This window comes from Otolemur garnettii, unplaced genomic scaffold (genome assembly GCF_000181295.1).
Source record: "Otolemur garnettii isolate 467f Iridium unplaced genomic scaffold, OtoGar3 scaffold00042, whole genome shotgun sequence".
In the NCBI taxonomy this organism is placed as follows: Eukaryota; Metazoa; Chordata; class Mammalia; order Primates; family Galagidae; genus Otolemur; species Otolemur garnettii.
In genome coordinates, this window is record NW_003852437.1 from 12,527,537 (window position 1) to 12,659,555 (window position 132,019).

The following is a 132,019-nucleotide window of genomic DNA, read 5'->3' on the forward strand; positions in this document are numbered from 1 at the left end:
CGGGCTGGGGATTCGAACCCACCACCTTAGGTGTATGTGGCTGGCGCCTTAGCCTCTTGAGCCATAGGTGCTGAGCCAATATTTTTTATGTTCATATATTAAGTGGCCATAGACAAGGAAGGCTATTTAGTAACCTGTCACCCTGGGTAGAGTGCTGTGGCATCACAGCTCACAGCAGCCTCAAACCCTTGGGCTCAAGCAATTCTTTTGCCTCAACCTCCCAAGTAGCTGGAACTACAGGTGCCCCCCACAATGCCTGGCTAATTTTGTTGTTGTTGCAGTTGTCATTGTTGTTTTAGCTGGCCCGGGGCTGGGTTCCAACCTGCCAGCCTCAGTGTATGTGACTGTCGTCCTACCCACTGAGCTATGGGTGCCGCCTATACATGAATTTTCTAATAAAATTATTAAAGAGGTGCCATTTTGTTTTCATTAGTATAATAATAAAATAGCATGTGAGTTATTTCACATAGCTATAGTCACATCCTAACTGGACTAAATGAAGAAGCACAAACACATCATAACTAACAAAACAAAAATGTTAAAAAACACAACAAATGTTTTAGGTAAATTCCTAACTTCTTAACTAAAGTAAATAATGAAAGGGAAAAAAGGAAGGAAGAAAAGTAGGCAGGGAGGAAAAATAATTTCTATTTCTGCCATCTAGTGTCTTGGTAAGGTCAAGCCAAGGTAAAGCATGAGTGAGAAGAGTCAATTACCCATTTACAAAGTATGAGTAGAGATACTCATTTAGTATGCAGTACTTAAAAGAAACTTCAGGGCCAGGAGAGGTGGCTTACACCTGTAATCCTAGCACTTTGGAAGGCCAAGGAGGGAGGATCACTTGAGGCCAGGCAGTTGAGGTTGCAGTGAGCTATGATGATGCCACGGCACTCTAGCTCAGGTAATAGAGTGATGCTCTGTTTAAAAAAAAGAAATCAAGTTCTGAGTCTAGCAGAGTACCCTGACCAGTATGTCAGATAGTCTAATACTCTTTTGTTTGACTATGCATGCAATGATCTTATTTGTGAGGTAGGGAGGGGCTGGTCGAATTAATTAGGAAAATGAGAGCTAGAACTTACAAATTTTAAAAAATATTTCTACCTTGAAATTGTTGAATTGGGTTTGAGAAATTGGACATAGTTAAAATATTCTAATGAAGTATTAAAGAATGTATAAAAATCAACTTTCATTTTCAATTACAGGCCATTGAATTTGGCCAGTGGTTTTTACAAGTAAAATCATATTACAAATATATTCACAAACAACCAAAGTCTCTGGGGCCAAGAAAATAAGGAAACCTGGGAATTGGTCGGAGGATGGAATGCAATTTATGCAAGTAACGTTAAGAGACAGCCCTTCCTTTCTCCTAGTATACAAAATTGACTATGATATTTGAAACAAGTTAGAGGTATGTTCCCCCACTTTATTTGAGAATAGGTCAGCGATTGTACCATGTGTACGATCACAATTTGAAAATAATGATAAAGGCCAAAGTAAATACAATTTTCTTATGATTTCTTAATTTTTCAGGCAAATTGAGTTTGTCTCTTTGTACTCATGTCATAATGTCTGAAAAAACTCATTAGACAATTTTTTTGTCTGGAATTTTCTTTTAATGTTTCTTCCTTTCATTTTGCGGCTAATGTTTTTCTATTATCAAGACTTTGCATGCTTTTAACACCCACCCAACCCCATCATTTATATGTATATTTTTTTTGGTTGAGGTCTAAGTGACAAGTACATTGATACAACTGAATCATCCTTCTGCAGGCATGTCTTTGTTATCAGATTAGTTTTCAAGTAGATTTAAAATTTTAAAAGTGCATCCGTTGAACAAGATTAGTCTTCGCAAGATATGACATTTATCCTGCAATGGGTGACAGAATTTTTATATTTTCGACATGTGAACCAAACTAGATAGTAAGCTGACACATTGTTAAGTAGTTCTTTTCTTCCTGGTTATCAGATTAAACCACTAAAACGAAGCTGAAAGAGTGTTATCATGAAAGGTCTTGGATGAGGGCCAACTAAAGTAAATAATGAGAGGGAAAAAAGGAAGGAAGAAAAATAGGCAGGGAGGAAAAATAATTTCTATTTCTGCCATCTAGTGTCTTGGTAAGGTCAAGCCAAGGTAAAGCATGAGTGAGAAGAGCCAATTACCCATTTACAAAGTATGAGTAGAGATCCTCATTTAGTATGCAGTACTTGAAAGAAACTTCAGGGCCAGGAGAGGCCTTGGATGAGGGCCAACTTCCCACCCTCCCATGATGCCAGGATTTTCCAACAACCAAAAGCCAAGTTAGGTCTTGCCTTGATATAAAGAGAATTCAGAAAAACTGACAGCTGAGAGGTGAAGTAAAGAAGCAAGCAGAAGTTGACATTTTCTTGGATTTCTTTGGTGAGCCTTAGAAACATTTTAAAAACAACCATATAAAATATAAGAACAATTGAAGAGATGCATTAGATCAGTAATTTCGAGAAGATGTCACATTGCTATATAAGAATAATCCTATTAAGTTATATTCCTTAATCATGGTCCTTCATAAATATTTATGCATAATATAATCATGATCCAAAGTGTTATTGTTGGGGAAAATGCTAACATCCAAAATTTGAAGAGCCTTTTTTGAGGGATATAAAGAATCTGTGGCTTATTAAAAGTCTAAGAGTCACACTATATTACATAGTATTCCAGGAAGACGAGGCCCACTGGGGAGGAAGAGCACCCAGACACAGTGTTTAAAAGAGGAAGGGCTTTGTTTCAGCCTGGGGAGTGAGGCACTGAAGAATTCAAAATGGCTGCTCTGCCCGACTGGCTCAGTCTTCTCCTTTTTGTCTCCAGTCAAAAAGTGCTGGCCCATGGATACCTTTCTCACTGGTCAGTTTGAATCAAGCTGGAGTAGCAGGTTCTGGCTTTTACAGAACCCCTGGGTTATGGAACTGTGGGCTTTTACAGAAGCAGAAGCAAGTGTTAGTTTCTAGGTCTCAGGAAGTAAAGTTTCTACAAATTCCTACGAGCTGAGTCATCCCTGGGACGACCCTGCAGATGTATCCTTGGGGTCTCCTGGAGAAGACTTTAGGTTCTCTTAGACCTTAACTCTTTTCGGGTATCCTGTCAATAGTATAATAGTACAAATAATTCCAGACATGTTTTTTACCTTTTAGGAAAATGGAGTGCAGTATGACTTCCCTCAATTAAACAACAGAGGATTTAGGTAGGTCGAATGAAAGTATTTGACTTGGAATTTAACTGGGATGTAGGGATATTAGCACACCTTCCCCCCTGAAGTAGTGTAATCTTTAGTAAGTACAGATGTATCCTTAATCTTGGTGGAGAAGTAATAGGGACCTTTTGAAAGTTCTGTCTCTTACCTTCACACCAGCTCCTCACATCTCCCTTTCAACCCTTTTCTCTCAACTTCTCATCTTCCTCTCCACCCCCCTCAACACAACTTACTGACATAAATTACACACGCACACAAATGGTCAATGACTTAGCTGACATCTTTGTCTTTTCCCACCTAAATTGCTATAATCTCAACATTAATGGATGGCTATCTACTTTTAGCATTGTGCATGTTCTAAAATCATTAGCCACATTTTACTAGGAGAGCTTATCAGCTTTGTGATTTGTTGCCTTTCTTTTCCATTTAATCTGTCCACTTCCTGTTGCATTTTGGATCAAGTCCCCAACCCTCATCCAGAGGTCAAGATGCTTTGTTATGCCTGGTTTACTCTCTTTACCGTAAGATGAGTAAAGTCCTTTCCTATCCCATACTCTCTTTTCTGCTCAATTCCCCATGGATAGCTGGTTATTTTCCCAATTCTAAGCTTTCTTTCACTCTCTATTTTGTGTTTAAAATGTTCTCCTGCTTTTATTTTATTTAAGTCAAAAGAGAATTACAGACTAGACAAAGGTGCATTAACTCTTTTTTTTTTTTTTTTTTGAGACAGAGTCTTACTTTGTCATCCTTGGTAGAGTGCAGTGGCATTGTAGCTCACAGCAACCTCTGACGCTTGGGCTCAAGTGATTCTCTTGCCTCAGCCTCCCAAGTACCTGTGACTACAGTCACCCACCACAATGCCTGGCTAATTTTTTTGAAGATGTGGGTCTCACTCTTGCTCAGTCTGGTCTTGAACTCATAAGCTCAGGCAGTCCACCCGCCATAGCCTCACACAGAGTGGTAGAATTACAGGTGTGAGCCACCACACCCTGCATGAACTCTTAAAAGGATATCTGGTCTAATCTCTTCCCAAATGAAGAAATATTTTTAAAATTTTCTCAATAGGATACTTTCTATAATGGGAAATTCACTATCTCTTAAGATACTCCACTCCTGTGTAGGAAACTTTGTTTACATTGTCCTCATAGTCAACTGAGACTTTTGCTCTTATAAAGCCCCCCTTCTAAGATGTCACAAAATAAAGTGATTTCATAGCTTTCAGGACAGTTCTTAAAATATTTGATAATAGCAGTCATGTCATGGTTTCGTCTCTTACATCATCTTGTTCCCCACCTCTCCCCAGTGTTCATGCCCTGTGAGTATAATCACCTGATTCTCATGGCTCCCAACCATAGTCCATTCAGGGTGCCATGTATAACAAATATACCACAGATTGAGTGGCTTAAACAAAACTCATTTATTTATCACAGTCCTGGAGGCTGACAGAGTCTAATGTCCTGGTGTCAGTGGATCTGGTGTCTGGCGAGGATCCACTTCCTGTTTCATAGATGGCCATCTTCTCCTGTATCCTCACATTTCAGAAACAGGGCTGGGGAGCTCTCTGGAACCCCTTTCATAATGATGTTAATCCCATTCATGAGGGCTGCACACCCATGACTTAATTACCTTCCAAAGGCCCCACCTCCTATTACTCTCAGATTAGGGGTTAGAATTTTATTTATTTATTTATTTATTTATTTGAGACAGAGACTCACTATGTCGCACTAGGCAGAGTGCTGCAACATTGCAGCTCACAGCAACCTCAAACCTTTGGGCTTAAGTGATTCTCTTGCCTCAGCCTTCCAAGTAGGTGGGACTACAGGGACCCACCACAATGCCCAGTCATTTTTCTGTTGCAGTTGTCATCATTGCTTAGCTGGCCGGGGCTGGATTTGAGTTAGAGACCAGGGTGATGTAAGAGATGAAATCATGTGTATGTGGCTGGTGCCATAACCACTGTGCTATGGGCACTGAGCCAGGGGGTTAGAATTCTAATGTGTGAATTTTGGGGAGACACAGTCCGTCTATAATATTTCCTTTTATCAGCTTCCCAGTTTCCCAGTAAGCATTTATTTTACTATTAACATTTATTTGGCTGTGTCTATGTTTTGAATGTATGTTCCAAAAGTTCATTTGTTGGAAACATAGCCTCTGCCATCACAAATGGATTAATGGATTTATGAGGGTTCTGCCCTCATGAATGAATTAATGTCACTATCATGGGAGTAGCTTTGCTGTACAAGTGACCTTTCTCTGGCTCTCTTGCTCTGGCCCTCTTGCCGTGTGATGCCTCATGACACAGAAAGAAGGTCCTCAGTAGATGTTGGTGCCATGCTCTTCGATTTCCCAGTCTCCAAAACTGTGAACTAAACGAACTTCCTTTCTTTATAAATTACCCAGTCCGTGGCATTCTGTTATAACAACTGAAAATGGACCAAAACAGTTATTTAACATAATTTTTTACATTTTATCCGACATTTGCACATATTTGTTATAAGCAATTTTGGAACAGGGATTATATTATCCTTTACATTCAATTTGTATAATATATATTAAAAGACAGAGAAAATGGGCAAATTTTTAATTCTAGAATAATTATTGAGATAGATATCAAAATAAGAAACATTGCATACAGCTTCCTATACATGGAAATTATAATACATTTATTTCCTATAATCTATCAGAATTCCCTTCGAGAGAGATGAGGCTCTACTGGCATTTTGTTGGCTTTTGGAAGAACTATATTCCTTTAAGCACTAACGCTAGAAATGTGCTTGTAGTTTTAGACCTAGTGAAGACCCCTACAGATGTGTTTTCTGCTTTTACATTAAAAGATGATAGATGCTATATATGCTGTGATTCAAAATCATGGAAATTTTTTTTTTTTTTTTTTTGAGACAGGAGCCTCAAACTGTCCCCCTGGGTAGAGTGCCGTGGCATCTCAGCTCACAGCAACCTCCAACTCCTGGGCTCAAGCGAGTCTTCTGCCTCTGCCTCCCAAGTAGCTGGGACCACAGGTGCCCGCCACGACGCCCGGCTATTTTTTGGTTGCAGCCATCATTGTTGTTTGGCGGGCCCGGGCTGGATTCGAACTCACCACCTTGGGTGTACGTGGCTGGCACCTTAGCCACTTGAGCCATAGGCACCAAGCCAAAATCATGGAAATGTTAAACTGGGAAGAACCTTAGAGGGGATGTAATCAAACCTGTTTAAAAGCAAATAAACAAACAGAGACAGGCAAAGTGAGTTACTCTGAAACACATATTACCTGGAAAAGAAGGAGAATTCCTAATTTATGGCTAGATTTTCTTTGCCTTGCACCAAGTTGCTTCTTAAAACAAAGGGGCCTTCCTGTGCATTTTTCATTATAAAGCTTTCTCCAGCCACTGCTTATATTGGTAAATGAAATATGTTCTGAAATTCTTTGGGGCACGTACCAATACTGAAAAGTTGCTGACACGGATGCCAGAAGCCCCTTCTATCATAGCCTCACAAGGATCTACATACTTTCTAAATTCCCAATATACCCCTTGTTATCTGTTGCCCATGCTAAGGCACATAAAGAACGTTTAAACTTCACTCCTTCGAGGACACTCCTTCCCTACACATCAGCATTCCCCAGAAAGGTTCTTTCCCCTAAGTAGAATGAGAACATCAGAGGGCAAAATCTCTACACAAGAGGTTTGGAATTCACTAAGCCAATCTTCCCAAAGTCCAGAGTTGAGAAGAAAGAGGGACCAATATAAAGACCAGTCCATGTTTGTTATTTCCAAGGTTCTTGTTAACCAAATTGTGCTTAAAAATCATAATTTCTAATATAATTTTCCTCTAAAGCTTTTTATTGTTTTCCCTTTCATTGACTGTCAGTCGGCTATGACTAATGGATAAAGCAAAGCTTACCTGTTTACGCAAACAGATTTTTGTACACTAGTATGTGCTGAGTTTGGGAACAAAATGATCCCGTCTTTTATATAATATAAAACCTCTGAAAGAAGATAATTAATTCTCAAGCATTTTACTGAAGGCTTAAAAATATTCTTACGGAGAATGTTCTGTGTTTATTCAATTTTAGGTCTGTCCTAATGACCACGTGGTAACCTGACAGCACACCTAGTACATGCTGCTTAATTTCCTGCCTTTTTTTCTCATTCATCAATCAAAAAAAAAAAAAAAGGAACAAACAGTCGTTGGGATAAGTCTGAATCAATTATCAGTGCAATTGAAATATAATACACCTATAGTAATTTAAAAAAATCTTAAATGAGCCACATTACTGTTACTTAGGAAGAGGATATTTTATCAAAAGTTTCCTTGTTGTCATTTTTTTTTTTGGAAGTATAAAGTCTTGAATAACATGTTTGTTCCTTAAAACTTTTCAGGCAATTAATGTGTTGGGTAACATGTGAAGGAGCGGGGACTACAGAATTTCATAACCTAAACTTTCTACTCAGGAAATTAAGTCCTTGTTACACTGAGTCATTTTAGTAAAAAATTTCAATGGGATGGAACAAAAAGATCTTTTGTGATTATTTATGGTATGCCTAGGAGGCAATTTTCAGAATTGTGAGTAGTGACAAAAGAAAATGTCACTTCAAGCAGACTTTCTGAACTTTTATTCTTTCTCATAGAAATGGTCACAATCAATAGCATTTATTACTAACATTTATAACTTTACTTAGCTATCATTAACCTTTTTATGTTATGATAATTATTCTGGTTATCTATGGCCACATAGTAAATAACTCCAAAACTTAATGGTTTTAAAATAAAATAAAGACAATATTGATATTTGTTCACAATTCTGCAACCTGTATAGGATCAGTGAGGACAGATTATCTCTACCCCACTGAGCACTAGTTGGTGCGTCTCAGAGGCTGGATGCCGGGATCGTCCTAAGCTTCCTTTATGCACGTGTGTGGTCATAGATGCTGGCTGTCATGTGGAATTTGAGCTAAGGCACAGCTGGATTACCATATCTGCCCTTTTCCTGTGTCTGTTTGGCTTCCTGACAATATGGTGGATACATTCCTGGGGTGACATCCCTAGAGGACCAGGTGGAAGCTGTATCAATTTCATGGCTCAGCCTTAGCTTGCACACAATGTTGCTCCTGCGGTAGTCACAGGTCCACCCAATTTTCTGTTTGTTTGTTTTTACTGATAGGCTGTCACTCTGTGGAGTAATCTACTTTGGCCTACCAAAGCTCTGGGATTACAAGGTTGAGCAACCATGCCTAACCTCAGTTTTAAGTGTAGGAAATATCTTTCAGTGGAGGAAGGTCTCTCAAAGGAGAAGAGCCCAAACCTCTCACATGGTACCGAGATCACATTGGATGGGATCTACTGATGTGGACATTTTAGTAAAATGAGAAATCTATAGACCTTATTTTCGCTCTATTTTCTTCTTCAAAAGGACTAATGCCTATTCTGTTTCTCTGCATCTAAGCAAAGCTATAAACCTTCCACTTACATCAGTGTGATTAAATGTACCTTGACCAGAGTCAAAAATAACTCTTGTCTACTTAAGACATTCCCTAGAATCACAAGCTAGGAAATAAGGAAAATGCAAAGATATAAGAAAAAATGATTAGTCATATTGAACCGTTTCCTGAGAGAAATGGAAATAAAGACCCAAAGTCTGCTAAATGATCATTGGAAAAATTATATAAAAAGCCATCAGTATCAAGGGGTCTCTTCCCAGTGTGATTTTTTCCAGAACTGCTAATGAATTTTATGGGATAGTTTGCCAATTTGTGGCTCCATAAACAGGCAGCTCTGTTGTATAACTGACCCATACCCTAGTTTTACAAGATGGGCGATACCTCCAACCCTGTTCACATACTGCGGTGAGGAGGGAAAAGTACCTCCCTTCTGCTTTTCTGATTTTCCAACTCGTCCTTCCTAAGATTATTTAATAAGAACCATCTCAAGTAGCTTGAGTGGTTTTGATGTAAATTATTTTAGTCTCTTTCTCGAGTTTTTCTAGGTTAGGTTCGTAAACAACACATTGACTCTGGAGTTCATCTTCTGGCTTTTCAAAGATAATAGAGCATGACAGGGCCAGGAAGGGAAATTCCTCAAACAGTCCACCGCTCTACATGATTTCGAATGAGAGCCTGGTTTACCGTTTCAGAGCCTACCTTTTATGTTTATGCTTTTTCTGTTTTAAATTTGATTTGCAAATTTCCTTTGCTTTGAATTTTCCCTTGGGATTTCAACATGCCTTGCCCTTTGATTCGTCATTGCTATTTCGCTGGTGCCTGGGAGCATTGTGTACTGTGGAGACACCCCTTTCCTGTAGCTATGTATGTGTCCCTGAGGTGTACAACCTAGGGGGTCCTCACGATGATACCCGGAAATGGACAGTTTATAGATCCTAGAAGAAGCTGTGCGTACACCAAAGAGCTGGAGTTGGCAAGTGGGCCAGGACGAACCCAGGAAATAGGTATTTCATCATTTCCCTGAAGAACTCCCACTGGATTTTCTTTCTTAAATAATATTTTGTTCAAAAAGGACAATTCTTTTCAACCAGAACGGGAGCTATTGTATTAAAATTTTCTGGATGTGTTGGATAAATCTGGAAATCCTGGGATCTGTGATCTGATCTTTTCAGTACAGCCCAGAGAAGCTACAAGTTCCTCAAAAAAGCCTCCCCCTGGTGTGGTGCAGAATCTGGTGTTGAGGGTTGAGCAGGAGGAGGGAACAGTATTAGCAGGGCAGGGATGAGAGCAGTGACCGCGGGCAGACTCACTGTGTGTCCCATGAAGCAGAGAACTGAGAAACACTTGAGAGTCAGTCCTACCAAGGGGCAAGAAAGTGCTAAAAGCTCTGCTGGACCAAGAGACCTGACATAAAAACTGAGGCAATGGTAAAGCTCAAGGGTGTTGGTGGTGATGTCAGCACCGATACACCAAACCAGACTCACCCCATTCATGGCATTCAAGGCCCAGACAGAACCTGCTCTGCTGCAGAGGAAGTCCTGGGGGCTGAAGGAGAATATGAGCATTGCTGGGAGAGATTTCTATGTGTCAGGAGTGCTCTGGGTGCTTTCAGGAATTAAGCCATTCAGGTCCTGACTGTTTCTGGTAGAATAATTTTTGTCTTCCATTTACAGTGTGATAATTAAGGTACTGAGAAGAGGAACAATTGGCCCAAGATGACTCAGTTGGTAAACGTCAGAACACGACTTGTAACCACTACAGTGACTTGCCGTGGTGGCTAAAGTTTCTCTGTCTCTGCCTCCAAGATATGGAAGTTACTGGAGCTGCTCACAGCACCCGTTTTTCCCAGGTGTGGAGCTCTCTGCCGTCAAATGGACTGGATACTCATCAAAGAGGCTGAGTTTGACTGAAGGAGACTCTTTTTTTTTTTTTTTTTTTTTAAAAAAAGAGCTTTATTTATACATAATTAACATACCATAGCATTTATCCATTTAAAGTATGCAGTTTTTAAAGTGGTTTTTGGTCTATTTACAGAGTTGAGCAACCATTACCACAATTAATTTTAGAACATTTCCATCACCCAAATGAACTCCCCCACCCATGAGCAGTCACTCCCCATTTCCCTCCAACACCCCCAGCCCCTGCCTTAAGCAACCACTAACCTACTTTCTGTCTCTATAGAGTTGTCTGGACATTTCATAGATTTGTCTATGCTGGACATTTCATTTTATTTTAATAGCAGCATGCAGTATGTGGCTTTCTGTGGCTGGCTTCTTTCACTTAATGTAGTGTTTTTAAGTTTCAGCCATGTTATCATCAGTAATTCACTCCTTTTTTTTTTTTTTTTTTTTTTTTTGAGACAGAGTCTTATTATGTTGCCCTTGGTAGAGTGCCATGGTGTCATGGCTCACAGTACCTCAAGGCTCTTGGGCTTAAGTGATTCTTTTGCCTCAGCCTCCCAAGTAGCTGAGACCGTAAGTGCTGGCCACAGTGCCTGGCTATTTTTGTTATTGTAGTTGTCATTGTTGTTTGGCAAGCCTGGGCTATATTCAAACCCACCAGCTCCAGCAGGTGTGGCTGGTACCCTAGTCGCTGAGCTACAGGTGCCAAGCCAGTACTGCACTCCTTTTTATTGCTGGAGAATATTCTGCTCTATGGGTATCCCACATTTTGTTTATTTATTCATGGACATTTCAGTTGTTCTATTTTTGTGTGTGTGACAGGGTCTCACACCATTGCTCGGCCTTCAGTGCAGTAGTGTGATCACAGCTCACCGCTGCCTTAGACTCCGGGACTCATGCAGTCTTCCTGTCTCAGCCTCCCAAAGTGCTGAGATCATAGGCATGAGCCACCATGCCTGGCTTGTTTCTACTTTTTGATCATTATGAATAACACTGTTATGAACATTCATGTACACCTTTGGTTTTGGAGATATGTGTTTATTTCTTTTGAATATAAACAGGATTCCTTTTAATCTAGAAATTTCTACTCCTGGCCTCCCTCCATTTCCGTATTACCTCTCTCTCTCTCTCTTATTCCTTGCAGTGTCTTTCTCCAGAATCGTACTGATATTAATGTCTCCAAAGTCATGAACTTCTTTTTACAAATATATCTAATTTATATGTCACAAATGTATTTAATAATCATTCAACAAAATTTATTTTATTGATTCCAATTTCATGGCAGCCACTATACATGATGCTATAGATACAGGATAAACTAGAATCCCTCTACCTGTAAGGAACTTGTACCTAGTTGGGGAAGTGGAGAGGGGTAGAAGCAATCATAGAGAATTAGAGTATTATTAATATACATTAATATATTAAGAAGCAGTTCTAATATAGAAACAAGCAGTATGCTTCAAGGACACAGAGTAGGGATACTCATTCTTCTGTCAAGGAAGGTGTCATAGGATATGTGGTGCACATGGGGTTCTGCTGAGCAATAAGGAAGACATGGAGAGAGATGGATGTAGCCAGAAGGACTGGTACATGCTAATGCCCTGGGGCAGAGAGAGCAGGGCTGGGCTTGAAACCATAAAAGCAGAAGTTGTGGGGTGGGGTGGTGGAGAGGTCAGGGGAGATGGGAAACCAGGCAGCGGTTATATCCTAATGAACTCCCATATCTTTGTAAGGGTTTGGACTTATTTACTAAGTAATGGGGCTCCATTGAAAGATTTTAAGCTGGAGGATTTCTTATGTTATGACTAGAACATTTAGAACAACATGAACCTTTGAAAAAGTGAGGCTCATAAAGAACTCCTGAAATATGTGTATTATTATCTTTCATGATAAAGTGCTTGACAGCCAGAGAGCCCAGGATTGACGATGAAAGAGGCTACCTGTGGAGGAACGTTTTGCTCAGGTGTTAATGTTTTGCTGGTATTCCCCATTATTTAGCAGTTCATGTTTCAATACAGAACTCTCTGACTGCTGTTTTGTTCTTGCCGGGAGTCACTCTGCCTTATGAAGTTCACGACCTCGCCATCACCTTTCTGAGGTTTTGATATGTTCTACATTAAGCTCCATAATACCACACAGACATTAAAAATCACCCACTGAGTCTTCTTTGAAGATCCGTTTCAGCTTCCCTGAATACCTTCTTGATTGTTTGGTTATGTTGTCAACTCTTCTGTCACACGTAGAATCCCAGATGGCCCCAAGTCCTTTGGGGGCAACGTTTTGTCTTGATGAAGGACATGTTCACAGGACTGTGCCAATTTTCACTGAGTTGGATTTCTGCCTTGAAAGGAAAGAAAGGAAGGAAGGAAAAAAGAAGGAAAGAAAGGAAGGAGGGATATGTGAGAAAAGTCAAGGGAAATTCCATTAAGAAATACATATAAGAATATCATTATATTTTTATATAATAGACAGAGGGTTCTAGAAGTAATTTAGAAGATCAGTAGGAAAATGAAGTCATCTGTTTATACATTTTACAGATTTTGTGAACAGTCATCAGGATGAATACATTTATCAACATATGATCACAAATCCTAGGAAAAAAATCAAGAATTCTAAAGGACCCCAAGAGGATCTTCCACAAATCCATGACATTTTATAGTATACTTTGTAGCATAAGCCATATTTCCTAGACACCTAATTAGAAAATTTTAGAACTTTTCTCATATGCTATGTCTAATGTCACAATTACAACTATCCCCTTTCTCTCACTCTTCCTTTCTTAATGACTAAGCTCAATCTCTTCATTTCATTGTAATAATTATTGAGTACAGAAGTCAGTATAACTTATTTACCAAATCTCTCTATGAGTATTTAAGTAGTTTCCAAGGATAGTGTCATTTCAAGAACAACAGAAAAATTTTAAGTCTAAATGGATAATTGTTTAGAATAGAAAATAGAATATAGGCTTGGTGCCCATAGCACAGTGGTTACAGAGCCAGCCATATACACCGAAGCTGGCGGGTTCGAACCCAGCCCAGGCCAGCTAAACAATAATGACAACTACAACAAAAAGATGGCCAGGCGTTGTGGCAGGTGCCTGTAATCCCAGCTACTTGGGAGGCTGAGGCAAGAGAATCCCTTAAGCCCAAGAGTTTGAGGTTGTTGTGAGCTGTGATGCCACAGCACTCTACTGAGGGCGACATAGTGAGACTCTGTCTCAAATAAAAAAGCCAAAATACAAAAACTGGATTGTATTCTGAGAATTGCTGATATATTGTTGAATGAATTCTAACCCAGATGTATCAAAGTGCTTAGTTTTTCTTTACATTGTTAAAACAGAACACTGTCAGGCATAAAGGAAACATTTAAAATATATATACTTTTACACATGAAAGGTAGTTATGACAATTTCGATTAAGGATTTTTTGCATTTTTCTTTTTATTATTTTAATTGAAGTGTAACTTGTGTACCTCAAGGTGCATAAATTTTAAATATACAGCACAGTAAAATTTTACACTTAAGTGTAAAACCTTATCATCTTCATACAGATCAGTTTATAGCACATACCGAGCACTTTAGAAAGCTCCCTGTAGTTCTCTCCTCAAACCTCATTAATATCCATCTCAAAGGTGCCCACGATCCTGACTTCTGTCGTCACTGAGGGGGTTTTACTTGCTCCAGAATTTCATCTAAGGCAGCAGTTCCTGTCGCGACCTACAGGAACTGTATTAAAGAGTCGTGGCATTAGGAAGGTTGAGAACCACTGAAAAGGGAATCAAACACTTTCTGTTTAGGCCTGGCTTCTTTATGCTCATGTAACGTCTGTGCGAGTCATCTGTGTCTGTGTTGATATGATATGTACACATACATGCATAATTTGCAATGTTTGACTTCAGAGTGTAGATCCTTCAACTTGCCTCTTTTTTTTGAGATTCTAGGATCTTTGCATCTCCATTTATACAGAATCTGACTGCCAATTTCCATCCAAACCTGCTAGAATTTTGATTGGTATATCACTGAATGCAGATTAATTTGATTTGATATCTCTTTTATTTAACCTAATAATCCTGACTTTCCCAATCTATGAACATAGTATAATCTCTCCATTTAAGGTGATTTTCTATATTTCCCTCAGCAATGCTTTCTAGCGTTAGTTTAGGCTTCATACATCTTTTTTTTTTTCAGAGACAGAGTCTCATTTTGTTGCCCTCGGTAGAGTGCTGTGACGTCACAGCTCACAGCAACCTCCAGCTCTTGAGCTTAGGTGATTCTCTTGCCTCAGCTTCCCAAGTAGCTGGGACTACAGGTGCCTGCCACAACACCTGGCTATTTTTTGTTGCAGTTTGGCCGGGGCCGGGTTTGAACCTGTCACCCTCGGTATATAGGGCCGGTGCCCTGATCACTGAGCCACAGGAGCCGCCCCAGCTTTGTACATCTTTCCTTCTACTTACCCTAGGTATCCTAAGATGATTTTTAAAAAATCTGCCCAGGATGATATTTTTGTGCTAATGTAGCTAATTTATTTTTAATTTTTATTTTTCTATATAATTTTATATAAATTATATGTGTTATGTAAAAATCATATATACAATTGTATAATTTTACATAAATTATATCATGTATAAAATATAATTTTTGAATTGATAATGCTAATTAATTTGTTCATTTTAATTGTATTGTATAGCTTTACCTTGACATTTTAAAGCATATTATTTATAATAGCATCAAAATATGTATGGAGGGAGGTCAAAGGCCAGGAGTTGAAAATATATGGTATACTTAAAATTAAATGTTTAAATGTTGTGCAAGATCAGCAACTTAAATATAGAAACCATCACTGAGAGCAATAAAATAAGATGTATATAAACGGAGAGACATATGATATGCTTGTGTTGAAAGACTTAATGTTAAAATGTCAATTTTTCCAAAATTGATCTAAGAGTCAACAAAATACTAGATAAAGTCCCAGAAAGAGTAATTGCAGCAATTGATAGCCTCATTTTAAAACTTCCTGTGAAAATTTCATGGTCCTAAAATAGCTAGGAGAACTTTTGAAAAGTAGAGCAAAGTTGGAGGGTTAACACTGCCTAATTTTAAGACTTATGAATCTACATTAAGCATGATGGTATGGGAGTGGTGTTACGCTAGATCAGCAGATTAACATACCAGTGCATTGGGATATCAATAGTATAGAAATAGATTCATCTCGGACAAGTGATGTTTTAGAAAATTCTGATGGAATTCAGTGGGGAAAGGACCTTCTTTTCAACAATTGGTGCTGTAACAACAGAATATCCGTATGTAAGAAATGAACTTTGATCTAAACCTTTAACCATATACAAAAATCAACTGAAAATGTATCATAAACCTAAATGTAAAATCCCAAAATGTAAAACTTATTACAAAAACCAGGAGCAGAGCATTATGGTGTGTGCCCACAGTCCCAGATATTTGGGAGGCTGAGGTAGAAAGATTTCTTGAGCCCAGGAGCTTCAGTCTAGTCTAGGCAACAGAATGGGACTCTATCTCTTAAAAATTAAAAAAAAAAATAGGAGAAAAATTTAGTGACCTTGGATCAGGCAAAGAGTTTTAGATACAATAATAGCACAATTCATTAAAGAAAAAATAAATTGGACTTCATCAGAATGAAAATCTTCTATTCAAAGACATTGTTAAGAGCATGAAAAGGTAAGTCACATAGTAAGAAAAATATTTCCAAAGCATATATATAAAAGATCCAGCATATAAAAATAATTTTCCAAATAAAAAAATAAGAAAATAAACCCCCATCCAAGATTCAAACACTTCACCAAAGAGGAAACAGAAATGTCAAATAAGCACAACATTTTTAGACCATATAAACTGTTGGCAAAGATGTGGATAAAATGGAACTATTACTGCTGGTACGATTGTAAAATGTTACAACCATTTTGGACAACAATGTGGCAGTTTCTTCAAAAACCTAAAGCTAACCTGTCATATCATCTAGCCGTTCTGCTCCTAGATACTCACCCCTGAGAGCTCAAAGTTTATGTCCATACAAAGATTTGTTTATGGGTCTTCATAGCAGCCTTATTGGTAGTAGTCAAACTTGAAAACAACCCAAATATATTAATAGGTGAATGGAAAAGCAAATTGTGGTCTATCCATACAGTAGAATTCCCCCTGCAATAAAAAGGAATGAACTATTGATTAAAGCACCGATGTGGTTGAATCGCAAAATAATTATGTGGAGTGAATGAAGATAGGTTAAAAAAAGAAAACACACTGTATGATTCCCTCTATATAAAATTTTAGAAAATACAGACATACCTATAGTGAGAGAAAAGTGATCATTTGTTGCCAGACTACATGGTGAGGAGGCCATGAAGGTCAGGAGGGAGCCTTGGGTGATATGCCATCTTATATTCTGCATATAAGGTACTTGAGGAAATGTTTGGGAGTTTGGATATGTTCATTATCTTGAGCTGATCATTTCACTGGTGTATACGTAGGTCAAAAACTTATCAAATTGTACTTTAATTTTTTAGAGACAGAGTCTTACTCAAGGGCTCTTGGGTTTGAGCAAGCCTCATGACTCAAGTCTCCCTAGTATGTGGTACTACAGGCATGCACCAGTACGCTTGGCTAGTTTTTCTGTTTTTAGTAGAGATGGAGTCTGGATCTTGCCCAGGCTGGTCTGGCTACCTGCCTTGGCTGCCCAGAGTGCTAGGCTTATAGGCTTGAGCCACTACGCCTGGCCTCAAATTGTACTTTAAATATGTACAATTTATTATTTGTCAGTAATAGCTCAATAAGCTATTAAACATTTTCCATAATGTAGATATGCCACTTTCACTCATAAGTTTTCACAAATCAACATAAAAATGAATTATTTACACAGTTATTTATGATACTTTAATTCATAACAAGAGAACGTCCCTATATTTCTTTTCTTTTATTCATTAATTCATTTAGCAAATACTTAAAGTGTGAGATATTAGGTTGCTAGAGAAACAAAAATAAAAGTTTCTGATGAACGGGACAGAGACCTATCACTTATTCAGGACTTATTATGTTATAGCTACTGTTTTTAAACACAGTGTTTGCTTTTTATAAAATAGAAGACATACATTTTTATGTATATCCAGTTTACAGATGAAGAAATTAAGCCTATAGAAGGTGACAACCCAAAGTAAGAGACCGAAACAAAGATCTTAATCAATGGAATTTTATTAAGCCAAAGTTTAGGAATACCTGTAATTTTGTTTTAGACAAGGTCTAGCTCTATTGCCCTGGCTAGAGTGCAGTGGCATCACTGCAACACCAAACTCCTGGGCGTAGGGGATCCTCCCACCTCAGCCTCCTGAGTAGCTGGGACCAGTGGCACAGGCTACAAAACCTGGTTAATTTTTCTATTTGTCGTAGAGTCAGAGTCTCACTATATTGCTTAGAGTGGTCTTGAACTCTGACCTTAAGGGCTCCTCCTGCCTCAGCTTCCCAGTGTGCTGGGATTACAGGTATAAGCTACTATGCCTTGGCCAACTGCAGTATTTTTAAAGAGAGATGACATTCAGAAAGAAAAAGGAGCAGCAGTGAGGCAAAGGTTACATTCTTAGAGGCCCCCAGAAACATACATTTTACATAAGGTGAATGAGGAAAAAAGGGAGCAATGGAATGACCAATTATGTAAATACTCTTGGAGAGATGGAAGAATGACTGATCTTGTCTGTGTTCTGTGACTGGAAAGATAAACTTGTAATCAACTTAAGTAGTGTAGAATTAATAGACTTTCATTTTAAAAGCTACAGACTGCAGACTTAAACTTATAATTTGTATGTTCTTATTTATGGGAGGCCAGCAAAGCATTTCCTTATGAATGATCTATGAATCCAGTCCTGAGGCCTTTTACCTTTCCTGGAGGTATGACTGATGCATAATGTTAGCACAGTAACCTCTTTAAACTGAGCACCCAAAGGACTGTAAGCTACGTACGGAGGTGGTCAACATAAGGAATTAGGCCTACTGTGCTGATACATACATATACTTTACTTTCTTGCACAGCTTTTAGGTCAACTTAAGGAGGTGGGCAATGTAGGGAGGTAGTCAACTGTGGAGGTTCTACTATAATAGCTATTCATTTGGAAGGTGGTGTTGCATGACTCAGCTTGCAGGCTTGACCTCTTTTTGCATAAGGACTTTGAAGGGGGAGAGTCCCATGCTTTTTTTCCCCTTTGTTTTGTTTTTTATTTTACAAAGTTAACAAACAGAAAGCAGAAAAACTTGGACTGAAATCCAATTTTAAGGAAATGCATTATTATTGACCCAGAGGGAAATTAAATACTGTCTCTCAGACAGAACTAATGTCTTATTTTGGCTCCTTCAGCACTTTGTTTACTCATGGCCAATTTATAACTCATTCACTTCATATCTCAGCAAGTTGTATTTATGCTTGTAATTGACAATTACAGTGGAGTGGAAGCTGCCATTTGTATTTTAATAATATTTTTATGCATCTACTATGATCTGTGGTAAATCCTCTTACACAGATAAATTATTATTCACAACTGAGTTAGTGTTATTTTTATTTCACAAAGAAACAGGCTGCACCACAAAATTTACCCACAAGTATAGAATAAAAAACACATAAGCCATATAAAATCAGCAACTATCTCTTTTTGTATAAAATTTTGTCTTGGAGCTACATTAAAGAGCAACAATAGTGAAGAACAGCCAATTGGCAGTCAGTCCTAATGAATGTATAAATTACACTCCAAGCCACTTACAAATCTGAATTAAATTTGTATTACTCTTATTATTTCTTTCTACTGTGGGTAATAAAGAGCTGAGTAAGCGTTTAATTCATTTCTGGAGTTTCACATTTGCCTTTCATGTAAGTATCATTTCAAAAACATGAGCTACAACTGAGTAGTCTGTTCAGTATGTTAATGAGGTTGGTTTTTTATATAGCATTACTAAGTTTATGTTCTAAGAAATGAGGATCTTTAATACAAGGTTATAAATTTATGTAACAACATTCCTCATTAGCACCGAAGGCCAGTGCTATGTCTAAAAAGCTGTATTTAATATTCAGCATGTTACACACAATTATGTGTTCATTGAACGCCCACTGAATCCTTCTTTAGGATGCTGGTAAAGATCGTTTACACAGCTAAAACCGTTTGTTTACATAGCTAAGTGCTGACGACAGTTGTTTACTAGAGGTATTAATGCAGCACCCCATACATAAAGCCATGAATTGCACGAAATCATTAGTGATCTATTGTAGCCGACGTCCCAAATTAACCATATAAACCTATTTAAAAATAATCTTTTTTTCCTCCCTTTAAAGTGTGGACAAATTCTAATATCAAATTTACACAGTAGTTTGTTGAATGTCTATGCTGGGCTAAATTTCAAGATGAAATTGGATAAAACAAGGTCCCTGCTCTTACTGAGTACACAGCTTTTTCAATAGATTTAGAAACCAAATTTGGAAAATAATCCGGGACACTGGCGTAGGTCAAAGATCCCTGCTCGCAACATTTGGCACAAACCAATAAAGTCCAGGTGGACGAATTTCCCCGGTTTAAAATCCCCCTCAGTCAACCGCCTGTGGGCGGGGCCAGGCCTCAACGCTGCCCATGCGCGTCAGTACGCATGCGCCCGAAGAGAGGCGGACTGTGACCCTGAGAGGTTGCCGTCGCGCAGTGCGTAAATAAGTCATCGCGCGTGCGCAGGCGCTCGGCGCAGAGGCCTGCCGGAAGCCAAGATGGCGGCTACGTGGTGTTCAGGCACCAGTTGGCGCCTTATCGGTATCTAACCGGGGTGTTTTGGAAAGGACTGAGGCAAACGCCTTCTCTGCCGCCATGGCCCGGCATCGGAATGTCCGTGGCTATAACTACGATGAAGGTAGGTGGCAGGGCCGTACCGAGACGTTATATTCACTGCTCCAGCTGGCATTTCAGCCCGTTGGCATCCACTTCGATCTGAGAGTTCCTAGTCAGTGGTGCCAGGCTGTAACCCAACTGAGAAAAATAACTGGACATCTGAGGGCCACCCCAGTTGCGTTACTTTAAGTCGTAATTTCTTTCTGTGGTTGACTTTCTTTGAGGGAGAGGTTGGTGTCTCACGGTGTCGTATGGGAAGGACATTTGGTGAGGTTGGGAGGTTGGGGTCCGGTAGTAGTTATGCGTGTAAGCGTTGTCACCTCTTCTATTGTGCAGACGGGCACTCACGCGTCTGCTTCTAGCGCCTCTCCCTCAAAATCCCTTTCAGAAATGCTTATGAAACATTGCTTATCTGCAAAACACAGATTAACTTAATGTTTACATTCAGGTGACCTGCTGTAATTGTGTTAGGTTTATGTGATAAATCTTCTGTGCATGTTCATACACACTTGATGACAGAACCTAGCTTGAGCTAACTAATTTATCTGTTAATGAATTTCAAATTGAAAACTTAGGTGACAGTACCATAGACATACATTAAAAAGAGAAGAGCTATGTATGAAAACAGCACACTGTACCCCCTGATTGCATTAATGTACATAGTTATGCTACAAGTAATTAAAAAAAAATAGGAAGATGTTTATAAAATACAGACATTAGCCCAGAACTATATTTTCCTTGGTTTAAGGGTCCTTCGGTAACAGAAGAATTTGTTTATAGTGGCTTTTTATTTTTGCTATGGGAAAGTGGTTAACTTTTTAGAAATTAAATAGGTGAGAAGCACATTTCATTTTCTGTCACTGCAGTGATGAGTGTTTTTTTTTTATTGTTGCCACTAGTTTTGGTTTTTGCACAAGTTTTGTCTAATAAATTGCACTATCCTTTAAAAAAAAAAAAAAAAAGAAGAGCCAAAGAATATATCGATCAGGTGATCTTGAGGTGTATACTCAATTCTGGCTGGTGATGTGGGATATAAATGTTTTAAAATGGAATCAAGAAGCAGTACTAGAGGAAAGAGGGAATGGTAGAGGACTTTTTGGTTTTAAAAATGAAATTAAATAATGCATATGAATACTAGGAGTTAAAAAAAGTTGGAATTAGTTTTAGGAGGAGCAGGTCTCTCTTCCTACAATGGATAATTATAGGCATGAACCTTATACAAGCTAAAAATGTGAACATACATGAACTAATGCAGAGGAGGAATACATTAAAGATCTATTGCTTTGTAAAGTGCAGAGCATGTAATGCTTAATATATTGCTGGTTGTCATTGGCACCCTCAATAGATAAGTACATTGGTATGCTCTAGCCATAGTGGAGGGCATGTGACCCAGTCCTAGCACATGTTAATTTCCTGATGTTCACTTTAGAATGAAGACCCTTTTAAATAATTATTGCAGTGGATGTAGGTATTGCACATGGACCACTGTCATCTGAGAAATGGCTTTAGACAGGGAGATATTTTTGGAAATATGATATAAAGTACACAATAGGCCTAATTACTAGTCATTTCTTTAATAATCACTTATTTCTTCAACCAGTCATGTTTGAGTGCTTAATTTCTAAGCTTTGGGGACTGACAGTAAGATGTCTGGGGGTAATATAAAAGGAGGAGCTAATACAAGTAACAGATGGTTATGGAGTAACATAGAGATGTTACAAAGAGTACTGACAAAATGATTTTGTAGGACTTTGTAAATGAGAATACTTAATTCATACTAAGTTGGGGGAGTTTAAGCAGGGTGTCTGTGTGAAGGAATACTTCATGGAGGAGAGATGCTAGGTCTATGTGAGCAAGTGGTAAATATCACCTGGGCCACCTGAGATCAGAGTCATGTTTCTTTGGAACAATTGATGATGTCATAACCAAGCTGTTCCGTAACAAAGGAGGTTCACCCTCTTTTCCTATTTATAAAAGTTCTATCTATCTTCAGGGTTCTGTTTATTTTTCCCCTTCTGAGTTAGGTACTCTTTTTCTCTGGTGGATTCTCAGAATAGTAATTTATAAATTCTCAAAAGTAATATAACTTCCTTAGGTGTTCTAAGAGCTATTGTTTCCTGTGTTTAACTTCCTCTTTATTTTCTCTGTAATTTAGATAGTCTTTACATGACTGCCATAGCTACTAATTTAAAAACTCCAGGAAGACAAAAATCCATACTTTGATTTTATATTTACTCTAGTAGCTGGCACGATGTTCTTTAGATTCAGTAAATACTCTAAAATGTTTTGTTGAGGAAACAAACACTTTACAAAAATCACAGGAGATATTTCTCTTTATCTTTTTTATATTGTAGCACTTCAGGGTCAATTTCAGTATTGACAAACTGACCAAGTAAAAAAAAAAGATTCTTTAATATCTAAAAATATTTTGTTTGTGAATGGCCTCTCATTTATTTGCTAATACATTATTTAATAACTTATGATTGTGATCTAATGACTTGTTGAATGTTGCACTGTAACTATAATGTGTTACTATTTTTATCCAGTAGTAGCATTTATCTAATATTTCTCTGCCATAAGTATTTAGTCTCAGCCTTTAAGCCTGAATTTCTTGCTGCCTGAATACCCTCAAAAATGAGCCCATTCTATCCTTTGGAAACTAGATTGGGTAGTTACACACAGTTGGTGTAACCAAACTGATTTGGGTATTATATTCTGGAGATCTTTCTCTAGCTGCCTCACTCCCAATTCTTGTTTTGTTTTTTTGTGTGTTGTTCCCAAAATACTCAGTATTTCTCATGTTGAGTACTTGTCACATGCTTTTATAATTGTGTGTGTTCCTTGTCAGATTTTAGGTTTGGAAAGTGCTGAATAGTGAGCTGTCGTCTTAGACATGTTTTTGTTGAATAAATGAGTAAATACATTTGTGTAAATTTGTTTATGTTCCTTTTGGGTTTTTAGTTTTAATAAGTTTGGTACATTAATTTATAATAAAACAAATATTAATTTAGTGTCAGATATATGCCAGGTAGTTGGCTAAACTGAGTCTTACCCAGAGGAAGCTGATGGGCTTATGGAGTGAATCAGGTGTAGTTCCTTAAGGACTGTAAATTGGAGGAGTATGCTTGAAGGTAAAGGTTGGGGTGGGGAGCATGTTGGCTGTTTTACCCAAAGTGGTCAGAAAAGACTTCTTCAAGGAAGGTGATTACAAGAAAGAAATAGCCTAGGAAAATCTGGTCCAAGAGCTTGTTCTAGTCAGTTGGGAGTGAGCACAAGGGAATTTAGGGTAAGCTGGTTTATTAGAGGTTACTTTGCTCTAAATCAGGGGTCCTCAAACTTTTTAAACAGGGGCCCAGTTCACTGTTCCTTAGACTGTTGGAGGGCTAGACTGCAGGCCCCGGGATGAGTGGCTGCTAAGCAGGACAGGCAGCGGCGGCAAAAACATCTGGCAGGCCAGATAAATGTCCTAGGCGGGCCGCATGTGGCCCACAGGCCATAGTTTGAGGATGCCTGCTCTAAATGAAGAAAAATTACTTTAGTGATCTACAGTGTGTGTTAGTCCTATGGAAGAAAAGTACTTTGGTTATAGAGAAGCACTTGAAGAAAGAAAATGGATACATGGCTTATTTCAGGTTTTTGTCAACACTGGAAAGACAATTCAAGTGTATTGTCTATTACAGTGGAACCTCTCTGTTAAGTTGACTGACCAAGGAACTGTAACAAACTGGTCAACATAAAGAACTAGGCCTGTGTATGATACATACATGTAATGCATGTCTAGTCTATGAAAATAAGGTCATCTTAAAGAGGTGGTCAATGTAGGGAGGTGGTCAACAATGGAGGTTCCACTGTATTATTTTTCAATCACTTAAGGTGAATTTTGGAGAACCTTAATAAAACCCAATTAGCTTAAAAACTGAAGAATCATGGCTTTCTGCCTGTGGATGGAAAGTCTCTCCTCCTACTGCTGTCATGTCTAAGTCACAGTCTCCTAAAGAGCCTGAACAGCTGTGGAAGCTATTCATTGGAGGGTTGAGCTCTGAAATGACTGAGAGTCTGAGGAGCACTCAGACTGTGTGTTAATGAGAGATCCTAACACCAACTGCTCCAGGGGCTCTCGGTTTGTCACATACGCCACTGTGGAGGAGGTGGATGCAGCAATGAATAAAAGGCCACACTAGGTATATGGAAGCGTCGTGGAACCAAAGACAGCTGTTTCCAGAGAAGATTCTCAAAGACCTGGTACCCAGTTAACTGTGAAGAAGATTTTTGTTGGTGGCATTAATGAGGATACTGAAGAACATCACTTAAGAGACTATTTAGAGGGGCAGTGCCTGTGACTCGGTGGGTTTGACCCCATATATGGAGGATGGTGGGTTGAAGCCCAGCTCCAGCCAAACTGCAATGAAAAAATAGCTGGGTGTTGTGGCAGGTGCCTGTGGTCCCAGCTACTTGGGAGGCTGAAATAGGAAAATTGCCTAAGCCCGGGAGATGGAGGTTGCTGTGAGCTGTGATGCTACGGAACTCTACTGAGGGTGATAAAGTGAGACTCTGTCTCTTCCCCCCTCCCACAAAAAAAGGACTATTTTGAACAGTATGGGAAAATTGAAGTGATTGAAATCATGACTGACAGAGGCAGTGGCAAGAAGAGGGGCTTTGCTTTTGTTATGTTTGATGACCATAATTCTGTGGATAAGATTGTCATTCAGACGTACCATACTGTGAGTGGCCACAATTGAAGTAAGGAAAGCCCTGTCGAAACGCATGAGATGGCCAGTGCTTCATCTAGCCGAAAAGGGTGAAGTGGTTCTGGAAACTTTGGTGGGGTCACGGAGGCAGTTTTGGTGGCAATGACAACTTTGGCCATGGAGGGAACTTGAGTGGTTGTGGTGGATATGGTGGCAATGGGGATGGCTACAGCGAATTTGGTAATGACGAAAGGAATTTTGGAGGTGGTGGAAGCTATAAGATTTTGGTCATTATAGCAATCAATCTTCAAATTTTGGACCCATGAAAAGAGGAAATTTTGGAGGCAGAAGCTCTGGCCTTTATGGCAGTGGCAGCCAGTACTTTGCCAAACCATGAAATCAAGGTGGCTGTGGTGGTTCCAGAAGTAGCAGTAGCCATGGCAGTGGCAGAAGGTTTTGACTATTCCCAGGAAACAAAGCTTAGCAGGAGAGGAGAGCGGAAGAAGTGATAGGGAAGCTACAAGTGAGAACAGATTTGTGAACACAGCCAAGCACACACAATATGGTAGGGCCTGCCTTTTACAAAGAAGACATGTTTAAGACAATACTCACGTGTATGGGCAAAAAACTCGAGGACTGTATTTGTGACTAATTGTATAACAGGTTATTTTAGTTTCTGTTCTGTGGAAAGTGTAAAGCATTCCAACAAAGGGTTTTAATGTAGTTTTTTTTTTTTTTTCACCATGCTGTTGATTGCCTAATGTAATAGTCTGATCATGATGCTGAATAAATGTGTCTTTAAGAAAAACAAACAAACTGAAGAGTCATGTATGCCTTTATAAATATTGAATGTTAGTAAATTACCTATTTTTTGAGTGAAATTCTTAGAATTTTTTTGGAAAGTAAATATTCCAGGTTCCTTTAATTTTGATAAATAATTTTTGGAGCTATTTCAGATAAGTCAATATAAAAGGAACTTGTAAATGAATTTATCTCTTTGTTTTTATTTTAGATTTTGAAGATGATGATCTCTATGGCCAGTCTGTAGAGGATGATTATTGTATTTCTCCATCAACAGGTGAATTTTTAAAAATAATTTGATATCTTTGGTTTTGGTGTTTAAAAATGTTAAATATTACTGTCATTCTAGGACTAGAGTATTCCATGAGACTGTAATATGTAACATTTACAAAGATAATTGTATGTTAATTTCTATAAAATTTTTATATAAAATAATTTCTTTATCTGCAAATAGAATAGTTTTTATTCTGTCCTTTAGTAAGAAAACTCTGAAGACTTATCTTTTTTTCAGTATTCTTTGCAACATGCAGTTAATCAAAATGCACTAAAATGGTGATTTAGTCAATAATAAAATTCTAAAATCTCTGGTGACAGGCTGCAGTTAATTTTATATTCCCAAATATCTTTTGAATATTAGGAAACATCGAGGTGTTATACATAGACTTCTTTTATTTCATTTTTATGTTATGTTATGGTATATTATGTTGTGTCATGTCATGTTATTTTATTTATGCTATACTTCAGAAATAATTCCCTTTATATAGTACTTTAATCTATTTTAAATAGTTCGGTAAATAAACGAAATACATATAGTTCAGACTTCTGATGGAACCACAGAGGGATTAGAGTTCAAATTTCTGTATGATTCTACATCAGAGCTGCACCTTCTAGCTCTTGTGCCCAAAGATTTCTCCTCTGTCAACATAAAAGGAAAATATTCATATGTTCTTTCGGCAAAGACTGAGTCTTTGATCACAATCTTTCTCTCCTTTCTCTAAAGATACATTTGTCTGTAAATATCAGCGTGCTATATATACAACTGGTAAAATGCCCTGCTAAATTTTAGAATGGTATACAGAGGGGTATAATTTGCCTGTAAATAGGCATTGCATAAATATAATTCATAAAACTCATTTTCCCTAAGTTTAAAGGCTAATTAATGTAAAACATTTCTTTTAGTGTTGTCTGCTATGGTCTGAATGTTTGAGTCATAAAGTCATAATTTCTATGTTGAAATCCTCATCTCCAAGGTGGTGGTATTAGGAGGTAGGGTATTTGGGAGTTAATTAGGTCATGAGAGCAGAGCCCTTAAAAAGGAGGCCATTGGTAGACCCCTCCCCCCCAACCCAGTGAGAACAAAGCAAGTAGGTGCTGTCTGCAACCCCTAAAGCAGGCCTTCACTAGATACAAAAATCTGCCGTGATCTTGAACTTTCCAGCCTCTGAATGTGAGAAATAAATTTCTGTTGTATATAAGCTACCCAGTTCATGGTATTCTATTATAGGAGCCTGAAAGGACTAAGACATCTCCCTTATCTTAATTATCCTTTATAAATTTACCTGCTTTAATCCCATTTTTACCCAATATGTTCCTTCTGACTTTTATAATTCATTGTTCTTTATAAAGGTGTAGGCTCTTTAAGTTGTCTTTATCATATCTATTCTGTCAGCTTTTCTTCTGTTACTTGTTTTTTCTGAAGTGCATCTTGCTATTAATTTGTAGGCATGTTCTTCAGGTCATGTACTTTCCTCAGGTAGTGTGATCATGGCCTGCCTTCTCTTCCTTTAAAGTTTCACTGATACCAAGTCAAGATTCTGTTAGATTTAACATGAAATGTTGTTGACCAGGTATTACAGAACAAAAAATGCAAAAAGGACAACCAAAAAGACTACCATCCCTAGTGCTTATGGGTATAAATGGACAAGGTTGAAACCTATATTGTAGAAGTTTATGGGGGCTACTTGAACTGGGACTTAGACCACGAGGGGAGGGTTCTGCTTTGTTGCTTTTCCTCTGAAGTTTATAGGAAGTACTGTGAGCTGGGACCCAGAGTACTCTGGGGAGAAAGGCAGTGTGTGACTGATGTGGTGCCTCTGAAGAGATGCTTTGAAGCTGGGATTCAGTCTTTCGAAGAGGGGATTCCAACCTGCTGGAGAGACAGTTGAAGTTGGTTCTGGGAGTTGTGGAAAAACTGAAAACTGATATTGATTGCTATTTATAGAAACAGACAGCTTCTGCAAGGTGAAGTGTTGCTAGGGCGACACTGACTAGAACAAGAAGCAAAAAAGAAGGACTGTGTGCCTTCCTCTTTCAGCCTTGCTTTAGCATCTCCTATTGCCTGATCCCAGAAGGGAGCCAGGTGTCAAAGAATTGTGCTTTACAGAGTCTTCACTCTGGCACCATATAGCTGAGGAGAGAATGGTAGGTTAGAAGCTAAGAAATGGCTAAATTCCTTTAAAGTTCCTTATTCAGGGATTCAAAAGGAGGCATTTTATAGGGATTTAGGAATAAAGGAAATTTCACGTTTCCCAAGGTGTCTTCTATGTATTTGCCCTTTGGGGCTCCTCAGTTCAGCATCACAGTTAAGTACATAACTTAAATTTTAGAGGTGACAAAGTGAAATCTTGTAGCACTATCCCTATCACTCACATCTAATAAGCATGATAGACAGCATGGCATGTTCATGGAACTGAGAAGATGATGTGGGCATGATGTTAAATTTGAGTTTTAAAATTTACATGATGAGAATGGATTAAAAGTGGTATGTGAATGGGTATAGGTAGACTAGGAAACTGTTATATACATATTTATGTAAAGGAGATGATGGTATTTTGGGATAGTATCCTCAAAGTATAGTCCCTGAACTGTTGCATCATTCAAGAGTTTCTTAGAAATGCAGTATCGGAGGCCCCACCCAAAAGTCAGAAACTTTGGAAGTGAGGCACAGCAGCTGTTTTAACAAGTCTACTAGGGTATGCTATGACATGCATGGGAAACCATTTGTTTAGGGCAGGAGTAGTAGCATTAGATTTGGAAATAGATTAAACAAAATATCTGCAGGAGTTTAGGTCTTACAGGATTGAGAAGTTTGTATATGGCTTGCAGAAGAGTGGAACTCTTTTTTTTTTTTTTGAGACAGAGCCTCAAGCTGTCCCCCTGGGTAGAGTGTCGTGGCATCACAGCTCACAGCAACCTCCAACTCCTGGGCTCAAGCGAGTCTCCTGCCTCTGCCTCCCAAGTAGCTGGGACCACAGGTGCCCGCCACAACACCTGGCTATTTTTTTGGGTGCAGCCATCATTGTTGTTTGGCGGGCTTGGGCTGGATTCGAACCCACCACCTTAGGTGTATGTGGCTGGTGCCTTAGCCACTTGAGCCACAGGCACCGAGCCAAGAGTGGAACTCTTCATAGAGGGATTATACAAAGACACTTTAGTATTGCATGTTAATGTAGTCATTTATTTGGGCTTATCTGGATAAATAATGTTTTATTTTGAGTAATGAGCTAACAGCACACACAGATCTTCAGAGGGTGTTTTTCTGAAATTTGCATTTATGGCCTTGCTTTTGGAGGACGACCTGTTTCTCTGTGTGAGTCTCAGAGGTCTTGAGGTGTGTCTTGCATGTGTTTATCTTCAGGACAGTCTGACTCTCAAAAAGCCAACCAACATTTTCAAAGTAGGAGAGAAATGGTTTTGAGTTTCTTATGTAACAAACTGGTATTTTTAACAAACAAATGTGACTTTGGATTTTTTATTTTTCAAAATACTTAAAAATAGCAGTAACAGCAGATCAGAAACTTTTCTCTTTAGTGATACATTTTCTGAGTAATTTTCAATAAAAAATGAATAATTTTAGAATAATATTTTCTGTTCTTAAGTAACCAATCACTAAAGAGCTGATCATACTTGTGGTATAATGAAGTCTGATAATTGAGTAAGTTTACCAATTAGCAGGGATTTCTCTCCAAAATTCACCAGCACATATTTTTTTTTTTTGCATTAATTAAGCCCAGTTTTCCTGATGGAAAGGCAACTTCTAAATGTAAACTTTTAATATCTCCTTTACACAGATTGATTTTGATATTAAGTATTGAATCTATCTTGGAAGAGTAGGGGTAGGAAAAGAGTTTATATATTAAACTTTATTTGAATGGTTACATATTTTATTTCAACTAATATGATTAGAAATAATTTTATTTCATTCCAATTTAGAACTTTTGTTGAGCATCAACTTATGTGTGAGAAAAACCCTGTGCTAATGAGTTTATAAATTAGTTTGTTGTAACATAGCTTGTTTAAAGTCTTGTTTGAATAGCTTGCTTCAGTAGTTTGGTAAGTGTCTGGGAAGACTTCTGGGAGGAGGTGTGGGATTGGGGCTGATAAATTTGGAATCAAGGATGCCATCCCAGGTAGAAGAAACAACATTGTTTCAGCAGTGGCCTCTAAGTGTGGCTTGTTTGGGAAGACTCCTGGGATTAGTGCAGATTTAGCAGGAAAGAGGGCTAGGAACAGAAATAGGAACCAAATTGTGGAAGACAGTTTTTAATTTTAGTTTATAGTGTCAATTTAGTGAAGGTTTTTCAGAAAGGAGGGCAGTAGTTTGAGCAGGTAACTGACGATGGTCTACAGAGTGGACTACAGGTAGGGAATTTGAAGGGTGGTATTTCCTGACCTTTCCTGATGCAAATCAGGTTGGAATGATTCTTAAAAATACAGATTTCTTGCTCGATTCCAGCACTACTGAATCATAATTTTCAGGGAAGTAGCCTAGAAAGTTTAATTTTTGGTGAGTGCCTCACATGATTTGTATATTAAGGTGTTTAGGAAATAATTTTAAGTAATTCCTGGAGTTTGGTTTTGACTTCTTTTAACTTTTATGTTTGTCCAAATTCCTAAAATTAAAAAAAATAACTATTGGTGTCCATTTGTTCATAAAGCACTTCCATCAAAGTTTGTGATTTAAAATTTTAGGGAATAACATTATATATTTACCCATTTTCTCTCCATTTTTATTGTCTCTCTTGCCTTTTGGGCTCTCTTTTCATTTTCAAACACTTGGACTACTTTGTCCCTCCCTAGATGCTATTTTTATTTTTCCTTGGAAGATTTTGCCTACTCTTCTCTTCCATGCAAACCCAACCCAAAAGAATGGCCTTAGGTCTCTGAGTTGGATATATGTGTGTGGGGGTGGGGGGGGGTTGGCGAGTGGTGTGCTAGTAGTAGGAAAACCCCACAGAAACGTAGCTTCTAGGCGGTAGAGTACCTGTACAGTGAGAACTTCCTCTTCTCCATCAGTATTTTCTAGTGAAACTTGTTGAGGGAAACATCTGATTTCATGCTTCTCTTAATATTTTCATTTGTCTTAGGTTTCTTCCTCATAATTCATGCATAAAAGGAAGTTGGGGAAAGTATATTTGTTATTTTTAGGCTAAACTGAGTATAATTTATTAAAATTAAAGCAATTGTAAATCACCAAGTGGAAAATGGCCCAATTTTTATTTTTTGGTACCACTACATTTTATTAAATCTAAGATGCCATGGATTGTAAGGCATATTATTTCATGGACTACTTTAAAACAAAAGGCTGCCAAACTAAATGTTAGATAATGCTAAGATGCCATTTAACTATAAGACACATCTCTAATTCTGAGATTTTAACATGTAAAAAAAAAGTGGTCCTCTTAGAAAATTTATGAAATAGGATGTCTCTGCTGGTTAGCCAAGCTGACTATAATAGCAATGTTACTGTCTCCTTTCCCACGAGGGGGCACATTAGGGATTATACAATATAGCATATGCATTCCTGAAAAACTTTGTGATCTTTAAAATTGTGTGCTAAAAATAATAACTTAAGAGTCAAGATTAGGATAGACCACTCAAACTATAGAGTACTGACAAAAATAGTAGTCATCTTAGTAAAAATGTTTGCACATTTATTAAGATACATTAACTTCTAATAGTTTAGTAAATATTGGACTTTACACTTAAAAAGGTGAACGCTTGATAGAAGGAGATGTAAGAAAAGCTTAAAACTGAATAATGTTGCAAAAGCAAAATTCTCATAGATCTTGGAGAGGTAGTCAGTAAGGACCCTCAAAACAGAGTAGTGCAGTACAATTACAGTGTAATATTCCAGTGTGGTTTTGCCTGTTGCTGTTACATGATAATGTACAACGTTGAAGTATTGAGAGAAAAGTTTCGGAAACTAAAGCATCTTCAGCATTATACGTTCATCATTTTGCTGTTTACTGATTAGTATGAACTAATTTGTTTTCAGGAAGCATGCATTATGGATTAGATTGAATTATCTCAGCTGTTCTGTATTTATTTATTTATTTATTTATTTTTGAGACAGAGTCTATGTAGCCCTCAGTAGAGTACAGTAGCGTCATAGCTCACATCAACCTCAAACTCTTGAGCTTAAGTGATTCAGTTGCCTCATCCTCCCAAGTAGCTGGGACTACAGGTGCCCACCACAACACCCAGCTATTTTTTGGTTATAGTTGTCATGTTATCTGGCAGGCCGGGGCTGGATTTGAACTTGCCAGCTCTGGTGTGTGTAGCTGGTGCCCTAGCTGCTGAGCTATGGGTGCTGAGCCAGCTGCTGTATATTTCTCTTACTCTGTCAGCGGTTCTCAACCTGTGGGTCATGATCCCTTTGTAACAATGAAAATACATGCTGCATATCAGATATTTACATTATGATTCATAACAGTAGCAAAATTACAGTTATGAGTAGCAACCCAAATAATTTTATGGTTGGGGGTCGCTACAGCATGAGGAACTGTATTAAAGGGTTGCGGCATGAGGAAAGTTGAGAACCGCTGTACTCTGTTTTTCTTGTTCAGGATCTCTTCCACTTCCCAGGTTTTCCCATGTTCTTATCTCCTTTGTCAGGACTGCTTCAATCTTCATTGACCACTTAATCTTCTATGCTTCCACGGCACTTATTATCTGTATTACTCATGTGGCTTTTAAAATATGTCATTACGTTTTTCTTCTTTGTCTTCTCTGCTAATCTTTAAGGGTATTGATATACAATGATTAGAATGGACTTATGCTGTGGCCTTCTAAGTGTTACATATAGGCCAGAGCTTCATATTCTAGGCACTGTCTGTAGATTTTTTTTTTTTTTTTTTTTTTTTTTTTTGCTGTTTTTGGCTGGAGCTGGGTTTGAACCCAATACCTCCAGCATATAGGGCCGCTGCCCTACTCCTTTGAGCCACGGGCGCCGCCCTATCTGTAAATTTTGAATGTAGTTTTTTGAACAAATAAGGTCTTCCTGGTAACATATACAAAAGTCCATGGACTTAATGTGTTTTGTGCTTTTACAGAAAGCTAATAACCCCCCAACTAATACCTTGCCTTATGAATATTATATTTCTGTCCTTCTTTAATTTTGTTCCATCATAATTGAATAACTTCTAGGAATGAGTTCTATAGCCATCTGGTAGATGTGGAAATGTCAATACTTTGGGCATGCCTTGATTTTCCCCTTTGCTTACTTGTATTTTATTTATGATTCTCAGGCATATATTGGCACTTTGACCATCTGTCTTTCCTCCCTTTAAGAAAATACAGTAGAATCTCTGTTAAGTGGACCACCCAAGGGACTGTAACAAACTGGTCAACATACAGAGTTGGTCAATATTGGGAACTAGGCCTGCTGAACTGGTAATGTGCATTCAGTGCATGTCTGGTCTATGAAAAGTAGGCCATCTTAAGGAGGTGGTCAATGTAAGTAGGTAGTCAACAATGGAGGTTTTACTGTATATAAGGCTTAGTTATATGTAAGAAACACATTGCCGGTATTGCAGTGGAGCATAGATATCTGAGAGTCAAAGTTAAGTATATGACACTCGTTCGTAATATCCGTATATGATTGAAACTACGAATCATTCAAAGGTTAAGGCCTGTGTTTTCAGTGAACTCCTGAATTCAGGCAAAATTATCAATTCTTGGAAAGTGAAAATTAATCTTTTCTTAATTATGCAAATACACTTTTAGTTTTTTCTTAATAGTGCAAATTAGTAAGCTTCATATATGGTTTGAGATATTTGTACCGAAGGAGAAAATTTCAGGGAATGCAGAATAGTAGGCAGGGATGAGATGTTAGGAAAAGTAGTTTTTGCAAACAGTGTCTAGGAAAGTCAGCTCAGTAGAATGGTCTTAGAGATTGGGGGAAAGAAGGAAGTTTATAAAAGGTTAATAAATTAGTTAAGGACATTTGGACATTTGACCAGGATTTTTGAGTATGATATGCTTTGTCTTAGGGTGTTCACCCATTGTTATGGAATGTGGGTAACTGACTATGGGTGCTAGATCTGAATCTTTAATTTTTACTTTAACTTTTATTTAAAAAAAAAAGGTTAGTGGGAAATGGCTATACTACAGCATCCTTTGATCATTTTATATTCTAGCTGCTCAGTTTATTTATTCACGACGTGATAAACCTTCTGTTGAACCTGTAGAAGAATACGATTATGAAGATCTAAAAGAGTCTTCCAATTCTCTTTCGAACCATCAACTGAGTGGAATTGATCAAGGTATAGCAAAAAATAGTATATTTATGTTTCTTACCTGAAGATGATTAACAACCAAATTCATCAGAATTTATCAGTGTTGTTGTGATTGTTCATAACAGTAAGTATAATGATAAAAACATGTCTTACATCTTCAGGAAAAATTTATTAAGTATATTGTGTAACGTATGTATGTAACGGCATGGCTGAAAAATTGTACTAAGTATGGCTATTGCTTAGTAACTAGAATTTTTGATTAAACTATCCTAGTCTTTCATTTTTTCCATAGGAGAAAAACTTGCATGATTTGTTATAGGAACTTTTTCAGACTGTTGTTTAATAAACTCTTATAATTAGAGATTATATTTAGCATACAGAAACTCTTTTACTTAGAAAGATGTTAGGTCCCAAGAGGTTTAAAAAAAAAGTTGAAGTCTAGAGTAACATTATACAAGCATCCTGATTATTATCTGTGTAAATTAAGTTTCAAGGTAGAACTTGTACATTGTACTCTCTTAAACATTTTAACAAAGATATTTGTATTTTTGCTTTCTTCTTTTATAAGTAATTTTCAAACATGACATTGCTTCCCATATCAGGCCATGACATTGCTTCCTTTATCAGGCCTGATCTAAAATGGTCAGGTATAATGGTAATGCCATCTGTTGATAGTGAGCACCGCTGAGTCAAATTTGCTCTAGAGCAGCGGTTCTCAACCTGTCGGTCGCGACCCCTTTGTAACAATGAAAATACATCCTGCATATCAGATATTTACATTAGGATTCATAACAGTAACAAAATTATAGTTATGAAGTAGCAACAAAAATAATTTTATGGTTGGGGGTCACTACAACATGAGGAACTGTATTAAAGGGTTGCAGCATTAGGAGGTTTTGAAGATCACTGGTTTAGAGTATGGCTTTGTTCTATAAATGTTTTTAAGTTGATATTTTATAATTTAAAAATAAAGAAATTTATGAAATCTGGGAGCTGATCTTTGAATAAATCTATAAAATACATATCAGTTGCTAAAATGATGAAAAATGGAGAGAAAGCATAAATATAAAAAATTAGAAAGCAGCAAGGCAGACAACAGATACAGAAGAAATAGAATGAATTTATTTACTAATTCTGCAAATACAGTTGAAACCCTGGATAAAAGTTTGAAGATGAGATGTAGTGTGAAGTTCTCAATAGTATTTAATTGTTATAGTTAACATTGTGTGCTGAGAGGGTAGGAATAGGGTAGAAGTCTTGTACTTCTGTGCTTTAGTGGACAGTGATTAAGGAGTTATAAAATTTAAAGTTACATTTGAGAATGAAAGTTAATCATTCTAACCTGGTGTGTATATGTAAGTTAATTGCATGATAACAGTAATAATGATTGTGGTTAGCTTTCCCTAAATACTCTCCAGGTACTGTTCTACATACTGTTTAGGTATTAGCATCTTTAATCTTCACGACAAGGGAAGAAAGTGAGACAGAGCAGTGACTCGCCTGAGCAGTTACTTGTACCCACTAGTAAGTGGCATTAGGATGTGAACCAAGCCAGTCTAATTCCATAACCTCTAGTTGTAGCCCCCTCAGTACACTGCCTCTTTGTGTATGTGTAGAAAATAGTTCTTATAATTAGAAGAGGCCCTATACTATGTATTCTGTTCCAGTTTCAGTAATTTATGTATTTATCAAATAGGTATTATTTTTTGAGTATAGCTTACTAACCTTTTAAAGTTAATCTTGGATTGAATCAAAGCCAGATGACCCAAATATTTAACAGATTTATTTTTAATAATTAGAGCAATGGAAAAAAGTATTGATTTTTTTTTAAAGAAGGAAGAGTATTCCCAGTAGAGTCTTTATTCAACATGGAAGGATGTACAATGAAATATGAATTGCATTCTGTGCTTGCTTTGGCGGCACCTATACTAAAATTGGAATGATACAGAGATTTGTGTGACCCTTATGCAAGAGTGACACGTACATTTATGAAGCATTCCATATTTTTTGTACCCCCTTAATATTTAGAAATTAAAAAAATTGAATTCTTTTTTTTTTTTTTGAGACAGAGCCTCAAGCTGTCCCACTGGGTAGAGTGCTGTGGCATCACAGCTCGCAGCAACCTCCAACTCCTGGGCTCAAGCGAGTCTCCTGCCTCAGCCTCCCAAGTAGCTGGGACCACAGGCACCTGCCACAAAGCCCGGCTATTTTTTGATTGCAGCCATCATTGTTATTTGGTGGGCTGAGCTGGATTTGAACCTGCCACCTTAGGTGTATGTGGCTGGTGCCTTAGCCACTTGAGCCACAGGTGCCCAGCCAAAAAAATTGAATTCTGTGAAATGGTTTTGTCTAGTAGAGAGTCTGAAAGCCTAAGTTCTGTATTGATTATTGCTAACTTAGTACCATGCTTTTTCTAATTAAATTAGAATTTACCCTATAGATCTAGCTTGTAGTGTTATGAGGATTATGAAAGGAATCATATGAAAGTTCTGTGAAAATTATCAAGTGTGACTCGCACTTATAGCTCAGCAGCTAGGGTACCAGCCACATACACTGGTGCTGGTGGATTCAAACCCAGCCTGGGCCTGCCAAACAACAGTAACTACAACAAAAAAAATAGCTGGGTGTTTGTGGCAGGTGCCTGTAGTCCCAGTTACTAGGGAGGCTGAGGCAAGAGAATTGCTTAAGCCCAGGAGTTTGAGGTTGCTGTGAGCTGTGATGCCACAACCCTCTACTGAGGGTGACATAGTGAGACTCTATGAAAGAGTCTCAGAAAGAAAGAAAAGAAAAGAAAGAAAGAAAAAAGAAAATTGTCAAGTGTTAGACAAATATATAAATGAATATGTTCATTTTTATTTATTGGCCCCTAGGTACATACACTGGAGGTGGTGGGTTCAAACCCAGCCCTGAGCCCCCCCCCAAAAAAACTGCAAAAAAAATTAAATAATAATTACCTTTTTATAATAACAGTCATCAGAAAATTAAAATCCGCAAATAGTTTAGATAATTGCAGGTTTCAATTTTTTATTTTTAAAATGAATATCCTTATATACTGGACAGCCTCATATTTATTTATTTATTTATTTTGCCATTTTTGGCCAGGGCTGGGTTTTAACCCACCACCTCTGGCATATGGGGCTGGTGCCCTACTCATTTGACCCACAGGTGCCACCCTCATGGACAGCCTCATTTTTATGGTACTTTTGTATTAGATTATCTTTCCTGTATTTGAAAGCCATTAGGGTGATTTAGGTGGCTGGAAAAAACTGAAGTTAGCCTAAAAGAAAACTTAAAGTAGTAATTTAAGAGTAAGAAATAGCCTTAGAGATTAACTGGGTTCACTAATGAGTTAGAAATAGTACCACACTCTCCCCTCTTTTCTGCACATGTGACAAGTGATCAGTGCAGATATCATCATCATTGGTGACTGAAAATTGTCATTAGTATATACTGTGCAATTTAGTCAGAATTATTCAAGAGACTTTTATCATTGGCTGAAAATAGCTATCTGTGTATATAATTTATACTGAAAATTTTTTTTTTCTTTTCCTTTTTTTTTTTTTTTGAGACAGAGTTTCACTGTGTTGCTCTCGGTAGAGTACTGTGGCGTCACAGCTCACAGCAACCTCCAACTCTTGGGCTTAAGCGATTCTCTTGCCTCAGCCCCCCAAATAGCTGGGCCTAGAGGCACCCACCACAGTGCCCAGCTGTTTTTTTGTTGCAGTTGTCATTTTTGTTTAGCAGGCCCAGGCCAGGTTTGAATCTGCTAGGCTCAGTGTATATGGCTGGCGCCCTAACCACTGTGCTCCTGGTGCTGAGCCTATATTTTTAAAAATTATTAGTCATTGTTTTTCAGTAGGCATGTATTCTAGTGAATTTTTTTTTTTTTTACCTTGTTTGCAACTCGCCCACACTTTATATACCACACTACAGCATAGTGAGGTCAGCTTCGGTATTACTTTTCCTCCTTTTATGACCACCAAGACCAGTATTCTGATCTGATGGGAAGGAGAATCAGGAGAATTCTAGTGATTTCTGAATGAAATTGTTCTTATACTAAGGGAAGATAGCTATACTGTATACAAAATATGATCATTATAAATAATTTTTGCCAAGGAGAAAGGAGAGTTGAATATCTTTCTCAGTTTTGAAGAGGGAGAGTTCTTTCATGCACCGTTTAGTGTAGTTTTGATCACTGTTGTCTGTTTTAGCTCGACTTTATTCATGCCTTGATCACATGAGAGAGGTACTTGGTGATGCTGTGCGAGATGAAATACTGATTGAAGCAGTTCTGAGGAACAAGTTTGATGTGCAGAAGGCTTTGTCTATGGTTCTGGAACAAGATAATGTGCAGAATTTGAAGGACAAGAGTGAGGAAACAGTATCCACAGGAAGGATAGAAAAAGGTATGCCTTTACTTGTTCTCTTTTAGTTTTACATAATGTTTAAAGAGAGGCTTTAATTTTCTTGAGCTTTTATAAAAAACTTTAATTTGCTCCAGCTATTAAGAAAATCTTGCATGTTGCTGTTAACTCTTGATAATTATCAGTTGATCATGTAGTTTGTGAATTTTTAAGGTGAGTATTATGTTCCTTTCCTTCTGTTATAGCTTGTTTTTTATTATTTCATTACTTGTTTTCATATCTACCACAACACAGTGGGAATAAAATTAGATAAAACAACACAAGGTATTTTTTTCTTCTTGCTAACAGCTTAGAAAAGTTTTTAATTGTTGTTTTTTAACTCTAATGAAATAGGAAATAGAAATGAATAGCCAGCCAATTAATGCTAAAAAAATTCCTTTATTCTTATATTTTGTATAAATATAATTTCATTTTATTCATTATTAAATATGAGTATCATAATTATACTAATTTTGCATTTTATATGTAGATATTTAATTTTAAATTTGTAGAATTTAGAGCTAAATTTGGAATTTAGTGGACATAAAGGGAACTGAGCTAGTCCCATTATATTAATTGGTTGATGGCTGTCAGTGTGAGTATGGGGATTTGTTCACTATGTCAATATTTCCCGAAACCTGTGGGTTAGATTTTTGCTACGGCAAGGTTGGATATAGTCTGTTACCATGTAATAAGAGTGTTTTGGGAGAGGTGGGGAGGCACACATGCGTACTTGTAACTGACCATTATGAGAATAAGTTTGTCATCTTACAGTGTTTCTTAGATTGCAGTAGAAATGACAGGGTGTTGTTTGTTTGTTCTTAGTGCATTAAAATACAGAAGGAAATGAACCTGATTTTTTCCTTTTTTTTTTTATTTTAAGAAGTATTGAATTCGACTAAAGTTTTGAACCTTGACTATAATTTAATTACTATTAAAACCTCACATTATTAAACTTGTGAAAATTAGAACATTGACTAGCTTGCTACTTAAATTTGTATTCATCTGTGAGCAAAGTATGAAGTTTACTTTAGGGTGTTAAAGGAAGGTAATACTACCTTATTATTGTTTTTGAGTGTTCACTTAATGTTTAATAATGATCAAGTATCACTTTTTTCATGTCATAATCAAAAAGCATTTAGTAATTAAATGCCTCATTTATGTTTCCTTTTGGTTGCGGTGACTGCCTTCTGCATATGTCTACTTATTCATCTGAAAATTAATGGCTCTTGTAAGGTAAGGAGTCTTATTTTCTTCCTCTGACATTTCAGCCGATAATGTTCAAAGTTCTTATCCTCAATCAGCAAATCATTTGGATTGCAATAGGAAACCCTTTGATTTTTCTAGCTCAGTAGCAAAATATGGATTATATCATAATTCGTCAGTTCCAAGTCACTATTTACATCATAGAAAAAAGAAACTTGACAGACCTATAAGTGAAAAGAAACTAGAATCATGTAAGTTAACAAAAGACTTTTCACTAGCTGACTTAATTCATGATATACCACGAGATCCTTGTAAAAGTCAGCCATCAGTCAGGTTATCATCCACAGATAATCTGGGAACTCTACTTTCAAAGGACCTAGATGCTGATTTGTTAAGACCTCATGCATCTGAATGTGTTTCCAAAGATGATCCTGCATTCAAAGAAATACCAGATTTAAAGTCCTTAATGATAAAGAGCACAACACCAAATAATTCTTTATTTGTTCAAAATAATTCACTATCTGATTTCCAAAGCATTCCAGTACAAAACAGCTTAGGATGTTCAAGTAATTCTTTGCACTTAACTAGCTCTTTGGAAAATATAACTCTTGATAATTTAAATGCTAATAAAAAGACTGAAATTGGAAGTGTTTCTTTAGATGAACAAAATGCCAAGAATTACGTTTTAAATACTGACAACTTGCAGTTTTTTCATCGTGAAAATCCATCCCTAGCTGAACTGTTTCAGGAACACAAAGAAAACAATCTAAGCCAATGCTTTACTTTATCTGATCTTTGTAACCAGTCATCTGCCAGTTTTACAGATTTAAGTTTGGGATCCTTTCCCCTGTCACAACTGGCAAATCGCTCTCAGTCTTCAGCTGGAATATCAGAGTTAACAGGATCTCTGTCATCTTTGGCATTTCATAAAGCTTCTCCCACAAGAGACCTTGAGAATTTGTCGCTTTCTGATTTGATTGCAGAAACAATTGCTGTAGACAACTCTCCGATTACAAAAGATTCCTTTGACCTCAGTTTATCTGAAATGAGGTCTTCTGGAATAGATTCAAATATTGATCTTAGTGTCCTTATAAAAACCGCAGATTTTGTTCCCAAGCCTTTAATAGACCAGTCAGTTGCTCCACCATCAGGAACTAAAGTTCCAGGTTCAAAGTTAGGGAAAAATTCCAATTTTCCTAAGGATAATAAGAAAAACAATAAAGGCCCTTTGACTAGGAAACCACCTTTTTCTCTCTCTTGGACCAAGGCCCTTGCTGCTAGACCTTCAGCTTTTGCTTCAACTTTGTGTCTTCGTTACCCACTGAAAAGCTGCAAGCGACGCACCTTTGACCTCTATAAGACTTTCCTTTATAGTAGACAAGTTCAAGACATAAAGGACAAAGAACTAAGTCCTCTTGTAGCAATAACACCATTTGACTTCAAGTCAGCATCTCCTGATGACATTGTAAAAGCTAACCAAAAGAAAGCATTTACTAGAGAATAGTAACAAAAGGAAAACTTGATCACTGTTGTAGAGCCTTTTATTTTTAATTTAATGTCTTTATAGGATCACTTTATATTATGGGATTCAGGTTGTGATTTTTATATTAAAATTGTCTTAAGTCAGTTGATAACAACTTCAGTTGGTATGTATTTTTGCACTGAATTTTTTTTACAATTTTCTTTTAGTGATAATTGATAGTTGATAGTCTATGATGAGTATATGTTTACAAAGTGCATATGAAAACTTGATATTGTGAAATCAACCCTCAGATATTTTTATTTGAAGCATTCAACTTTGTAAGGTTTTACGATGAGATTTTTTTCCTATGAAATATTTTTGTGCTTTGTTCTTAAACAAATATACCAGCACTTGCGATTATTATAGTTAAGTGTGAAGATTATTCTTATGATATGTGGTATAGGATAGATAGCTGAGACATAATGTAGCCTTGATATCATTCCTAGTTTTATTATTTTTCTGCAGGGAAATACTAAAATTTTTCTATTAGAAAATCTTAAAATTCCAGACTTTTGAGAGTACTATGGAAGCTGTTGCAATACATTTTTATGATGACATAATAAAAATCTTTTAAGGGACCATGTCAATATAGAAGTTGGATTAATACATGAATTATTTTTATACATTTTCAAAACCATTTGTCCTAAATGTACCCTTTAAAATAAATACATAGAAAGTATTTTCAAGTATGGTTGCATGTTCTTTGAATGGACATTTTACCAGGTCTCTCACTTTTTCTTTACAATAAGTTATGAAATGTGGAGTTTTCCTTTTTATTACTGATAGCTGTGTGCCCGACAGAGTTTCAGCTATGGTGGATCATACAAGAGCACTTGTAGTCAGTAGAATAAGTAGGTAACTATTCTCTCAAAGCGGTGGTCCTCAACTAGCAATCATAATCACTGGGGGAATTCTTTCAAGAGAGGTGTGAAATGACATGCTGAATCATTCTCTGGGGGATAGCACTTGGGAATATATATTTTCAGAATGATCCCTAGGTGACTCTGATGGATACTTCTGCTTGAGAAACACTGCCGTAGAGAAAGAAATTAAAAAAACCAGAATTATTAATGCTAAGGATAACATCTGACCCACTTGAATTTATAATTTCTAGAAAATACCAAGGAAAATTGCTAGTTAGAAATTATAGTCTTTTGTGTGATATGATACAGATATTAGTAATACTTGCCAAAAAAAATAGCAGTATCTGAAATGTTATTTCTTAATGAAAATAAAATAGCTGGCCTTTTCCTACGAAAGACATATTTTTCTTCAGTAGCTACTCCATTTTGCATTTGATAATTTTTTTGTATCCCTTCTTGTGTTTATTTTCAGAAAGACATTCCAGTATTTTTAGCTTTGATATTTTTATGTTCATTATTTTGGAAGGAAAAGTTAGAATGGCATATGCCTTCATTGTTTTAAACACTTTCTGATTTCTTGTGATGTCTTCAGTTTTGTTTTTAACTGCATATTTCAATGCATATAAGATTGATGCACATTTTCTGATTTCTTGTGATATCTTCAGGTTTTGTTTTTTACTGTATATATCAGTGCACATAATACTGATGCTTAAGAGATTCACAAGCTGTCCTCCTTTCTGATCAATTTTAAAATTTGAATTACCCCAACTCCTCAGTTTGTTTTTCTAGTCCTGAACCTTGATCAAACACATTAGTAATTTTAAACTAAGGAGTGTGACTCATAAGCTAGATTTGTTTGGGGTCAGTCTCTGATTTAGAAGTGAATATTCTAAGAATTTGTAACTGATGATAATTCCTGATTAAGTGCTATGTAAGTGGTCCACTTTGCACATGAATCCATGAATACTTTTTTAACCTGTATTATAGTTACATACTGGTTCTGTCTTTTACCTTCTTTTATAAATAGTAATTTTCAAGTGAAAATACAGTACTTTTCTAGGGCCAAGTGACAGATCTTGAAGAGTGAACTCGCTCTCCCTTTGTTAGCTAATCAGGATTGTAAAACTACCATTTATGAGATTATTTTTGTGGGGATTAAAATTACATATTATATGGCAATAAGGGAAAGCAACAATATTTTAAATAAGTTTTCAGGCTTCCTATTTCCCTTGTCTTGGCTGTTAGCCTGTCAGGCATGTTACATGATAAGCCCTGGCCCTGTTAACTAAGGGAATGTCACAGTTTCTGAGATTCTGAGGGTGGAAACAAGAAGATCTCTCCTCCTTCCGCCCTTGGCCATTGGGTCTTGGTAAAAAGATGGGTATCTGCTTGTTCGTGAATATATTCCTCCTGACCGATGATTGTATTAAGTGCATATTCTGCACCCACTGCTGTTTAGACTACTATCTTGGTAGCTCAGGTATGCTGTTATGGTTTACATTATTTTTGGTTTGAATATCAATTTTGAGATTCCAAGCCATTTTTATTTGCATTATAACCAAATGCACTAACATTTAACTTTAGGAATAGAAGTAATATTATAATTACATTCTAAATGGTATAAAATATAAAAGACATTAAAAATTACAATTTTTGTTTTTCATTGTCTTTTTTTTTTTTTTTTTAGAATATCTGATGTTCATGAATGTTTTGTCCTTTTGCATTCTAAAATCTTTAGTTGGCTTTTTAAAGATATAGTTCTTTTTACAATTAATTACCAATAACCAGGGTTTCATTTCTCATAGAACACTTTCATTTTCTTTTTGTTTTACCTTTTACCTTTTTCCTAGTTACCAAACTGGCATGTTACCCTCTTTTCTTCCCTTTAGCTTTGAATCCTTCTTTCTTGAGCTTTTCTTTTATCCTTTTCTTTCTCATAAGTAGTAATAACTATTCTCAGTGTTTTATATTTAATTTTTACTACATGGGGGAGATGATGTAACTAATTGTCATAATAGGAATAAAACTCATAAGGTGCTTTTTTGGTGTATAAAAGGAAGCTTATAAGATAAATACAGTTATGGAGAAAAATAATGAATTTTTAAATTGATCAGGAATCTATATGTGGACCATTGCAAATAAACAAGTAACACATTGTATATTGAAAAAGAACTTTGTATCAATAAGTTTTCTGTTTTATGTTCCCACAGTATATATTTGGTTACAGTTATAAAATCAGTTTTATAGTAGCTTTGAAATTGTTTTATTTATATCAACAGTGGAACAAATTACAAATAAAGATAATGTTGGCTATCCAAGGAGGATTAGTAGGAACTTCTACACTACTTTTATTTGTATAATTTTAATTACAAAAAGCTCAGTTTGTGCAGTTGTATGTTATAATCTTAATTTTTAGGTTGTAAAAATCTTGTCACATTTTGAGTGTATATATATGTATATATACTTTGTAAAAGCTATATTGAAAGAATTTATGATTTTGAGGTTCTCTTAAATCAAGTGTGAAAACATAAATCCATTAGGATTCTATATAAACTTGATATGTTTGAATGATATTTTAATAATTTATGCTGAAGGTACTGCTTTATATCTTTATAAACAAATTAAAAAAAACCCAAACTACCTGGTTGTGAAGAATTTCTTTTAAGATAATTGGCATTTAGAATTCATGATTTCCATAGGGTAAAATTTTATATATCCTTTTAAAGACACACAGAAACACTATTAAAGTATAGGTTGGTGAATATTAGCTATGTAATTGCAGAGGTAACAGTGGAAGGATTATTCCACTGAGTGCAGTGATGTATGCCTGTAGTCCCAGCTCCTAGGGAGGCTGAGGCAAGAGGATTGCTTAAGCCCAGGAGTTTGTGTCTAGCTTGGGCAACACAGGAGTGATGAGACCTCAGTCTCCCCCCCGCCCAAAAAGAAGATAAAGTATACATTTATTTTTTTTTATTTTTTGAGACAGAACCTCAAGCTGTCCCCCTGGGTAGAGTGCTGTGGCATCACAGCTCACAGCAATCTCCAATTCCTGGGCTCAAGCGAGTCTCCTGCCTCAGCCTCCCAAGTAGCTCAGACCACAGGCGCTTGCCACAGTGCCCGGCAATTTTTTTTGGTTGCAGCCATCATTGTTATTTGGCAGGCCCGGGCTGGGTTCAAACCTCCCACCCAGGTGTATGTGGCTGGCGCCTTAGTCACTTGAGCCACAGGTGCCGAGCCTACGTTTATTTCTATGATTAAAGTAAAAGAATTTTAGATGCGGGATATATATCCTTAAAAGCTGACATCTTTGTCATCCTCATTCAAGCTCTGATCTCTTCCTATTTCTTACCTTTATGAATAGTATCTATCTTTTAGTTACCAAACCTGGAACTAAGAATTGTCCTTGATTCCTCACCTTACCTACCGCTTATAATTGAATACCATTCTTGGTATTTCTACCTTAAAAACAAGTAAACATATGTGTGTGTATGTGTATAGTATAATATATAAGTATATGTATGAATATATATATAGTTGATTCTTGTTATTTGTAGTAGATATGTTTTATAAAGTCACTGCAAACATTGACTTAGTCAATACTGAAACATTGTTCCTATACAAAATACAGGGTTAGGTTCCTATGAGCTGCTAGTCACATTTCTGCCAACTAATCAATACATATCCTTGTTTTATATGTGTCTCTATTTAAGGAGACCTTAATATTTAATATACCAGGGGTGCCCCCATATATGTATACATTTTAAGAGATGGTGTTGCAAGTAAAATGGATCATTCCCAGAAAGTCTTATCAATTGCAGGTAAAATGGATGTGCATAGCATGTCTAAGTATGCTTGACTAGTAATTATACCTCCAATTCAACTTGGAGAAGTAATATATAGATAACATCTCTTAAAATGTATATACATTTTTTTGGCACCTCTGTGTATTATTTACAGGTCATGAATTCATTACATTGAAGTCATGATCAACAGCACTGTAACTCATGCCTTATCTAACATATCTCCATCCTAGCCTTTTTATGCTTAGAACACCAGATAGCACTTTAGCACTATACTTACAGGCCATATTAAACAGCACAACTAGCAACAAAAAGTACAAGCAAAAAAGTGACACTAAGTAGACCATGTAAAGGATGCTTGTTTACTATATGAGAGTTGAAGAAGTCAGAGGGTCTCCTTTTTTATTTTTTAATTTCAGAATTTTATGAATGTGTAAATGTTTTTGGTTAAATGGATTCTTTTTGCACTGCTTGAGTTGGGGTTATAAATGTACCCATCACCCAGATAATGCTCATTGTACCTTTTAGGTAAGATTTTTCCCATTCCCTTTACTCACCTACCACTTGCTTGATTTTCCTTGAGTTTTGCTTCTCTCTGTGCACATGAGTTAATTCCAATTTAACAGTGGATACATGTAGTGTTTGTTTTTCATTCTTTTTTTTTTTGTGAGGTATAGGCTAAAGCTGTTACCCTGGGTAAAGTGCTGTGGCGTCACAGCTCACAGTGACCTCAAATTCCTGGGCTTAACCGTTTCTCTTACCTAAGCCCTCCAAGTAGCTGGAACTATAGGCACCCGCCACAGTGCCCGGCTATTTTTTGGTTGTAGTTGTCATTATCGTTTGGCAGGCCTGGGCTAGATTTGATGTATGTGGCGCTGAGCCTGTTTTTTTGGCTCAGCTCTGGTGTATGTGGCGCTGAGCCTGTTTTTCCTTTCTTTAGATACTTCACTTAGGGTAATAGTTTCAAGTTGCATCCTAATTATCGCAAAAGGGATTAAGTTATCTTTATGGCTGTATAACATTCCATGACGTGTATATATACAGCACATTTTGTTAATCCACTCATCATTTGATAGGTACTTGGGTTGATTCCACATTTTTGCCATTGTCAATTGTGCTGCAATAAACATTTGCATGCAAGTGTCTTTTTGATAAAATGACTTCTTTTTCTTTGGATAAAATACCCAGTAGTGGGGTTTTGGGATCAAATGGTAGGTTTACTTTCAGTTCTTTGAGGGATCACCGTGCCATTTTCCATAGAGATTGTTCTAGTTTGCAGTCCTGCCAACAGGGTATAGATGTTCCTTTCTCTTTTGTCCACACCACATCTATTGTCAGAGCCTTTGGGGTTAGGTGGTATCTCATTGTGGTTTTGATTTGCATTTTCTTGATGGTTAGTGGCTAGTAATGTTGAGTTTTTTTTTACCATGTTTATTGGCCGTCAGTCTATCTTTTGCAAAGCTTCTGTCCATGTCTTTGGCCTATTTTTAATGGGGTGGTTTGATATTTTTTTCTCTACTCGTTTGCTTGAGTTTGTTGTTAATTCTGGTGATTAGCCTTTTATCAGATGTACGGCTTATGAATATTTTTTCCCATTCTGTAAATTGCCAACATTTGCTCTGTTGATTTTTTTCTTGGCTGTGCAGAAGGTTTTTAAAATGATCAAATATCATTTATTTATATTTGTTGTTGTTGTGATTGCCATTTGGTTCTTCTTCATAAAATCTTTCCCTAGGCTGATACCTAGATAAGTCTTTTCAACATTCCTTATAGAATTCTTATGGTTTCATGCCTTACATTTAAGTCTGCTATCCTTCTTGAATTAATTTTTCTGAGTGGTGAGAGATCTGTTTCTTCTATACATGGCTTTTTTCCCAGCACTATTTATTTAATAGGGATTCTTTTCCCCAGTGTATATTATTATGTACTTTGTCCAAGATCAATTGGCTGTGTGTGGATGGTTTTGTATTTGGGTTCTCTGTTCTGTTCCATTGATCTGTGTCTCGGTTTTTGTGTCCCTATCATGCTGTTTTGATTACTTGCATAATGTCTGGTAAAGTGATGCCTCCAGATTTGTTCCTTTTGCTTAAGGTTGGTGTGGGTATTTGGGCTCTTCTGGTTCCAAATGAAGTGTGGAATTATTTTTTGTAGATTAGTGAAAAACGACATTGTTACAGTGATGGGGATTGCATTGACTCTGTAAATCACTTTGGGGAGTATGGACATTGTAACAATGTTGATTCTGCTGATCCATAAGCTTGATGTGTTTTTCCATTTGTTTATATCATCTGCAGTTTCCTTCCTCAGTGATTTGTAGTTCTCTTTGTGGACATCTTTCACCTACTTGGTTAAATGTATTCATACTTTTTTTTTTTTTGGTAGCTATTGTGAAAGGTGTTGAGTCTTTGATTTGATTCTTAGCTTATCTGTTATTGGCATATAAGAATGCTACTGTACATTGATTTTGTGACCTGAGACTTTGTTGTATTTATCAATTCCCAGTAGTCTCTTGGTAGAGTCTTTGGGGCTTTCTAAATATAAGATCATGTCATCAGCAAGTGATAGTTTGACCTACCTCCTCTTTCCTAGTTTACATATCCTTAATTTTTTTTCTCTTGCCTGATTGCACTGGCTAGGACTTCTCCTCTGTTGACTAGAAGTGGTGACAGTGGGCATCCTTGTCTTGTTCCAGTTCTAAGTAGGAATGCTTTCAACTTTTTATAATTTTGAGATATGTTCCATCTATGTTTATTTTGTTAAGTGTTTTTGTCATGAAAGGGTACTGAATTTTGTTGAATGTTTTTTCTGCATCTATTGAGATCATCATATGATCTTTGTTTTTGCTTCTATTTATGTAGTGAACCACATTTATCAGTTTATGTATATTGAGCCATTCTTGCATCCCTGGACTGAAGCCCACTTAGTCACGATGGATTATTTTTTTGATGTGCTGTTTAATTCAATGTGCTAGAATTTATATCGAGAATTTCTGCATCTGTGTTCATAAGGGATATTGGTCTATACTTTTCTTTTTTTGTTGTGTTCTTTCCTGGCTTTGGTATCAAGGTGATACTGGCTTTGTAGAATGAGTTGGGGGAGGATTCCTTCCTTCTCGATGTTAAAAAATAACTTCTGCAGTATGGGTATCAGTCCTTTTAGATCTGATGAAATTCAGCTGTGAAACTATCTGGTCTGGGGCTTTTTTTGTTGCTGCTTCTATTTTCTTGTTGATTATTGGTCTGTTTAGGAGTTATATTTCTTCCTGATTCAGCCTAGGAAGGTTGTATGTTTCAAGGAATTTGTCATTATCCTCAATGTTCTGGAATTTATGTGCATAGAGGATTTTAGAGTATTCAGATATGATGTTTTCTATTTCTTTCTTCTTCTTTTTTTTTTTTTTTCTTTTGCAGTTTTTGGCTGGGGCTGGGTTTGAACCTGCCACTTCTGGCATATGGGGCCAGCGCCCTACTCCTTTGAGCCACAGGCGCTGCCCTGATGTTTTATATTTCTGTGGTATCCGTTGTAGTATCTCCTTTTTCTCTGAGCTTATTTGGGTTCTTTCTTTTGTATTTCCGGTTAATCTAGTGATATCTATCAATTTTGTTTATCTTTTCAAAGAACCAACTTTTTGTTTCATTAATCTTTGTGTTGTTTTTCTTTTTTCTTTCATTGTTTTCTTTTGAGACAGAGTCTCACTTTGTTGCTCTGGGTAGAGTGCTGTGGCATCATTGGCCACAGCAACCTCAAACTCTTTTGGGCTCAAGTGATTCTGTTACCTCAGCCTTCCGAGTAGCTGGGACTACAGGCGCTTGCCACAATGCCTGGCTGTTTTTGGAGATGGAATCTTGCTCTTGCTCAGGCTGGCCTCAAACCCAGAACCTGTGAGCTCAGGCAATCCACCTGAGCCTCAGCCTCTCAGAGTGCTAGGATTATAGGCATGAGCCATGGCGCCCAGCCTTGTGTTTTCTTATTCTCAGTTTCATTTGATTCTGCTTTGACTTCAGTTATTTCTTTTCTCCTGTTGGGTTTGGGTTTGGGTTTGGTTTGCTCTTCTTTTTCAAGTTCTTTGAGACTACTCAGTAGGTTATTTAATGTTGGCATTTAAGGCTATTAATTTTCCCCTAGGACTACTTTTGTCGAATCATTAACTTTTGATATCTTCTATCTCCTTTGTCATTTCTTTTGTGTCTCTTTTTGACCTTACCTGGGAATTTGCATGTACAGTGACTAATTTTTCACTTCTCTGCACATGTTTTTGAGTGAGGGCAAAAGTGAGTAGTGATTACGGGGTTGCAAATAAATTGTAGTGAGTAGGTGAATTCACAAGAGTAGACTCTGTGAATAACAAAGATTGCTTGTATTTTTTTTGTTACACTACTTTCCATCTTTATTGCTACTTTCTCATGTCAAGGCCATTAGCTTTTGGCAGAATTACCCATATAGCTAACTAATTTCTTGACTTTTCAGTTTATCTCCCCCTAAGATACTTTCTACACTGTAGCCAGAATAACTTTTAAAAATAAAGATCTAATTTTATCTCCTTAAGTTTTTTTTTCTTTTATTTTCTAAGTTCCTTTATGACAGTGGTTCTCAACCTTAATAATGCCGTGACCCTTTAATACAGTTCCTCATGTTTTGGTGACCCTGAACCATAAAATTATTTTTGTTGCTACTTCATAACTGTAATTTTGCTATGTAAATATCTGATAGGCAGGATGGTCTTAGGCGACCCCCAAAGGGGTTGCGACTCACAGGTTGAGAACCGCTGCTTTATGAACTTCTCTTTGTGTATTTCTCCCTACCCACAGCTACCCTAGAGCACCTCTACCTGTGTTTCCTCCGCTTCTGTAGGGTTGTCTCCCCAGCTCATTGCTCTTCAGGTGTACTTAGCTATTTCTTGATGCCCAGTTGTGGGGTGGACGGGGCCTTCGTGTGCGCCCATAGTTCACTGTACGTTTTTATCACTATCCTATGTGAATCATAATTCCATACACACACACATATATATATCCTTTAACTTGTAACCATGGGTTATTGTTCCTCACAGCACTTGCATCATCTGCCATTGTGTGTTTTGCATACATAGCTTTTTAAAATCTTGTCTCCTTTGTTCTCCACCTCCCCTCCCCCCCATGTAAATTCTAAAGGTGCAGGAATTTAGTGTGTATCAACTGCAGTATCCCCAACTTAGAATGTGTCTAGAATATAAATGTAGGAAAGGAGTTTAAATAAGCTGAGCTTTTCCTAATGTAGTCCCACAATCTTGTTCCCTAGGGGAAGCCACTGTAAACAAATTATTTCTTCTTTTTAGGAGAGAAAAGTGTATGTGAATGTACATATACATTTTTATGCAAGTGGAAGAATACTATAATACTTATATATCTGTGTCACTTACTAACAAGTATTTTATAGCTCTTTCTTTACTGGTATATACAGATCAGTCTCATTCTTTTTAAAAGTTATATAGAATTCTGTGGCATTGCACTGTAATTTATTTAAACAGTCTCTGTTTATGAACATTTTAAGTGTTTCCAGTTGCAATTGCTAAAGAAAAATGAGCATCCTGTATTTCTAGAAATTGAATTTATATACTTAAATGTTTTGGTTAGATGCTACCTAAGTGCCCTCAATAGGGATTGTACTAATTTCCTTCCCATGAGTTTGTATTTTCACCAATTTCTTACAGGTATGAGTATTACTTTTTTTGGTATTATGCCAGTCTGGTAATTGCAAAATATTTTCTCATGAGTGAGGCTGACTGCCTTGTATATTTAAATTTATATTTTTCTTAGAACTCTCTGCTCTTAACCTTTGCCTGTTTTTGCTGGTTTATCTTTCATTTTATAATTTTTAGGAATATGTGTATGTGTGCATGTGTGGATGTACATATGCACATATACATATATACGTATGTATATACTAAGGAAATTAGTCTTCATAAAAATTGTTTTATGTATGGAAAATACTTTTTGTGATTCCTGTCATTTCCCAAGTCATATATTATAATAGAAAATAAATTTTAAATTTTAATTAGTCTTTTTTCTTACTGGTTTTTGTTTGAAAGTGCTACTCTCCTATAAGATAATTTTAAGAAATTATTTATTGTTTCTCCTAATACTTTTGACAGATCCATATTTTTATTTTTGTATCTTCAATCTAGCTGATGTTAATGAATCTGGTTTCTCCATCAACATCATTTCTTTTAATGGAAAGATGGATTTATCACAATATCTTTTGTTGAATTATACAGTCCTTTTTTTTTTGAAATGTCATCTTTGACATGTACTAAATTCCCTTTCATTTGTCTATCTGTTTTGGTACTTTATACAAATAAATTGCTATTATTTTTTATTAATATTTAATTTTAATATTTTGATGGCTGCCTTGTATTTTTTGTTTTCATAAGTAATCTCACATAGCTCTTTTTCCTATATAATTTAGAAATAGCTTGTCAAGTTACTGAGAAAAATCTAATTATCATTTTTTTAATATTTTTTTTATTAAGTCACATACACATAGATCATGAATACATTTATGCATATGTGGGGTACAATGTGGTTTTTTTAATGCAATCTGATGTGCTTACATCAAATCAAACAACATACCTTTCGCCTCATTTACTTGATTATTGTGTTAAGACATTCATGTTTTACACTTGACAGATTTGACCTGTACCCTTGCAATATGCTCCATAGATGTGGTCCTGCCTTTTGCCCTCCCTCTATCAAACTTCCCCCTCACTCCCTTCCCACTCCATTTCTCTCCTTCATCCTGGGCTATAGTTGTGTTCTATCTTTCATGAGTAAATATAAGTTGGTTTCATAGAAGTACTGAGTACATTGAATACTTTTTCCTCCATTCTTGAGATACTTTACTAAGGAGAATATGTTTTAGGTCCCTTCATGTAAACCTAAAAGAGGTGAAGTCTCCATCTTTTTTTAATGCTGCGTAGTATTCCATGGTATACATATACCACAATTTATAAATCCATTCCTGGGTCGATGGGCACTTGGGCTTTTTCCATGATTTGGCTATTACAAATTGAACTGCAGTGAATAATCTGGTGCAAATATCTTTTTTGCAAAGTGATTTTTGGTCTTTTGGGTATACTCCTAGTAGAGGAATTGCAGGATTCAACGGCAGGTCAACTTTTAGATCCCAAAGTGTTCTCCAAACTTCTTTCCAAAAGGAACATATTAGTTTGCATTCCCCCTAGCAGTGGAGAAGTGTTCCCTTTTTTCCATATCCACACCAATGTCTGTAGTTTTGGGATTTTGTTATGTGGGCTACTCTTACTGGAGTTAGAGGGTATCTCAAAGTGGTTTTGATTTGCATTTCTCTGATGATTAAAGATGATGAGCATTTTTTCAAGTGTCTGTAGACCATGTGCCTGTCTTCTTCAGAGAAGCTTTTGTTCAGGTCTCTTGTCCATAGTGAAATGAGATCACTTGTTCTTTTCTTATTAATAAGTTTGAGTTTTCTGTGGATTCTGGTTATCAAACCTTTGTCAGAAACGTAACCTGCAGATATCCTCTCCCATTCTGAGGGCAGTCTGCTTACTTTACTTTCTGTGTTCTTGGCAGCATAGAAGCTTTTTAGTTTGATCAGATCCCAGTAATGTATTTTTGGTATTGCTTCAGTTGCCCTGGGGGTCTTCCTCATAAAGTTTTCTCCCAGGCCAATTTCTTCTAATTATAATTTTTATTGTTTAATGATATCAAGAGATTTTTGGAGGGAAAAAATGCTGTTTCCATACATGCTTAGGTAATATTAAGCATTATGTTATCTTAATAGATTTTCTAGTGTTGATCTAGTTTTGTAATATCTTCAGTTGGTCATGGTGGATTGTTCTTTTAAGGTGATAGATTTTATTTGCTAACATTTAAGATGATTCTTTCTCTTCATAAAACTAATGTACAACAGTGTGTTTGTGCCTGCTCTTTGTGGATTTTTTTTCCATGTGATGGTTTTATAAAAAATTCACTGTGTTTTTCTTTATCTTGAATAATTTAAATAGTATTGAAATTATTTGTTTTATGATAGAATTCATCTTTCTGAATATTCTAGGGTGAGTTTTGAAAGGTTTAAATTTCTTAGCAAACTATCCATTTCATCCATGGTGACAGTGTATTTTTGTTGTGCATTGTGCCAAATGTCTCACTGTTTTAGATTCTTAGGTATTGTTTTCTTTCCTCTACTCTTCCCATTCCCCTGCATTGAGCTTTGCAGTTCATCTTGTTTTTTCTCTCCCAAAGATTGGCTCCTAGACTGATGATTAGTTCTACTGGTTTTAATTGATACTACTTCTCTGAGTGGAATATTTAACTTAAATGCATTTTTAACTCTTTATCTTAAAAGTTAGTTTTAATTTATGAAATTTTAAATAGAAAAACACAGACAATAATATAACAAATATCCATGGAGCTACCATTGTAACAGAAGCTAACATTTCATTACGTATACTTAAGGTTTTAAGAAATAAACTGTTAGGTTGGAATCTTAGCCCCATACTTCTCTCCTTCTTTTCTCCTACCTTAAAACTGATACACACCATTCCCGTTCTCTCTTACTGATTTGTGTCTCTATAGCCCTTATTTTTCTTGTGAATAATGCACTTGCTATAGCTATGGGTTTTTATAAAGTTACTGTTAGTTTCTGAATAATACACAGTTTTGATTTTGATTTCCTTAAGCCGAAAGTCTGAGAGAATTTTAAAATTTTTAGGTTGTTGGGAGAGTTTTGTTTACTTTTGTTGTGATTACTGGTTTTATTGTACTGTTAATCAGAGAATGTGATTTGTGCTCTTTACCTTTTGAAGTTGATTTTTTCTTTGTGGCCCAGTGCGATTTTATAATGGTTTCACAGTCACTTGTCAACTGTACTCTTTTTCTTTTATGGAATACGAAATATGATGTGCAGTAGAACTCCATAGTTGACAGCCTCTCTACTTTGACACCTCCTTAAGTATCAGTACATTGGCCTAATTCCTTATGTTGACTAGTATGTTATGTTCCCTTTGGTATTCATCTTACAGACATCCAACTGTATTTCTGTTAGTTAATTATAGAATTTTTGAAGAGTTTAGTATTCTTAGTTATAATCTATTTCTTTGATTGGTTACAGGGTGAGAGTGGTTACTATATAGCATCTTTGCATTTTTATTTCATCTTATTTGCTATAGATTTTGCTCTGTATGAATTTTGATTATGTAAGGATATATGTATAAATTTATTTATACATATACATACATTTATACGTACATTTATTTATACATAAACAATTTATACATACATTTATTATTACAAATGTAAATTCTATGGATTTACATTTTTCATTAATATAAAGCTTTCTTTTTGCTAGTTTTATACTATTTGGTATAAATTCAGCTTAACATGCCATGATTGCTACTTTCTCAAAGTTTTATTTGTCTATCCTTTTGCTTTCAGTATTTTGAGACACTTTGGTTTAGTTGTGTCTCCTGGACTGGTGTAGACTTGGGTTTTTCAGAGACTCTTTGTGGGGTTTTCCATGGATGGGATTGATACAATAGGTATAATAGCTTCTGTTGTTTTTTAAAAAATCATAGTCTTCTGTACTTACATATTTTGAGATATGATTTATCTTTCTTTTGGTCTTTATATATAATCTTTGATAACTTGGAAATTTTATAGTTGATAATTTAAAACCATACTTTAAAAAATTTGCTAGCATTAAACAATATATGTTGATCTCTCACTATAAAAAAAATGAAGAAATTAACATATTAGTACTTTCCTTCGTCTCTATTTCTCTTAATTTTTGCTAGTATTTTAAGTTCTTAGGCAAGGTTTACCTTTGGTAATGTATTCACACTTCTATTAATTGAATTAACTTTAAAACAGTTATTTTTAAATAAGTCCTACCTTTCAAAATTGAGCTCATCAAGAGTTATACTTATACTTACTGTCTCCCACTTTATCTCCTGAGATTTTTTTAGTCATATCATTTATGTATTGTCAGGATATGTAGTATTTTCATTTTATTCTGTAATTAAAAGTTCCTTAGTTTTAATCCATGGTCATTTAAAAAGGAATCTCATGGTTATTTGTCTCTGACTTACTTTGACCTCTTGCTCAACTCCTCACCTTTCTCCTTGTCTGAATATGCATGTGCAAAATATTTCCTGAGTTATTAAATACTTGAAAGTGCTTTTTGTGGCCTGTATTTGCATGAGAAATTGACAAATGATAGTTAAGAGTTCTCTTTCCTGGAGGGCTTTGCAGATGTCTCTCTGCTGTTTTCTGTTACTGCCTATTGCTGGGAGCCTGATTCTGCTGTCTCTAGTGTGGCTTTTGTGTTTAGTAGTTCCTTCTCCCCTTCCCATCTGCTCCTGAGCTCCGTAGGCTCACTTTCCAACTTTTTCTCAAGTCAGTTGTCACCATTTCTTTTCTTTCATCCTCTTTGCCTGTTTTTAAAGTAGTTCTTAAAAAGTGAGACTGTAGGTGGTGCCTGTGGCTCAGTGAGTGGGGTGCCAGCCCTATATACTGAGGGTGGCGGGTTCGAGCCCAGCCCTGGCCAAACTGCAACAAAAAAATGGCTGAGAGTTGTGGCGGGTGCCTGTAGTTCCAGCTACTCCGGAGGCTGAGGCAGGAGAATTGCCTGAGCCCAAGAGCTAGAGGTTGCTGTGAGCTGTGATGCTACAGCACTCTACTGAGGGCAACAAAGTGAGACTCTGTTTCTAAAAAAAAAAAAGAGAGAGAGAGACTGTATTTTTTTGCTATCTTTGACATCACCAAAGCCTGTTCCTTTCTCATTCATCTGCTGTGTATTTATCATCTGTTTTTTAATTATTTTCCATTGTCATTCATTCTTGTAGTATTTTTCTTTAGCTTTTATGTTATCCTGTTTGAATATTTCTCATATATGAAAAAAAGGGGAGTTCTTTTTTGAAGTATATTATGGAAAGTGATACAGGGAGAAGTGAGGTGATTGAGTTTGGTCCATCTTTTACTCTTGAACTTGGTGCATACTTTATCCTTAGGTCGTGTTTCAGCTCAGTTTTCTCAGCATTGCTAGTTTTACCCCTTTGAGGAAAAACAGAAGTTCTAAAAGGCTGTGAAGTTCTTTTTTGAAGATTTTTATGATTTCCTTGTCCTTGGAATAGATGGGTTCTGATGTTACTCCTCAGCCTTCACACCTCTCCTGATCTTGCTATTTTCACAGTGGCTCCTTGGTGGGATCCTCTAGGTGTGCCTCCATTTTTGGAGAACTGTGCCTTCTGGACAAAATCTGTAGTTATAAGTAGGCCTGTGTGCTTTTAGTTTGATAGATGCTCCTCCTAGTTTGTTTTGGTGTTACAACTGGTTCCTATTTTTGTTGAAGGTGAATTGTTCTATTTCTCTCCACCCCTCTGCCTTTTTTTGTTTTGTTTTGGGTGTTTTTTAGTGAGAAGAATGGTGTAGAAACAGCTTTGGTTGGCTTTTTAACTGGATATTTTTTTCTAAGGCCACTTGATAAGATAGCCCCCTTTTGACTATGAAAGTAGACTGGTCTGAGATCCTCATGAGTAATTTCTTTCTGGGTATGTGGTGTGGCAGACCTTGCTTTAAAGGTTTATTAGGAGTTTTGGTTTATTAGCGCTATAACCTGATAGCGCTAAACAGTCTGGAAGGAAATTCTTTTTCCTTATTCAGAGAGTTTTTCAATATTTTTATAAATATGGAATGAGGACCTTTTAGTATCTACATAAAATTAGCCTTTTATGGTAATAAATTAGAAATCTGATTTCTAAAATTATACCTTGAATTTAACATGTCTTCTTAATTTGTATTTATTTATTTATTTGCAGTTTTGCGCTGGGGCTGGGTTGGAACTTGCCACCTCCAGTATATGGGACTGGCACCCTACTCCTTTGAGCCACAGGCACCTCTCGCTTAATTTAGATAACACTTTAGTTCATTTTGTTAACATATATTGAAAGTCTCCAATAGCAAATACATATAACCTTAGAAGGAGTTATCATTACTTTTGTTATACATTCCTGTGAGTGAATTGCTGACAGGGCATGTATTTGGAAAGTAAAATATGAAATAATCTTGAAGTTTTCTGATGTTATTTTCCTTGGTATGTTAAACCTTCCAAGAGTTTCTCAAACTATAAAACTGAGTATAACATATTCTTTGTTTTCATCTACAGAAAAATTCAGAAATTAAAGTATGTATAGTATTATTGTTTTAATGGAAAATCTTGATAGAAAAATTTTACAGTTTATGGGTAAAAATTTTATCATGAGGTCAGCCTAACTAAATGATTGTTAACCGAAGTTTCACTTTTATGGTTGCTATTGAGGCTTTTCCTAACATTGAATTTATTTTGATTTAGAAAAATAGTTATTGTTAATAAAAAGTAAGCATTGAGAAAAAATAGTTGGTCTGTAAATCTGGACAGAGAACCATATGTAATTTAACATTATTTAGAGTTCTCAGAATTGGTATTTATCAGAAATAAAGCAGCTGATAAATGTTTATAATAATCAGATTCGTTGAGAGAATTGATTGTTTAAAAGTGTGTTAGGGTTTGGAGAAATAGACTTCAATATTATATTTTATAATTGAACTATTTTTGATAAGGTTTGCTTTAAGCAATACTAGTTAGCTCATACTGGTTAGAAATCTATTACATATTTTCTTTTCCTTTTGAATTTTATCTAGCTTTTTTTTTGAGTTGTTATTTAGAAAATAGAGCCTAATTTACGTAATGAAGATAACAATTCTGTTCTAGCATTTTCTTGCTATTTTTGTAGGTGTATACACTGTATACTTTTGTAGGTGTATACATTGGCATACACTGTTTGAATATCTGTGTAATATTATAACTATACTCAGGTGAGGATTGCATCATATTTTTGTGTCCTTAATGGCAGGTTGTTCTTTAGACCAGATTCAGGAAATTAAAAAATAAAAAAAGATAGAGCTATGAACATTCAGAACAAGATCATTTTTCTCTGCCTGCGTATTGTGCTGTATTTGTTTCTTTTGTAGTTATTACCTTTGTGACTAAATGTGATGTTAGATTTTTATGAGGAGATGCCACCTCTTCTTTCTCCCCTTGCAGGTCAAATGTATTTTGGAGATTTTATCCTTATCCTGGAAATAAGTTTTATGATTACTTTGTAAAGACTGTATTATAAAGGAAGATTATTAATATGAGATATTATGAAAACTGCTAAATCTGTGTGAACTTTTAAATAATACACTTAAAATATATGTTTCACTTTAATCCATTTTAGTAGGTTGCTAAAATAGGCATATTTAGCTGCAACTTTTTGTGCTTCTCCCTTTAAATATATTTTTTATTGAAAATATTTTTTCACTAATTTATCATCATTGAGCATTTTTATTTATGCAATTAGAGGAATTTTATACTTGTATAAAAAGCTCCAGAATTCATTGGCTTTTAGCTTAAAATAATGTGGGCTTTTTGAAAGGAAGTGGTTTATTTCAGTGAAAAAACTTTAGTTCAGAATGTTCTCAGATATGTTTTAAGATTCTCTTTGTATATACACCTACACTGGAAAAATTGAAACACTAATTGCTTAATTTAAAAATAATTTACTTTAGACTCTCAAAACAGCTTGTCTTCTTTATGAATAGCCAGTACCACATATGAATTGTGTGAATGTCAAATACAGAGTTTTCTTTTAGAACTAATTATCTTGTTGTTTTTAACCTTACAAATTATAATCAGATTATATATATTTGTGTATATGTATGCTTTCTTGTTTTATTCTAAGGCACTTATAAATCCTTTGAATATCATTTTTAAGTCCTGGTTGTATACTAAGCATTGCTAAGTATGTTAGCAGGGAACTCAATTTAGCCAGCATGCTTTTCTTTTTTAATTAGAAAAATATGCTAGGCATTGGGACATAAAACTAAGGCACAGACTTCTTAGATAAGAACTTTATTTTAGCTTCTCAGGGGCTAGGTCCTTAGATTTAATAGAACTACCAAAATACAGCCAGATACTTTCACTCTAAACTTATTACTGCATCTTTTTCTTGGTTTTATGTAAAGTTTCTGTTCTGTGAGCTGCTACCTTTCAAGTGAAGTTAGGGAAGCAGATTAATATATTAAATTTCAACTGTGTGTCAGGCTTTGTATGTTCTTGTGTAGTGATAAGTATCTTAAGGGTAAAATTGAATTTCTTATTAGGGTGAACAGCTTTATAATTACTGGGATATTTAAAAATTGTTGTAAAGATTTTTTCTGTTAGTATTACTTAGCTAAGAGCCTCACAACATTCCTGTTTAGAGAATTGGCATCAATTTCTAAATCTTTGCAAATTAATAATTGTAAGAAATAGTCATTTTTTTTTTAGTCTATTTAAATTTTAAATCACTTTGTGGTCTTTGATTCCTTAAGGCAACAATTCTGTTAACTTAAAATACTATAGAATTTAGTTTTTTATAGTTGCTAGCTTGGTGCCATTTTTAAGCATAAAGTTCAATAGTAATGAGACAAGAAAATCCAAATGAACCAATGTAAGAAAAAACACACACCTAATCTCATCTAGAATTTTGAACTATTTAGCATTTTGATACATTTAAGCAATAATACTCTACCCTAAATGCTCTACTAAATGTTCTATCATTTAATATTCACAAGAATCATAAAGAACAGGGGTTATTATTATCCTAGATTTATACCTGGAAAATCTGAACCTCCACAATGTCTAAACATTTTCCCTAAGTCCACAAACTTGTAAATGGCAGAACCAATATTCAGAACAATATGTTTTTAACATTGAAGTCTTCATTTTTATACTTTGCATGTATTTCTACATAAGAGGGTGTATTAGTTCTTTTTTTAAAAAATGGGGTCATACTTCTTTTTTAAAATCCATTTTAACGTCATCATGCCCCTGAGAGACACACATTGACTTTTTTTATACTGATAATTTTAGATTTCATAGTATTCCATTTTCTAATTGTCTGGTATTTTATTTAAGCAAACTTCTATCATAAAAATTTTAGTTTATTTACTATTATAAAAATATATCAGTAAACATTTTTGTACATTTTCAGTTGTATAAAACATGTTGTTCTTGGGTGGTATTGCTGGATAAAAATGTATGAGTATTTTTAAGGCTTTTAATACACATTAAGTTTCCCTTCAGAAAGATTTACTTCTTACATTTAATAATCGTAATAGCATTGATAGCATTATTTTATACTCTGTGGAAGGATTTTGTATTTGTATTGAAGTTTTCATTCATAATGAGTAGATAAAAGTAGAAGATAAATTATGCAGTTTTTCTTGAGCCTGTTGTGATGGCTGTTACCTGTGCATTCCTGAAAATTGTGTCCATGATGTATTGACCATCTACGTATTGACATTGCCAAAATTACCATTCATCCATGAGAAAATGATACCTACCTTACACGTTTCTAGAAGTAAAATAATGTATGTGATGCAGTTTTACCCATGGAAAATGGCCAAGAAATTATAACTAAAGGTTAATTCAAAGAAAGTATTCTTTCTTATTTATTTATTGTTATGTAGGCCTTTTTGGGAACATTAGCTGCTGCCCTTTCTCCACTTAGCCATTTCAAAGTCTAATGTATGTTTTTTCCCATAATATCTAAAACTACATGCATATAGATTTCTTATTTTTTGTAAATAAAAGGTATACTGTTTTTTATTTTCTATTTGAGGGGGTATTACACTGTCAGCTAGAGTAGTCTCGTATAGTTGTTTGGGGGGGTATTATACTCAGAGTAGTCTCTTCTTGTTGTTGGGGGGGGTATTACACTGTCAGCTAGAGTAGTCTCGTCTTGTTCTTTTTGGTGATTATATACTATTCCATGATATGCTGTATTATAGTTTATTCAAAATTTCCTATCTTGAAACTTATTTTATTTCCAGTATTTGCTTCTGTTAACAGTGCTATTCGTAGACTATCCTTGTACGTCTTTATAAAGTTGAGTTTTCGTGAGATGGATCTTCTGTAGTGGAACTGCTGAATCAGAAGATGTATTGGGCTAGGTGCCTGTAGTACAGTGGTTATGGCACCCGCCACTTACACTGAGACTGATGGGTTTGAAACCAGCCCAGGCCAGCTAAACAACAATGACAACTGCAACAAAAAATAGGTGGGTGGGAGGCTGAGGGCTGAGGCAAGAGAATCGCTTAAGCCCAAGGGTTAACACCATGGCACTGTACCGAGGGTGATATAATGAGACTCTTGTCTCCAAAAAAAAAAAGTATTGTTTACTTTCAGTAGATGAAGCCATTGCTTTATGAAAAGTATTATGGTTTGTTTCTACTCCAGCAGCAAATTTTATTACTTTTCTTGATTTTGGACTATATGGCAGGTAAGAAGTTAATGTCTCATATTTACTTTAACTAGTGAAGTTGAGTGTTTTTTCATATATTCATCACTTTTTTCTGTGAGTTGCTATTTGTATCCATTGCCCATTTTTTATTGTGTTGTCTTTTTCTTATTAATTTTAAGTCCTCGAACAGTTAATATTATATCTTATAAACATTTTTTCCCAATCTATTTTTTTTTTGAGACAGAGTCTTAGTTTGTCACCCTCAGTAGAGTGCTGTGGCATCATAATTCACAGCAACTTCAAACTTCTGGGCTCAAGCACACTTGCGTCAGCTTCCTGAGCAGCTGGAACTATAGGTGCCTGTTACAACACCTGGCTATTTTTTAGAGACAGGCTCTTGCTTTTGCTCAGGCTGGTCTTGAACTTGTGATCTTTTTTCTATTGGAAAATTAAAATCTTAATTTTAGTCTATCTTTTGTAATTTACTACTTTCAAGTCTTGGATTAAAGAAACAATAAACCTCAACTTCAAGCTTATATATAGCCTAAATTTTCTCTTGAGGGAATTTTTGTATACATTTTTAATATTTAAGCATAATTCTTATACAATTTATTTTTATGTAGGTCATAAGCAGGGTGGGACTTTATTTTCTTTCAGATTTTCATTAGACTTGTAAGAATGCATCAGCATGTGTTCTGTGACTATAGCGGCAGTATGTAGTATAGTAGTAATTGCTAGCTTTGAAATCAGATCAATACTGTTTTGCAGCCTAGCACTGCCATTTGCCATCTGCATGACCTTGGTGAGTTATTGGATTCCTCTGAAACTTGATTTCTTCTTTAAAATGGTGGTAATATTCTCTAACTCATAGTATTATGATGATTTATCTTTTAACTCAACATCTACTACATGCATATATATATATATTTTTTCCATTTGCAAATTCTTAGCAGTTCTTTATTATTATTATTGTTATTTTTTATTAAATCATAGCTGTGTACATTCATGCAATCATGGGGTCCAATGTGCTGGTTTTATATACAATTTGAAATGTTTTCATCAAACTGGTTAACATAACCTTCACAGCATTTTCTTATTGTGTTTAGACATTTATATTCTACACCTAGTAAATTTCACATGTTCCCTTGTAAGATACAGTGTAGGTGTGGTCCCACCAATTACTCTCCCTCCACCCATCCACCTCCTCCTCTGCCCTCCCTCTCCCCTTCTTGGGCTATAATTGGGCTGTAGCTTTCATAAGAAAGCTATAAATTGATTTCATAGTAAGACTGAGTACATTGGATACTTTTTCTTCCATTCTTGAGATACTTTGCTAAGAAGAATATGTTCCAGCTCCATTCGTGTTACTAAATGTATATTATAGTCCCTAAAAGCAACGTTAGTTTTCCTTTCATTTTACCAATTGCTCTAAAATACATTACATCTGTTACTATGGAGTTATTTCTGGATATTATTACAAGACTTAAGCTATTAGTCCCACATGAATTCAAGTGGTGTTTGATAGTAAATTATTGTATCTGGAGATATCTAATATTCTGTTTTTTCTCTTTTTAAAATTTAAATTTGTTTAAGATTATTCAAATATGTCAGCTCGGCGCCTGTGGCTAAAGTGGCTAAGGCGCCAGCCATATACACCTAAGGTGGCGGGTTTGAATCCAGGCTGGACCTGCCAAAGAACAATGATGGCTGCAACCAAAACATAGCCTGTGGCGGGCGCCTGTGGTCCCAGCTACTTGGGAGGTTGAGGCAGGAGACTCACTTGAGCCCAGGAGTTCGAGATTGCTATGAGCTGTGATGCCACGGCACTCTACCCAGGGGGATAGCTTGAGGCTCTGTCTCAAAAAAAAAAAAAAAAATCATGTTCCTGAAAATCTCAGTGGTAGAATTTAGGAGAAAAGTTGAAGACTAGGTTGAAATAGGATCAGGTTGACTCAATGAAGGCCTAGGTATGTGTATCTTATTGTCACTACAAACATTGTAAATGGCCCTAAATAGAATAATAATAGATTTTGCTAATTTTAAATTTGGCTAATACAGTTTGATTAATTTTTATTAATTATTATTTCTTTCTATTTGGAGCTCTTTTTTTGTTTGTTTGTTTGTTTTTGGTTTTTCTTGAGGCAGAGTCTCATTCTGTTTCTCAGGCTAGAGTGCTGTGGTTTATTTCTAGCTCACAGCAACCTCAAACTCCTGAGTTCAGTGTTCCTCTTGCCTCAGCCTCCCGGAGTGCTAGGATTGCAGGTGTGAGCCGCCATGCCTAGCCTGGAACCCCTGAAGTTTTCAATAAAGTTCTTGTAAACCTTTTTCTTTGTTTTCAGCTCATGCATACTATGAAATTTTTATTTCTTTTGATATTTTCATATCTCCAAATGCTCTTTTTTTTTTTAATTTTATGACTGGAGTTGTTTCTCACTGCCAGTTTCTACAGTAATTTAGAAGAGCATGGGTACTTCTGTTAGACTGCTTGGATTTAGATTTCAGCTGAACTAACTAGATGCGTGACCTTTAGCAAATTACTTAGCACTGTGTTACAGTTTCTTCATTTGTAAGGGCAGGGTAAGAGTTCTTATTTTATTGGGTAGTCATGATGTTAACTGAGCTCATATATATTAAGCCATTTCTTCACACATAATAGGAGCTCATTAAATTTTGATTGTCCTGAATTGTTGAGGAAGTATCTCTCAAATATACATTTGTAACTTTGCTGTACTAATATCATACTTAAGCTTAAGATAAAGAGGATTAACATGGTTTGTTAGGGAGAAAATCAAGGGTGGATAATTCCAGGGATGGGAATATAAATGAGATCTCTCAGAGACTGTGAAACAGATGGCGTAGGGCAGAATCGAAGAACACTACTGTATTTGTATAGTGCTTCTTTTGGAAGTATTTAAATATTGTTTCATTCTGAAAAGTAAGAATACTTTGTTTTTGTGATATCCTGTTTCTAGTCTAACAAAATTTTTAGTCACAACAATATTTACTAAGAAAATGTAAAGGATTTGGGTGGTGCCTGTGGCTCAAAGGAGTAGGGCGCTGGCCCCATATGCAAGAGGTGGTGGGTTCAAACTCAGCCCCAGCCAAAAAGAAAAAAAAAAAAGAAACTGCCAGAAAATGTAAATGATTCTCTTTTTTAAAGGAAAATTATTAATAAGAATTTTTACTTATAGAATGTTATAATATAATTAAGTTCATCGCATGTATTAGGCTATGACTACCCTGTATACTACCTCAAGGTATATAATCCAACTTACTATATAGGTTGAAATCTGTTCATTTAAATTTTTTAAGTTTTAAAACTTTCTGATAGGTAATATTTACATAAAATTGGAGCCTGGACCCAGTGATTCTTTTTGTTTTTCTTTTGTGTGGTTGGAGATGAATGCTGTATTATGGATTTGATGAGACAGATTATGCTATAATAGTGGCTTTAAGTGAAATAATAATTCATGTCAAATAAGTTACAGCATAGTTGTATTATTGAAGGAAGTAGCTTATCCTCTGTAGCCTAGTTAGTGTACTTTTTGAATGTATATCTAGTAACTAGGATTTAAATCTTTAGTCAGATTCAGCAAAGTGATTTCATATCTTAAGTTGTTTTTCCATCAAAGATTTTATGCTAATTTCTTTGAAATCTTGAATATTTTGTGTGTTAACGTTTATATGTATGTGTACTGAGATAGTGAAACGCCGGAAAAATCATGATCAATGGCAAAAAGTGTACTTAACTTGTAAACCCCAGTTTAAAAAAAAACACAAAGTATTTTTTAAACTCAAGGTGTTTTGATCTGAATGAGTTTAAATTATAAATTCTTCTCATGTTAATGAGTATTATGAATTTATTTTGAATGTTTTTAAACTATATTAATATAAAAAAATTCTGCTTTTGAAATTTTTCCAATCACCCTTTGCAATGTCAAAGTAATATATTCTTAACATAGGAAAAGGGAAAAGAGTCACTCATGATTTTCTTACCCTGAAACAATGATAGTCTAAGTGTTTTACCATATTTTCTTTTAATTTTCTGTCTGTACTACTACTAAAGTCATGTAGTACATACAATTTTCTATTCTGTATTTTTCTTCGTTTTGTTCTCAGTACACACACATGTGCACACATTTTAAAATATGGAATGTTTTTGGATCCTAATTTGATTAGGTTTATAAGGGCAAGAACTGTAAAAGAAAAAGATCATCTGAACTAGTTTCCTAACTTGAGGCAGGTCATCAAACTCTTTTTATCTATTTATTTATTTATTTCTATTTTTGAGATAGGGTCTTGCTTTGTTACCTGGGCTAGAGTACAATGGTGTCATTGTCACTCAGTGAACCTCGAATGCCTGAGCTTGAGAGATGTTCCTGCCTCAGCTTCCCAAATAGCTGGGGCTACAAGGGTTTGCTACCATGGCTTGCTAAGTTTTGTATTATTACTTTGTAGAGATGCGGTCTTCCTATGTTGCTTAGGCTGGCCTTGAACCCTTGGACTCAAGTGGTCCTCTTGTCTTGGCCTCCCAAAGCTCTAGGATTCGAAGTATAAGTGACCACACCTGGCCCAAACATCTTTTTAGTTAGGAACCTGAATCCAATCAACAGTATAGGTGTTTATACATAATTTGCAAATAATGTTTAATTAATGTAGACAAATTATTTAATTTACATGAGCCTTACATTTTATACTTTAAAATTAGTTTTATACTAGATAAGTAGTTCTAAGTCTTTTTTTTTTTTGGTCTCAGGATACCTGAGAGGAAACGTGACAGCATTAGTGTCTCCCAGTGACAGTGATTTTCAAAGGGGGAGGGGGCAGGCATGTCCCTGTTCTTTTGATCTATCTGCTTATCCCAAGCTGAGGATCACTGGATTAGGGAATTAGGTTACTTTTTTTCCACATATAACATTACATAATTTTATGAAATATTTGAGTGCCTGGTTAGTACCAGGTAGTGAATTGGATGTTGGGGAAAATATCAAAAAGTATTCTGGCTATCATGGCTAGTTGGAGAGGTAAAGTACATACTATATATTGATATTTTATAATACATATAGGAAGCAATATAGGCTACACTGGGATACATAAACTTCTCACGTTCAAGTCATATCGTTTATGGAGCTATCATTTTAAGCAACATGCGATTGTCACGTGTGACCTTAAATTGATAGCATTATGCTGTGATGTTTAGCGCCTAAATTTTCCTTTCCCACCTCCTAAAGTCAGCACGAGCATAAGGTTAAGACGACAGCATCCAGGTGTTTATTACCATGTATTAGAGGGACTAGCCTAGCTGCCTACCTTCCCAGGGGAAATTCAAAATGCATTAAACAGAAACTTTTCTGCTGTTCAGTAGAGAATGATCTACTAGGCTTTAGCTATATGTATTCTTAAGAGCTTTTGAAATGCAAACATTAAACCTTATCAGAATAATTGATTTTAGAATTAACATTTATTCAGAAGTATCTGAGTAGAGATTAATGATGGTTAGCCTCATTAAACTCACAAAATCATGATCTGGATGGCGCAGTTGACATTTTTAGAGGCACTTGATTAGCAGTTTGTGCACACATTCAACCTCACAGTGACCTGTTTTAGTTATCTTCAGAACAGTATTACTTATAATACTGTGCTCCTGAAGAGGTATAGCCAGAAGACACAGGGGAAGGGGAGGGTGCCTTGGAAGCAGCCTGGAGAAAACAAGAGCGAAAGTTTCATCAGTCAGCCATGTGATCTTTGGAAATTGACTTAAATTTTCATCTATAAAATGATGGACTGGACCAAATGACCTTTTAAAATATAGCCTCCAAACTGCTTGGCATCTAACTCTTAGTTCTACTTAAGGACTCCTCAAAGAAGGGGAATACTTACCTTGTGTGCCCTCTTCCTTATTATTAGAGTTGCTTCCTGGCTACCTTTTCACCTTTCCTTTTCTGTAAACTATCCAGATTTGAGTTACTTTTATGAGTTATAATGGTCCTCGTATTTCTTCTGTCTGTAAACCTGGTTATCCACCGATTTTCTATGAATTTCTATCTCTGTGTCTTGAATCTCAGACCCAGCATGTCTGATTCATGAACAGCATCTGGTTTTCTAACATTTAATTCCTCACCTAGTTTTCTTCATGCTTGTCCCCTCTTCTTTCTTTACTGTGCTGTGCTACCTGTTCAGCTGCAGTCTCAGTCCCTGTGGTCCCCTGCAAAAGTCCCATAATTTCCCTGTTTCTTTTTTCTTTCCATCTTGTTTATCTTGATGTTCATCCCATCTGTTAGAATAAAAGCTGCCTAAAAACAGAGGCTGTTACTAATCTTTGTGTTCCCAGTGATAAGAACAGGTTATAATTTAACCTGCAGAGACTCTGAAGACCCAAGATAGTATCTTTGTGACAGTTCCCATTTAGTTAGGAGGACGAAGTCGAGTTTCTCCATGGACTGCAATACACTGAGTGAAATGACTATCCAAGAGAAGTAAGATCCTGGCAGATTTCTCTTATCTCCCAAGAAAGTATTTCCCATTCATTTCACTGCCATCCACCCTTCTTTCTTGGTAGAAAAATCTGGTGACTGCTCTTTCTTATCCCCTCCATTATTCAGGTATTAGGGTTCTAGATTTTACCTTGCTCACTTGTCTCTCGGTATCTGTGGGGATATAGTTCCATGATACCCCCACCGTAAGTTCCTGATGGAGTAGTATTTGCATACAACTTAAGAGCATCCTCTTATATTCTTTAAATATTCTCTGGATTACTTACGATACTGGTACACTGTAAATGCTGTGCAATAATAGTGTATTGTTATTTTATTTGTATCATTTTTTACTATTGTATTTTGATTTTTTGTTTTCTTTTTCAAATATTTTCAATCTACAATTGGTTGAGTCACCTGTAGATGTGGAACCAAAGATAAGGATGGCTGACTAATTCCTTGCTATAGATTCCTTGTTTCTCCATCTCTGTTGTTCTTATGTTAGGTCAGTCCATACAGTTTCTCACATGTATTTGTATAAAAATCTTCTACCTGCTCTCCTTTCAGTCTTGCCTCTATAGTCCATTAATAATCTATGTGCATGATAGCTCTGTTGAGATCTGAGTTTCTTGAGGTTAGAGTCATGTCTTGGTTTGGGATCTGTGTATCCCAGTATGGAGCACACTGTCACGTAGTTGGCATTTCTCTCCTTCCTGTCATGAATGAATGAATATTTGATTGCCAGAGAGTAGTTTGTAAGTTCCCTGGTATCAAATGAGGAAAAGGAGACAGAGGTTGATTTTGTGGTAAACCTGTAGACCCACAGACTGTGTGCTGTTTGTGCTTTCTGAAGCATTGAGTACTGAGTATATGCCAGACTTTTCTCTAAGCCCTTTATGTGTATTAGCTCATTTAATTCTAATCCTTGTTAAGTCGATAAAATTATTTTACAGATGAGGAAACCCACACAGAGAAGTTTATTCTCATGAAAGTCATGGCTTCAAACTCTGGCTATGTGGCAGCAGAATTCACATCTTACCTACTTTACTAACTTGCAAGTGGGTGAATTGTAGGCTTTTTTTTTGCAGTTTCTGTCTGGGGCTGGGTTTGAAACCCCCACCTCAGGCCTATGGGGCCCGGGCCCTAATCCTTTGAGCCATAGGTGCCACCTGAATTTTAGGCTTTTGATGTTGAATAGGTATTGGGGTTTTCCTGTGAGAGTGGGGAAGTATGCATGTAAACTTATATGTACTTTATTCTGTTGCTGTTTACACAGGGGCATCAATTCAGTGGTCTTTACCTCATAGGCTCTTGGTAAATCTTTGTGGAATGAGTTCAAGAGTCTTTGATCCGACATTGCTGAAGATGGCCACTGTCATGCATGTGTTATCAGGAAGCTTTGGTTTCCTTGTATTAATCGCAGATCTTTCTGCAATAAAATTAAGATATAATAAAATATAATTTTCATGAAAGTAAATGACATCTGCAGGGAACATGGAAACCGCATGAGCCATAGCCATGCATATGGGAAAACAAGTGTTTGTGCCAGAGAATCCCAGGTTGCTTATACGAGTATCAAGGAAAAAGATGGGTCTTAAAGGGTAAGTTAGGTCTTCTTGCAAAGGGCTATGTACAGGTGTTTTTTTTTTTTTTCTGTACAAAGCCACTGATTATACTTCAGCAGGTGAATGAGATAGTGAAACTCCAAGTGGACAGAGGTTTGATGTGCTAGAGATGGAAAGCAAAGAGACACCGTATAAGACACTGCAGGCATGGGGTCCTTAGGGCTCTAGGAGGTGGGAAAGGAAAGGACAAATGTTAGGAATGTTTATAAGGAGAAAGTTAATAGAATTAGTATTAATTGGATGTAAAGGTTGCAGAAGAGGCAGTCAGAAATAAACGACTTTGAAGTTTTAAGCTTGACTGGTTAGGAAAAGAATATTAAGAATTAGTTGTTTTATGGATAAGAGGATGAGTTTAGAAGATAATGTATGCATTTGAAGTGATGGTGGTAGGCAGTATGCATTTAATTCTTTTTGCTAATAAATCTTAATTAAGAGCAGTAGTTCTCAAACGGAGGCAGTTTTGCTCCAAATGCTTGCAAGGGACATTTGGTGATGTCTGGAGACATTTTGGGGATACTGCTAAAGATCCCACAACACAGAGGACAGCTCCCTGTAACAAAGAATTATCCCTTCTATGTCAGTAAAGCCAAGGTTGAGAAACCCTGCTTTAGAGAAACTGATGAATACATGGTAGATTGTATAAAATTCTTGTTTAGTAAGAGGATATACATCCAAAGAAGTCACAATTTAGTTTTCACTTTCATTGCCTTGGGAATTTGTCAGCATGTTGTAGGAGCTATCAGGGAATGATTTTATTTGTTCATATGTTCAGAATTCAGCAAACAGGTATAGATGGTGTATATCAAATACTTTGGTTGCTGAAGGCAGAAGTTTCAGTCCTTACTGTCAAGGAGCTTCAGAGTTTAAATGGGGATTATTTACATTGTGCTCATTAGGTGGGAGCACAAAAATAGATAGATAGGTGGATAGATAGATAGATAGATAGGCATTACTTAGCACTTGCAGCATTACTACCTCATTCTGAATATAGGGTTGTTGAGTGATCACTGGATGAACTTTGTATGTTTCAAAACATGAACTTTTTCAATGAGTATTTTCCATATATTGTCTTTAAGATCAATAATGGAAAGAGTTTAGGTTGTGGCATATTAATTCTAAGTAAGGTTTTACCTTATTAACATAAGGAAAATTGAGCAACAAGTGTTTAGGATTTAGACATTTTAAATGTCTGTTTTAATATGAATGCTTTTCACTTAAAAATATTTTTATTATAAAAGTAATACATAGTCATTGTATTATAGCATAGAAGGTTATAAAGTTTGAGTTGAATAATCACTTCTTCTCTTTCCCAGTATATTATTCCCTACTTTTTTTTTCTTTCTTTTTATTTTTTTTTTTTGAGACAGAGTTTCACTTTGTCTCCTTGGATAGAGTTCCGAGGCATCATAGCTCACAGCAACCTCAAACTCTTGGACTCAAGTGATTCTCTTGCCTCCGCTTCCCAAGTAGCTGGGACAACAGGTGCCTGCCACATACCTGGCTATTTTAAGAGACGTGGTCTCACCCTTGCTCAGGCTGGTCTTGAACTCCTAAGCTCAAGCAATCCACCTGCCTCGGCCTCCCAGAGTACTAAGATTACAGGCTTGAGCCACCATGCTTGGCCTTCATTCCCTACTTTTGAAAGTTCACTCTTTAGGTCAAGCATGGGTAGCCCATGCCTGTAATGTCAGCATTTGGGGCAACTGAGGCAGGAGGATTGCTTAAGCCCAGAAATTTGAGGTTGCAAGTGAGCTGTGAGGACACTACCGCAGTCTAGAGCAAGCAACAAAGCAAGATGCTGTCTCAAAAAAAATTTCATTTTTAAAATTGCCTCTTCTTTTTAACAGTATTGCTCCCTAGAAGTAACCACTATTAGTAGTTCTATGGATTTTTAAGTGCCAATAGCAATAGTGATACAGAATCATTGCTATATAACATTGGCATTGTTTTTTCTTCTTGATGTGTCATGGCTGTCTTTTGTACGTGTAGGTCACGTGATTCGGTATGTGTCACCTGCTATTACATTGCTTGTATGCCTCATAACCATTCCCTTAGGATGTACAGACACACTTTTTTTTGTCATTCCAAGAGCACCACAGTGAACAATCTTGTTCATATATTGTTGCACAGCAGCGTTACTATTTTGTGTAAACCACATTCTTAGAAGTACAGAGTACACGATAAGATTTTTGATTTTATTGGATTTCTCCCTGCCTGGAGTTTTACCAGCCTGCACTCTTGCTATTGTGTCAGACAGCACTCTTCTCCCGCTTTCCCTTGGAAACACTAGGTGCTTATTAAGAACTAGAAATACTTCTACTTACTTCTGCTTCCCTCTCCCCTCCTGTCTTCCCCCTTCCATTTCCACTCCCCCTTCCCATTCCCATTCTCTATCCTCTATTACTTATTTCTTTAACTTGTGTTTATTGACCTAGTCAGTTTTTGCTTGTTTTGATTTTCTAAGTTGTTTTTTTTAACTTGTTTATAGGAACAAACAAGTACATTAGCCCCTCACATGTATTTCCCCACATGCTTCATATTTAATCAGGAGAAATTCTTATATCAAGTGTCAATCTTTCTTATAGATTATAAATATATTTTTATGTTTTCCTTTTTACTTTATGTGCATATTTTTAATCAGTAAGGGATTCATATGATACACCATACACACATGATAGAGCGTTTTCCTCAAATGAATTGCCAGTATTCTCAGTACTATGTATAAATAACCCATCCTTTTCCCACTTCTGCAGATACCAAATTTCTAATCATAACTATGTATAATGCATGTATTTCTTTTTCCATATACTCAATTCCTATTGCTATATAAAAAACATACGTACAAATTGGCCTCCTAATTGGCCCATTTGCAGATGCCCTGTTTAAATTCATTGAGCTACATACCATTACCCACTTTTACATTTATTCCAGCCTTATAGGAGGTCTTGATATTGGTAGTTTAGGTCTCCTGTCATTATTCTTAATTTAAAAATTTGGTCATTCTCTCACATTTACTCTTCCAGATAAGTTTCACCATCAACTTGGCATGTTTCCCCCATATTAACCCCATTGGATTTGTACTACCAGATCATTCTTTGTTATGTCTATTTGAAACATATTTGCATGACACTTAATTTGAAAACAATGGGTTCAAGGCCAGGTAAGGTACCTCCTGTTACTGTCTATCTATGTCAAGGTGCATGTTTATTCTAACACTGCTTGATTCTGTAATCATCTGAAATCACTTAAAAACTATAGAAGGTCAATGGGCACAAAAATATCCAGTCAAATCGAAAACATTGGAGTAAACATGTACTGACCACAAACTGTCAGAATTATTTGTAAGAATTTTTCTTCCAAGGATGTTTAATTATAGAAATAATAAGATCATTTTATAGAATAAAGGTCTGATTTTTTTTAGTTTTGTCTGAGAATTTTAAAAATGCTTTTACATATATAATATGAATTAAGACTTCATATGGTACATTTTGCAGATGGGGTATACATAGCCTCTGGAATATTTGATACTAGATCCAGGCTTAAGTCCTACAAATTTTCTGGTGGCAGAGGCTAGATTCCTAGCCATACTACACTAATTAGAATTGATTGTCCATGGCTAGGCACGGCGCCTCATGCCTGTAACCTCAGTGTTCTGGGAGGCACAGGCAGGAGGATGGCTTGAGGTCAGGTGTTCAAGAGCAGCCTGAACAACATGGTGAGATACTGTCTCTGCAAAAAATAATAAAAAAATAAGCTATGCATGATAGTGACTGTCTGTAGTCATAGCTACTTGGGAGGCTGAAGTGGAAAATCTTTTCTCCAAGGAAAGAACTGATTGTTTCTGGGTACAGAAGGCATCTGTAGAATGTTAATTCTAGGGCTGACGCTTAGGGAATAGCTCATTAATGACTTAGAAAAAGTTAAGAATTACAGAATGAGACATGGCAACGTACTTATTAGAGAAATCATCATCATGGTTTTCCTCTTAATTTGGCCTTTCCCATTTCAGCAGTTACTTGATTTAAAGGACATCTTAGTGATCTGGGAGTACATTCAGAGGGTTAGAAATCATTTACTTCATTATATGAGATGGAAATTTTGTGCACCTTACAGAAAATATCAGAGGAAACTGCAGTGAGTGAAATCAAATGAACTGCTTAAGCTAAAAGGTAACAGCTGATTAGCAGCTGGACACAGGTCAGGATCTAAGCTCCCCCTTTTCATCTAATACTCATTTCTTTCTTTTTTTTTTTTTTTTTTTGCAGTTTTTGGCCGGGGCCAGGTTTGAACCCACCACCTCTGGTATATGGGGCCAGCTCCCTATTCCTTTAAGCCACAGGCGCCACCTGCAATACTCATTTCTTGCTGACATATTTTGGGACTTAATGAAGATTTAGTGCTCTATTTCTTGTGATTGTTAACCCAGTAAATGAATTTCTAGTTGTTTGGTAGAGCATGGGAGAACATGGACACATTTTACATTGTTTTTGGAGACAGTCGAGTTAAAATGCATGGTTATTTATATATGTATCTCTTATTGACCCAGGACTGGTTTAGTTATTAATTCATGACTAACTGTCACTAGAGTTTGCCTACCTTCTAGAATAGTGCTGGTTATCAGGGGGTCTTGATAATGTGATTGGGAACACATCATGTTGCTATTAACAACAGCTCAGTAGGTAATTTACTGAATATACATTTTTATCTTCGTGGATAATATCATTAATTAATTAATATATGTATTAATATGTAATATATTAATAATATATCTCCTCAAAGGAAGTGTTCTAGAATTAGATATATTGCACTTTTTGAAATAGCATGCAAAATTTTATGTGTGGTATATTTTTCTGTCAAGAATATTCCATGGATTTTGTTAGTTTTTTTAAAGGGGTACCTCACTGAAAAAAAGAGGTTTAAGAATCACTGCATTACGCTGGGTGCAGTGGCTCATACCTGTGATCCTAGCACTCCAGGAGGCTGAGGTGGGAGGATCACTTGAACTCAGTAGTTTGAGACCAATCTGAGTAAAATAGAAAAATTGGCTGAGTGTTGTGTTGGACACCTGTAGTCCCAGCTACTTGGGAGGCTGAGGCGGGAGGATGGCTTAAACCCAGGAGTCTGAGGTTTCTATGAGCACTGCTAATGCCACAGCATTCCAGCCTGGGCAACAGAGTGAGACTGTCTCAAAAAACCCCACAAAAAACAACACTGCTTTAGTGGATGTGGTGGCACCTGCCTGCAGTCCCAGCTACTCGGCAGGCTGAGGCAGGGTTGCTTGAGCACAGGAGCTTGAGGCTGGGCTGTGGGGAGCTATGATTGTGCAATTGCATTTCACACCCCAGTATGAGAGACAGAGTGAGACCTGGTTTCTTTAAAAAACAAAACAGAACAGGAAAAAAAAGCTAGTGATTTAATGACTGGTATTCAGATCCATACTTGATTTTCCTCCTCTATTTTCACTTAAATAACCAGTGTTTTGAAGTGTTACATCTGGGACTTGATGTCTTATAGATAAAAATCACCAAAAAGAAAGGCAATATAATATTCATTACATCCTCAGGTATACTGCAGGATCACATCACAATATTTCTCTCTGTTTAAAGGCCTTGGATGCCATTGTTATGACCCACATGCTCTTTAAGAAAGTTCTAAATTGCAGTTTTAGTGTACCAGATATGGAAGTGGGTCAAGAAATTTTTTACATGCAAAAAGGTTGGAAGATAATTCAGTGAGCTTTAATGAGAAGTTGGGTTTAGTCCCATGGAGCCTCATGCTTTATGGCTTTACCCCCTACTCTTTTGACAGAAGACAGAATCTTCGTGCCTCTTTCCTTGTTTTAGTCTGTGTCTCCTCCCTCCCTCCATGCACATGCACACCACAGACACATACTTGTCATTGTCATCATCATGCTTGTGAGTAGCCTTCCATTATCTTCTCACCCACTCCTCACTCTTCTCCACCTTTGCTATAACTCTAGGAACTATTCTTTTAATGAAAGGTCCATCCCTCTAAAATTCTCAGTGTGTTTTCCTAGTGTTTTTTGCATTACTTGATTCATAGTCTCTTAAGCCTCAAGCTCTGGAAAGCCAGTTTGTTCTCTTTCCTGCTTTTCCAAGTTCTTGTCTTTTGCCTGCATCACCCTTTTGTTAGTCCTTACAAGGCTGTCTTCTAGAGCACAGACTTGTGGCCACTCTTCCTTATTCATCAAAGATTTTGACAGCTGCCTAATGATTCTCTTCTCCATCCTAAGCTTATCATGATCATAGCTTACTGGAAAAACACCACCAAGTCCACCACTTTGGACTTTCAGTTCCTTGCTCCCTCATTTCCAATGAGACAGGCTGGTGCCCTACTCCTTTGAGCCACAGGCGCCACCCTTATTCCTAAATCTTAAATGGATCTTCCATAATATCCAGCAGTTCTATTTTTTATCTTCCTTGTATTTTTTAACCCATTCTGGCTTTTACTTCTCTCACTTCTTTTAAATGGCTCTTGCCAACTCTTTATCTAAAAAGATCATGTCAGCAGTAAATGTTTGCAGCCCTTACGTCAGTTGACTGGCCTCAGACACTTTGTTCCCTCAGCTTCTTTGGCACCACCCCAGGCTGGCTGTCTCTCACCTGTTTGCAGGCTAACTGTCCTCTATCTTGTGATTACATGCTGGACTTCTTTCAAGGCTTAGTTCTAGTATCACTTCTCTTCCTACTCTGTACTCTTTCCCTTGGTGATCTCACTTACGTCTATGACATCATCAGCTACAATTGTGTGCTGATGAATCACACATACATGCTCCAGCCTATAGGCCTCCTTGGAGCTTGACCACTGAGTTCAACTGCCTTATTGACATTCCTTTTGCAAATCTGCTGCAGCCCCAATTCCTAATGTGTTCTAGTCTCAATATTATCCCATTCCTAAATGTTCCTTTATCCTTTACTCTCTCTTTCCCCTTCCCGCATTAGCTCACCTTTTTGGTGGCTTCCATTCTGGTAGAACGAACCTGGATCTTTGGTCTGGCCTGCAGGTCAATCCTGCGTCGGCTGGCTTTGCCCACCTCTCCAGCTTTACTTACACCCATCTGCTTTTACTCCCTCTGAAGTAACAGTGCTTATTCTACAATAGGCTGTTATACAAGCTACTCTTTCTAGTGTGCTCTTCCTTTCTCTGCTAATTAATTTCCACTTTTTTTTTTTTGCATCTTAGCTCCAATTCTCATTTTCTTAGGAGAGCTCTCTAGCTCATGTGCCCTGTCATCAAAGCTTATGGAACATGCACAGATTCTGTGTAACAGTAATAACAGTTTTAGTTTTATACTTTTTGATCATTAGTATGTCTTCCCCACTGGACTTTATTAGCACATTATGTTTGCTCTTACCATTGTACTTTTTTTTTTCTTTTGGTATCACAACTTACAGCAGTCTCAAACTCTCGGGCTTAAGCAATTCTCTTGCCTCAGCCTCCCAAGTAGCCTGGGACTATGGGCGCCTGCCACAACGCCTTGCTATTTTTTGTTGTTGTCATTGTTGTTTAGCAGGCCTGGGCCAGTGCCCTAACCACTGAGACACCATTGTATTTCTTACATAGTGCCTCTCATGCAGTAGGTGAATAGCAAATATTTTGAATGAATTTTGTACATTAATTTATCTTTCCTGATTTTTAAAATAGTTTCCATGCGTATTTTTACCAATGTAGCACATGTAGCTATCATAGTTTTATGTGGATAAAATTTTGATAGTATTCTTTTTGAAAATTTAAAGATGTAGTTTAAAAATTCAATGAATTACATATACAGAGGGTGCCAAAAGATATATACACATTTTAAGGGAAAAAACTATATTAAAATTGTAATAATCGATATATTTGATGACATTTGTTATCTTGTATCTCTTTAATTGCAGGAGTCAAATGTGACTTCAGTATTACAATTTGAATACAATTCTTTTTCCTTTCTTAAAATATGTATACATTTTTTGGCTCTCTCTGTATAAGGATCAAATGCCTCACTTTAATGTAGCTCAGAATTTATTCTCCCCCACATTATTTTTTTACTTGAACATCTTTCTCCATATCCTTTTTGGATATCAGATATCTTACTAAGTCTAGTGTTGTGTGCAAGTATATTCAATGTTCCAGCTCAATTCAACAGACTCTCAACTTGTTCATCAGTTTGTGAACCTCACAGGATTAAAAATAGGTTAGCCATCTGCTAACTGACCATACAACTTTAGCATTGTGAAAGAGTGTGGTAGGAGAGAGAGTAGAGGGTCCAGGTATAATGTCAGAACAAGGCTCAGTGCAGAAACCACCTTGTGACCTCTTAATAATGAAACTTAACAGTCAGTTCAAAATTAGGAAGAAATTTGGTAGAGGTTAAGCATAGGAGGCTTTTGACAATGGGGATTTCCCAGAATGGACGAATAGTGATAGAAGAATTTGTTTCAGCATTTTAATATCTCACTAATTTTTTTAAGGGAAAAGATAATGTGTTTCTCAAGACATAAATTTGGTCAAAATTATCATCTTTAATTTATATGTATAATACACTTTTAGAAATCAACTTTAATTAATTAGGCTTTTATATTTTACTCCTTAATTAGGAAAATCAGTAGGTTCCCAGTCATCTCGAAATGAATCTGAAATTGTGCCAAAAGTTGCTAAGATGACTGTATCTGGAAAGAAGCAAACTATGGGATTTGAAGTGCCTGGGTAAGATTTTAAGTAACCCCCTACTGTCCCACTTTTTCATAATCATTGTTGTTTCCTATGAGTCTGAAAGACAGAGACTTTCAGTTTTGTATAATATATCATTAACATCGAAGTATCACATGTCCTCAGTATAACTTAGTACAAATAAAAGGGATGGAGAAATTAGGCTTGGTTTTAGCCTTATCTCTGTGTATTATTTATCTTACTGTCAGTTTTCTCACATAAATGAAATACATTAAAAACCTTATGATTTTGTGAAATCTAGCATAGTGGGAATTCTTATACCACTAGGTGGCGTAGGTAAGCAGGGTTTGGTAGATGGTAGTCAGTAATTCATGGAATCACTAAATTTTTAATAACTAAAATATTATATTTGAATTGTTTACTATAGAATAAAGTGGATCATTACAGCAAAGACATGAATGAAGCATACCTAGAATTTCAGATATCTGTGAAAAATGGTAATAGTCACACCTTCATAGCACTCATTTGTTCTTAACCAAGGTCTGTAAAATTCTTTTAGGAGTTTTCATACACAGGGAGACTGGTTTGCTTGGGGCTCAGAAGTACAATTTAAAACTTTAATTTTTAACATATTTAAAAATTTTCAGAATTTTTAATCATTTCATAAATCTATTATTTGTAAATATATGTATTGATAAATTGTCTGCCAAAATGATGAAAAAATACTGTTATTAATTATAAACCATAAAAATATAGAGTTTTTAAAGAAATGTAAGCTCAGCATTCTTTTTTTAAAATTTTATCTAAATTAATGGAATTATCATGAGTCTTGTTTGGGAGGAATGTTAATGATCATGTACATGTAGTTTAGTTTTTTGCTTTTGTAAAAGCAAGACTTTATTCACTAGATTTCAGATTCAGTGTGGGAAAGGACTCCATATTTAGGATTCGGTAAATGTTCAATTTACATTAATTCAATGACTGGATGAATGAAAAGGTTTATTTTTATCTTAAGTAATTTTAACCCACTAAAATAATTTTGAATTCTTATTTAATCACAAACTAAAGTGTGTCATTTTTTTCCTTTATAAATTTGGATTGAGTTGTCAAAATCATAAAATACTCTTTTAATCCTTATATCTTGAGTTCCATTTAATCCTATTTTGGGATTATTTCCATTAAGAGAGATTAAAATGAAAAGAATACATGTTTTCTTTTACTAAGGATTTTATTATCTTTTTTTTTCCTTTCGGAGACAGAGTCTCATTATGTCACCCTCAACAGAGTGCTGTGGCATAACAGCTCACAGCAACCTCAAACTCCTGGGCTCAAGCAATTCTCCTGCCTCAGCCTCCCAAGTAGCTAGGACTACAGGCACCTGCTACAATGCCTGGGTACCCTTTTTTTTTTTTTTTTGGTTGTAGCTATTGTTGTTTATTTGGCCCTAGCTGGGTTTGAACCCATGAGCCTTGGTATATGTGGCTGGTGCCATAACCACTATGCTGCCAGCACTGAGTCAGGATTTTATTATCTTAATGGAAAAGATTTTTATAAGTCTTAAAAAAAACATGCAAATGAACTCTAATATTAATTAATAGTATACCATATTTGTAGTAAATGCATAGTTCTCTAAATGAATAGTTATAAAGATAATAGGTAATAATTACCGTGACTGTACTTTATAAATATAATGTAGGCCCTTCACAATTTTCTAAAACTATATGCTTCATGATGAGGGACCGTTTTTGTTCCTCATTGTATTCCTTTTCTCAGAGTAGTCATTTAAATATTTATTGATCAGAGTCCTTGGGAAATAAATGTTATTTTTAAAATAAACTTTTGATTGGATTGAATATTTGGCCAAGGCATGGTCTTAGACTTTGAATTTCAGTTATTTTACAGAATATTTTCTTCTTATCTTAATTTTTTGTTAACTGGGTTTTTTCTTGGAATTCTCCAAGTGTGTATTTGTGTGGTTTGGGTTTAGTTACTTATCAGTTCCACCGTAACAGACTCTAGCCACTTAGCAGAGAAACCTTTGTTGGTCTGGAGTATAAAGGATCGTGAAGAAAACTTCTCTGCTCTTCTGACATAAATCATCAGTCTAGTTGCTTTAAAGTACTTTTCCCCTCTGCTTTCTGCAGAGTAACTTCAGAAGAAAATGGTCATAGTTTCCATACACCTCAAAAAGGACTACCTGCTGAAGATGCCAGCCTTGCTCCTTCTGTTCTTGAGATGATGTCTAAATCAGCACTTCCACCCCACACCATCCAATCATCAGAAGAGCAGAGTTCAACACCAACACCAGTGAAAAAGGCTGGCAAGCTGAGGCAGCAAATAGATGTGAAAGCGGAACTGGAGAAGCGGCAAGGAGGGAAACAGCTCCTTAACTTAGTGGTCATTGGTAATGCCCTTTGTTCCTCCGGACTGTCAGTCTCCTCTGCTTTAGCCTGCCAGCTCTCTGGTGGGAGCATGGGAGTTTCTCTGTAGTATAATGGACATAAAGCACCCTAGGAGGCCTTGCATCGTGTTACTTTCTAGTCATCCTGGAAGAAATCATACCAGGCCATTAGACTTGGTTGTGGCATTTTCATTTTGTGAATGTTTTGAAATTGGTATGTCTTAGTGACAACTTTAATTTCCAAAAATGAGGGAAATTTCTCCATTATTTGAAGAGATTTGCCTCCCCCATTCAATGCATTAACTATCATTTGATAAAAATTGGTATTACTACTATAAGCACTGACATGCACGTTGAATTACACATGCAATACCTCAATGTGGACATCTGGAAATATACCTAGTATTAAGTCTGAAATCAATTTTCCTTAGGTCATGTTGATGCTGGGAAAAGTACTCTTATGGGCCATATGCTTTACCTTCTGGGCAATGTAAACAAAAGGACTATGCATAAGTATGAGCAGGAGTCTAAGAAGGCTGGCAAAGCTTCCTTTGCATATGCATGGGTGTTGGATGAGACTGGCGAAGAAAGGGAAAGGTAGGCGCTGCATTTCAGAATTTTCAGTCCGTAATACATGCTGAATGTGTGAAACATACCATGAAATACTTTAGAGTGGGGTGTCCAACCTGTGGCCCGAGGGCCATATGGTGATTTTGTGAGGACTTTTTGGGTCTATCTGTGGTATCAGATATCCTGAAATATATGACTGGACCTTTTTTGCTAATGAGCTTTTGTGTTTGTTTATTTAATGTGTCCCAAGACAACCCTTATTCTTCCAGTGTGGCAGAGGAAAAAAAGGTTGGACACTCCTGCTTTAAGAGACTGTTTTTAGAAAAAAGCTTTTAATTATCAGTGAAATATTTTTATTGTATTTGTCATTGTAGGGTATATACCGTTTTACTCTTCTGAATCTGTGAGAACAGAGTACAAAAATGTTTATTAAAAACAAAATAAGGCAAAACCCATATAGAAATAAATAGTAAAAACCCTGAACAATTATGGGAGAAGTTTCATTTGTTACTTCCCTAAGTATATGTCACATTGTCTTGAATTAAAATTATGAGTAAGACTGTTAATTTTAAATTATTTTAGCTTATAAAGGAAACGTAACTCTGTAGTAAACTTTTTTTTGTCTGGAGTTAAAAATAACTGGTAAATCCAACTTACCAGACTTAATCCATTTTTATATTTTGCATATTATGTTTTTATGAGACAGGCAACAAACAAGTAATTAAACCTTCATCCTACCGTGTAGATAGAATCCAGTCAGTTACTCCTTCTGTCCCTGTTATTGTCTTCAACACTAATTTGGGGGGATTCTAGCAGGAGAGTGCAGCTACTCATATATCTCTGGCCAAAGAATCGTTATTTCATTTGATGTGTTTTCTAAGTGGCAGTATATATCATGTTAGGGGTGTTAGAGATGGGAGAACCAAAAGACATCTTAATAAATAAGTGAAATGGTAGATACATCAACTGTGTCAACATAATGACTCTAAAGACTTAGTAAAGTCCTGTGAAAGTCTTTCTAAATTAATGAAGAGATTAAACTGTATTCTCCGATGTTTTCAATTTGAATGTGATTAGAGAATATGAATATATCTGAATTTTCATACTTTTTCAAAAATGTTTATTTTCTTGCAGTCTTGGATAGTATAATACATAAGACAATGCTCAGTAAAGCAGGTCTTAATATCTCTTAGCTCTTGTGATAAATAGGAATTTATATCACAGTGGGTTTTTTTTTTCCCATTGTAAGTATCATTTAAGTTCTGTATAATATCGCAAAACTGTTTTCTATTCTAGCAGGGAAAATTAGCAGTTATCAATTTTTAGGCAGCAGTGGAATTGTGTATGAAGCCTAAATAATTTTTACCTACCAGTTTAACAGGTAGATTATTTTTAAAAATTGACTTTTTAGTTTTCTTTGTGTAATCTATTAAGTAGTTAAAGAGATTAAAGTATAATTTAATTGACTGAGTGTAATTTAAGAATTATTTGCTTAACTTTGCTTAATATCTGAATGGAACTAGAAAGTGAGCTAACAATCTATTTGATTCCTCTAATGATCAATCATTTTAGTTTTTTTTTTTTTTTGGATAATATATCTGCTGGTTGGCTACTACATTTTTGCTACTGCTAGCTCACTATTGCTCATCATGAAATAATTTTTAGAATATTCCTTCATTTTGTAGTGAGTAGAAGCTTCCAAGTACATAATGGGAATTTTAACTCACCATTTTATGCTCCTTAAAAACATTTAAAAAATGTTAATATGTTGCTTATACCACCATGTTAAAAGTTTCTGAAGCCTGTGTTCTGGGATGCTAAAGAACAGAAATTAATTAGTAGAGTAATAGTTAATATCCTTAGGGTTACAAATCCAGATCAGAGCTGGGTTAAAGCAATCTATGCAGGATTTCTTTATAAGCTTTAGTTCACCACTATTCTCCAGGGACCCATGGTCCCTGGATTATTTGGGAGTTATTAAAAATTTAAAAATCACTTTGGCAAACTTGAATGGCCCATCTTTTCAGATTAAACTCAAATAGTTTGACTGTGAAGAAGCCACTTACTGCTAGGGTGAACCTATAGTTAATTATTGTAACTGTTGAGAATCTCTTGGTTGTAAAAGGGGATAGTATTGATTATTACTTTGGATGATTTTGGCACAAACCTAGTTTATTGCTCACATTATTTCCCTGTCTAAATTTCTGAGGTTTGGAATGACTGAGTTTCCTTGCAGACTTCCCATGGGCTTTCTCATGCAGGTCGAGCATCTCTGATTGAAAAATTTAAAATATGAAGTGTTCTAAACACAGAACTTGCTGAGTGCTGATGTGATGCCACACGTGAAAAGTACCATACTGACCTCATATGATGGGTTGCAGAAAATTATTGAAAGTATTATATAAAATTCACTTCATACTATAAGTATCAGATATGGATACATTCCCTAAGATACCTCATTATATATATATATAAATATTCCAAAATCTGAAAAAATGTGGAGTTCAGATAAGGGATACTCAACCTGTAATCTGAACTACATTTTTATGACTGAAAAGAGCTGCACTGTGTTGATCTCCAAGAAGCTGTTCATCTCTCTGTTTTAAAACATTAGTTTAAAACATTAGGTATCTACCTTGAAATCATGTGTTTTCTAAGTATGTAACGTACCAACCAACTTTGCAAATGAAAGTTTTCGAAGTTTATTTCTGTAATTAGTGAAGTAAAAACACAGAACATGAAGAAAAATGCCTCTTGGTAGTGATCATTTTTCAATGTGTCCTTTCTCAGATACAGTATTTGTTTTCTCCCCCATGTAGAGATGTTCCCTTATATTTTCTTTGTTTACAATTTACACTGTTTCTTGCCAAAAGAATAAGGTAATGGAAAATAACCGTCATTTTTGACTAAGTTCTTTCTGTGTCCACAACCTTATTTTAAGTCTGTGTGAGTTTAATTTTATTATAGCAGAAATTCTAGCCCCAATCAGTAGCTTAATTCAGGCGTCCTCAAACTATGGGCCTGTGGGCCACATGCGGCCCACCTAGGACATTTATCCCCACTGGGTGTTTTTGCTGCTGCTGCCTGTCTTGCTTAGCAGCTGACTCGTCCTGGAGCCCACAGTCTGGCCCTCCAACGGTCTGAGGGACAGTGAACTGGCCCCCTGTTTAAAAAGTTTGAGGACCCTTGTCTTAATTCAAAAATAATGGTCTATAAATTAAATTCCCATAGTTACTTAAGAATTTAGATTATCATTTAATCTGTTATTAATCTGATCCATAGCACTGATTATATAGTACATTCTAACCATTTTATGTTTTGTTTAAGGGGAGTGACAATGGATGTCGGGATGACAAAGTTTGAAACCAAAACCAAAGTTATTACGTTAATGGATGCGCCAGGCCATAAAGACTTCATTCCAAATATGATTACAGGAGCAGCCCAGGTACCAGATATTTCCTTAATTATAGTGCTCAGATAGTAATGTACATACATTTTCCTGATGCTGAGCTTAAAATTCTAGGATTTTAACTTTTAAAATATTTTAAAATTAAAGTACCTTAAAAAATTTTAGAAAATAAGAAAATATTGTATTTTTCACAATGTTTTCATCTGTACTTTGTAACTCCTTTCATAATTTCTGTGAAGAAGCACATGTGTAAGAGCTATGTATTTGTTTATTAGTAAAAATAATGGTAAAGTAGATAGAGCTTTATATTTCACTTGTAGGCTGGAGTGAATATTTCAAAATCTGCTTTGTAACTCTAGTCAAGTCCTATATCTTTTTAAAGAGCTAATTTATGTAGAAATGGTGAAACTTGGGGGTTTGCCCTTCAGTGGTTTATTTGATTTTTTTTAATAGAATTAAAAAATAATTGCAAATTGTAAACTTACATGATTCTTAATAATGCTGCAAAAAATAAAAGACATATACACCCACACATCCCTTAGTGACAGGAATACATTCTGAGAAGTATGTTTGGTAGCCAGTTTCATCGATGATCAATAAATACCGTAGAGTGTCCTAAACAAATCTAGATGGTGTGGGGTCAATAGACTAAATGTATACCTAGGTGACATACCTGTAGAGCATTCCACTGTACTGAGTACTGTAGGCGGCTGTGTACCACAATGGTAAGTCTTTTTGTATCTAAACATATCTAAACAGTACATTAAAAATGTGGTAAATGGTACATTTGTATGGTGCACTTATGACTGCAGTTTGAAGGATTAGAAGTGGCTCTGGGTGAATCAGTGAGTGAGTGGCGAGGGAATGTGAAGGGCTGGGACATTACAGGTTACCACTATAGACTCCATAAGCTGTACACTGTACAGGTAAGCTACACTAAGATTGTAAAATGTTTTCTTCAATAATAAAGTAGCTTATTGTAACTTTTTACTTTATAACTTTGATTTTTTTAAAAACTTTTTGGTTTTTGTGATAACAGCTAAAACCACAAACAGGTCATACAGGTGTACAAAACTGGAAGATATGTAAAGATGAAAAGATTAGCAAATGTACTCCAAAAAGAGTATACATAATACATTGATATATTATGGAGAGAGGTTGCTTTATACTGCTACATCATCAAAGGCTTTCTTGAAAATACGTGTCCATTTGAGCTCCCAAAGCTATTGCAGAGAAAGAATATTAATAGAGAAGTTGCCCAGTAATGCTTTGGAGATGGTAATACACATAGGAAAGATTAGGTACAATACTTAGGGCCTTAGACATCTTAATACCCATTCAATGAATTTCACATTTTAAACTAAGAAGGTAAATGTAATTTTGCAATTATTTGGGGAAACCTGATGAGAAATTTTTGATTATTGAGTTTGGGGTTTAGAAGCTCAGGCCTGGGTGCTTTCTACAAACTGGATTTACCCACTAGGGTTTCTGTGAAGTAAGGAAATAATAACCTACAGAGGGGAGACAACTTGCCTGAGGTCTGAGACCTTTTAATGAGTACAAATATGTATGCTGGAGCCATTTTCAAACCAGTTCTCCATTTTGTACTTTAAACTGAGAATCCTTTATCGAAAGCACTGGGTCTCATTGAAGAAATTAGTGTTTAGCATCGGAAGTCACGAAGGATTGGAAGTGAATGCTGCACTTGAGTAGAAGTAAAAGAGAAAGAGTATCAGGGTAAGAGTAAGAGAAAAGAGAATAGCAGTGTAAATCACCTAAACAGACAAAGCATATAGATGATTCTTCTGTTTATTGAAGTATCTGATAATCTTTAACATACTTCGTGATCATTTTATTTCCCATTGTGGTGAAGCTTATATGGTATATTCTTTAAAAACTGGACAGCACAAATGTAAATTGTCATTGGGGCAGCAGCAAAGAGAAAAACTCTATGGATGCACTTAATGTAGATGAAATATAAAAGCACCCTTGCAAAAAAGGGGTTATCATGTATCAGTCTGCGAGCAAAAGAGGAGAACAACACATTTAGTTGTATTCTGGATTACAGAAAAGCAGATTTCTATAATCAGTGTGTGTTCAAGGCTAAAACTGTAAAGGAGAAAATAGACTATTTTTAAAGAAGTGTTCTGACAGTGCATTGATGGAAATAATTGATAAGAATGAAAATGGAGGAACAGCTATGATTGCACAAATTGTTTATTGCAAATTCTTAAAAAGCTGCATCCACATGATGCAAGTGGAATCATATGAAGCAGCAGCATCACACAAGAATAGTGGGAACATGTGAAGGTGGTTTCAATGAGGCTAACAAGGAGAATGAACTAAGCTAAGGTTAACTTCTTTTTGTGTGTATGTATGACTTGAGTATGAAATTAGAAATGTCTTTCTAATTCACAGAATAGCTCAGGTTAGAAAATGTTATATGGTTTCTGTTTCAGTAGCTCTAGAGGATGAATATGCTTTTTTGGACAATTCTCAATTTTTCATACTATAAATGATATTCTGATGAGTATTGTAGATCTGTAATTATTTCTCTGGAATTAATGGGAAGTAAAATATGCATAATTAATTTTTAGGTTCTTGATACTTACTGTGAAAATCTCCTCCAGAAAGGTTGTGCACTTGCACGCCCATAAGCAATGTGGAGAATGCTCATCTCACTGCATCCTTGCTTACAGCAAATAATTTTGTCTTTTGAACCTTTAACAGTGTGATTTGTAAGAATATGAGAGATGGGAGATATGTTAATTTATTTTTTAATATCCTGTTTTAAAATTTTAGTGTTTAGTGAATTGTTTCATGTTTATCATTTCTTTCTTTCTTTTTTTTTTGAGACAGAGCCTCAAGCTGTCCCCCCGGGATAAGAGTGCCGTGGCATCTCAGCTCACAGCAACCTCCAACTCCTGGGCTCAAGTGAGTCTCCTGCCTCAGCCTCCCAAGTAGCTGGGACCACAGGCGCCCACCAGAACGCCCGGCTATTTTTTTGGTTGCAGCCGTCATTGTAGTTTGGTGGGCCAGACTGGATTCAAACCCGCCACCTTAGGTGTATGTGGCTGGCGCTTTAGCAACTTGAACCACAGGCACCAAGCCCCATTTATATTTCTTTAACAAATTGCTTGCTTGGGCTCAGTGCCTGTGGCTCTTGTGGCTAAGGCGCCAGCCACGTGCACTTAAGGTGGCCGATTTGAATCCAGCCTGGGCCCGTCAAACAATAGTGACAGCTGCAACCAGAAAATAGCTGGGCGTTGTGGTAGGTGCCTATGGACCCAGCTACTTGGGAGGCTGAGGCAGGAGACTCGCTTGAGCCCAGGAGTTGGAGGTTGCTGTGAGCTGAGATGCCACGGCACTCTACCCAGTAGGACAGCTTGAGGCTCTGTCTCAAAAAAAAAAAAAAAAAAAAAAAAATTGCTTTCTTGTTTTCTACAGACTGTGTCTATTTTTTCTTTTTCTTTTTTGGTAAAGACTATGTTAGGATTGTAACTTTTATCTTACATGTTGCGTGTGTTTGTTTACTTATGCTTTAATTTGATGTTTTTCCTCCTTTGCCTAGATATTTTAATTGCTGTATAATTCAAAATGGACATTTTAATAGTTCTTTATGTCATTTTTGGTGTCAAGCTCGTACATATTTTTTTATTTAAAATTTTAATTCATTTACTGGATTCTTTTGTTTGATTTACTTTGGTGCTTGAGGTCAGGTTAGGGCTGCCTTTAAAAATCTGACCAATACAATTAATTGAAAAATCTGTTCTTTGAACTAAAGTGCTGTGACATTATTTCTAAGTTTGATCATTTTTCTTCCGTAGGCAGATGTAGCCGTTTTAGTTGTAGATGCCAGCAGGGGAGAGTTTGAAGCTGGGTTTGAGACTGGAGGACAAACACGAGAGCATGGCCTCCTGGTCCGTTCCCTGGGAGTGACGCAGCTTGCAGTTGCAGTCAATAAAATGGATCAGGTATTGAAGGGCTTTGTGAGAATTTGTTCAAGATGCTAATTGAGAGATCATTTCTGCCCATGTAGATAATCTCAGATGCTACTAGCACACATCTGTTTAGTCAAGTTGCCACTTCTGTAAAATAAATTCGTTATCCTGATGCTGAGTAAATGAGGTTATCAGTAATTTTTAAGCAAGAAGATGTCTTATTTTTTAAATGAGTTTTTAAAATTTAAAAACCATTTTTATTTATAAAATAATACATGCTTATTATAGTGGAATGAAAATATGAAAACCAGAAACAACCTATATTGCCAACTCTCTGTTCCCCTGCAAAAAATTTTATTTTGTACATCCATCTAATTTATTTTTATAGGTAAGAATTTTTTTCTTTATGGCATTAGGTTATAATCTGCTTTATTTCTTTTTTAAAAAGGCAATAGTTTTGTGCATGTTTCCAAGTAATTAATAATTCTTGGATAAAGGAGTTGTTTTATGGCCTTACTCTAGCCTATCTTAAAGGTATAATTTAATCAAGTAATCCCTTTTGAACATTTTGTGTGTATGTATAGAAATGTTTCTTCTATGGATATTTATGGGCTTATGGGTATAAGCTGTGACTTGCCGACAGGATTCAAATGCCCTTGAGAAAAGTTTTAGTTATTTACTGTTGGCACATATGGGGTATTCACTTTCCCAAACTCTTACTAGCACTGCATTATTAAAAAATTGTCTTCCCATTTGATACACAAAATAGGTTACTTCTTTTTGAAAAAAATTTACTCTTCTATAAATGTTAACAATATTTAAATATATTTTGTATATTAACCATTTTGGTTTTTTCCCCCTTGAGAATTATCAATATAATTTACTCATTTTTAAAACTAATTTTTTTCTCAATTGGCAAGCATGCTTTATTTATTAACGATATTACCTATATTCTCTTTTTAATGTTTTTTCCCAAATAACAATTTGGGAAAAGAAATTATTTACCCAAAATATAAAGTATTACATTATTATTTATTTCTTTATTTATTTATTTACTCTGTTGCCCAGCCTGGAATGCCATGGTGTCAGCCTAGCCCACAGCAACATCTAATTCCTAAGTTCAGGCCCACCTTTCAAGAAGGTGGGACTCTAGGTGCCCACCACAATGCTCAGCTAATATTTTCAATATTTAGTAGGGACAAGAATCTTGCTCTTGCTCAGCCTGGTCTCCAACTCTTGAGCTCAAGAGATCCGCCTGCCTTGACATACCACAGTGGTAGGATTTCAGGTGTGAGCCACTGTTCCCAGCCTGTTATTTTAATTTTATGGTATGCTTTGGACAGTTACTCAAATTGACAAATAGTTCCTTTTTGACTCCTTTTTTCTTTCTGCTTAGATATTTTCTTACCCTTGGATCAGATAAATATTCACCTATATTTTCTATCAGTTCTTTTATATCATTATTATATATGCTTTTTATATTCCCCCCACATTTTAGCATGAAAAATTTCAAATATAAAGAAAGGCTGAAAGATTTTTACAGTGAACATGCATATTGTACCCATTACTTAAGATTCTGCCTCTTTATCACATTTCTGTCTGCTCCTTTCTCCATCTGTTCATCCATTTCTTTGGCATGCGTTTCTGTGTAACTTACAGACATTGGTACACTTACCCCTAAATACTGCAGCATGCATGTCATTATCTAGAGGTCATGTAACATACACCTTTTTAGTCTCTGGCTTGGGCAGGAGTGTCACTAATTTTATTTATTCTAACAGTTGATCCAAGTACAGTTCAACCAGTTATTCCCCCCTATCCCCCAAATTTTAATTCACTTTGAGCATATATGAAAAATTCCAAATGTATTAGAAATGTATTACATTACAGGCTGGGCAACAGAGCAAATAAATACAGAATTACTTTTAGGTCTTATTAATGACAAGATCTGATTCATATTTATAAGATCTCATATTTATATTTTATATAGTCTTATTTATATTTTATTGCAGAAATTTAAATTGTATATATTGTGTTCTGAAGCATAGTTTTAAAAATAAATTGGATCTTTATCAGGTTAATTGGCAACAGGAAAGGTTTCAAGAGATTACTGGAAAACTTGGGCACTTTCTTAAGCAAGCAGGTTTTAAGGTAAGATCATTTTAATTTTTGCTTGTTGTTATTTGCCTTAAGTCATTCTACTGATATGAGAGAAAAAACCCTAGTATTTTGATATTCTTCTCTTACTAAATTCTTTGATTTATTTTTGATCTTATTTTCCCCAAAGAGTATATTATTGGATTATTTGGATTATTTGGATGATTTCATGTTAGAAATGATTATTTCATGTTAGAAAACATGACTTTGGATTATTTCATGTTAGAAAACTGTGTATAATGTTTGGCTCACTTTTTATGTAGTAGAAGACTTTTCCCCACCTATTAAATTAAATAGGATATGTTCAGGGAGGTCACAGAAGGATGTGAAGCTGGTAGGGAAGAGTTTATCCAGCAGAAATCTGTAGTATGCCTCTGTTACTGGGTAAAAATGCTTGAGTGTATGGAAATAAATTTGCAAGTTTCCCACAAAATCAAAAAAGTAGAAAACCAATGGATCAGATAACTCTGGAGCTATAGTTCTATGATTTCTATTAAAGTACATTTTCATTGATTTTATAGACTTGGTGCAGTTATGATAATAGAGGACCTCTTAACATTTTTCAAAACAACATGTGTTAAGTTTTATATATTCAATCTTTTTAACAGGAGAGTGATGTAGCTTTTATCCCTACAAGTGGTCTCAGTGGTGACAATCTAGTCACAAGATCTCAGTCAAGTGAACTCACAGAATGGTATAAAGGGCTATGTTTATTAGAACAAATTGGTAAGTATACTGCAATTCGATTTTTAATACATTTTAAGTTTGATATTATTATTTAGCATTTTTTTTAAATTTTGGATTAAGATGAGGGGTATATGCAATTAGGTTACATTATTTGCATTTGTATGATAAAGTCCAAAGTCTGAGTTGTTGTTGAATACTTCGCTCAGGAAGTGTGCCATGCACCCCTGCATTGTACCAGATAGCAGGAACTTACCGAGCTCCTGCTTCCTCTACCCCTTCTTGAACTTAACTGCATTTTTCTCTCATTATTGATCTACTATTTTCAGATTAGTACTATATGGGATACTTAGCTTTTTTTAATGGGAGATATTCATGTGTGTGAAAAAGCCTAGGATTTGTAGTCAGGGGAGCTAAGTTAACCAGTTACATCATGTGCAATATTTAAACTTTCTAATACTCAACTTTTCTTAATTAATAAAGCTAGTTCCTGCCCTATCTCAGAAATTGTTGTTGAAATTAAATGATATACATAACATATGTGAATATATTTTATCAGCTGCAAAGTATTATAGGTTGAGTATCCCTTATCTGAAATTCGTGGGACCAGTCATGTTGCAGATTTTGAATTCTTTATGTTTTGTAATATATGCATGTACTTACCAGTTGAGCATCTCAAATTCAGAATTCCAAAGTCCAAAATGCTCCAGTGAGCATTTCCTTTAAGCGTCATGTTGGTGCTCCAAAAATTTCAGATTTGGGATACTCAACATGTATATAAATAACGGTTTGCTAATAATATTTATAAAAGGTAATTCTTCTATAAGAGAGGTGAGACTATAATCAATTTATTGATGTGAGGCAAATACTGCATTTTAAATTAAACCTTGCCTTTGTCATTTTTTCCCCCAGATTCCTTCAAGCCTCCCCAACGATCTGTTGACAAACCTTTTAGATTATGTGTGTCTGATGTTTTCAAAGGTAAGTGCTACCTTGGCGGTGCTTTTACAGTATGGCCTCTTCTTTCCCTTTCTTTCCTAACCTCCTTTCCTAGACTGAGTCATTACGGTATATTGCCGGCAGATTCTCCTTCTCCACACCCATCCTAAGGAGTACTGTCAAACTAATCTTAAATGCACAGTTCTGTGCATAGTTACTTAGCTCTCCTACCAAGAGAAACCTTGGATTTACTCACCATTTCTCATCTTTCAGGCATAAGAAAACCTTAAAGCCTTTATCTTTTTAACCTCATAGTTTTTGCTTCTTCCACTAGATCTCTTTAGTTTCCAAATCCTCCAACCAAACTGTATTGTTCACTGTGTCGTAACCGCAGAGGGTGTTTATTGCCACATACCTACCCATCTTTACCTGTTTTGCTCTTTCTCTTTACTTGTCCATTTCCTGCCCACCTGTAGCAGGCTAGGTCCAGTGAATGATTAAATACGAAGTAAAATGGGACATTTAACATGAAGAATTATTAACTGATGAAAGAGTAACTAAAAGATACAGATACCCTGTGGTACCTTAGGGCTGAGGAAGGACAAACTCCGAAGAGGTCAAACCTTATTGGAGAAGATACTATATTAAATACCTAAGAATATGCCTATTTAATTGGTGTGAGACTCCTATATAGAAAACTATAAAATGTAAATAGAATAAAAGATCTCACTAAATAAAAGGATACATAGTATTTATATATAGAACGATAAATACTATAAAGATGTCATTTGTTTCCCAAATCCTCATCACAATGGCAATGAAGTGTAGATTTGGAACTGAACAGCAATAAATTGGTAACTGGCATCTTACACACATATCCCGTACCTCTCCATAGTGTATGTACGCTCTGTCACTGCATTTTCATGCGTATTAAAGTGATCTGTGTGCTCTTCATTTCACTTAGACTGTGAACTCCTTGAGAGCAAGTACTGTTTCTTTTAAACTATCTGCAGGACTCAGCCCAGTGCCTGGTACATAATAACATGTTTAATAAATAAATAATAAACAAGTAAATGAAGGTGCTTTGAAAAAAATCATGCAATGAAATTTAAATTTATCATTGTCATTATCAGCTTCCAGTGTACTGGGAGTAGAGGAAATATGGTAATAGTTTCTAAATGTCCATTATTTATTAAAAATGCAAAGGGTGGTTACTTTCTTTTAATTACCATTGTTTGCTTACTGTGCATTCTTCCTTCCTGTTGTCTCTTCAGGCTGCTTCCTGGCTTCTGCCTTCACTGCTCCTCTCAGTGTGTTCCTTCCAAGGTACCAAATGACTTCTTGGTTGCCGAAGTCAATACGTACTTTTGGTTCTATCTTCTGTCTCACTTGACTTTGGCATTACTTCTGATATGCTGTTAGCTATATCCCTTGAAAGTGTCTCCCTGGGTTTCTGTGACCGGCTTTCTCTTGTAAACCTGTGTGTTTCTCTGACAGGTTTATATCCTCTCCGTCTTTTCTGTGGGCCCTGGTTTTTCTCTCTCTTACATAGTGTTCTGTTGGCTCAGTCCTCTTCTTAACTCTGCATGCTCTGAATTTCTCTGCCTTCTGTGCCTTGATCCTGCCCACATCCATATCTCCAACCCAAACCTGTTTGCTTATTTTCCAGACACAAGTCTGCTGCTGGACATTTCCTCCAGAGTGTGCTTCGGGTACCATACTCATAGAACTTGATGTGATTGGTCCCCCTGGAATGCAGCTTCTTCACTTGTTTGTCTTGTAGATGCCTCAGATTCACCAAGGCTAAAACAAATCTTGTTCCTTAGTTTCTTATCTCAAAGTTAATGCATCATCATCCTCTCAGATTTCTCCCTTTTGGTCATCATTTTTCGTTTATCTTATTTCTCTTAACTTGTCATTCCTTATTCTTGAATTTTTGAATTTATTCCCTTCCTGTAGTTAGGATGTGATCTTCCATCAGCCTTTCCTCTAACAAAGAAACACTGTCACATCATTTCTCTGGTCACGGTTCTACACTGGCTTCTCATGACTTAACTGCAGGATAAAATTTAAACCGTAAGCATGATTTCTTATAGGCCCTTACATTATTTCTCCCTGGCCTACCTCTGTTGCCTCCTGTCTTGCCTGTCCTTTTATTCCATATGGTCCTCCCCACCCCTGTAAATGACACATGGCTCTTAGCAACCCCAGGTTTGGTTAGGCCTTTGCACATGCAGTTTCCTAGGTCAGCAGTGTATTCCTTCCCCTATCCATACACACACACTACCTAATAAGCTTCTGTTCCTTCTTCAAAATGCACAGATTAAATGTCTGTTCTCCCCATCATGAATTCATTGATGCACGGTTCTGTTTCTTTTGTATATTTTAAATAGCATTTGTATCAGGGCAATGTAATTATTTTCATCTGTCTTTTCATTAGTGTAAAATCCACATGGGTAGGGAATTATATTTTCATTTCTTTATCCTCAGAGTTTAGCATAGTACCTGGTACTCTAATACTTATTATTTCTCAATAAATAACTGAGCAAAGAATGAGTCTCTATTTTTTGTTACATGAATATTTTTATTTGCAAGTAAAAGTGTGGTATGTCATATTTAGTAGATATGTTAATTCTGAAAAGATCATTACTTAATAATGTCCACTGAACTATTGGTTTAATATAACTACATGGGAACTAAATATAATTAATAGTGTCAATCATTAGATAACTTTGCTATATGAATCATAAGATTTTGGCTTATTTTGCAGATCAAGGATCTGGATTTTGTGTATCTGGTAAAATTGAAGCTGGTTATATTCAAACTGGTGACCGACTACTAGCAATGCCTCCTAATGAAACTTGTACTGCAAAAGGTATTTGTCTGCAAAATTCTTTTGCCAAACGAGCCTTAAGTTGAGACAGCAGATTTTTTTCAAGTAGTTTAGTTATAACTCCAGAGTAATCTCTTACTGAAATTGTAACTGACTTGTCAAAATGATACCAACTGTTGAAGATTAAAATGTCAAAACATTAAACGATTTTTTTCTGTTGTGACTGTGTGTGGGTATATATATGTACAAATAATATTCAAGCTCTGGTAGCATTCTTTTTTTGACATGGATTCAAGAAGTCTGGTTAGGATTTAACCAGATACTTCACAGATATATTTAAAATCAGATTCTGTAGCAGAAATGAAATCTAATCCCAGCCTGACAGTAGAAAGTGGCAAAGCAGCCTGCTACAATCTGTTGTTTTGAAATGTGTATTTCAGAATATGTTAACAGCTTTGATCATGTTTATGCCAAAAATATATATGGATTTTATAGAAAGGGCTAAGTAAGAAAGATACAAATGCAGAAAAACCCAATGTTGAAAAGAGAAATAGAAGCAGTTGAAATTGCCAGTCACTGCTTCTGCACAAAGATTCTAATGTGGTCTTTCCTCATGATAGCTGTTAATTATTTCTGTCTTCTAATCATTCACCTATATGTATGCATGCTATATGTTACCTGTATTTGTGCATGTTATTATTTTTAACATTCTGATTTAAAGTTTATATTTAACTTCATATGACTTCTAACTAAACCTCTCACTCACTTCAAAGTAAAATTGAACAGATGTTTTATACTAAAAAGTAATGTTATTTATAACAATTTTACACCGAAGTATAACCTATTAGAAATAGAAAGGAATTCTTTTTTTTCTTTTTTTTTTTTGGAGACAAGGTTGGTCTCTCTTGCCCAAGCAAGAGTGCAGTGGTGTCATCACAGCTCATGGCAACCTCAGACTCCAAGGTTCAAACACAACCCTCTGCCTTAGTCTTCTGAGTAAGTGGGACTAGAGGCATGTGCCCCCACACTCAGCTAATCTTTCTACTTATATCAGGGGTCCTCAAACTTTTTAAACAGGGGGCCAGTTCATTGTCCCTCAGACTGTTGGAGGGCTGCACTGCGAGCCCCGAGACTAGTCAGCTGCTAAGCAGGACAGGCAGTGGCAGTAAAAACACCCGATGGACCGGATAAATGTCCTAGGTGGACTGCATGTGGCCTGCAGGCCGTAGTTTGAGGATGCCTGATTTATATAGAGTCTGGCTATATTGCGTAGGCCACTCTTAAACTCCTGGCCTTAACTGATTCTTCTGCCTTGGCTTCCCATAGCACTAGGACGACAGGTGTGAACATTTCAGTATTTTTACCTTTGTTACTCTTAATTTATAGTTTATCCCTAGATCTGTGCCCAACTAGATTATAAATTTGGATATCCATTTGTTGTATTGTGTCTTTCCCTTTTGGCTATGATCAAGTGTGGATGTGCATTTCCGTTTGAATTAATTTGCTTACTTTACAAGCAGATTTCTTCAAAATTACAAGAAATTAATGAGTGTCTTCTTAGGTAACATAGTTTAAAGATGAATAAAGGAAGAAAGACTGAAGTTATTTTCATTTGATCTTTTTCTTTCTGCCTGCCTAAGGATCATGAAATTTCTGTTTAGATAAAAATAACAAGCACTTTAAAAATAGGGGCTGTGCAGCAGTGACTCAACACCTGTGATCCCAGCACATTGGGAGGCCAAAATAAGAGGACTGTTTGAGGCTAAGGGTTTAGAACCAGCTTGGGGAATATAGGAGGACCTTGTTTCTGCAAAAGAATAATAAAAAATTAGTTGGGTATGGTAGAATACGCCTATAGTTCTGAGATAGGAGGATTCGTTGACCCCAAGTGTTTGAGGCTGCAGTGAGCTCTGATCTGGCCACTACACTCCAGCCTGGACAACAGGACAAGATCCTGTCTCCCCCCAGAAAAAAACAGTAGTGTCATTTTCCAAAGATCTGCTGTTTTCAGGTATAGCTCTCTGCTTTTGTTTTTTGAAGTGATCAAGGCCTCTAATACTTTTGAAATATTAATTTCTTTGTGTATTAATGAGCTTTTTTGAGCATAAGAATTTTTTTATAATCAAAAGCCATAAAAACCATGGTCATAAAATGATTACAGACCTTAAGATTGGCTTCCTTGCAACCTCTAAAATCCTTACTCTGTCACCTGTGAAAGTCTCACATTCTTTACCTTTCTCTTTTCTATTCCTTCCACAAAGAAACTCCCAGCATTATCTTTCATCAGTGGTTCTTAGAAGAGAAGTCTTATCAGAATCATCAGGAAGGAAATACCATACTCATTTAGAGCCAGGCTTCTAACTTAATTGAGAGGTTCTCAGCACTCAATTTCTGACCCTGTTGCTTTTGCTTGGTTTATTTGATTGTTTATCTGAACACTGAAGGTGCTCCTCTGGCTGAATCTACTTCAACACATAGAAATTCTAAATTACGTTTCTATTTTATTAATATGTCAAACCCATAGAATATTTTAAAAGAGTCTTTTATAATGTTTATCCAGTAAGAAAAGATCTTAGGAAGATAAATATAATATATGGGAATGTATAACATGATTGGGTAGAAGGAAGAACCAGATAATATACTTACGTTTGGAAAATTTTATATTGTTAACTTGTAATATGAAAACTCTTTAAATTCTGAAGCCTAAAGTATCTCTGTTGTGTTAAGTATCTGGCTCCTGTTTTCAAATTCATATTTTTTAGCAAAAATGAGATATAGTCATTTTTTAATTTACATTTAAAAATTAAATTTAATTAGTTGATATTTAACACACACTCTTTTAACACCATAATTGATATTTGGGGAGTCAAGAATCCCTTTGACACTTGTAAGTTATATTTTCTCTTCTCAGCTTAATGCAGATATGCACTTGCATAAGATTTTGCATAAAAATATAAGAGAGCTCTGAAGCTCTCCATAAACTCCCTAAAAAACAGAAACTGTTTCTGCTGTATAGAAAAATGAATATTTTCAGAAAGATATGATTGAATTATAATTTTTTAAAAATATGTCAACACTGTGGAACTATACCACAGTGGTTGACCTAACCTACATGTTCTTCATCAGACGGCCCAAGTTTCTATGAAAAGGGACTTAATCCATAAATTTGTCCCATGAAATCAGAAAATATGGCATCCCTTTTACAAGTCTTTGAATATGGTAGCGGAATACTGCCTGTGGGAACTGCTCCTAAGGACTACCTTCAGGACTATCTAGGTGAATAGTTCCAAGTATATAGCAACATATCAAATTTTCTTATCACTTATTTCCTTAATCTTTTTCTTTTCATATAACCAGTCATCATTATGTAGATGTCTCTTTGGGAAGACGTTCTTTTCGAGCCGGAAATAGTTAAGAGGACTTCTGAGAGACCAGCTGAAGTTGTAACTGAGCATACTTCTTGTCTCCTGGATTACTTGGAGAACAAATATTACTCGTTTAGGTGGTTGTCTAATTAAATGTAAAGCTCGAGAGAGTTAAATACTAGTAGGCAACTTCCCCAATCTCATCTTTAATGTCATTATGAATAATTTGATCTCTTTTATACACCTGTTATATAAGTGAGTTTAGAAATTTTGATTAATAATCAGAAGCCAGCCTTTTATGGGAAAATGTTAATATAAGTCGCTTTATGTTTAGGGTAGTGTTCTAGAAGAGTCAAGTCTGGAGGAAGTGTGTTTTCCTCAACGCTCACAGTTACACTTCTCACTATCAATCCATTCATATTGAAAATGATGAGTAGTGACTGAGGAAGCACAAATCAGCCCTATTCGCTTGCTTGTTATGGTTTGATATTGAGGTGTTTTCACTGTAGTCTTTGGTTCTTACTCATTTCCAGGAATCACACTGCACGATGAACCTGTTGATTGGGCGGCCGCGGGCGATCATGTTAGTCTTACTTTGGTTGGGATGGATATCATCAAAATCAAGTGAGTGAGAAAATAAGTTTAAATAACTATCATTTTGGGTATAGGACCTCAAAACACACACATTCTGCAATCTACTGGTTCAATTTTGAATCTCATTTGACCAAAAATAGATAGTTGTGAAGGTTTAAGCAAAATCTACTTAAAAGTGGAATTAACGTATGTCAGCATGAGCACTTGGCATATTCTTTGAGTGAAAACTGTAGTGTGTATGAAAATAACGTAAGGTTAATAATGGTTTGAAGCCATGTTTCAACCCAGAAGGGACTATTTTTTAAAAGTCCCTAATTTGCTTAATTGTTTTACTTTCTTTATAAATTGTTTTAGAGATACTGCTCTTTGATGTAAAAATATTTATCTCCAAACTCTCTTTTCTCTTGTTTTTTTTTAAAGCATTAATAAATATTTTTGTTTTAAGAGAAAAAAAAAGCCTGCCTTTATTTACTTACAGAGTAGTCTCTTGTTTTTTTTTTCCTTTGTTACAGTGTTGGCTGTGTATTTTGTGGTCCCAAAGAACCCATAAAAGCTTGCACTCGTTTCAGAGCCCGAATCCTCATCTTTAATATTGAAATTCCTATCACTAAAGGATTTCCTGTAAGTTTCAGAATGTTTTATTGTTCTTATGTTTATAAATTCTAAGTGACTTTGTTCTAAAAAGTAATGACTTTCTTTACAAGTGATGATGTATGTTTCTTTTCAATGAACATCTTACTCCTATATCCAGAAAAACATAGAATTTGAAAATTATTTTTATTTTGTTTTCTATTTTGATCCTTGCACCTGAGAACTTTTTCAGAGAGGCCTTGAGAAGATATTTCATAATCAGTAGGATACAAGGGGAGTGCATTAAAAAACAGTAAAACCCAGGGAAAATGATAGAAATGTCTCCACTGTGTTCTGAAGTTTATCTGACTAATCTTTTTAGATTGGATCTTTCTGGGTTTTTTGTTTTGTTTGATATACTTATTTGTAATTCTTATTGTAAAAGTATAAGATTGTTTTAGAAAATTTTGGGAAACACAGAAGATAAAAAATGTCATATACTTGTATAATCCATAAATACCTACTCTACATTTTTTTGTGCACATTTTATCAACACAGTATGTACACATGTTGATATTTATTCAGTATATTTGTGTGTCCTTGACATGTCATATGTGCTGAAGCTGCCTGCTGTTAGGTTGGTTTGCAGGTCATTGTTGATTGGCATCATTGAACATACACATTTTATGGAAAGTGGGTGCGTTGTTTCTTTAGGAAAAGTGTTGCTTATGAATAGCCTGGATTCCTTGTTTTATGTCTAATATTTTAATATAAATTTAGGACCATACTATAAAAATAAGACAGTAATAGTAATGACCTTTAAACTTTTTAATGTTAGTGCTTTAGAGTTCGGGAATAAGTTTATTTAGTTCATTTATATTTGAGATAACCATGTAGTTTGCTTATAATTCTTTATTTCTATGCAAATTTGACAAAATACAATAAAAATTGTATTTGTAAGATACTGTTTAGGTACCTTGCTTTTATAATTATATTCCATTTTTTTCTGTACCCTAAGAAAACAGTAAAAGCATCTTTCCAAGAAAATTGTGATAGCTAAAAATATTTCAGTATTCAGGATGTATGTATCGTTTGGACAGTAACTACAATCTAATTATTACGAGCAAATGGAACTCATTCATAGAAAGTAGTATGTCCTATGGGGAGAAGGTGGAGAGGTTGGTTCCTGCATGTTTTTACTCATGCAGTAGTAATCTTTGCCAATGGGGAGGTAGAGAGGTCAAGAGGTCAGTAGTTACTTTGAATAGTAATACTGTCTTCCTGTCTACTCTAGTTTCTTAAAAAAAATAAGCACGAATTGAAAGTTTTTTCAGTGTTGCTTTATGAGATTCTACCTGACTATTTTTTCTTTTCTTTTTTTTTTTTTGGAGACAGAGTCTGGCTCTGTCATTCCGCTAGAGTGCAGTGGCGTCTTTGTAGTTCACTGCAACCTCAAATTCTTGGGCTCAAGTGATCCTTCTGCCTCAGTCTACTGAAGTCAAGCTGAGACTACAGGCACATGCCACCACGCCTGGCTAAATTTTCTGTTTTTGTTTTTTTTTACAGAGACTAGGTCTTGTTCAGGCTGACCTTGAACTCCTGAGCTAAAGCAATCCTCCTGCCTCGGCCTCTCAAAGTGCTAGGATTGTAGGCATGAACCACCACAGTCAGCCTCTGCCTGTGTGTATAAATTCACAAATACCAGGATGAAATTTGTTTCAGAAAAAAATGGTCATATTTTTTCAGTGAACTCATTCTCTATGGGAAGAAAACGTCAAAAAAAATTTTTTTAACCAAGAGAAGGCTGCCTAAGCAATTAAACTTTCACTATTTAGGTATTAATTTTTTAATACAACATACATATGTTTAAATTTCCTTTAGTTTATATGGTAAACTCTAATTTTTTAAGAGGAAATAATAGGAAAGTGGATTAGACTTTGACCAAATTTATATTTCATTGTTTTTGTGATGAGATATACGTAATATAAAATTTACCTTTTAAAAAAGTTTTAGATGTACAGGTCAGTGGTACTAAGTATTTCTATCATTTTATGCATCTATCACCACTGTCCATCTTCAGAACTTTTCATCCTCCCAAACTGAGAATCTGAACTCATATCTGAAACAATAACTTCTCCATATTCCCTTCTTCTATCCTCTGGCAACCGTATTCTACTTACCTTCTCTATGAATTTGCCTATTCCAGGTCCCTCATATAAGTGGGCCTATACAACATTTGCCTCTTCTGTCTGGCTTATTTAACTTAGCATAATGCTTTCATGGTTTATCCATGTTGTAGCATGTATCGGAATTTCATCCCTTTGTGAGGCTGAGTAACATTGCGTTGTGTGTGTATATACCACTTTTGTTTATCCATTTATCTGTTAATAGACATTTGGCTTGTTTCTGCATTTTGGCTACTGTGAATAATGTTACAAGAAACATTGAGTATATAAGTATCTATTGGGTCCCTACTTTTAATTCTTTTGGGCGTATGTCTAGGAATGGAATTGTTGGATCATATGGTGATTCTGTGTTGAATTTTGGGGGGGAACTGCTAAGCCATTTTCTACAAGGGCTGCACCGTTTTACATTCTCACCAGCAGTGAGTATACAGTGTTCCTTTTCTTCACTTCCTCATCTACATTTGTTAGATAACAAATTTGGTGGGGGTTGAGGGAGAAGAGGTGTTGTATTGTTGTTAGTAACAGATAAACTAGTTGGGGCATAGTTTTGATTTGTGTTTCTCTAATGGTTAGTGATGTTGAGCATCTTTTAATGTGCTTTTTGGCCATTTGTGTATCTTCTTCGGAGAAATATCTTTCTAAGTCCTTTGCCCATGTTTGAATTAGGTTGTTTTTGTTGTTGAGTGATAGCTCTTATAAGTTCTTAGTATTAATCCCTTATCAGGTATGATTTGCAAACACTTTCTCCTGTTCTCTGGGCTGCCATTTTATTCTCTCAGTATTGTCCTTTGATATACAAAGTTTTTAATTTTGATGAAGTCCAGTTTATTTTTTTCCTTTATTGCCTGGCCTTTTGGTGTAATATCCAAGAAATTTTTGCTAAATTCAGTGTTATGAAGTTTTGCCCTATGTTTTCTTCTACGAGTCTTATAGTTTTAGTTGTATGTTTAGGTCTTCCATCCATTTGAGTCAGTTTTGGTATATGGTATAAGGTAAAGCTTCATCTTCCTTCTTTTGCCTGTGGATATTCAGTTTCCCCAGCACCATCTGTTGGAAGTACTGTCTTTTCCCCATTGAATGGTCTTGGTACCCTTGTTGAACATCAGTTGACCATGTATTTGCTGGTATTTAAAAATATAGATTACCTAGAGGTTTAAGGAAAATAACATATTCTGCCACCTAACAGATTATGTAACCCATTATAGTTTATAAAACACTAGATAATTTGATTCTCACATGAAGTATAGAGTGTAAATCTTTACCTGAAATCCTTTAGGGCAGTGTGTTTCAGAATATATAAATGTTAGGATTTTAGAAAGGTGAATGATGGATGTATATTCTATAAAACCCCTAACAGAGAAGGGAACACCACCCTGTAATCAAACATATTGATGGCTATGTACCAAAAGTTATTAATGGTAAGTGAGATACATAAGGATTGTAAATTGCCTAACTTGAAGTCTGGTTTTGCTGCTTAAATTTTTTTATAATAGACTTAGGAAAAAACTTGAGCTTTTTAGTCTTAGGGATTCTGGAATTGCAGATAAGAGGTTGTAGACCTGTATTAGTCTTACTCCCATTTACAGATGAGGAATTGGAGACCTCAAGAGGTTATGGCTATATAAATAATAAGTAGTTAAGCCTGGACTCATTATTCATTATTTTTACCCTGAAATCTAGTGCTTTGTTTTTCTACCTTCCGTGAAGCAGTGCTTCAGATTGCTTTCAATATGTAAATTAAAGTGTTATGATGGTATTCAGTCATTTCCCTCTTATTTGCATATATATTTTTTTCACTCGTGTTCAACACGTATTTTGTTTGAGTTGCTATTTGTAAGATGCTGAGGAGATAGACAAGTAAAACCTAACCCATACTACCAGTATCCTTCATCCACCCTGATTTTACCCTTGAATCCACACATAGCTCACAAAGGATAGGTTTATGTGCCTCTTTTAAATTTGGCAGGCGAGACAATTCTAGTTCTTCACTCACATCCAAGTTGCGTGAAGCAAGTTTGTTACAAAAGAGGTGTTTCTTAGATATTTAGACTTACATTTATATTACACTGGTACTGTTTAAGACCTAAGTCCACGCATACACAGAAATGTTTTTCCTAACTTTCCCCTGCTTTGTAGCAGGTTTTGGAATCCTTCCACTTCACACCCATCAAGGCCCATTGAAAGGCTTGGCACCTGTGGCTCAAGTGGCTGAGGCGCCAGCCACATACACCTGGGGTGGTGGGTTTGAGTCCAGCCCCAGCCGCCAAAAAACAACATTGACGGGTGCAACCAAAAAATAGCCGGGCGCTGTGGTGGGCACCTGTGGTTCCAGCTGCTTGGGAGGCTGAGGCAGTAGACTCCCTTGAGCCCAAGAGTTGGAGGTTGCTGTGAGCTGTGATGCCATGGCACTCTGCCCAGAGGGATAGCTTGAGGCTCTGTCTCAAAAAAAAAGGGCCATTGAAAGAGAAAACCACTTTGCCTTTTCAGATTAATGGAGGTTTTTAAAATTTGAATGATTTAGTTTAGAAAGTTCCCAAAGTTCAATATTGTGCCTCCACAGTCTTCCTAGCATTTCTGTTTTCTGAGTATGCAGACTGTTTTCGCTAGGAGATTCTGGAGTAGAAGTGCCAGTGTTTCTACACTCAAAGGGTGTAATATGGTATTTAGTGACCAATGGAACTTTGATAGCTTTGCCACTTTCCGAGAGATTTGGTATTTCCATTGTACCCAAACTATAGACATACTGTATGCTTGATGCTTATTATCTGAATGGGAATAGTCAGTCCTACTGTGTGATTTGGTTTGGATTGGGATCTTTTAAAGCTGTTAGAGTTGAGAGCTCATGAAGTGCTCATGGCAAGGGTAAGGAAAGAGTTTCTCACCTAAAGATGAGAATAGTTTTAAAGAAAGTTTGTTTTACTTCCCAAAGGTGGGAAGGGCATGACATGGAAGGAAGAAAGGGAGAGAATGAGGAAGCAGTATTGATGCAGAGAGGGTAGGGGATTTGGACTTTATTTGGGGACAAAGAGAGAGAAAAATAGTGATTGCAGCCAATTCATGACAAAAATGGCTGTGAAACTGCTGTCTGTGCTGCTTCTCCTCCTCCTCCTCCTTCTTTTTTTTCCCCTTTCTTTGTGAGGCTGGCTTATCGGAGGTCCTTGAAATCTGGTCTAACAGGAGCTTAGGACTCTTCAAGACTGTAGCACAAACTCTTAGAGATAATGTTTAAGCCCCAGGTGCTTAATCAAAACAAAACAAAGGGCAGTTGTGCCATGAGTTTTTCTTTAAAGAGGCAATTAGCTTTGAGTTTATTTCTCTTACTTTCTATGTGATAGTTTATCTTTATCTGTTGGCTAGTTCATTTACAAAATCATCCTTTCAGAAGCCTTAGTTGCTGCTTTTATAAATTGAAAGGTTCCATTTATATGATTTCTATAGGCCACTTAGTAAGCTGACGTGGGGAGAGTTTGGGATTTGTAGCCTAAAATTAAGATGACACCTAGCAACTTGGCCACATTAAATTACTTAAGTTTTTTGGCATTAATGTTCTCTACATATAAAACATGGTCAATAAAAGCTATATTATAAGATTAAAAATTTGATTAACTGAATTTTTACCATGTACCAGGCACCACTTTAAAATAACATTATATGATTTCCTAATTTTAGTGATAAGAAACCTGAGCCTGGGGACTTAAGGGGTTAGAGGATTGTTAAAAAAATTTGCTCAGAGTTCTCATAACTAGGAGGTGATTGGAACCCAGGTTTGTCTGACTTCAAAGCCTGTCTAAAGTCTCATATAAATTAGATGAGTAGTACGTGTAAATCTTAGCACACAGTGCTTAACACTCAGTGGAGCTTCCAAATGTTATTTTCTCTTTCTGTTTACCTCTATATGATATTTTTTTCTCATTATCTAACAATGAAAGTGACATTATTCACCTTTCCTCATTTTTATGATCAAACAAGTCACTTCTTGTTGAACGTCTAATATGTCAGACACTGTGTCTGATCCTGTTATCATCACCAACCCTGTAAAAACCTACCTGTTTTACATCTGAGGAAACTGAGGCACAGATTAAAGTGAAAGAATTGGGATTCAATCCCAGGTTCCTTCCCTGTTACTCCTTATAATAATAAAAAGAATGTAATAGTAACAGTAGCAATAATAATTGTTCTAAACGATACGTTCTCTGACTTAATTTTTACACCAACCCAAAGATGTTTTGATCCTCCATCTCTACAGAGGAAAATGCTGATAGGAAGGTTATACAGTTCAGTAAAGTTTACATAGCAAGTGGTGGGGGAGAAACTTGAACTGCCTCTCATGACCTTTAACCCTAAGTACCACCTGGTTAGAGCGCTGGGAGCTAGAGGAAGCCACTGGAGATCCTGAAAGACTCCAAGCTGTAGTGCTGAGTTGGAGATAATTCAGTGCAAGTGCCCAGAGGATTAAGGCCAGAGATGCCATGGTAAGCAGTTTTTTAGTGTTATAATTTTTTGTTTTAGGTGCTGTTACACTACCAAACTGTCAGTGAACCCGCCGTTATTAAACGATTGATTAGCGTCTTAAACAAAAGCACGGGTGAAGTCACAAAGAAAAAGCCTAAGTGAGTGTTTTAATGCAGAAATCAAAACCAAACTATTTAAGCAAATTCTTTACAGGTTAACTCATTTGTATAGTATTTCTCTTTGTGGTAAGTGAAATCCATTTTTCCTTGTTATAAAAATTATTTTCTCAAGTACTAGATTTAAAAAACCCATAGAAACAAGCATTTAAGTTCCTATTTAGGTATGAGTCCTAGATGTAATTTCTGTTATGTATGGTTATATGGTGGTGGGGGATGTGAACTGTAAATAAATGTAAATAAATATATGTGTGTATGTATGTATCAAGCTCTAGATAGCACATGGTAATGATATAAAAATAAGGGCATTTCAAAAACTAGTCTTACATTTTAAAAGATGGATTTGAATTTTGTATAGCCACTGGTTTCAATTTTCAGTTACATGCGTTTTCTTAACTTTCTTGTAACCGCCTTAATGAGAGCATTCCCTATGCTAAGAAGGTGGTCTATGCCATATTCTATAGCCCCTGTCCCCCTTCCCCCCCTCCTTCCCTCTCTCGGATCTTCCCTCCCCCCCCCCCTCCCTCCTTCCCTCTCTCTGCTCTCCCCTTCCCCCCCCCCCCATCTGTAAAGAATTTGTTCTTTTTCCTTGAAATCCGCCTGGAGCTATAAGCTGAGCTGGTCACCATCATGTTGGTCCCCCATGGGTACAATTAATATTCAGATCCTGGGTGTGGACAACTCTCCTTTGGCTGAGACAAACTTGGGATTTTTCAGAGGCAGTACTTCCAAAGATGCTAAGTACTATAAATAAAAACAAAATACAAAAGACTAGAGATGAATATTATGAAATACCAATTTCTCACCCTAATTCAGCTTAGAGCTAATCACAGTTTGGCTTGACTGCTTCAGCTTTGGGGTTTTCCTCCATTTCAACTCTATGGGGAATCCCACCCAAAATCCCCCCATTTCAGTCCTTGGGTGTTCCTCATCTTCTGCACCTGCACAAGAGGCCAAAGGTGTTTAGTGGGTTAAGGGGTTGGCTTCAAGCGGAAGAGAGACTCTCACACTGCTCTAAACCTGGGCTGTTTCTGTTAGTTAGGAGGCGAGGGCTGCTTACCTCTCTTACAGGTGGTTCCCTATTTTTAACCTGAGTCTTAAGCTTCCAGCATGAGCGTTTGCCATAATGTGCTGAAAGGGGTGTTATAACTATATGACTAACATTTCGTGAGAGCCACTGCTTCCGAGGCTGTACTGTGAATGCTTTCACATTACTGATATTCTCAACAGTTGTGTGAAATAGCTAGCACAGTGACACAGAGCTCACACATGCAGAGGCAGGATTCTAACCCAGTTAGTTGGTTTACGTGAATTATATTTTTGTGTGTGTAGGAGCCAGGTGATTTGAAGCAGAAAATTGATTTGGAGAATTTTCAATCTGAAATTGGCTCATCGTATCTGATCCTGAGTTTCTCCCTCTCTGCTCCTGCTGCAAAGCCTCGCTCCATGATGCTAGGGTTTATGTTCTCACATTAGCTTTCCTTGTCACCTTATGTGTAGCTCTGTGCTTGCCTCTTACTTTGCACAACACCATCTGGCCTTTCCCCTTCATTCCATTCAGGCACATCATACATCGTAGAGTCTTGATTGCTTTGTGCAGATTGGAAATGAACTGTCTAGAAAATAAATTGGCCATAAGTTATGGCTATACCATATACTTTCTTTCTTAAGGGATTGGATTTGGGATGGAATCATCCAAAGCCAATATTTGGAAATTTGGGTATATTTTTCAAGAAATCTGTTGAGACAACAAGAGGGACTCTGCTTATCAAATGCAAACACATTGTAACCTGGTTGTTTGTGCCCTCCCATTAATTTGAAATTAAAGAAATTCGTTTGGCTTTGTTTGTCCCTGAACTAATCTTTCAGGGAGACAGGTTATGATTTTTGTGCTCTCTTCTTTAAGAGTACATCAAAATTAAATTAGAGAACATTTCCAAAATGTCCCCTTTTAGGTTCTGCCTCTGTCAGTAAGTCTGGGTGGGACTCACACACAGGAATTGTTTATTATTTGTATGAAAACATATGCAATGTGGCCTATGCCCTAGCCCCCTTTATTTCCTACAAATATGGTATTTAGAAAAATATCTTACATGATTGTTGTCCTAAACCCCTGGTAAGGAAGCGTTGTTCCTGAGAAAGAAAGAGAGAAGGGGAGGGAGGGTCGATTGGGCTTGATTGAGAATAGTCTTGGTACCAAGAGATTGGCTTCTTTACAGATCATTTCCTAACACATATTCTACAAATTAGAACTCTAGTAGGAAAGACATAGGATATTGTATTCCACTTTTAAGGTGCAAACACCTCTGTGAAGGATTAAGCCTTAGTATTACTTTCTTTATTAGGTAGTTGAATCTCTCAATTTCTTGAGGAAATGAAAGGGAAAGCATGATCAGTAAGGGCTCGGAGGCCATCATTGTCACCATGGAGTGGAATTGGATTAACCTTTGACAGATCAATACGAATGTGTGTGTGAACTACGTAATATCTCTTAAATCTAAGAATACTCCTCTCATTTCTTTCAACCCCCCGCCAAATTCAAAGACATATATTTTCATTTAAAAAAAATTGGTTTTTGAAAGACTAAGTTGATTTGTCAATTGAGTGTGAAATATTTATTTTTCTGGTTGTCGTTGTTACATTTATTTATCTCTGTCACATACCTGTTTGTTCCTTTTTTCTTTTTCCTTAATAGGTTGTTGACTAAAGGCCAGAATGCATTGGTAGAGCTACAGACGCAGCGGCCAATAGCTCTGGAGCTGTACAAAGACTTCAAAGAGCTGGGCAGGTTCATGCTGCGTTACGGTGGTTCCACAATAGCTGCCGGTGTTGTCACTGAGGTATCTTGAAGCAACCAATTATATTATCTGTGATTAGGATGGGTTTTTTTTAACCTTCTGAGGATGAGTATGGAGATTTTATGTTTAAAGGAAACACAGTTATGGAATTAGAATAAGAAATTCAAGTTTATGTTAAAAATTTAAAAGAATGATGAGAAGAAAATGTTTCAGTTCTCCTAGCAAGACTTATAAACTATATTCTCCAATGGGGATAGTGTTCAAAATTAAAGGACATTTGTTGAAAAATGGGTCTGTAAGTTTGCAGCCCAAATTATGAGGGCACAGATTTTAGGAGTCAGATGAATTGGGAGTGGTGATCTTGTTAAATAGAAGAACCCTCATTAAATCTTTTTGTTTTTAAACAGTGGGTTCTGAGCACATTTGAAGTGATTTATTTTAAAAGTCCCATTGATATAACAATGTTACATAATGTAAAGTGCAATTGAATTTGGGTGAAAATAGCCATAAGGGAACCAAAATATTTTGGTAATTTAAGTTTTCTTCAACATCATCACATTTGATATGAACCTTACAACATTGTATTTTTAAAGGAGACTTCATTATTTCATTATTCTTTGCACGCCTGGCTAAATTTTTAAATTTTTATAGAGATAAGGTTTTGCTTTGTGGCCTAGACTTATTTCAAACTCCTGGCCTCTAGCAACCCTTCTGCCTCAGCCTCCCAAAGTGCTGAGATTATAGGCACGAACCACTGTGTCTGGCTTTATTTTAAGTTTCCAAAGTACCAAGAATTTTTATCTACATCATTTATGTAAAATATATGTGGAAGGCATTGTAGGGTGGAGGTGAAGAGAACAGGTCCAGAATCAAACGACTTACAGCAGCATAAATACATTTCTTTTTTAGTTAATTTATTAAAATAAGTTAATAGAATCTGTCTTCTAGAGTTGTTGTGAAATGTTTAGTAGTTGGTACACCTAAAGCGGTGGGTAAATATTAGCTAATATCATTGTCACCAATAACACATTTGATCTATCAAGGCATTCTTAATAAAAGCATTCTGAAAATAATACAGAATTTCTTATAGAAAAAATGGAGAGATTATAATAAATCTTAGAATAGCATGACTAGAGAAGGAAGAAAGTTGCAGGAAAAAGAAAGTTTTCCTCTTGATATAATTATTTCACTGTCTTTTTTTGCTGCTGTTCTTATAATGTGATTGATTAAATTATGGCAAATATCTTTGTTTTTCTTTACAGATAAAAGAATGATGAGTCAGAATTTCTACTATGTGCCCAAATGCAATGGAATAGCTTACCTCTGTGTTGAAGGATCCAGTTATTAAGTCAAAGGAACAATGTGCAATTGATATTTTTTTAGATAAGAGAGAAGATTTAAGCTATAATTATCTGTTAATAAGCACTCCTGCAAAAAGTTCAAGTTGCCAACTGGTAAACAAAGGCTAATATTGTACTTTCGTTTAAAAACTAGCTTTCTCTTTGAAGTGTTAGTAGATGGAATCACTTCCCTGAGATTTATGGGGAGTATCAGTATTGAAGATATTGAATTATCACGAAATGAACTCTACTTCCAATCAAACCCCAAATATTTGCAGTTTTCTCTTTTGATTCAACTATACTGCACATGTTTTAAGGAAAAGTAAGCAAATCAGATTTTTGAGGTAGTTGCTATTTGACCTGAGCACATTTTTAGTTAACTTTAAGAAAAGATCTGCTGAAGGTTATAATGAAGGTATTTTGTGTTGAGTGTAAGAATGTCCCTCCTCTAGGTAAACTTGTGAAAGCTTAATCTGGAATTAGTGGAAGCTGTTCCTTTGGTGACCAAGATATTATTTAAGTTGTAAAGCAAGCAAATAAAATGCCTTAGTTTGAGCATCATGCAAAATGTGTTTTTTTCCTGAGATCTTTATGAGATTCTCTACCACTGCCACTAAATATGATTTGGGAGTTTTGTGAGATCCTTTTCCCCTGAGGCTTCATGACTCTTTCACATGAATTCTTGCTTTTCATCCTAATAACAGATGAGATTTAGTCTCATCCATTTCTAATCATGAAACTTGGTTTTCCATCTTCACTTTTTGACTGTGGCTTTTATCTTACATACCTTGTAGACTTTAAGTCCTCTATGAGTAAGAGTTTTTTATTTTAAATTTCAAAACTTAAGGTTTGCTTGAGTTAAGTATTTGTTGAGCTGTCTCCTGGGCACAAAGAGCTTAAAAGTAGATTTTGTCCTCAGCGAAATCTGGGACTCTGATCTGGTGGACTGTTCATGACAAACTTTTTTTATTCGAAAAAAGTGTGATTTGTATATGGATTGCTTACCGCATGCAACAGCATTTCTTCTTCTTATTGAAGAATAACATCCATATGGTAAAGCGCACAGCTCATAGATGTGCTGCTTGGTGAATGGTCACCAGGTAAATATACGTCCATGTATTTGTGTAGTTGTCACTTCGGAGTTAACCTGCTGAAGTAAGAAAACATTGTATTTATATGTTAGGAGTTTAACAGATACTTGTAACAGAAGTTGTATGAACTTCACATCACTTAAACAGCAAAGAAAATTTTTTGACTGACATAACTGAAGAATGGAGGCTGCTACAGCTTTGAGTTGATCTGGATCTTGCAGCTCACACAATGTCAGCAAGACTTAACTCCATTCTGCCCTTGCTAGTGCTGGTTTTATCCTCAGATTCCATACAGAATTTCCCTGCATCGCCGGGTTCTTGGAATATGGTGACTCTATACTTATATCCTCAGACCCTCTATCCAGGGCTAGTAGAATAGGCTAGAAGAGCATGTCTTTTCCAGAAGTCCTAGAAGCATCTCATCACTGACTATGATTGAGTTTTCTTTCTTTCCCTGGGATGGCCAGTGGTTGAGTGTAGAGCATGTTGTGGGAGGGTCGGAAATTCAGGGTGTTATGAGGTAGGGGAGATAAATTGGGGTTGGGGAGCAAAACCAAGAAACCATCTGTTCTGCTTTGTATCTGTGTATATACACACACATATAGTATATAGACATGGTAGAATTAAGAATTTTAATTATAAATTTAGCATTAACAAATAGTAGTAGAAATGAACTTCTAACTTCTTAAATGGTCATAAAACGTAGTCTTTTAATTTGCATACAATTGATTGTTGCCAAAGGAAGTGGTGATACTATTAAGAGGACAGCTGGGGAGAAGAATGTTGGCAGTGGAAGGCTGGAGTGAAGTAAGGGACAAAGGAAGACCAGACTGCCCACTTGGCTGCAGTCTCGCTTCCTCGCCCTGACACTGCCGTCCATAAGAGTACATGGTTTTGTGTCATTTGCTTCTGGTTTGTCTTGTCTTGACCTTTTCATTATTATGGTTTCACTGTTGCTTCACACCACTGGCTTTGTCCCCTGACCGTGACTCTTTGGGAAGTTCTACTGATCCATCATCTCAAGGGCAACTTGGCTTAAAACATTACAGGACTGTGTTTTGACTCGCAAATGTTATTTTACACAATTCTTTTATGAGAGTATTTGAGCCTCTCTGATTCATGAGAAATGTTTTAGAGAGAAATTTCTAGACATTTTCTTTTGTCCCCTGAATACACCAGTAAATAATTTTAACTATCATTTAAATGCAATCGTATTCACTTTATAAAATGTGAAAAATACAGAAAATATAAGGAAGAATAAAATTCACCCATAGTTCTGTCACCCAAAGATAACTGCTGCCAATGTTTTGATCTTTTTTTCTCTTTAGTGCATATTTATCTTTTTATATAGTTGTCAAGATCTTTTCATTTCATAATACAATTAAGATTTTTAATAGAAATATTAGAAGTGTTTTTATTGATGTAAATAACAAAATTATTGATGTGTAGAAATTAGTCAAGATTGTATAGTTTAACAAAAATCAAGATAAAATATTGTGGGCCCAACACAAAATACTGGATCATCTTCCAATTTCCCTCTAAAATAACTATGAAAATATTTGAGTAGAAATACATTCATTCCTTCTTCCCTCACCTAATTATGGGTATGCTATATATTCCAGGCACAGGAGAAGGCTCCAGGGCTCAGGTCTTCATAGGGTTGACATTCCAGCCAGGGGGATTCTCAGAACCATAAGCTACAAAAGGAGAATTAACAGGGTGAAAGCATCCAGGAGGAACATGTCCTACAGACAATGCAGAGGGACGAGGTGAGGAAGAAGTGCCGTTCATACTGATGTAAATTTTTACTTATATAAAAGATTTTTCCAAGTCAAGGTAATTACCTTTGTAAATAACAATCCCCTTGTTGACAGTTCAGAAATGCAGGAAGGTGAGAGCTAGGGGCAGGTTTACACTGGCAAAAGGATCTAACAGGGCAGTGGTTGGTATTCAAACTGGCACCATTTAAAATCCCACCAACAGCAGAAAACATTCTTTAGAACCCATCCACCTCCAGTAAGAAGAGCCACACTCCAGTGAGAATCTAGCAGTGGGTCCAAAGCTGGCACAGCCATCAGAGCCACACTGATGTGAGGGATGGTCCAAGCAGCAACAAAAGGAGCACAGCAAGAAGTTAGAACTGCTTTTGTGGGTCCTCTTGTCTGGAGACCTGCAGCCCCAGTTTGGAGTCTCCTGACCTTGAGTGACCCTCTTGAGCCTGAAGGATTCAAATGTGCTTGCATCCCAGGGAAGAAACCAGCAATCAACTGGGATCAACGAGCAAACACTGCCCGGGATCCTACCGGCACTCAAGTGTACTGTGGGGTGGTGGAGGGTAATTGGTACATCTTACTTTCCAGCGGTTGGCTTGGATATACTGCTTTTTACATAAATGCAAATAAGAAGTAATAATAGGCCTGTGGACGTATTACAATACATGAAAAGTACTGTGTTCTGAACACATGTAGGGCAAAACTTCTCTTTCAGGCAGGAAACAAGTTTTCTCTAATTGCTGCAGGGTGCCTAAGATGTAAGACAATGCTGCTACATTGAGAAAAGAATTGGGGTAGGTTAGAAGAGACTAACCTAAGTCATAATAGCTAAACTCAAAATACTCATTGAAGCTGTAAAGAATAGATTATAATTGCAGAAAGTGGAATTAATGATATAGGAGTTGACCTTAGGATCAATGCCTCAAATAAAGCAGATGAAAATGAACAGGAAGACTCTTAAGAGTGCACATTATTTTATGTTAAAGTCACAAGGGAATTACAACTGCATTTTCTGTTTTGGAAAAAAATCCTAAAAAAGTCATCTTCAAAGAAACAAAAGATTAGTCAACGTCAGGCTTTTTTTTTTTTTTTTTTAAGAGATAGAGTCTCACTTTATTGCCCTTGGTAGAGAGTTGTGGTGTCACAGCTCACAGCAACTTCCAACTCCTGGGCTTAGGTGATTCTCCTGCCTCAGCCTCCTGAGCGCCCAGCTATTTTTTTGTTGCAGTTTGGCCGGGACGGGGTTTGAACCCACCACCCTCGGTATATGGGGCCAGCGCCCCACTCACCGAGCCACAGGCATTGCCCAGCTGCAGGCTTTTTTTGCAGCACTGAATTCCAAATGATAAAAGTACACAAGAATAAAATGTGTAAAACTTTAAGTTAGAGGGACTATAACCCATAAATTTAATACTTAGCTATAGCATTGTTTATAGGTGAAGGTAAGAAAGTTTCAGAAGGTTTTCTGGGAATGGGCTGATGGGAGTGTGGAAGGCAGGATTTAAAAATGCTCAGACCATAAAGAGATAATTCAGAATTTAAGACTGGAAAAGCAATGGTAGAAAGTTCTAAAACAACCATTTGTTGATGTTTTATCATTTGCTGGTGTCAGTCAGAAACTACGAGGGCACAAATGTAGTCAAAATTAGTTATATTGATTTTTGTTGTAGCAAGAGAGACTGCACATCATTGGGGTCTTGTAGGTGCTTCTCAGTAAAAAGGTGTAGGAAGGGGCTTGTTAGAGAATTTGAGCACATGTAGATACTTTGAAGGGGTGTGCACTGAGTGAAGATTTCTTCTGGATTGGGTGCTATCAGAAAGGGTGATCTCTACCTATCAGGTAAAATGCATACTGTTCTGTCAACAGGTGTCATGACTTCAGCATGATACAATTCACCCATATAACAATATTTGTACCTCCTACATTTTTTAAAATAATAAAAGGTTGACTTTGCAATTTGGTATCAATTTTTAAGTAAGGATTGGGAGAACTGGGAAGCAGCAGCAGTCTCTCAACGTTAGCCATAGAGAGAAGGGTCTGGTTAGTCATTGTGATGGTTTACATGGTGACTTTGCTTTTGTCTGGGCTCAGGCATGATTACAGTACTTCCCTTATCAGGATCAGAGACTGACCTCCTTTAATATCAGAGATTCGGGATTTGTTACTGTTCAACAGGAGAATATCATGGCCGAGCTCTGAGCACCAGACCAGTTCACTGTGAAACTTTAAACATGTAAAAGGAAATTAATAGTGTAAATATAGGCATAAAATACAACGCAAAACAAAAGATGAAATTAGTGTATTAAATTATAGCTCCAAATATGGGGATATGAATTAGAAGAAGAAAAAGCATTAAGTTACTTCTAGTTCATTAAGGGGCTACAGTATTTTTTTTATTACTCTGATAATCACATAAAACAAAGTTTTAAGAATGCTTACAGTAACCACTAGTGGAATTAGTAAAACTGTTCATATTGATGCAAAAGAGAAAAGCAAAGAAATAGTCTGGAAAGATGTTTCAGAAAAGATGGAAAGGAAACATTAATCAAATGAAGACAAAGTAGCAAGTATTACAATAAATGAAAATCATGTAGATTTTTTAAAAAATGTAGACTTAAACTGCAAAGCTAATGATATGCTATTTACAAAAGATATGACTAAAACAAAACCATAGATTGAAAGAAAAAAGGGCACAGATATCCTGGGGAAGCAAAAATAACTATGATCACTTGGGTGTCTACCATGTGCCAGGCAATTTTCATACAATAGTTCACTTATGAACAGTGATATTTTTATAATTATATGAGACAGGCATTATTAACATTAGTCTATAGGAAGCTTAAGTTCAGAGGCTGACAGCACCCAATCCAAAACTTGTAAATATGTTACGGGCCATGATTTGAATTTGGATTTAAGTCTGACTGAGGCATGTTTGCTACAATGCCTTTCCAGAAATTAGGAGTAACAATATTGGGCTTAGAATTTAAAGCAAGCAAAGACATTAATATATTGATAAGGGGTATAATGCACACCGTGTACAAAAATGAAACAATATACCAAGTAGCATAAAAATGCATAGTGAAAATTTATTAGAAATTAAAAATTAAGGGATATAAGCACAATTATTAATGAATTCTCATTATAATGCCTTATAGATCATGTAAAAAAGATCATAGAGGATTTAAAGCAGAAAGAATGAACATACATACAAAGAGAATACACAGAAGTCGAATTTCCTTCAAGAATGTGATGATGAGGTAACTAATGCTCTGGAGGAATTATGCTGTAAAGTCAGTTCAGTGGATCAGGCCACAGATACACGTTATCTTTCAGCTTCAGGATGGCTTAGCCAGATTAAACTCCCCACTCTTGGACTCTCTAAATATTGGAATTATTGGTTGTATAACATAGCTGGTTGAAATATTTAAATCTTTAGTATTTACTTAAAAGAGAGGTGCAAATGTGAGTAAGCCGAAAGAGACTATAAAAATGACTAAACATGTTTTAAAATCAAACAAATACAACTTTTAGAAGTGAAAAATATAATTAAAACAAAAATCTGGAATTCAGATTAAACAGATTAGGTATAACTAAAAAATGAGTGACTTGGAACATAGATCAGAAAATTTACCCAGGATATGGCACACTGAGATTTGAAATCATGATGAATGAAGAATGGACTGGGAAGGTGTATGTTATATAAAATCAAAGTTTCAGAAAGTTGGGATATGGAAAACAAATCTACAACAATATCCAAAGTTAGATTAGCCGAAAATTATTATTATTATTATTATTTTGTAGAGATGGAGTCTCACTTTATCACCCTCGGTAGAGTGCCATGGTGTCACACAGCTCACAGCAACCTCCAGCTCCTAGGTTTAGGTGATTCTCTTGCCTCAGCCTCCTGAATAACTGGGACCACGGGTGCCCACCACAACGCCCAGCTATTTTTTATTGCAGTTTGGCCGGGGCTAGGTTTGAACCCACCACCCTCTCAGTATATGGGGCTGGCACCCTACTCAGCCACAGGCGCTGCCCAGCTGAAAATTTTTTTAAACTGATAAAAGACATGAGTCCACAAATAGAAGAAACACAGCATATTTCAAATATGGTAAATAAAAAGAAATCCACTTCTAAATGCATTATGGTGAAACTGTAGAATACCAAAGGCAAAGATTCTAAAATTGGTCAGAAAAATCTCTAAAAGGTCAGGAATTACCAAAAACTGAAGTAGCAAAATAGCTGTGAAGAGTTAGAGTCTGTGCCAATCCTGAGAGTTTGGTTATCTGTAGAGTCTTTAAAAAGGTTCACAGCAGCAAATGCTACCCATTCAAAACCCTGCGACTCAGTCCACTCCTGCTGCTATAACAAAATACCTTACACTGGATAATTTTTGATAACATATTTATTATGGTTTTAGAGGCTGAGAAATCCATGATTAAGTCACCAGCAGATGTAGTGTCTGGTGAGAGTTCTCTGCTTCAAAAGTGTTACTACTTTTGTGTCTTCACCTGGTGGAAAGAGCTGAAAGGACGAATTCACTCCCTCAAACCCTTCTTATAATTCCATCCTTGAGGGCAGAGTCTTCATGGCCTAATCATTGCCTAATCACCTAATTAAAAGGCCCCAGCCTTCAATGCTAGTGCATTGGGGATTAAATTTCGACATAAATTTTGGAAGGACACAAACATTGAAATCCTCATACCATGTCTAGAAAAGAAAGGCTCCCTGGTTTCCTTGGCCAGACCAGGGCCCAAAAGAAGGTAAATCCATTGCTCTGAGATAAATTCGAATACTATTGAATTTTTATTTGTCCAATATCCTTTCTGGTTTCCTGTTGGTCCTTTAAATTTCTGATTACATCTGAGCTTCATAAGTCTCTGCTTACTGTAAGAATAAATGTGAAGTATGATTATTTGGCAATTCAAATAGTTTGATAAGAGGAAGGAAATATGCCAGGAATGAGATCTCACGTATCTGAGTTTTTAATGTACTTCTCCTATAAATAAATTTGAAATTTGGTGTTAAATTTCCATCTCATGAGTTTAGTTATATGGACCTATTCATAATGTGTTTATAAAATCAGGTCTTAAAGCCCAAAAACCTGATATTGATCCATGGTAACTTCAACCAAACACTGATTGATGATGGCCCGTGGAGCCACATGGTGACAGCATGCTGACATTTTCACCTGAGGACTTTTCCCTGCAGTTAGGTTTATTTTCTTTAACACCTTCTAAAATGTCTGTTTACAAAAATTGAGAACATTCCTAGTGGTGAAGAAAATCTCAGATTATCACCACATAATATTCAAATGTTCTATATAATAAAAGTAGAATAAGAGTTTTAAAAAATAATACCTTGGTCATTTGAAATTTAAAGGACAGTCTTCTAAATAATAAAGGAGAGAAGAACATTTAGGATTATTTTTAAGAAATGAAAATGAGACTACTATTTACTAACCCTTCAGATACCTGCATGCTACCTTGCTTCTTCCCTCTTTGTTTTGGCTGCTAGGAAGCTTACAGTCAGATTTGAGGTGCAGCCCCAACACCATACAGGATCTTAGGCATTTGTAAACTACCCTTATCCTTGGTTTTATCCTCTCTGCAAGTCCTTATTTTCCATTCTTCTTAATATACAACCTTTTTTTTTAAGTTGTATTTTTTGAATACAACTGGGTATTTTTGTTAAGTCATCTCAAATCATTTGTGGAATACAAAATAATGTAAATAAATTAGCAAAAGTAGCAATAAAAATATGTATGGGAGTATAATACATAGTAGGTGTTACACATGTCATATGATGCATATATATATTATATAATGTGCATATTGTCTGTGTGCACAGTAGATATGTATACAATGAAATAAGAGTATAGCTTTTTAAAATTGATCACTATTTTAATTCATCCAGAATTATATATATATATATATATATTCTTTTTTTTTTTTTTTTTTTTTTTGAGACAGAGCCTCAAGCTGTCGCCCTGGGTAGGGTGCTGTGGCATCACAGCTCACAGCAACCTCCAACTCCTGGGCTTAGGTGATTCTCTTGCCTCAGCTTCCCGAGTAGTTGGGACTACAGGCACCCACCACAACGCCTGGCTGTATCGTTTTTAATCTTAATTGCTTAAAAAGAGAAGCAACACATTTTCCATAGGTCTGAAGAACTATAAAATTAATAGGTTTAAAAAGCTAAGAGGTAATTAAACATTTTAAATCCCCTTATCATATTTCAGATTCTCAAAGTCATATAAATACCACAAAATAAAATAAATAAGATAATTTTTTTTTTGAGACAGAGCCTCAAGCTATCCCCTTGGGTAGAGTGTTGTGGCATTACAGCTCACAGCAACCTCCAACTCCTGGGCTCAAGCGAGTCTTCTGCCTCTGCCCCCCAAGTAGCTGGGACCATAGGTGCCCGCCACAATGCCTGGCTATTTTTTTTTTTTTTGGTTGCAGCCATCATTGTTGTTTGGCAGCCTGGGCTGGATTCGAACCCGCCACCTTAGGTGTATGTGGCTGGTGCCTTAGCCAAGCTACAGGCGCTGTGCACAGAATTAAATATTTTAAAAATATTTTTTATCAATATAGAAAAATGGACATTTAACTAAAAAAACTAGAAATGAGGACTGAAGAAGTACATTCATGAGTTCATACTGATATAAATAAATGATTGAATAAATAAAGGGGAGTTGAATTCATAAGAAAAGGAGAGAGAAGAAGACAAGTTTCCTTTGGAGAAGCATTCCAAATTTATGTAGATAACTTCATTCTCGAGGGTCCACTCCTTAAGTGTGGGCTGAGTGTAGTAACTTCTTCCCAGGCAGTACAGTATTTTCACCCAAAGATGTGAAAAAGAAGAAGAATTTTATAATGGAAAACCCTGACAAGTACTACTTCAGCCAGATGATCGAGGTTAATATCAGTAATGATATCATACTGATTATACTATATTCCTATATGTAATTGTGTAATGATATGGTAAAAATGGCACTTTACCTTTTGATCGTCTTCTCAAAAACACATGACACCAGTCTAGTCGTGAGAAAAACATCAGGCAAACTCCAGGAGAGGGGCATCTTACAAAATTCTTGACCGATACTTATGGAAACTGTGAAGGCAGTCAAACTCAAGGAAAATCTGAAAAACTCATTACCAAGATGCATGAATGGGATCCTTCATCCATATGAATGAATTATGGATTTTAGTCACAATAATATATCACTCCTGGTTCATTAATTGTGGCAAATGTTCTCTACTAATGTAAGATGTTAATAGGAGAAACTGGGTGCAGGGTTTCTGTAAATATAAAACAGTTCTAAAAAATAAAGCCTGTTTTACATAGATGTTATTTAAGCTTTTATTACAAGCCAAAGAACAGATGTAACTAATATGTAAATTAAGAACAGGGAAAGACCTATGAACCTCTGCTAGTGAATTAGATACTCTACTACTAAATGCTATTAAAACTACCCTAATCCATCATTCTGCTTTCCCCACCCCTGACCATGGGTATGTTAAATATTTCCTTTGTCTTTTTTAAAATTTTACATATGTATATGTATGATATGAGCATATGAGGTAAGAATCCAATTCCACTTTTTCTATTATGAATTTTTTAAAAATCTCAAATAAATGAATAGAAAAGTTCCAAGTACAGTACAAATAACCTTTTTCTTGAACTACTTGAGAGTATATTGCTATATGATGTCCCTTCATTACTGAATTGAATATAATATTTCCACAAAGAATATTCTGCATAACTCCAATATGTATATAACCATCAAAATCAAGAAATTAACACACACATATTACTGCTACTTGATCCGCCCCTATTGACATTTCACTTACTTAAGCAAAATGCCTCTACCCCCTCACTTTGTCCCTGACTGCTCCTGGGGTCCTCCTGTCCACAGGTCAGCTGGCTGCCCTCGTTCTTCAGTAGATGGGGGATTGTTGAGAACATTTCCTCAACTTTTCTGGCTCAGCGTCCAGCTAGTCCTTATGAATTTAATCTTAATCCACTTCAAATTAGGGGACTCTTCCTGGAAGACTTGTCTGTGTTGCCCCTGAATCCCCCATTTTATCTCCAGTTTAGTGTTCCTGGCACCTTAACAGAGTGTCAGTGTAGATTTCTGATACCTACTGTGCTCTCCCTCTAGCTGCGTACTGGGCAAATCTTGGCTTGTGTCCCTCAGTCATGCCAGGGCCATCGTCTAGGCAGCCAGAGAGAGCTCCCTCTCAATGAATGTGAAGAAATAAGTGAAAAACATGGCCTCGATCCTGGTCAACTAAACATGAACCAAGAAGCCCATGTTAGAGGCTCTGCACCTCCTCTATTCCAGATATGCTCAACACAATCTTGTTGAATCTCTTGAATAACAAGTGGTCACTCTCCAAGTAAAGCTCTTCTTGTGGAAATCAGTCCTTAAAAATCTTTCCTTTGGTCAAATGGGATCTGACCAGGGAGTTGGGAACCCTGAAGGATCCACTGCTGTGTGGGAGCTGAGAGCTGAGGGGTCTGATATTCTGGTAGGTTTTGAAAAGAAAAAAAACAAAAGTCACACCTAATCTACGGTGATGTGGGTCAGAATCCTGTCTGAATAGTCTACTTTGTCAAGCAATTCTTTCCACTTACTGTATTGATGTACAGTATCATTTTCTCTCATTGTCCTTGGCCATGGGCCCAGAACAACTAAACCTTGACTGATTCTACTGTCTGATCCCCCTCAAGATCCAGTCACAAACACCAGTGAGAGACTGTGAAGTTAAATGCTAATAGCTGCTTCCACAGCTTGTGACCTTTGTAATATCCTTAAACTTGGCCTTTACAATCTCAGAGCAGTGATCCCCTGCTGGAAGAGGTGCGTATCTTAGCCCTGCGAAGCTCCCAGCTCCCTCCACTGCCTGTCTTCCCGCTAAGAGTGTGGGGCATGGGGCTTTCTCTTTCTTGGCTGGGGAAGGAGCCTAGGATTGCATCATCAATGGAGTGAGTAGGACCGCAGGGCCTCAGGCATTTGGCCACGATCTTTTCTTAAAGAAAGGGGACCCTACACCTCCAGAGGGCTCCATCCCTCTCCAGATGTGAGGTCAGTACCCAGGGATGGGTACCTGAAGGGCAGAGAATCAACGAGAAAGTCTAAAATTTTGGCTGGCTAATGTTCTATGTTTGCTAACCAGGCTAGGCGGGTTTATGTTGTGATTGGTTAGAAATTGACCTTCAAATACAGTGGCATCACAAAACGTACACAGCATCACCACATACTATAGCTGCACTCCCTGCAGTAACTCAGCAGTCCAGGCTGCTCTTGCTGGGGTTAGATAAGCACCAGGCACTCTTAGAAGTACCAAGTCCAGTTTATGACCCGCTACTGCTGTCACGTGGCAAAAAAAAGCCTCCCACATGCTGTTCTCGGAAAGGCCCTCTCTTCAAAAAAACTTTCTCCCATAATCCTCTAATTAGAATTTTTGGGATTATTAAGAACTATACAAAAATAAAAAAGCAAATGTGGAGGGAAAGTATCAATATTAGTCTGATAATAATAAACAGATTTTTTTTTCTTAATAGCTTGGGTGAGATAAATCGCAATTAAGTGGGCTGGAGAAAGGAAGGGTGATGCCTACTTTACAAGATATAGTGCTTGGGACACGGGCCGGCTTCTAAGAGGCTCTCAAGGGGCAAAGAGCCCTCGGGAGCTAGGAGTGGGAGGTCCGGGACCCGTGCTGCAAAAGTCGTATGCACAGGCAGGGTGTCTGCCCACTGTCTCTCAGCTACAAGCTGACTTCTTGGTACATTGCTCTGGGGAGCCAGAGCTGGGATCTGCCGTCCATATTCCTCACCTTCCACTGCCAGCTGGCTTTGTGCCACTGGGGGGCGCCAGAGAGAGCCCCGGAAGGCGGGGAGGGAGAGGCTCCCGCTTCCAGATGCCGGTCCCTGTCGGCGTCTCTCCAGCAGCAGGTGACCGCTCCTGGTCCAGCCTCCAGCTGCTCTTGGCCTTCCTGTATCAGCCACTTCTCAAGGGCGTGGTGTGCCAGCGCCAGCGGGGCTGGCCGGCAGAGTCTCTCCTGCCAGCTCCTGAGCTCTGGTTGCTCTCCTTTTCCTTTCTGTCCCCCAGGCTGTAGAATAGTAGCTGCATTTTACAGTTGCTGGTTTCTGGGTTACCTCAGCAGCTGGTTTATGCTGTTGCAGCCTCCAACAGATCTATGTAAATGTTTCCTGGTATTAAACTTGGAAAAACCTACCGTGGTTTCTGTTTTCCTGAATGGACCCTGACTGTTTATATTGCATTTATTTGTCCTTATAGGTACATGCAGTCACGCCTCGCTTAACGGACGAGGACGCTTCTGCGTTGTTAGGCGACTTTGCCGTGTGAACATCACGGACGCAGAGTCTACTCACACATCTAGGTGGTGCGCCTACATCACACCTAGGCTGAGGGCGTGCCTGTGGCAAGCCTACACGGCCTGTTACTGTGCTGACTCCTGTAGGCACTTGGGACCCAATGGTAAGTATTTGTGTATCTAAATATATCTAAACAGAAAGGCACAGTATAAAAGATAAAAAATAGCACACCTGTATAGGACACTCACCATGAATGGAGTTTGCAGGACTGGAAATTGCCCTGTGGGTCAGTGAGTAGCAAATGAATGAGAAGGCCGAGGACAGTATGACGCTCTGTTGGAGACTTTATACACACTGTTTACCGGCTCACTAAATGTATAATTTTTTTCTCTCTTCTTTAATAATTTTTTTCTTATTTCTATAGTAAAGCTTGCTAGAACTTTTTTACTTTGTAAACCTTTTAATGTTTTAAAACTTTGTGACTTGTAATAATGCTTAACTTAAACACATTGTACAAGTATATAAAAATATTTTCTCTTTTTATACCTTTATTCTATATGCTTTCTTCCACTTTAAAATTTCTTATTTTTAACTTTTTAAATATTTTTGTTAAAAACTAAGACACTAACACGCACATCAGCCTAGGCCTACACAGGGTCAGGATCATCAGCATCACTGTCTTCCACCTCCATGTCCTGTCCCACTGGAAGGTCTTTAGGGACAATGACACATCTCCTGTGATATCAATGCCTTCTTCTGGAATGTCTCCTGAAGGACCTGCCTGAGACTCTTTTACAGTTAACCTTTTTTTTTTTTTTAATAAGTAGAAGGAATACAGTTTAAAGTAATGATAAAAAATATAGAATAATAAATACATAAACCACTAGCATGGTCCTTTATTATCAAGTATCATGTGCTGTACATAATTATGTATGCTATACTTTTATATGACTGGTGCGCACAGTAGGTCTGTTTTCACCAGCATCACTGCAAACACATGAATAATGTGTTATGCTATGATGTTTGGACAACTATAATGCCACTAGCTGATGGTTTTTCAGCTGTTATAATCTCATGGGACTGCTGTGGTATATGTGGTACATTGTTGACTGAAATGGCATTATATAGCACATGACTATTGATTTATATGTGACCAATTTTTTAAAAAAGTCAGAAGAGGTTTTCAACAAAAACACAGCAGTATGACCCAAAATCATTAACACAAGAATAAAAGGGAAAAAAGTAATCTGGAAAGAAAATGTTAAGAATATTAAGCGGAAGGGAATAAAATGTGTATCTTTATACTGCTTTTTTGCTTGTTGCTAGGTAAGGAGAAGGAGCTTTTCCCCAAAATGGGGTTTATAATAAAATGAGATATTTCCGAAGTTTTTGCAGAGGTTTTAAACTTCAAACAAGAAAAGACTAGGAAATTGGTCTTTTGTTCTGCAGAGCATCAGACATAATTTTCAGATTGCAAAGAGAGGCTTGGAGGGAATGGATTGCCTATAATTTTGCATCAGTGATTAGGAAGAATTTTAGAGACTATCCAGAGAGAGATCAATTAAGATGAAGTGGGAGGTGCACAGTTTGTGAATGTCCCCATGTGATCATGAATTTTAGAATAGTTATTTCTAACATTGACTTAATTATAACTATAAATTATAACCATGAAAATAACAGAAATATGAAATATAAAATGTAGGCTTGTCATGAAATATTCAAGCCATTTAAGGATATACAGAGTAAAATATGCTCCCTTTCAACCTTCTCAACTATGTGCAATCCAAAGAGATTGCACCAACTCCCTAATTAATTCATCCTTCTAAAGCAGTGGTTCTCAACCTGTGGGTCACAACCCCTTTGTAACAATGAAAATACATCATGGTATGAGGAAGGTTGAGAACCACTGTTCTAATGCCTAAATAATATTCCTTACTATGGCTGTAACAATGAATTATATTGTAATTAATATTCTCAAATTGATGATATAGGTTGTGTTTAATTTTTTAATTATTAAAATTTTAATTGATTTAAAAAACGATGTCCTGTGAGCAATTCTGTAGTAGCCAGGTCTTGGAAAGGGAATTGCTAGACCAGAGAAGCAACATTTAAATGGTGACACTGGAAGATTGCCCAATGCAGTGTTCTGGGATCCTCCGATAGGTGGGGTGGGAGAATGTGTGCTTCTCACATCCCCAGAGTGGATGTTATCAATCTTTAAAAACGCTCTCCAGTGTGACTGGCCGATCTGGGCACCTCTTCGTATTTCACATTCCTTGACTAACAGTGAGGCTGAGCAGCTGCTGATATGTTCTTTAGGCAAGTGTGCTCCCTTGGCTATAAGTTGCTTTTTAAATATCCTTTGCTTATCTTTTCTGCTGGGTCCCTCATTTCTCTGACCCATATATGGAAATGCTCCCCTGCACCGTGAATCCCTTGCTTGCTGTATGTGCTGTGCTCATTTGGGGCTTGTATCTTCATGCACGTCTGGGAAGATGTGAGCTGCTGCTGTGGCCCTGGTTTGGGGTGATGGAGAGACAGCTCTTCCCAGAGAAGGCAGCCAAGTAAGGCATAAAAGATGAATGATGGAGAGAGGGTGCTGTCTTCAGTCTCCTCTGTGGGGGGAGCAGTCATGCACTGAAGAAAAAGCATGTGATTGCGGGGCACGGTGGCTCACGCCTGTAATCCCAGCACTGTGGGAAGCTGAGGCAGGAAGATTGCTTGAGCGAGAGTGAGACCCCAACTCATGAAAGAAATGGAAAAACCCAGCTGATGCTGCACTGAGCCCCCTCCAGTAGCTTCGGAGGCTGAGGCAGCAGGATGCCCACAGCCCAAATCTGAGGTTGCAGTGAACTACGAGGCCATTGCACTCTGCTCAGGGCATAGGGTAGAACTCTGTCTCATCAAAAACAAAGAAAGAAAAAAAGAAAAAGCACATGATTTGGAGACTAAAGGACTAGAGTTCATTTGTTGCCAGGTGTGTGACCATGAGCAAATTGACCTCTCCAAGGCTCTGTTTCTTCTATAAAATAAAGGACAGAATGATATACAGGATTGCTGTGTGGAATAAACAGGTCAATTCATGCCAAGGGCTTGCTTTGGGGCCTGGCGCTCTGCCAATGTTTAAGCAATGAACACTTTATGGTGTAAACCTAACGAAATCATACAGAGGATGCCTTCTGACAGTTTGAAAGGGCTCTGAACACACACGTTGGTGTTCGTGTGACACACATAACGTCCTGTAAGTCTGTGAAACATTCCAGAGCTCTCTTCAGAGTTTGGAAACTAGAATTCTCCCTGTCAGGTCACCTCCCACTTCTACTGACTAGCAAATGATTGGGGCTGGGAGCAAGGAGACCAGGGAGCAGTAGGGAGAGTAAGTGGCAGGGAGAGCCTGAGAGCTACTGTGAAGCTGTGAAGGGGGAAGGCAGACTTTTTCCTAGCTATGGCTGGAACAAAGGAACTTTTGATGCTGGAAAACTTCATAGATGGAAAATTTTTACCTTGTAACTCATATATAGATTCTTATGACCCGTCGACAGGGGAGGTGTATTGCAGAGTGCCAGACAGTGGAAAAGAAGAGGTGAGTACATTCGCTCAAAGAAGACTAAACTGTATTTAAATCATTGGCAAATTATGGGGGACTTGATGTTCTGTAAGCAGAAGGGGTTGGGAGAAGGTGTAGAATTGCTGACCATTAGCAGAAGGAAGATTCTGGTTAAGAAGTTTACCCTCAGGCAGGGCACATGTGTGATAGAACAAATGTCAGGTTACCACATTCAAAAGCAAGCAATTATTTTAGCCAGTCTAACCCACAGCCATGTGTGCAGTCTTTTTAGTAATTCTTGGATATTCTCTAATAAGGGTCTAGTACAAAATATTATTTGTAAAATCTGTCACTGTTAAGCACTCTCTTTTCTCTACCAAGAGAAAAATTTACCACTATATTCATGAATTTCTAAAAAATATATCACTTTACACACACACAAAATGAAAGAACGAAAACTCTGATCTTTAGGTTGTCTTGCAAGAATTCCTGTCTTCTAAATACCTAATAAAATAAAATCGATCATTTGAATGATGGACCTCAGTCAAATTCCTCTGTATTTTTGGAGTTAGATTTAATGCCATTCTTTTTCTTATCAAAATACTTAATTGCACATGCATCACATTTTTTTTTTTTAGTGATATAGAGTTAATTTTACCTGGGGAATTTTGTAAAATGTTTGAGACATATTTGATTAGTTCTCGGGTATTGCACTAAGAATGTAAATATATCTGGGGTGATAAATTTGGCCGATGTATGTGTAGTCATCTAATGCCTACTGGATTATAATTTATTCTCCCTAAGGCACAAAGAATTAAAATATTTATAATCGTACCCTTCCTATATGAATATATAGCATCTGTAAAGTTTTTTTTTTTTTAAAGAACTCAGGTATTTTTCTTTTTTGTTAATATTTCAAATCTATCTCTCATTAAAAAAATCTTTAGACTTAAAGATTAATGTTTGCAAATGTTAGCTAATTTGTTGGTTAAACTGTAACCTGCAATTTTGTTTGCTTCGAGTGACCTATGTTAGATGTGGGGAATGCAGCCTGGCGTTTTCCTTGTCCCAGAGTGTTGGGTAAAGTTAAAACTGACAAGTCTGCCAAATGCAGTTGAAATATGTCCTGCAGCTAATATCTCATGCCTTTTTAGAAAACAGAATGAGGTATGGATGTATCTATTAGTATAATAATAGATAGTAACCACTAGTAGAATCATAGATATTTTCGATTTTTCAGCAATCTAACTTACAAATGTCCCATCTGATCCCATAAGTCCCATTATTTTTTCTGGCTTGAAAAATACAGCCACCATACAAATTACATGCTCAATTTCCCAAAAAGTCGCTCCCAGAAAATGTTGCTGGTGCTGCCAACAGTGGCTCCCATTTATTTAGCTTTTGCTATGTGATTTGCATTCACTAAGGCATTTTTTTCAATAAAAAATTATTGATATACAGTAGAACCTCTGTAAGTTAGCCACCCGAAGGACTGAACTAACTGGCCATATATGGAGGTGATCAACATAAGGAACTAGTATTGTACACGTGTACTGATATGTACATGTGGTGCATGTCCAGCCAACCGGACCTTAGGTCAAGGTAAGAAGATGGTCAACAGTGGAGGTTCTGCTGTACATAATGAATTATTGCTGATTATTGTCATTCTTCTGTGCTAATTGAACGCGAGGACTTATTCCCTCTAACTATTTTTGTACCCATTAACCAACTGCTCCTTCTTCTCCCCTCCACTTTCCCTCCCACTGTCCTGCTCTCAATCCTCATGAGATCAACTTTTTTAGCTCCCACACGAGTGAGATCATGGAGCGTTGGTCTTTCTGGGCCTGGCTCATTTCGCTTAACATGGGGTCCTAGAGAGTTCTCCAGTTCTATCCATGTTCTGCAAATGACGGATTTCATTCGTCATTTGGCTGAGCAATATTCCATTGTGTATATATCTCACATTTGCTTTATTCACTCGTCTGTTGCTGGACATTAAGTTGACTCCATATCTTGAGTATTTTGAATGATGTATGAAAACCCAGCGGTGCAGGCATCTCTTTGATATATTGATTTCCTTTTCTTTGGGTAAATGCCCAGGGGTGGGATTGCTGAATCATGTGGTAGACTTATTTGTAGTTTACTGGGGAGCCTCCTTTCTGCTTCCCACAGTGGCTGTACTAATCTACCTTCTCACCAGCAGTCTAAGGGTGCTCCTCTTTCTCTGCATCCCTGTACCGGCATGTGTTATTTTTTATTTTTTTGATAATAGCCATTCTAGCTGGGCTGAGATATCTATCTTATTGTGATTTGGATTTGCATTGCCCTCATGATGAGTGCTGTTGACCATTTTTTCTGTGTTTATTTGTATGTCTTCTTTTGTGAAATGTCTATCCAGATTATTATTGGCCCATTTTTTACTTGGATTTGTTTTGTTTTGTTGGCTATTGAGTTATTTGAGTTCTGGTTATCCATCCCTTGTCAGATGGATGGTTTTCAAATATTTTTCTCCCATTCTGTGGGTTGTCTCTTCAATTTGTTGATTGTTTCCTTTGTTTGAAGAAGATTTTTAGCTTGATAGGATCCTGTTTTCTGTTTTTGCTTTTGTTGCCTGTGCTTTTGGGATCTTACCCCAAAACTCTTTACTCAGTAAAGGTCATAAAAAGTCAGTAGAACTGTTAACTTCAATGTCCTGAAGTGTTTTCCCTATGTTTTCTTTTAGTAGTTGCATAGTTTTAAGTCTTACCTTTAGGACTTTAGTCCCTTTTGGTTTAATTTTTGTATACGGTGAGAGTCGAGGGTTTACTTTCATTCTTCTGCACATGGATGTCTGGTTTCCCCAGCACCATTTACTGCAGGCACTGCCCTTTCCCCAGTGAATGTTTTTGGCATCTTTGTTGAAAATGAGTTGCCTTTAGACACATAAACGTATTTCTGGATTTTCTATTATGTTCCTTGCACTACATGTCTGTTTTATGCCAGGATTATGCTAGTTTGCTTACTATAGTTTTGTAGTATATTTGGAAGTCTGGCAGCATTCATTCACTAAGCTCTTTAATATGATTGTCTCAAATAGTGAATTATGACAAGTTAGAAATTAGACTCTATCATCATCCTTATTTTATAGGGGACAGTGTGCTAATGCTCTCATCTCTGATGCTTAGCTCCATGGACACACACGTGTTTGTGGGGCACATTTCCATTATAACATTAGTCATAAGCCCAGGCTGGAGTCAGACTGCCTGCTTCAAAGACCACTTGGTATCTTTGACCTTAACTTAGAGTTGAACATCTGTGTGCCTCAGTCTCCTTATCTGTAAAATGGGGGTAATAATACTTGATAATGTTGTTCTGACAATTAAACAGACAAATAACACAAAGCCTTTAGAATCTGGCATGTAATGATATGATAGTATATCTGGAAAACACAAGGGATTCTACTACAAAACTCCTAGAAGTGATCAAGGAATACAGCAGCGTCTCAGGTTACAAAATCAACACTCATAAATCTGTAGCCTTTATATATAC

At 36.4% G+C, this 132,019-nt stretch overlaps 2 protein-coding genes, 2 non-coding genes and 1 pseudogene across 6 annotated transcripts in view; 4 read left to right on the forward strand and 1 right to left on the reverse strand.

Moving 5' to 3' along the window:
• Window positions 1–20,213: 20,213 nt before the first annotated feature.
• Window positions 20,214–112,295, forward strand: HBS1L (HBS1 like translational GTPase). 3 transcript variants are annotated; one of them, XM_003790305.3, is made up of 18 exons: window positions 20,214–20,455; window positions 26,134–26,199; window positions 34,343–34,468; window positions 38,653–38,847; window positions 79,246–79,354; window positions 81,463–81,722; window positions 82,151–82,316; window positions 85,617–85,734; window positions 89,526–89,672; window positions 91,716–91,790; window positions 92,405–92,522; window positions 93,393–93,461; window positions 96,190–96,294; window positions 100,151–100,241; window positions 100,724–100,832; window positions 107,477–107,577; window positions 110,291–110,435; window positions 111,656–112,295. In XM_003790305.3, exons 1-18 carry the CDS (start codon window positions 20,413–20,415, stop codon window positions 111,665–111,667), a joined length of 2,055 nt encoding a protein of 684 aa, XP_003790353.1. In that variant the 5' UTR covers window positions 20,214–20,412; the 3' UTR covers window positions 111,668–112,295. The 3 variants fall into 3 exon arrangements, with proteins under 3 accessions (XP_003790353.1, XP_012660912.1, XP_023369257.1); XM_023513489.1 differs by lacking the exons at window positions 20,214–20,455; window positions 26,134–26,199; window positions 34,343–34,468; window positions 38,653–38,847 and adding an exon at window positions 73,729–73,808 and having other exon boundaries at window positions 111,656–111,922; XM_012805458.2 differs by lacking the exons at window positions 79,246–79,354; window positions 81,463–81,722; window positions 82,151–82,316; ... (9 more) ...; window positions 110,291–110,435; window positions 111,656–112,295 and adding an exon at window positions 40,086–42,845.
• LOC111725490 lies at window positions 24,406–25,633 on the forward strand (annotated as a pseudogene).
• On the forward strand, window positions 36,346–36,449 carry LOC111725509. Its single transcript, XR_002773560.1, has one exon. It is a non-coding gene; the product is annotated as a U6 spliceosomal RNA (small nuclear RNA).
• On the reverse strand, window positions 38,333–38,465 carry LOC111725518. The gene has a single exon (XR_002773566.1). It is a non-coding gene; the product is annotated as a small nucleolar RNA SNORA61 (small nucleolar RNA).
• Window positions 112,296–128,294: 15,999 nt separating the features above from the next.
• Window positions 128,295–132,019, forward strand: part of ALDH8A1 (aldehyde dehydrogenase 8 family member A1) — a 28,429-nt gene continuing 24,704 nt past the window's right edge. The window contains exon 1 of the mRNA XM_003790307.3: window positions 128,295–128,527. Coding sequence (XP_003790355.1) covers window positions 128,390–128,527 — 138 coding nt within the window. The 5' untranslated portion in view covers window positions 128,295–128,389. The remainder of the gene's footprint in view (window positions 128,528–132,019) is intronic.

Coding starts and splice junctions, on each gene's coding strand:
- HBS1L (XM_003790305.3), top strand. CDS start 20,413: ATGGCCCGGCATCGGAATGTCCGTGGCTATAACTACGATGAAG. Junction 82,317..85,616: donor ACTGGCGAAGAAAGGGAAAG/GTAGGCGCTGCA, acceptor GTTTTGTTTAAG/GGGAGTGACAATGGATGTCG. Junction 91,791..92,404: donor TTAAGCAAGCAGGTTTTAAG/GTAAGATCATTT, acceptor TCTTTTTAACAG/GAGAGTGATGTAGCTTTTAT.